At 44.0% G+C, this 139,831-nt stretch overlaps 11 protein-coding genes across 22 annotated transcripts in view; 7 read left to right on the top strand and 4 right to left on the bottom strand.

The window, feature by feature from the left end:
* Window positions 1–8,039: 8,039 nt before the first annotated feature.
* dennd2c (DENN/MADD domain containing 2C) lies at window positions 8,040–25,987 on the bottom strand. Its single transcript, XM_076095456.1, has 19 exons — window positions 25,693–25,987; window positions 21,788–22,861; window positions 19,893–20,008; window positions 19,375–19,448; window positions 19,056–19,214; window positions 17,836–17,914; window positions 17,519–17,563; window positions 16,426–16,610; window positions 15,739–15,848; window positions 15,008–15,077; window positions 14,220–14,297; window positions 13,836–13,976; window positions 12,779–12,927; window positions 11,686–11,863; window positions 11,331–11,372; window positions 10,639–10,747; window positions 10,271–10,513; window positions 9,012–9,098; window positions 8,040–8,930 (listed from the first exon to the last, which is right to left on the bottom strand). The coding sequence occupies exons 2-19, from the start codon at window positions 22,648–22,650 to the stop codon at window positions 8,899–8,901; spliced, it is 2,760 nt and encodes a 919-aa protein (XP_075951571.1). The 5' UTR covers window positions 22,651–22,861; window positions 25,693–25,987; the 3' UTR covers window positions 8,040–8,898.
* A 1,450-nt stretch (window positions 25,988–27,437) lies between these two features.
* On the bottom strand, window positions 27,438–35,986 carry ampd1 (adenosine monophosphate deaminase 1 (isoform M)). Its single transcript, XM_076095451.1, has 14 exons — window positions 35,811–35,986; window positions 35,505–35,661; window positions 33,916–34,081; window positions 33,613–33,832; window positions 33,140–33,269; window positions 32,430–32,624; window positions 31,827–31,958; window positions 31,544–31,707; window positions 31,192–31,318; window positions 30,415–30,578; window positions 30,048–30,168; window positions 28,602–28,775; window positions 28,145–28,255; window positions 27,438–27,853 (listed from the first exon to the last, which is right to left on the bottom strand). Exons 1-14 carry the CDS (start codon window positions 35,960–35,962, stop codon window positions 27,698–27,700), a joined length of 2,169 nt encoding a protein of 722 aa, XP_075951566.1. The 5' UTR covers window positions 35,963–35,986; the 3' UTR covers window positions 27,438–27,697.
* Window positions 35,987–44,575: 8,589 nt separating this feature from the next.
* Window positions 44,576–46,055, top strand: rassf11 (Ras association domain family member 11). The gene is made up of 2 exons (XM_076095554.1): window positions 44,576–44,678; window positions 44,761–46,055. Exons 1-2 carry the CDS (start codon window positions 44,576–44,578, stop codon window positions 46,053–46,055), a joined length of 1,398 nt encoding a protein of 465 aa, XP_075951669.1.
* An 855-nt stretch (window positions 46,056–46,910) lies between these two features.
* csde1 (cold shock domain containing E1, RNA-binding) lies at window positions 46,911–62,422 on the bottom strand. Of its 7 annotated transcripts, none has more exons than XM_076095551.1 (21): window positions 62,339–62,422; window positions 58,970–59,699; window positions 56,429–56,617; window positions 55,610–55,808; window positions 55,397–55,506; window positions 54,704–54,790; window positions 53,620–53,717; window positions 53,454–53,535; window positions 53,120–53,248; window positions 52,879–53,004; window positions 52,536–52,751; window positions 52,265–52,405; window positions 51,988–52,152; window positions 50,639–50,746; window positions 50,282–50,460; window positions 50,056–50,168; window positions 49,763–49,882; window positions 49,496–49,674; window positions 49,214–49,377; window positions 48,731–48,863; window positions 46,911–48,540 (listed from the first exon to the last, which is right to left on the bottom strand). In XM_076095551.1, exons 3-21 carry the CDS (start codon window positions 56,585–56,587, stop codon window positions 48,493–48,495), a joined length of 2,556 nt encoding a protein of 851 aa, XP_075951666.1. In that variant the 5' UTR covers window positions 56,588–56,617; window positions 58,970–59,699; window positions 62,339–62,422; the 3' UTR covers window positions 46,911–48,492. The 7 variants fall into 7 exon arrangements, with proteins under 7 accessions (XP_075951666.1, XP_075951665.1, XP_075951663.1 ...); XM_076095550.1 differs by having other exon boundaries at window positions 52,235–52,405; XM_076095548.1 differs by having other exon boundaries at window positions 55,340–55,506.
* An 816-nt stretch (window positions 62,423–63,238) lies between these two features.
* On the top strand, window positions 63,239–66,167 carry sike1 (suppressor of IKBKE 1). Its single transcript, XM_076095556.1, has 5 exons — window positions 63,239–63,671; window positions 64,214–64,319; window positions 64,401–64,543; window positions 64,684–64,797; window positions 65,070–66,167. Exons 1-5 carry the CDS (start codon window positions 63,513–63,515, stop codon window positions 65,196–65,198), a joined length of 651 nt encoding a protein of 216 aa, XP_075951671.1. The 5' UTR covers window positions 63,239–63,512; the 3' UTR covers window positions 65,199–66,167.
* Window positions 66,168–66,494: 327 nt separating this feature from the next.
* micos10 (mitochondrial contact site and cristae organizing system subunit 10) lies at window positions 66,495–68,429 on the top strand. The gene is made up of 4 exons (XM_076095557.1): window positions 66,495–66,623; window positions 67,647–67,694; window positions 68,039–68,145; window positions 68,224–68,429. The coding sequence occupies exons 1-4, from the start codon at window positions 66,560–66,562 to the stop codon at window positions 68,230–68,232; spliced, it is 228 nt and encodes a 75-aa protein (XP_075951672.1). The 5' UTR covers window positions 66,495–66,559; the 3' UTR covers window positions 68,233–68,429.
* Window positions 68,430–72,046: 3,617 nt separating this feature from the next.
* On the top strand, window positions 72,047–77,398 carry htr6 (5-hydroxytryptamine (serotonin) receptor 6). The gene is made up of 3 exons (XM_076095494.1): window positions 72,047–72,961; window positions 74,698–74,832; window positions 76,543–77,398. The coding sequence occupies exons 1-3, from the start codon at window positions 72,047–72,049 to the stop codon at window positions 76,897–76,899; spliced, it is 1,407 nt and encodes a 468-aa protein (XP_075951609.1). The 3' UTR covers window positions 76,900–77,398.
* Window positions 77,115–84,891, bottom strand: tmco4 (transmembrane and coiled-coil domains 4). 2 transcript variants are annotated; one of them, XM_076095491.1, is made up of 14 exons: window positions 84,819–84,891; window positions 84,107–84,260; window positions 83,000–83,174; window positions 82,814–82,841; window positions 82,581–82,710; window positions 82,264–82,361; window positions 81,894–82,037; window positions 81,630–81,749; window positions 80,450–80,614; window positions 80,177–80,313; window positions 79,220–79,304; window positions 78,896–79,013; window positions 78,606–78,723; window positions 77,115–78,143 (listed from the first exon to the last, which is right to left on the bottom strand). In XM_076095491.1, exons 1-14 carry the CDS (start codon window positions 84,859–84,861, stop codon window positions 77,628–77,630), a joined length of 2,031 nt encoding a protein of 676 aa, XP_075951606.1. In that variant the 5' UTR covers window positions 84,862–84,891; the 3' UTR covers window positions 77,115–77,627. The 2 variants fall into 2 exon arrangements, with proteins under 2 accessions (XP_075951606.1, XP_075951607.1); XM_076095492.1 differs by having other exon boundaries at window positions 84,843–84,876.
* A 10,917-nt stretch (window positions 84,892–95,808) lies between these two features.
* Window positions 95,809–103,096, top strand: vwa1 (von Willebrand factor A domain containing 1). Its single transcript, XM_076095327.1, has 6 exons — window positions 95,809–96,088; window positions 98,619–99,164; window positions 100,980–101,315; window positions 101,537–101,812; window positions 101,994–102,266; window positions 103,068–103,096. Exons 1-6 carry the CDS (start codon window positions 96,004–96,006, stop codon window positions 103,094–103,096), a joined length of 1,545 nt encoding a protein of 514 aa, XP_075951442.1. The 5' UTR covers window positions 95,809–96,003.
* Window positions 103,097–104,775: 1,679 nt separating this feature from the next.
* LOC142954362 (ral GTPase-activating protein subunit beta-like) lies at window positions 104,776–124,252 on the top strand. Of its 5 annotated transcripts, none has more exons than XM_076095322.1 (30): window positions 104,776–104,930; window positions 105,940–106,160; window positions 107,717–107,919; window positions 108,040–108,206; window positions 108,307–108,493; window positions 108,695–108,826; window positions 109,007–109,185; window positions 110,360–110,511; window positions 110,866–111,100; window positions 112,539–112,740; window positions 113,008–113,175; window positions 113,272–113,386; window positions 113,565–113,712; window positions 113,848–113,912; window positions 114,033–114,171; window positions 115,392–115,519; window positions 115,674–115,856; window positions 115,975–116,123; window positions 117,024–117,211; window positions 117,342–117,445; window positions 117,581–117,736; window positions 118,413–118,622; window positions 118,904–119,062; window positions 119,236–119,404; window positions 119,668–119,790; window positions 119,902–120,038; window positions 120,138–120,246; window positions 120,413–120,491; window positions 121,258–121,406; window positions 122,158–124,252. In XM_076095322.1, the coding sequence occupies exons 2-30, from the start codon at window positions 105,984–105,986 to the stop codon at window positions 122,349–122,351; spliced, it is 4,506 nt and encodes a 1,501-aa protein (XP_075951437.1). In that variant the 5' UTR covers window positions 104,776–104,930; window positions 105,940–105,983; the 3' UTR covers window positions 122,352–124,252. The 5 variants fall into 5 exon arrangements, with proteins under 5 accessions (XP_075951437.1, XP_075951439.1, XP_075951440.1 ...); XM_076095324.1 differs by having other exon boundaries at window positions 117,584–117,736; XM_076095325.1 differs by having other exon boundaries at window positions 115,392–115,513.
* Window positions 124,253–125,658: 1,406 nt separating this feature from the next.
* prex1 (phosphatidylinositol-3,4,5-trisphosphate-dependent Rac exchange factor 1) overlaps window positions 125,659–139,831 on the top strand; it is a 76,663-nt gene continuing 62,490 nt past the window's right edge. The window contains exon 1 of the mRNA XM_076095520.1: window positions 125,659–126,103. Coding sequence (XP_075951635.1) covers window positions 125,960–126,103 — 144 coding nt within the window. The 5' untranslated portion in view covers window positions 125,659–125,959. The remainder of the gene's footprint in view (window positions 126,104–139,831) is intronic.

The following is a 139,831-nucleotide window of genomic DNA, read 5'->3' on the forward strand; positions in this document are numbered from 1 at the left end:
GATAAACGTCCCTGTGATGTCCCCTTCATCACATGGAGGCCCAGTGAAGCATGCTCAGTCTCTCCAGAGCGCAGGTGTGGGTGTCTGGCCTCAGCGGCGCACAGTCATTACAGGAGACAAAGCGCGCGACGCTTCAGAAAAACACGTAGGCTATAGGATACCACAAATGTCTGCGCAGCTCTTTGCACGCGCTTTCGGGAAGCTGATGCAAGACAGATAGACTAGTCTAAGGGCCATTGCCTCCCAACACCCCGAGATATTTCGGCACTGAATGTAACTGTCTACTGACGTTTAGAATGATAACGCATGATGTGATATCGACATGGTGTCCCTTCACGTGGAAACCCAGCAGTGGTCCCTCCCTGTGGGAACCCTTTACTGATGCACAGGGAGAACTGCTGTAGCCCTCAGTAGCTCTGTGAGTGATCGATTTGAGCGATCAACAAATCAAAGGCACGTGGCAGGGGCACTGTATAATTAGAAATGATAAATGTGTTTTTCGTCGATTAGACCACGAATATGGGCTGTTCTATTCTACCGTGTATTATAGTAGAAAAGTAGAAGTGCTATGAAAGGAGGAGCCGTTTTCATATCTAACAATCGAGACATATACGCGTTGTTTCAAATGATAGCCGACTGCGTACTGTTGTATAAATGACAGTATTTGCTTGGGCGCAGTGTCGTATGGCAGAACATGCCCATGGATTACAGAAAGCTCCATGTGAAGGATTAATGCAACCAGATGCTGTTGGTGAACAAGCCTTTTTTTCATTTGAGCCCATCAAGTGTTATATCTGGACATGGTGAAGAGAATCAGCGTCTCTGGCACCAAATATTCACTGCTAAAGATGTTGCAGATCACAGAGTCAATTTCAGTGTTTTGGGCAAACCATGTCAGCATTGGACATGTGAATACATGGATGTCCACGCTGCTGATGCTGAGCAGCAGCCGCACCGCGTATACGGAGCGCAGCCCTCGCATCCCCACCAGTGTTACACGTGAAATAAAATCGCTTACCTTAAAATACACGAGCATTATTCCATTCTTCTCACATGTTCTGTCATCCGTGCAGTGTCTTGTAAGGGAAAGGCTACAGCTGGGGTAGAATTAATTGCAACGCGACTGGTAAGCGCCCTTCTTTTATGGAGCGAGCGAGTTGTAACTGCTAGTATGGAAGGTGATCGATGCCGCAAAAAGGGAAAAGCACCTAACATCAGAACAGTTTTAAAAAAAAACTGGATTAACAAATAAACACATCATTATTATTTTACAAAATAAAAAGTTGGAACATTGCAACATTTTAGCACATTTATATTGGCTTTTTGTGTGTTTTAGAATTTATAAAAAAATGTTATTGCTAGTTTATAAGCTAACTATCTCCCTTTATAGACTACTTAGCTGCTGCCTCAGGGTTATCAAACACTGCATCAGTAAATACACCAACAGTTAAAGCAAAGTCATATTGAGAGGCTGCCTTTTCTTTTTACGGACCAAAGATGTGGCCTTCAATGTCTGCCATGCGATTTTTGTAAATTCTGTTCAAGTCCACCTGAAATGAAATTGCATTAACGTAATGTGATGGAATTTTTTTGCCTGGTACAGCATTCTTCCGCTGCAAATTCCGCCCTGTTTTCCCCTGTGAGAAAGAAATCTATAACTAAAAGGGGGAATTTTCATTTTATATTTTGGGTTTTCATGAAGGTGTCTCCTACTTTTGCATTAATTCAACAGAAAACTGTCAGATGGTATGGGTCTAAATAGCTGCAGAACATATTTTGATGGATTAACTTAAGTTGTAGATTTGCCTTGGGTTCACAAAGCTCGAAACAGACTTAGAGCTGATTTAATGCTGAAAACATCAAATGCAAATACATTCTCTTTTTTTAAATCAAAGGAGAAGTGATGTTAATAACGTGTTGTCTTCTTACGCAACTTCTTTTCCTGCTTTTTGTTTAGGGCATTAATCACCCTCTATACTTTAGGAATCACTGATTTCAGAGGCCATCCTCTTGTCCAATGACGTTTCACCTCTGTGGTGCTATCAGCTCTGGACCAATAAGCGGAAGAGTCAAGCTGAACCAGCAGTTGAGAGACAAGTTACCACTATGACTGATGAGTATGTTTGTGGCTCGGCCATGGCCTTAATAAAGTTCCAAATACTGGATCAACATATGTGTCACAGACAATGTAGCCTGTAGTATTTACCGTATTTACTTCATAGGGGAAATTAAATAATTCAATATAATCATTTACTGTGGCATATTTGTTTAGAATTTGGAAATTTGTATTGAATGTAGAATTTCACATTTGTCTTCATTCACGTGTCAGAAGTGTGTGGAGGTGTGCGTGCATAGGTAGGGCCTGTATTTACTGTGATTCTCTGAAACCACACTTAACTGCCCATCCAATCACACAATAAAACCTGCCTAACTTTTGCAGAGGCTCAAAACTTATAAATGAATAAGTGACACAGCCACAAGGTCATATTCACATGTGAGAAAGAGCTGCCTAAACTGCAACATGTCAGTCACAAAAAACAATGAATTATTTACATTTTGAAAAAGAAATAGGACGTATCTGTAAAGTCATAAGTCCACTCACTGGATGAGTGAACATGTGCTGCATGGATGTTGTGCTGGCTTATATGCAAGGGGCGAGAGGTTTTTTGCAATCCTGCTGACAAACTGACAGACAAACCAAACCAAAAACATAATCTTCTTGGTGGAGGTAATTATTTCACAGGTTGATTTGCTTCCAAAACTGTGGGGGTACAGTAAGATTAGGAAAGGGGCTTTGGGGAAATCTCTCAAAGTATCTGTGATGGCCCCCTTGTCAGTTGCATGGGACACACCTGGATCTGATGGGTCCATCTACTCCCCACATTACTGACTTTATGGATTCACAATGTGTTTGCATTGGTTTTGGTTATTTTGTGGCATGTCTCCCGTTTTTGTCCCAGTCCAAGAGCCGGGCTGTGACGCGTCATTGACGAAGATACAAAATATATGTTGAGGTAGACACCAAGAATGTCCGAGACACAACTACACCCAAAACGTATTCCTCTATTTTTCTATAAAATAATTGATACACCAATTGATTAATTGACTTATTGAAATTGTGGATTAAACAAATACTTGCAACAAGGTGAAACTGTGGTTTTGCTGAGAACTGCAGATGAATTTTGATACTATCTAACACCTCTATACATGAGGAGCGAGAAGCGAGCGAGACCCTACAGCAGCATCCTGTGGTTTGAGCATCTGGCTGACATGAAACATGACTCCTGTGACCTATTGCCAAATAGGAAGTCCTATCTTGAGGTGTTACTGACCTTTTAAGATGGTGTTATTCAGTATAATGTGATTTACTAACTTGGTTGGGTCAGATTGTTTTTGATGCCCTGCTTATGTATCATATATGATGTTGAAGTGTGATTATAATGCTTAGACGGTAGCTGTTGTGTTTTTAGTGAAGCAATAGGGGTCAGATTGGCATCTAAATTGAGGGTCAGGGTCCTGAAGCTAACAGAGTGAGGTTCCCAACCACAAGGGGTTCCTCCTCCAGTGGTGGCCCCAGAGGAGGTTCATCCTGGAGTACTTCCAGTCCTCCCACACCATGTGTCCGTCTGACAAAAAACGCTACAGAGGGACAGTACTTATAGAGGAGAAGCTAGCAGACAGACTTTTATGTCAGGTCACAAATTAACTACAATAAAGACCACAGACTACACATTTCACTCAACAAATGTTATAGCAATATAAAAAAGAAGCAATTTATATATGCCATCAGCAGGCAAGCAACACCCACAATCCTTGGATGTATTATCATGTCTTAATACTTCACTGTATGATTTGCAATAGGGACTGATGCTGATAAGCATTTACATGTGTATGCTATAGGTAGGGTAAAAAAAAAACGTGGTCAAGCCACAGTTTCCAGCAGCCTTTAAAGACTAGGACAGGAAGTCACAGAGATCTTTACACCCTGTTAGATCCGATTTGTAGGCCATGCAGTTTGCAGAACACGTTCAGATGTATTTATATTTGTTTGTAAATGCATATACAGTGGGGCAAAAAAGTATTTAGTCAGCCACCAATTGTGCAACTTCTCCCACTTAAAAAGATGAGAGATGCCTGTAATTTTCATCATAGGTACACTTCAACTATGAGAGACAGAATGGGGGGAAAGAATCCAGGAAATCACATTGTAGGATTTTTAATGAATTAATTGGTAAATTCCTCGGTAAAATAAGTATTTGGTCACCTACAAACAAGCAAGATTTCTGGCTCTCACAGACCTGTAACTTCTTCTTTAAGAGGCTCCTCTGTCCTCCACTCGTTACCTGTATTAATGGCAACTGTTTGAACTCGTTATCAGTATAAAAGACACCTGTCCACAACCTCAAACAGTCACACTCCAAACTCCACTATGGCCAAGACCAAAGAGCTGTCAAAGGACACCAGAAACAAAATTGTAGACCTGCACCAGGCTGGGAAGACTGAATCTGCAATAGGTAAGCAGCTTGGTGTGAAGAAATCAACTGTGGGAGCAATTATTAGAAAATGGAAGACATACAAGACCACTGATAGTCTCCCTCGATCTGGGGCTCCACGCAAGATCTCACCCCGTGGGGTCAAAATGATCACAAGAACGGTGAACAAAAATCCCAGAACCACACGGGGGGACCTAGTGAATGACCTGCAGAGAGCTGGGACCAAAGTAACAAAGGCTACCATCAGTAACACACTACGCCGCCAGGGACTCAAATCCTGCAGTGCCAGACGTGTCCCCCTGCTTAAGCCAGTACATGTCCAGGCCCGTCTGAAGTTTGCTAGAGAGCATTTGGATGATCCAGAAGAGGATTGGGAGAATGTCATATGGTCAGATGAAACCAAAATAGAACTTTTTGGTAAAAACTCAACTCGTCGTGTTTGGAGGAGAAAGAATGCCGAGTTGCATCCAAAGAACACCATACCTACTGTGAAGCATGGGGGTGGAAACATCATGCTTTGGGGCTGTTTTTCTGCAAGGGGACCAGGATGACTGATCCGTGTAAAGGAAAGAATGAATGGGGCCATGTATCGTGAGATTTTGAGTGGAAACCTCCTTCCATCAGCAAGGGCATTGAAGATGAAACGTGGCTGGGTCTTTCAGCATGACAATGATCCCAAACACACCGCCCGGGCAACGAAGGAGTGGCTTCGTAAGAAGCATTTCAAGGTCCTGGAGTGGCCTAGCCAGTCTCCAGATCTCAACCCCGTGGAAAATCTGTGGAGGGAGTTGAAAGTCCGTGTTGCCCAGCGACAGCCCCAAAACATCACTGCTCTAGAGGAGATCTGCATGGAGGAATGGGCCAAAATACCAGCAACAGTGTGTGAAAAGCTTGTGAAGACTTACAGAAAACGTTTGACCTCTGTCATTGCCAACAAAGGGTATATAACAAAGTATTGAGATGAACTTTTGTTATTGACCAAATACTTATTTTCCACCATAATTTGCAAATAAATTCTTTAAAAATCAGACAATGTGATTTTCTGGATTTTTTTTTTTCTCATTTTGTCTCTCATAGTTGAGGTGTACCTATGATGAAAATTACAGGCATCTCTCATCTTTTTAAGTGGGAGAACTTGCACAATTGGTGGCTGACTAAATACTTTTTTGCCCCACTGTATGTGGATTATGTGTGCATCTGGCACTATATTCCATGATGGTCTTTTCATGTCTGCCTTGTAAAACACGTTGCTACTTGTTTTGATGAGTGCTATGTGAATGACCTTTATTATTATCAACCACACAAGTTTGTCTACACATTAAACATTCTTCGCACAACATGAGACTACACGCCAACGATCTGGCGTTAAATATTATAATTACAGCAACCAGCTCTCTGATCGGGAGACAGCCAGCTGCTTCCCATCATGCTCGCTGCTGCTTGGATCCCTCCGAGGTTATCGTTGCCCACGTGCGCAGGGCGGGATCAAGTGGGACACAAATGTAACCGGCATTGCATTGTGCGGAGATCGCCGGTGATCGATTGTGCGCAGGCGGGGATCATCATCGACCGAGCTCACTGTAAATTGAAGATGTGCTTAACTTTGTTACACTTGCAACTACAGATGCACTTTCAATCTCTCACCACTAGAGTGTGACATTGTATCTCTGTAATGTGCTTCGATTAACAATCATCCGTCAATTACATCTGTATCTATGCAGGTTTGAGACAGAAGAATGAACTGTATTCTTTTGGCAGCATTGCTTATTGTGAATGAATCAAAATGAATCAACAGAAGGGAAATATCCTGACATATATAATCACATTTCATAAAGTCTTGTTGAGAAAGCGAAAGAAGCTGAAGGATAGTACAGTCTTGTAAACACTCTTATGTAGTAATACATACAAGATTACTATTTTATTATCATCATCATCATTATAATGAAAATTATCATAAAAATCTTGCGATTGTTTCTGAAGCTGCAGCACGTTTTCAGGTTTTGACAGTTGCCCATACAACTTTAAAATAATTATTGTCCTCGTCAGCCACCGTAGTTTTGCATCACTGAGCTAAAGTTGGCCCAAATGAATGCCTTCCAGAACGAAATGAAAATACATTATTGGAGAATGAACCAGATGTGTAATGTAGTCTCTGCCTGCATTCCTCTGATTTCATGTGTTTTTATCTCTTAAATCCTGAATGTTTCTGTGTAAATGTAATATGCCAAGCTGAACACCCATGTGCCATCAACTTTGTTTACATCTCGAACTTCCCCTAGTAAACCCATGTTTACCAACAACACTAGGAATTGTGGGTAATTTTTAAATGTTAGCAAATTGGGATTTCCCTGTTCTTCTGAGGAGCAATTCTTCTATGACAAAGATTCGCACCATGACATCTTATTTTAATATTGATTACGATAATCCAGATTACACCCCTGTGAGAGTGTGCTGGCACTGAAGTGTGAGGTAATGGCACAGACCACGCAGAGAGCGGTGTGCAGCAGCCACCAGCCTGCCCGGCCCGCCAAGCGCTGGTGGCGCCCAAAGATACGACGCCAGCAGCGGTGGGCAATAGTGATGTTCCCCCGGATCGATTTCATCTGTCTGTCAGTGCTTTAAACATCTGGAGGAGGAGAAATCACTGCTCAGCCATCATCTGCCACTCGCTCACCCTCAGAGGAAAGCTGAGGCAAAGCGTAAGAATGCAAAAGTGAGAAGGACCGAGGCAGCCATGCCCTCGTAAAAAATATGTAACATGTATGAAAAGTTGTTTTGTCCGTCAGAACCCAGTCCTATGCCGACCCTCCCTGGGGTTTATGTCAGAGAGGGGATCGCTCTATGACTGGGTCGCCTCCTCCAGGCACACAGGTAAAACCAGCAGAGGATTCCGTTTAGGGAAGCCTTTTCTCCTCACTACTACTGGTCTCGGTGAGGACTTGAGGCCACGCGATACCCTGCTCTGCAGCCGCTCTCCTACAGGCCTCGTGCAGGGTCATTCTAGGCTTTCGGGTTTGAAGATCCGCTGCACGCACCGTCCCCGGCCACCGGCTTTGAAGCCTGAGGGAGGATAAGGGACTCAACATCTTCCTTGCCGTCTTCAGAACCGAGGCTTTTGGACTCGTCCTCAGAGTCCTCCTCAGCAATGTCTCCGTGCTCCGCCATCAGGCGAACTTCATGCTCGTCGGGGGTCTTTTAACGGGGGACTGCATCGAGCAGGCTCCCATGGGGATGCTGTGTCCCTGGGTGCTCTCAGGGGGATGGATACGTGTCCATTATCTGGAACCTTTAAACATTCTCTGTTGTCTTTGGACATGCAGTGTGTTTCTGTATTTGTGTTTTAGTTCTTCTAAATGCCCTGCATACGATGTCAAATTGGCGTGTCGTCTATTTGCATTTTCTTAATCTGCAGTTGTTGAGCTCTTGGGGCCACCATTATGTATTGCCTCCTACACAAGTGTTTTCAGAGTGATGCAGGGCTACTGTACTACACAGTTTTCAAAGCATTTCAATTCTAAGAAGCATAGTCAATCATTAACTGCTGTCCTTGGGAAACCATTTATTCCATTCAGGACACATCATGCTTTTATACAAAAATATTCCAAATACTGTACACTGGTTCTCAACATTGTGCAAAATCTAAAAAACATATTTACAACTCCAGTTTAAAAAAAAAAGGGAGAAAGTCAATGACGGAAGAACAAAGCTAATTTCTGTGTGTAAATGTTAATACTAATTTTGATTGATGAGATTTAACCTGGACACTTTGAAATGTTCTGATCAGAGTTAACAAGCCTAATGGATCTGAAATGCAGACAAATAAAAACATAGCAAAGAAAAGGTTTGTGTACAGTTTGTGCTGAAGGGAACGCAACGTAGGTAATGGAATCACATTTAAATGTATAGAAACATGCATCAGGTACAGATCGCTTTCAAGTGTAAAGTACTTACAAGATTGAAATTTAACATTTACGTGTTGCGTTCACTGTAAAATGCACACATCGTGTAGAAGAGCTGAATCTACGTGACAAACGTTTCCAGTCAAAGAAAATAAAATAGTTACCACCGCGCACGTTCAGGCTGATAACTGAGGTTAGGTCGCCGGAATTTTTTTTTGTAGTTTTCCAAAAGACACAGTGCCTCGTCCTCAAGGTTTCAAAGAACTATTCTCGAAGAGAAATAGTCTTTCCAGTTTCCGTCCGATAAAAAGTGCGCTGCTCTCCGACATGCATACGTGGCTATAAGATAAACCTGGTCCTCTCACACCAACACTCTCCACCGTCCCATTCACCTCCAGAGACAAGACTCCCGTCCACATTCAACTCCTCAGCAAGTCCAGCACCAACAAGTGTTCCGTTTGTAATTACAGAGTCTTTCATTTAAAGGCCACGGTGTTGGTCGGTGTTCATTTCATTTGTAGGAGCTTCATCTTGTTTCCTAAAAGGAAAAAAAGAAAACCAATGAGCTGTTGGAAATGAACCTTTGAGAGGAAACATTTGATGATGGAGCAACGCTTACCCAGTCCTTTAAGAAATTTGTTCACACCGCTTGGCTCCGCCTCAGGGTAAGAATCCAGATACGCGGCCACTCTGGCCTCAAAGAGACCTGGGAGACAGTCGGGAGACAGTCGGGAGAGTTGAGCCACCAAGGCAGCGTGTGTACATTGCCATAGCAACTCAAATAGCTTTTGTTTTTGCCATACTAACTAAAAATACCTACGCTAATTCAATCCATGCTCTGCTTTGTAACCACCGTGGTGTCAAAGCAAGTGACTAATAGGCCAACTTGGAAAAGAATACCTCTGCTAAGTGTTACGCCATGTTTCTGACCGTGAGTAACCCAGATGTGTTTGTGTGTGTGTGTGTGTGTGTGTGTGTGTGTGTGTGTGTGTGTGTGTGTGTGTGTGTGTGTGTGTGTGTTATTCAGGGCCTCAAGCAAAAGCTGCTTCACTTTTCATTTCTCTAACTGGGAATGTTGGATTTGGCAGTGGTAGGAGAAGTACTCAAAAAATTAATAGTGACACTATTAATACACTACAGTTAAAGTCCTGCATTCAAACGTTTACTTCAAGTAAAGAGAGAACGAGAGGCAGTATCAGCACATGTGATTCACCTCTCTTCAAGGCGGAGCCTTCAACTCTAATAGCATGCTGGATAGTTTCATTCATAATTGTGCATCATATTTTAATGGTTATATTTTGTGAGTCAAATCTGAATCTGCAACGTAACCAGTGACACTTTTCTGTCAGGTACATGTAGTACTACAAAGTAGAAGTACACAGTAAGTAGTAGGCAATACAGTTGGGTTGCATATTTTTTGCTTTGGGGGCCTGTTGCTACTTATTTTCTGGGTGCAATGAGTTGGAATAGTAACATATAAATATTGTTTATATCTAAACACCATAGTAAATCTACAGCTGATTGGGGCCCCAGGCCCAGGTTGCCTAACGGTAGTTTGCTCCTGGTGTGTTTCTCTGAACCAGAGTGTATTTCACCGGCGTTTCTGACCGCGAGCAGCCACGACTTGGTGTGTGACAATACCATTTTTTTCTTCCTATTGATTATATAATTAGGAAAAGTAATTACTGAGTGAGAAGAAATTTCATCTCCAAGTTTTGTTTTGTCTTTTAAGAACTGGTATCAGAGAAAATATAATATTGGACAATATAATGAGCTGTTTCATAAAGTCATGTAAGCAAAAAAGTTGTCTTAATCCTTTGTTTTGTTTTAAAGAATCAACCCTTATGACTGTTGGCACCGCTGCATCAACACAATTACCTCTCGCTCCTCCCTTGCGCAGCTCTTTGTCCTGAATGAAGCCGGCAAACATCTGAGTATCCATGAAGAGCTGCAGGAACTGGCGGACTCCACGGGAGGGGTGAGATTTGCGGAAGCCGTCGCGCTGGACCTCCCTCGTTCCGTTGGAGGACTCGACCATGTGGAGGGGATAGTGGCCCACCAACTCCACGAAGAACCGCACAAAACCCTCCGACACCAGAGAGCTCAGGTCAGCCGGCTGACCTGACGGGACACATTTTGGAGGAAGACAAAACGGTAAATAACAGACTCCAAAATAGATGAATTGTACCGTAGTTTTACAATCAGATTTAAGATTAAGACTGTGCAGCACATCTGTTTATACCAACCTCCACATCTGTCTCCATCCTCCTGTCTCAGGATATCCTCCCTGTCCTCCAGGATCTGCTGCAGCGCTGCCTGCAGTTTACTAGGCAGGATGCAGTCTTCATCGCCCAGCTGTCACACATCACAGGAAAGGTCAGCAGCAGTCGCATGATGCCAGTTTCAAACATGCATCCCAACTGTCACAACATACGTACAAAAAAAAATACCCACTGCTGTGAAGCACTTAAGGCAATCTGTAAGTATTTTGGCATTAACCCATTTCAAATCCAATGTGCTACTGAGCTAAAAGACCAGAACGTGTGTCACCATCTAAATATCCCACCAACAGACGTCACTGTGTTTGCCAAGTCATCTTTACGATGACGAAATTCGTGTCACATGCTGAGGAGGGAGGCTACCAGCAATGCTGAAATCACAGTTCTGTATTTGAGATAAATATAAATCCAACTGAACAAAAATCATTAATTGAACAGACGATTACTGTTGTATCAGCTGTAAAACAGCCTTCCTGTTTGGTTTGAGCTTACGTACCACATAGCTTCATCTCTGCAGAGCTTGTGGGCGTAACATAACTTTCTCTCCGTCACCCTCAAAACATTCTGCATACAAACAAGAGACAAGTGTAGGCAAAGCCATCTTTCCCCCACTGGCACCACACCTATCATTCCTATTATACACCGCTGTGTGTACACACCTGAATGACAAACTTGTCTGCACACAGATCCACTATGAGCACCTGGGAAGACAACGAGAGGAAAGAATGACAGTTACTGGCTGCAAGAGTTTTCACTATTTCGCAACATGAGTTACAAAGAAGGAGGGGTGAGAGCCTGAGCAACGGTCTCTTGAGGGCGTTTCTCAGCCACTACTCACGCACAGTGGAAGCTACTTACTGGTTCTGTTTGGGATTCATTCACAATATGCAGGGAAGGTACGGCCAACAGATGGCAATAAAACCTCTATATACACAGACCTGTCTTGATAATCAGCAATTTTACAACGCAGGCGGTGATTTTAAGACATTTCAACAGAATTGTAACCGGACCGACCTCCTCGATGGGCAGCTCCAGCAGCTGTGGCAGGCAAGGGGCCAGCACCCCAATGAGGAAGGGGGTGGGGGAGCAGCTGATGTCCAGCATGCTGGCCGGTAGCACAGGCACGAAGGTGTGCTGCCAGGTGAAGGGGTACAGCAGCGCCAGCACTGCATGGCTGCACCGAGACAACACACTGCGGTGAACGGGGGAGGAGAGAAGAGATTAAAACAACTACTCGGTTCTCACACGGATCACGTGACACAAAGATATTAATCAAAGCACACGATTGTAAATCTTTTCCAGCACGTTTTCAAAGTGACTGGAAGAGCTTTTAGCAAACAATTCTGGTGTGTCAAAGAGTTCTCCCAAAATCCAACTGATCTATGCTCATACTCTCAGTGACACTATCTTCTACTGGTGACACTCCTTGTCCCTTTACAAACTGATGTTATTATACTCTTCTGGAAAAACCCTGCCAGCTTTTTTAGTAACTTTAAACCAGTTTATCAATCAACATTTCCTCTCCAAAAATCTGTGTTATGTTATATCTGATAATCCGTTTTAGACTGCGTTAACATGCTACTGACTCCATCACAACCATCTCATTCTCAATCTAAGCACAGCGTTGAACATGGCTGATATCGGCAGGTTGATATTGGCTTGTTATCAGTATCAGCGTGTGTATGCGAAAAAAGGAATTGCAGTACATATTGTAGTTCTTGTAGCCTTCACTTTGAATGTATATACGGCAGTTTACTTAATCAAATAAAGACAGAATTTGAAGTATCCTATTCAACTGGGAAATGTCCTGCTGAATAATAAGCAGCTCGGGATGGGTCAGGACCTGTTGTTGTTGGCCCTGTGGAGCCCTCTGAGACACTGTAAGTGATATTGGGCTGTACAAATAAAACCTGACTCGACTTGTCGTTGGGAAGCTGAGCATTGAGGCCGAGGTACACGCATATAAATAACACTGGGCCTGTGTGACGTAATCAAGCATTAATGAGAGTTTTATAAATTGCGGATCACATTCTTATATATATATAATTTCCATGTAAACAGCGATGGTTAAGTGGCCCTGCAGTGTTTCGTGTTACCACGGCAGTACCTGAGTTTGTCAGCGATGAAGATGACCCGCCTCTCGAGCAGAAGGGAGGCAAACACCTGCAGGAGGTTCCCGACACTGAGACACTGCAGCAGACTGTCAAAGTCCACGTGCTCCAGCCTGGAGTCCACTGGTCGACACAAAGTCAGTACCTGGCAGAGCAACGAGAGCACAGGGAGCCAGGCTGAGTGTTATTACAGTGGTATAACTTGTAGTTGTTAAGACTAGCACTACGGTCAGCTCGAGCTAAAATGATCATTTATTTTCTATAAAAGTTATCAACCGCAGCTTGAAACTGTAACACAATGTTGTTAAAACAACACTAACAATAGCGTATGTTCATCATAGAGGACAATAATCTGCAGTCCAAAAAAATGCATTTTCATTTAAATTGTTTACATATTGATTTGGCAACATGTTGAGAATTTTGAGTTTTACAACCTGCATGAAAAGACGACCAAAACAGTTAACTTTTTTATGTGTACTGCTCGGATCTTTAAGTTGTCTGAACTGACATTTTAAAGTCATGATTTTGAGTTAACGCCAAGTTTACTGCTTTGACACGAGTTGTTAAACACAGTTCTTTTCAGCTTTAAACGGGTCATTTACTTCACTGGAAAATGTTTAAGCTTTACTGACTTTTTAAATGAAGTCAACCTTCTACAATTTACAGTGACTGTTAAAGCAAAAACAGACTCTTCAGATAGATTCAGGTGGAAGATGCAGTTTTGAACCACAGAAGTGGAAACTTAAGTAAGCATCCTCAGAGCCTCCTGACTGCTGAGAGAGAAGAAAGGAGTGATTCTGCAGCATTTGGTCTGAGTTTTGGGAGGAGTCATTACCTACTTATTTTGAGTCAGCAAACAGTAATGACTAAATTGATTATGACGGTTACAATACATTTAGCTGTCCCGACATGATCGCTTTCAAAGCTGAAATAGCTATCCCTATTGTTTACACAGATAACCTCCCAGTCTGAGTCATTCTGAGTGTACAGGAAGGAGTGGTTCGGAGGAACTAAACTACTAATTAACATTTCCTCTCTTGGTTTCAGGGTTACCTCATTCCCAGAGCCAGGGATGAAGCTCTTGATGGTGACTGTGCGTCCAGGGGCTGGAAAAGGGGCCTCCATCACGCTGCGCATAAAAGGGTAAACCAGCGCCGGGGAGATCTCCCTGCGCCTCTCGACCTCCTCCAAAATCTGGACAGACGGAGAGAGACAAATCACCGCGTGCACTGAAAGAACTAGTGTTGATGAAAGGAAGACGGGTGTGACACGGCTACATGCGTTACAATTTCTTTTTTGAAAAACACACCCAGGGATCGCTCTGGATTATAGTCCGGAGTGGCCTCATTCCATTTTAAATCCAGCTCCTTTCATCTCCCTACAAAAGGCTTTTATCAGCAGAAACAAGGGTGCAGATGCATTGTGTAGTGGCCTCACCTTTGCAAAGAGGTTGAAACAGCCCAGTTTGCTGACAATACAGTACACCTCAGGAAGCCTCTTCCCTTTTCCAATGGGCTTAAAGAAACAGACAGTTTCATATGACATCAAGCAGGGAACCACAGAGATCAATATGCCAAAACACTCATTAAGAATGAACATTTAACCAAACAGAGTACGGCCATGTTCTCATCTAGAGCCTACTTTCTGTTGTATTGTGTCTAATAGTATTTTCAATGACATCTTGGTGGATTGAGAGGAAAACAAAAACAAATCAAGAGTCTAAAGTCCAAACTTTTATGATGGTAGCGTTGAGTTTATCTACCAACAACACTAAACATGAAGCTCTGACTGTAAGGCTTGGCCTAACTGTCTACAGTAAAGATAGAACAAACACAACAACAACATAGTTAAAGAGAGCTCAACAAGACAAGCACAGAATACTCACAAGCGTATATGTTGGCATATATACACCGCATCATTTCTACATAAAACGCGTGTTTATAAAAGTGTCTTAAAGAGATCTCAAAGCAGCTCTCTTTGTGAGGCAAAAGAAAGGAGCAAAGGATGACATTCTTCTTGCTCTCTGTCATCGATTCAGAAGTGGTTTACGGTCTGTTATTCGCATATACTGATTCAAATCTCCTCAGAGATGTTGAGTAAGCATGTGGCGGGTTTCCATGTCGTCACACACACACACACACACACACACACACACACACACACACACACACACACACACACACACACACACGTCAATGATGCAGACGCTAATGTTCTACACTCACCAAGATCTTACAGCAGTAACAGAACATGCGGCTGCCGTCCTCTCCGGTGAGGACAAAGGAGAAGGTCTCACTGTGAACGGAACAACGTTAAGACACAGGAGAGACAGTCAAATGATGTCATTTTGATTTTTAGTACCGTAAAAAACAAAACAAATTGTAAAAAAACAGGATGTAATAGTTTGTCTAAAAGCTGTAAAAAGAGATAAATATCTCAAATTGTAAAGGCAGAGCATTCAGAAACAATCTAAATGGACAGGTGAGTGTAATTTATCTGCACTACAACAGACACGCATTTAAAGACAGGGAGGTTGAGTAAGTTGAGATCATAATCCACATTACAACAATCAACCACACCCACAAGTTACAACAAAAAGACTCAAGAGTATTAATTAGATCTGTTGAAATTGTAAAGATGCCCGTGGGGGAATTTATGGGTTACAGCAGAGGATATAAATAAGAAAAGAGGAAATGGCAGTTTGAAACATAACACAACTGACAATTACAGTGCAAGAACTAAAACTAAACACGGCACAGGAAGGAAAAGTCAGACAACGTTTATCAGAGCACATGAAAGGTGTGTGTGGAATGACAACAAAAGCAAACACAAACAAGAAGGAAGAGATGAAAGATGAAAACGTAGTGTTACCATTGTGCCATTGCCCTTGTGATGCATTTAGGAATGTATCCATGTAGCATGCTATAAACAGTATTACTGTAGTGCATGTGCTGACCTGGGCATGTGTGCGGAGGGCTTCCAGTCCTCCGCGTCGGGGAAGCAGAACTTGGGGATGACCTTCAGCTGGTCCTCTGCCTCTTTGGAGAGCCGGGACGACTTCTCAAACTGAAACGAGGGAATCCAGTTAAAGCAGTGCTCCTCCGAGTGACTTCCTTGAAATCGGTTAAAGAGGGGCCCTCGTGAAGTCAGTACTCATTTAATTGCATTGAAAGATAATTTAACAGAACATATATCAATTAGCTACGGAGTATTAAGAATGTCTTATGCAGGGTGTACTTGTTTAGAGTATTTTTACATAAGCACTTGTTCTAAATCATCATCAAATAACAGTTAGTATGTTCCCATATAGGTGCCTGAGACAAAACCTTCTCTAAAAATGGCCAAATTTAACATGACAATATTTTAAAATATAATAAAAAATGAAAATGGGAAGAACACAAATAAACAACTTGCTTTCATGAGTGCTCTTGACTTATGTCAAACTGAAAAATTCCCCTTGAAATTCCTCATTGCTCTAGATGTGAGTCATGCTCCTTTAATTCTACCAAACAAGATTATATCTTGGACATGACATTGTCCTAATTCTACAAAATACCATTCAATCAAAGCACTATGACTAAACTACAGTTATGTCCTCCGCCTGGGAGAAGGGTAGGGTTATGTTAAAAAACTCGTTTCTAACCAGTTTGGGGAACTGCTGCGTGATTTCAGGGGCGTAGGTGTTTCCCGGGGAGCCTTTTCTCAGCGACACCACCACAAAGATCTGGAAAAGCTGTTGCTGCTGCAGCTGGATCAGGTCTCTCTCCAGGGTGCGGTAACCTGGCCGACGTTTCAGTGTAGACTGGATGTAAACTGATCTCCTGGAGCCTGATGGACACCACACAATGAGACTGTAAGCTAAATGCTTGTCCTGGGACGTATCACATCCAGCACACCAGAGGCTTTTTAAACATCAATAAACATGAAGTATAATTGTGTAACGCTGATTACACAGTGTCCGCAACAATGGTCATGGATAGCTGGTTGTCTGCGTCCTACAGCACTGGTATTATTTGAGTTTCTTAAAGTTAAAACAACATTTCCCATGAGCCTCTCTTGCAAAGAGGATGTTGCTTGGCTGGTCTTGGTTTTATTTGACTTCTCTGAGAGGGCTTAACAGAAGCAACAGTTGCCAGGCGTGGCTTTAAGGATGGCAACGCCCACCACTAAAGTCCACACTGATAAATCTGGACGAGTATCGTTATATGGATTATCATATGGTTGATAGATGGATTCGCATAACATCTGGCAGAGACAGATGTTCCACAGAGGATGAAATGTAAAAACTTTGGTGAATCTATTCAAGAGCCCTCATCAGGTCAAAACTAAAGGTTTACTTCTCTCCAATGCTTTGGTTTATGGCCAAATACCTGAAAAACATGAAATCTAATTACTTATTGCTGATTAGAAAAGGTTATCATGCTAACATGCTAAACTAAGATAGTGAAGATGGTAAATATTTCCTAGTAAACACCAGCGTTTAGCTCAAAGCCCTCTTGAATGATAAATAACAAATTGTTTCTGCACTAGTCTCGATGTCCCGATCATGTACAATCAGGTGCATTATGGTCCCACTACGGTTGAATGTCACTTGATTGGACAGAGATATGTAACATGGCCTGCATTGACCGGAGCTAATCCACTCTTCAGAGATGCTATGAATATTTATTTTTTCGATGCAGCCCTGAGAGTTACTGTAAAGAAACATTACAGACACAATAACTCTACCGTGATACCTTTGGTGTTGTCCTCGGGGTCACTCTCTGTCCCACTGGTCTCCTCTGTTGTGGATATGAATCAGAGAAGGGGGGGGGGGGGTAAAAGAGAAGCAGAGGAATGGAAAAGACTTGAGAAGCCATAATCAGATGCAGACAGTCAGCCTTTGTTTCATAATCAGCAGCTTTGCCAGCTGCAGCTGGCCTTGTGTGTACCATCAAAAGCTGGGTATTTCCACAAAGAGGCTCAACTTAATCTGACTGAAGTGTTGATGTGAGTGACATTTGAGCATATGTGACAGTCTGTGTGTGTGTGTGTGTGTGTGTGTGTGTGTTACCTCGCACTGGGACTCCCTGGTTCTTTACCCTCTTCCTCCCTCGCTTGTCATCAAAGATGGTCTCGATCTTGTTGACATACTGAGTAGTAGAACACACACAGGTACTTGTCAGCCCCGTAATTTCACAGCCATTATAGAATCATGATTACAGAGAATCATGACATAACAAGCCACTAAGTACATAATTATATTATAGATGTTCTTCATACTTTTCTTTTTTTTTAACCGTACATTCTTCTGTTAATGTCCTGAAAGAACACAGTGGACACAAGCCAACTAAGGCACATTAATACGTAGAGTTGGGCTCTACACGCAAACAAACACATACAGGAAGTTACAACTTATCTTTAAGAGGACACACAGCGCACTGCCAGTAGAGGAAGCCAATGTGTGTGTCAGAAAGTCAAATTCCCTGACTAAGATAATGGTACAGTTGTTGAGCAGAAAAATACATAATGAGGTGTTCTTATGCCTATTATCTTAATGTTAACACCGCTGTCAAAGATCTAAAAGAGTTAAAGGACAGCATAACATAACTATAACAAACGTTGAGTTTTATAATCACGATCCAGGCTATTCATTCTAAACTAATTGTTAATTAAAAGTAACATAATGGAAAACAATCAGGTCACCAACGTCACCAAATAACCTCGACTGGCATTTGTCAAACCTGCTGGTACACGAGTGTCACGTGGGTTTTAAAGCCATCATCATGTTCTAGTCCTCACCTTTACATATATGTAGAATATGTTAATAACTCTGTTTTGTTATTGTACCTGGTCGTTTAAGTTCCCCCCTGTCCACGCTCTTCGCACTGCCATGAGTCCTCTGTAGGAATTAACGTGTTCTGTGTGAATTCTCATGAAGTGCATGTTGCTCCACCACTATCTGCTTTCTCTCAGCATCCCTCTCCTTCCTGCTCAACAAGCCTGCTCAACTTGAATTACCAGCGCGCGGATGTACGCCTCCGCAAACAAACCAAGTTGCAATTTACATCCATGTCTTCAGAATTTAATCCTATTAGACATTTGTGTGAAATTGGTATTTAGTCTGTGAATTCTTGAGCTATGGACAGAAATGTGTTTTTGTGAGGTCACAGTGACCCTTGACCACCAAATTCGAATCAGTTGTCGCCGATGTAAAGGCATCAACACAAAACATCTCGGTCAATCATCGTCTCCCAATACGAGCACTGACGCCATAATCCACCGATCGTCTACCTGAGGCGTCCTCTGTGTTGTTTGCGTGCTTGCGCGCCGCGGTGTAGCTGGTTTGGGAATATCTGCAAGTGTTGAGGATTTGGATGGTGTGGATGTTTGAAACCTCTTCCTCTCCACTTTGCTAGCGTAGCCTTGCAGCGTTTGAGGTTTAGGCGGCAGCTAGAAGACAAAAGGTTTCGGAGTCATCGCTTAGTTGTTGGTAATTACGTAGTATCAAACTACAATACTTCCTTCTTTAGGCTGATTTTATACACCAATTAACAACAACAACAAAAATGTTTCTGGAGTGTGAAAAGGAGGCATAAATGGCTCCCAGTACCTTTGGCCTTCCGATAGGGAGACACATGGGAGATGGCTTGACATCCTCATAGGGGGTATCTCTGGTCACTTCACCTGGGGGAAGACAGAGCGATGGGGAAAAGATAAGACAGGCTGACTGATGTTTCATCATCTTTTCATTTTACTGCAGTAACACCATGTGTCGAAATCTATCATTGGAGGATGCTGAACTGCACCGGCTGATGCAGAAGTCTAAAAAGCAATGTTTTTTCACTACCTGTCCTGATTTATAACAAATCACTATATTGTACAGCTGTGCTGTCTTTTGTTTTGGAACTCTCAAAATGTCACAATATTCCAGAAACTGTACGATCTGTTGGAAACCGGGAGTCGATCTTCAGTGATTTTCCCTGATGAGGTCACCGGTCCCTGTACAGGCTCCGTTATGATCATATAAAAGAGTTCTAAACGGGGCATTTCAACCAATGACAGGCACCCTGCAGTCTTTATGACTTCCTGTCTTTGTCTCTTTTTAAACACTCAGGGAGTTCAACTTACAAACGATGTCCTCGTAAATGTTGTCGTCGGAGTAGGCGTGGTAGAGGCCGTCCTCGCCTCTCAGCGTGCCTCGCTTCGCCGTCAGACGCGCCGCATCCTCGTACTCAAAGGACTTCCTGTGGCGGGGAGAGGGAAAGGGAAGGCAGTGAAGGAGAGGGGCCTCGCTGCTGTCCTAAAGATAGCCGCCATACTATTGTTCGCTCAGTGTCCCGCCACAACATTCCATATGTTGATATCAAACGCAGCAAGACAGAGAGAGAGTGTGACGAACTGTCGTGAAAGGAAATGTCTGCTCATCTGGTACAGAATTTGTTTGAAGAGCAAAACAAGGAAGAAGACTATGGCAGGATTTAAAACAGACATGGCAGTTGGCAGTATGACAGCTGTCATAATAACAATTAGGTCACAGTGCAGCTTTCCTCTAATGAAAACTTCAAAGTGGAGATACAGATCTGTTTAGTCAGAGCAGATTTGCTATCATCTAGGTCTGGTTACAAGCTCAGTGGAGGTTTGATGTGCTTGATTTAAGTAATGCACAGGAGTGCTGGAACAGAGACTTTTACACGACTCAAGGTTCAGTGTGACGTAGTGCCGAGCGCCATGGAGGAACGTCATAATGTACATGAATGAATGACAGCTAATGGCTTCCTCTGAAGTCGGTGAACAAGGAGCCCTGTGCGGCAGGAAGACTGGAGGTGAGGGAAAAGTTACTGGCAGGAACTTAACAATAAAAATGTGTAGGTTTCTTTTTCATCACTAGGTGCACTGTTGCCAGACTGGGCTACTTTTTATTTAGTTTGATTGAAAGTTGCTTTGGGCATCTTGTGATAATTTGGCCAACTTTTTCTACCATTTGGGCAGTTTGCCCCAACTAAAAGTGAGGTTGTATTCCAATAAATACACTACTCTCTCCATGAGTATTATGATTGAGACTGACTACAACTAGGCGTCTTATTCAGATTATTATTCAGTCACAGCTCTGTGATGATTTCATCTCTTCATGCAAGTGAAGACAAGATCATTTTGTTATTGTAACTGTTGTTTTGGGGTTCGCCAACAGACTAATGCAATGTTTTGTTATTTATAAGGTGTCTTCTTGCACTTACATTCAGACACACAACACAAGGTCCATTCCAGGTGAATTTGGAAGCAATCCTCATAAATTGACCCAGTTTATTAGGTACACAGTCCTGCTATAAATCTCACCTTGTGAAGATTATGATATCAATTCAACTGTATTGTAATTTTGGAGGATGCAGTCTGTGGTGCTATTTAACTGTATAACATGATAATGACAGATTATTTTTGCCTACCCCCTTTATATCAATGAGGGTCGGCTAAATAACACCTCTCAAAAATAATATGAGGCTTTATATGTTTTTGTTCTTTCAATTTCTTATTCAAAAATGTGAATACCTTGGCATTGTATTATCATAATCTGTTAACAACTCCTGGACAGTGTTTAGATGATAATGACAGACATAACAGTTTACAGAGAGCTCAGTGTGTGCATGGGTTACAAGTTATGTTTTGCTTTGCCTTTAGTGAATAGAGAGAGATAGAGTGTGAGAGGGTGTGTGTGTGTGTGTGTGTGTGTGTGTGTGTGTGTGTGTGTGTGTGTGTAGATGATGACCCTGGACCCGTGGCTGCAGAGGAACTAGGCCACATCCACATAATAGAGAACAATGCTGCTAGATATCATGTGACATCACACCAGGACGCCGGCCAACAGTTTAGACTCGGTTTCCTCCACAGAACCGCCCCAAAAAACACTGCTGATAGACGAACTCTGAAGCAGGATGTTTACTGTGCATTTGTCAATTTCCTTATTCTGTCAGATCAAATAAAGCACTGCGAGAAATCCCATCCATTTAAAGTGCTCTGCATGGACTCACCTGTTCTTTTTATGCCTTGAAAGCCCATTCGTCTTCGCTACAGGACAGGGAGGAGGTGGGAAGGTAGGTGGGTGGGCTACCCTACTGCTCCTCGCGTCGGAGTGGCTGTTATGAGGGGATCTGCTGTCCCGCCCCACGTTGTTGCTGTTGGCTCCCACATACTGGAATGTCCGCAGAGGCTTGGGAGGAGGCTGAGCTTCACCTGGGGACCCCCTGCCTTTCTCCCAGAGCAGTCGGTCCCCCTCCAGCTTACGCCAGAAACCCCGTGAAGTGTAGAAGTTCCCAGCAGGCATGTTGTCTTCTTGGTCATCGGTCGACAGAGGTAGATGTTTAGAAACTACTTCAACATCCAAGATGCGATACGTTTTTTGGTCGCTGTTGGCGGTGAAGAGCCGTTTACCTGCGGGGTTAGCGGCGACGGTCTCCACTTTGGGAGACGCAAATATTTGCGCTGCAAGTGGTTTAATTCCTGGGGATGTGGTGGGAGATTCAGTGGAACATTTCTGCAGAGGTTCTGACTTCCTACCAACCACACCATATCCAGCCTGTGCTGGGGATGCTCGAAAATCTAAGCCCAAGGTCATAGATTTGGAGAGGTAAGGCCCCCCTCTTGATGCCTCATTGGGACATCCGTTGCCCAGCAGTTCTCCAGACAGAGTTCTGGATACGGTCGGAGGATGTGCTCTCGCCCCGGCATCCTGGCTGCGACCTTCCCACTGGGAGATCTTGTCCCTGATGTTGCTGCCCTGCTCGCGAGGGGGCCTCCCTGACTGGCGGCCCTGCCGAGCCACAGCGTCCCCTTTCTGCAGGCGATCGACTTCACCACCCCCTCGCCTGCCCTGCTCCAGCCTCAGAGCCAGCATGTTGAGAGGGGGCAAGAGAATGCATCGGGGATTTCCTCGAAAAGACAGACAGGTCAAAAGCCAAGTGATCTGTTCCCAATTAAATCCAGAAACGATAAGAAAAAGCAGGAGCGCCACAAGGTGTATGGATGTAACTGATCCTTTATGTCTTTATGCTTCTTATTGTCCTAGCAGAGTGTCACTTCCCCCCTTGTCTCCTCTTGTAAATAACCTAAAAAGAAGACAAGACACACAAAATGACCCATCAATCACTGCACTTAAAAACAAGCCCAGGCAGCACATCGCAGGGTCAAAGGGATACCGAGGCACCACAGGAGGACACAGATACTTTTAAAGCAGCACACATCTGAAGCAGTCTACAGCTTGTAGGAAGGGACAGAGAGGAGGCCAGGAAGGACGGGCTCCTGTCGGGGTCGGTTTCCAAAAATAAGTCCCGGAAGAATAAGGAAAGACAGCAGATTTCTGCTGCTGTGAGTCTGTGTCCTGAACCGCCCCAGCACCCTCCTCTAGCCTCAGGGGAATTCTTCCTTGTCTGTCACTCTCGCCCTTAACCACATACCTGGCCAAATACGAAAATGCCAATGATCAAGCAAAGCGTTGAATCAAAATGTAATGTTCTTGCAAAGCTGTCTGGGTGAAGAATGCTCATTTTAGGTGATTTTAAAGAGCTTTAGAGGAAAGACAACACATTACCTCCAAGGCATACATGAGGAGCCTGTGACAATTAGGTTAATGATGTAGAACACTTTCACCACACCTTTCTACGCAGTGGAATAAAAGCTTCTTCAATGGTTTAGCTATTTATCAGACGCTAGATAAAAACATACGGGAACCCTGATTAACTGATGCCTTTGTGCAAGGATAAGACTCTGTATGGTACGGAGCTATAATCTATCGTCTTGCTCCCCTCTTACCAAGTGCTATCAGACACTGAGACCTGGTGTACAGATCTGCAGCGTCAGCCCCCCTGACTGATATTCCCTGAGTCGACATCAATGCGGTCACTGTACACTCTGGTACTGCAGCTCCTGGCAGGCTGGAACCAAACCATTTTGGACACGTTGCACATTAGGACCGAGGCTGGGAGAACGTGGAGAAGGGGAGACACGGTAAAATTCCACTGCACAGCTCACGATCATAATAACTCTATGAGCCGCATTCCTGCAGAGCCGTACAAGAGCGTGGGGGGGGGGGGGATACATTTAACTGGAGACAGTCAGTCAGTCATTTTTGAGAGTAACGCCTTTGTTTGGGTTTGACCTAAATCAAACGTATGCGCGTGCACTGGAATGCTGCTCGATCATTGCCAGACCACGCAGTGACAATGCGTCTCCCAAACTGACCTACTTGCGTTACTCGTCTGTGTATGTTGTACAGGAAAGCATGAGTTTGAGCTTCCTGAGCCGCAGGATGAAGGATCAGCCGACTGTCCATAATTACGGTGCGGAGAGATTTGCACCCAGTCGAAACCACTGATCTGAGCTATGTGTGGGATCATCTCTACTCGAACCCTGGGATGGTAATCGAACATCGTCTCTGGAACACAGTAAATGCAGAAGTAAACCAGCTACTCAGTTACAGTAACATTTTGCAAACATGTCTCAAGTTGTCAGCTTCCCCTTTCTTACGGATGACAGTTGAAAATCAAGCTTTGTTATTGTCGGTGAGGCCCGCCATGAGGCGCCGTGATATCAAGCAACAAAGCCGGAGGGTCAAAGTGAAGTTCACTGGCAGTTATTGGGCCGTGAACTACGCAGAACGGTATCCTTGCATTATCAAGTGAAACTCACTCAGTCATCGACAAGGAAACCAGACAGGAGCACCATGAAGCTTGAGAACCCAGTCATCACCTGACAGCTAAATCAAACCTAATTGCGCCTGCAAAACTGCCACAAAAACGCCCGAAGGACTGCGACGTGACACAACATGTTGTAGGTGAGGTATTGTGCGGCTGTGGTACACCCTCTGCAGTGACAGTTACAGCTATAATAAAAGAAGAAGAAGAAAAGCGTGGGTTTGTTAAATGCCAGCGTAGAAGGACACACCAAAGATTAAGAGTCTGGAAATGACTGATCCATCAGCAGCCGCCAGAACAGTTTGTGTGCAACTAAACATTCATTTCGAGAGCTCTGGTGAAAGACTGACTGACCACTCGACAGCATGACAAGGTCCTTCATTTGTTGTGGACACCACTGTCAGCAAAATGTCAACAAAGTGAAGATCTTTAGCACTAAGTGAATGCAGATCTATTATTCAGCAGTGTTCCTGGAGTTAATTGGAGCCTTTTCTCTGACGGGATTGGAGGAATACACATCTCAGATGCTTATTCATTAACTGAACTGCTTTTCTTAAGTTTTACAACACCTGCAGAATATTTCCATATAGAAGATGTAGTGTCTGCTGTGAGGTTCAATGACCACAGCGAACTGTGTGACCTGAAGTAGTTGCTTAGTTTCTGGTAGAACATGTGGATCAGTGCAGGAGGGGAAGACTTGCCCTTATATGAAGAAAAAACAAACTCCCTTCAAAACTATAGGAATTTAGAATATTCTTCCATATTGCAAAGTCTGATTTCATAGAAATGAAACTCAATCGCTCCGCTGACTCTTTAGGATGTATAGTGTAATTCGGCCATAACAAAAATGTCAAATAACCTAAAGTATCTCAGTGGTTTACACGGATAGTCTCCCACCATCAGGTTAACGTTGTTCAGTTGTCTGTTGGAGGAGGGAGCGACATCATGAACAACATCACTTATTAATACAGATATACGTTCGATACTTCAATTAAGCGTTAATAACTACGACGTCTCACTGTATGGAGAAAAACCACAAGTAACTTAAAAATGTAACGTTAGCTGAGGTAACTACACAGTTATAGGGATAGCATGTAACGCTCATTGGGTTACTGGATGTAGCAGAATACTCGTACGTTAATAACGTAGTCCGAGGAGTTGTGTGAGAAGACATATCGGAACAATACTACCACCGGGACATCACATGGGAAGATGTTTAAACTCACGTTACCTGTGTCGTAACTTACCCCTCATAGTTTAAAATTGTGAGCAGAACTCACGTTCTTCCCTCATGTTCCTTTCGATAAAATGAAAAACAAATTAAATCCGACGCTTTTCGCTAGCAGCGCTCAGACCGGAGAGGTTAGCGGTCTGAATAGAGTCCAGGCGTTGGAGTCCACATCCAGTTATTTGTAACTTCTTAGAAAATAAACTTGTTTGAGCCACAGACCGTGTCCGCTGTACTAATAACTACACACAGCAACAAAGAGAGAGTCCATTGAGTAGAGAGAAGTACAGCAGAGCACTCCTCGTCCTCTTTCTCTGGACAGTTAGCGTCAAGTCAGCCAGAAAACATAGCACTTCCGGTTAAAACTTTCAAAATAACAACCTTGTCGATCGTAAAACATGTTCAAAATGAAATTATACAATTCATTTTTTGTCTTCACGTTTAACAGCTACATTTTGGTGTTCCTTCGATTTTTACATAATGTCAGTGTTAGTTATGGGTTTAAAAGCAAATAAAAAAAGTTTTTTTCTGCTTTAGTGTCTCAATATGTCATTATTAAGACACTAACAATGGCATAGAAAGACACGTGTGAATTCCTATCTGCTGCTTCACGATCAATACAGGATAAGGCCTTTCATAGTACCTGCTACAGACTATGTACCAATTCAAGGTGAATCCACATCAGTTGTTGGACAAGTATTTTTCTTTTTGTCAGATGCATTATCAGGTAACACTTACTTTGCCCACTTGATCCCTACAAGTACATGTCTATTTTCTGTTTGTTTTTGTCACAGATTCACAATTTATCATGAATCTGTGTAAATGTACAACTTAGGTACACTCATTTTCTAGGAAAGGCATTCGACTTCCGGTTTTACGCTGGGTGTTTCTGTCGCGCTTGACGCGACTGTGACCGCGAGAAAGTTTGGTTGAATCCTCCCGATCCAAGAGGGAAGACGTCATCACATCAACCGCTGCAGCTGTCAACGATGAATAAATGCTGTTGTCTTCAGGTGTCCTGGGAAATATGGACGCTCGGCTATGAGCTGCACCTGCACGACTCAAGTTAATAACTGACTGGGATATATGACTGGGACTTTGCTTTATACATATACATATACCGTATAAGTGTCAAAGTCTAGTAAATGTCCATTTTGCAGCAGATGCTATTTATAACCACACTTTCGAAACTCACTTCAAGAATCTATACAGTGGAGCAGACTCAGAGCATATGTTACATGTTTGTTTAGTTGGATCAGACAAACGGTGGACCACAAAAATATGAGCTAAAGGACATTTTAGTCTTGATCTCCCCTGTGTTTTCTGTTTTCTTTTAAAGAAATCTCAGACTTCATCCAACAAGGTATATTGTGAACTCAATCCAGCTAAGATAAATGGCAGACATCAAGGAGGCTCTGTTAATAACTAATGCATTATGCAACATCTCAAACTAACATCTTTATGGCTGACGCGCATTTTTCCCAGATTCATTCTGCAGAGTCAGCTAAAATGTTAATGCAGCTACACTTTGAAAGGAAACAACAGCCATCAGAAAACTACTTTTGGTGCACAGTGTAGAAAGAAACGCAGAATAAGAGTGCAAGTCATGTCTCATCTGCAGCTCACAGGTCAGAGCTCACGAGGAACGTCTGCAGGCGGCAGTAGCTCTGCCAAGTCACAAAATCAACACGAGACAAGATCCGGCTGACAAGTAAATAATGCTGCAATGTAACACTGATTGAATGATGAAATGCACCACCGGGGCAACTTGTTATTTCACATTTTATTCCCTTTCATTCTCACACATGATGTTTCTCCACATGGAAAACACACACTGTGATGTGCTAAGTCAGTAAGTGTGCGCATTTGATACAGTGAAGAGCAAAAAGGCTTCTTCCCCCAAAAGGAGAGAACATCAGCGTGTTTAGAAGGTCAGTTTCATTAAGATTCAATTGTTTAAGAGTTGCTGTGAAAAAAACGAATGTGGAAACTTTTTCCGAGTGGAAATCGTATTTGAGAGTGTTTTAATCAGACTTCACGCCCTCCTTGATGCGGTTGAGCTCGTAGCACAGGGTCTCGTAGCGGTATGCCATGCGGATCTGGGCCACATTGGTCTTACGGATGTCGTTGCCCTCTGGGCCCTCCTTGAGGTAGTCGTCACCCAGGTAGTGGCTCTTCTCCTGGAACACAGAACAAAAACACAAGCATGTTTTGGTGCGAGCATAAAATCGCCTATATGTGGAACATGATGCTTAAATCTCTTCGATTTATAAACAGCTTGTGCGGTGAAAAGATAGAGGATTTGACAGAAACACGTCTTGAAGTACTATTTTGCACCGACAATGTTTGCCAATGTAAAAAGAAAGACGCGTCTTACAAGCCATTTGTTAAATGTCTTAAAAAAAAAAAAAAAAAAACAGTCAACAAAGCATCACCACATTTAATGGATCACCATGCAGTGTGTGTGTTACCTCATGAGACATGGCGCTCTGCAGAACACTGCTCCTGGAGATCTCACACATGTCGCAGGTACTGAGCTTGAAGACCTGGGCTGCGATGGCGTACTCTTCCATCAGGGGTTCCTGTGGACATAAAGGCCAAGATTTACACTTTGACATTTGGATCACATAGACACAGCTATAGTTCATACAACTCCCATGAACTGTGGAAGGCAGCAATCACCAGAGGTAACTGTGTGCATGCAATTCACATTGTTAAACCGCTATCTGCGTATTCTATATGGCACAATGCTTACAATGCATGTCCATTTGATTGTTCTACTTCATTTCCGTTTGTGTGTGCAGCACATTACTTTTTGTGTACAATCAGAATGCCAAAACTAAAATGCATTCATCTGTAGACCTAATACAATGCTCATTATACGCAGCACAGCGTGCGTCATTGTCTGTGCCCTCCATGTGCTCGGACCTTAGTGTAGTGGAACTGCATGGGGTCGTCGGTGGACAGAGAGACCACCAGGCCCTTCTTGTGGAACTCCAGCAGCGGGTTCTTGGCGTATTCCAGGAACAGGCTGTTGTTGCTGAGAGGGGACATGGCGATGGGGATCTGGGTCAGGAAGTACAGGTACTGCAGCACAGGACTCTGGGGGATTGATAGATTGATAGTTCAGTCAACTTATGATATTATTTGTCAAGGACTGGCTTTGTTTTGTTTTTTAAGATAAAGCAAGCAGAATGATCAAATGTACATGAATGCAGATATCCCCTTTCAAACTTGCTCTTCTAAGAAAACTTGAAACCAGACAGTTAAAGGTTGTTGCCGTAACAGCAATTAATACAGATAAGGCATGGAGAGCAGTGCAGCGTATCACAGAAGATCTCAGGATAACGCCCACTTAGATACAGATTTCAAACATTGAGCAGTAAAAGGGTATTTCTTACCTCTGGGACCAGTTTGAGAGTGGGGTCTTTTTGCCCTTTAATCAGACAGGAAAAAACGATATATCTAGAAAGGACATCTTTTGGTACTTACAGATAAAAAAATTATATCAAGATAAAATTATGTTTTTTTTAATTGGAATTAATGCCTCCGGTGTATTATTCTGCATGCAGGAAATGGGCCAGAAATTGGAGAGGGAACTGGGGTGTAGAAGTGACAGAAGATGTGTTAGAAGATTATTGGAACAATACAATAAAGTCACCATAAGTCTGATAATGACCTGTGTAAAAGCCAGAACATGTTGGGAACTGAGCTCAAATTCAATCCAGTGTCCTCCTTCCTATAGCATGCACATCGCCAACGTACATCACAGAAGATATTCTGTGGAAGGAAGAATATATAACATCAATGGATCTCCTGTCAGGTTTTCACAATCTCTACTGGGTATGATGACGCTAAGAATGGAACATAAACACCGACTTGTCTGATGCTTTTTTTTGATAAATGAGAAAACCCTTTCTAGAATATTTTGTTGTGAATGTATCTGCCATTCTACTAGGGTTAATTGTTTGAAGTAAGTTGCCACTGTATCGCCATAACTGAGGTGTGCCTGTATAGAACGGTGATATCGTATATGCAGAGATGTGTTTTAATTCTCTTCTTTTCATTATTCAATTTCATATTTCATTTTCAATTTGTTATCGGCACATTTAAAATGTACTTCACCTGCTTTCATGTATTTTTTGTGTCTTCCTTTTGTTCAATGAAACATTGACAACAAATTATGGAAACACATTTCGGAAAAATAATTGTGCAGTAGCTCTCCTGTAGGCTATAGTATAGCGCAATACCTAGAACCCTTGTGGTTCCTTTGCAGAGCTGAAGTCTAGAACTGGTGCCCGATCATGTGTGAGTGAGTGTATGAGTGCTGCTGAATTTAAGTGCTGATTCACAGCCGTTGAAGAGAGCACTGACCTTCTTGAGGTTGAGGCCGTGAGAGATGTTGTCAGCAGTCATGAAGGCAGCCAGCAGATGGGTGATGGCACCGGCCTCACCGCAGTGAGGCCTGAACGTGAACGTGTTCATGCCCCTCTGTCTGGAAAGCAGACAATAAACAAGTATTAAACTATGAACAGATGTTCTCAGAGGAACTTGTTTTCCTGTTATCGTCAAGCACTGAGGAGAAGATGAGATATAAAACAATGAGGGGAAAGTCGAAGAGATATGAACACAAAATGGCAGGAATCTCTCATTAAAAAAACTGAAAGCATTAAATAATTATTAGTGTACTGGCTCACACTAAAAAAGACAAAACTGTGTCAACGGACACCAAGCTACTGACCTGCGGAGCTGGTTGAGCACAGTGATGTTGGCATACATGTAGTAGATGTAGTAGGTGTAGGAGGGGTTTTTGACGATGTCCCACTCCTCTGGTTTGGGGCTCTTGATGGAGAACATGTGACCACTGTGCTTGGACTCATCGTCCACGCTGTCGAAACCTGTCACCTACACACCAGGTGGCAAAAAGGTTGATTACACAGGTAACAGATAGGATTTGTTATCTTGTTGTGTCTGAGCCGTTATGATCATCCCAGTTATGAATGCAATCATGCAATTGGTTGCGTGTGTGAGTGAGTGCGGAGTGACCTCCGTGTGACCTCCGGAGTGACCTCCGTGTCTGTCCACGGTTTATCTCGGGTTCTGCTGCAGCAAACTGCTTAATATTTTGGGTGTCCAGTTATGGCTGCATGCTCAAGGACCTTTCGTAGTTGAGGTGACTCATACTTTCTCAAAACTCCTTTTATTACCTGTTTTATACTGCCATTGCTCTTAACCGGCCCAAGGCCAGTAGGGGCCACGGGTGATGACACAGCTGAGTGGCTATCCAACCCCCAATCCGCCACTCTGCGCCCACAGTGAGGAGATAACAGTTTGCGGTGTGTTTGGCTAACAGCTAACAGAACGAGTTCACACACTGCTATACCTCTCCGCAACCAAACGGCTGCTAAGCAGGCAGACAGCTTGGCGAGTTTCATTTGTTTTTTGTGAGGATTGTGCGACGTGTCTTATCTGCACTCTACTGAGTGCAGCTTTGCAGTTGTGACTTTTTCTGACTCACATGCTGGAGGAAGATGCTGAGGTCTGGGTTGGACTGTGGGTCGATGGTGGACTGGAACACTGGAAGGAAAATGTTCTCCAGCATCTTGCCAAAGTGGGGCACAAAGTCCTTGGCTCTGAAGATGTCACTAAGATAGAAGAGGAGAAAAAAACAAAAACATTTAAATATGAATTCTGGCCATCTTTCACACCTTTTGAGCCTTTTTTTTCAAGCTCACGGGGGATTAAAAATAGATTTTTCTTTAATATCATATCCTAGGCAAATTAGGATCTATGATCTATCCACAAGGATACATTGTTCTCCATCTGTCTCACAGTTTGCATAAAGAAAGAATCAAGATATGAACACTTACTATATCCTGGGTATTTGAATCATCCATTTGAGGTGTGGGGAGAAGACTCTGTGCTTGACGAACCAGCTGGAGAGCTTGCTCCACTCGGTGGGGTTGCTGCCGTAGATGGACAGACGAGGCTCAGCATACTGGTACTTGGCGTCCTCCAGGTCATTGGCTACTTCCTGGTTTACACAAAGGTCAAACGGACAGAAATATGGATTATTTCATTATTAAAACCTATTTTTTAAAGAACTGTTCTTCTGTGATGTTTCTTATCCATTCTTTGCACAGAGAAACTGACCTTGATGATGGTGGCAAAGTACTCTCCCCCGATGTGGTTCTCCGTCTTCATGTACAGGTCACGCAGCTCACTGGCTCCTACAGGGTTGTACTTGGCGTTGAACTTATCGAAACGCTGGAAGGTTTGTCTTCCCTTCAGAGAAACAACAAAGAGACAAGAAAACAGATTTAGACTAAAGGGATGGGAACAATAGGATTGATCTATTCATAATGCAAATTTTGCATAAGAAAATTTGGATGTTTACTTTAAGAAGTAGTTATCCAAATAGAGTGAATAAGGAAATACAATTTTAAAGAGTTAGTGTGTGTTTAGTTTCGTGTAATGTTTAAATTGTGCCTTTTTGAAGCAATACATGTATTATATTGTCTACCACTATGTATACAATCCTTTCATTTGAACAAATTACAACAAAATAACTGTGATTTTAAAAAATGAAACCATGTTCTCAGCAAATTTTTGATATCTAAAAACGTCTCATTAGGTTTACTCAAGAAGAAAATCAATACTGTTAAATACTTAGATGCTTTCTAACACATGCAGTCAGAGAACTGCAACTTTGCTTTTCATATCTAAAGCCACCAATGTTCCAAGTGTGTAACGTACAGCGTGCACATCCAGGGAGTCCACAGTGAGGTCATAAGGATGCAGGTGAAGGGACTCGAAGAGCTCCTTCATGGTGACCTCCCTCCCTCCGATTTTGTGCACAATGCGTTCAGCGTCCACGCGGTAAGACCTCTTGATGAAGCGCAGCAGGTGCTTCTGGTTCATGCAGGCGGCGGCGTGGATGTGGGTGTCCACCTGGAGAGGCAGGGAGATGATAAGGGTGTGGATCACTGAGGTTTGGGGTTTCATGTGGTGTGTAATAACTCTGCTTGGTAACAAGAGGGAGCTAAAGACACACAAACACACACACACTCTCACTCGGTGAATGGCAAACGTAAGCGGGGACGACAACAAACTAAGTGGGATTTTAATCAAAATGTAAAGAATCTCCTCATTTATGTAAACTTGAATACATTTGAAATAGAGATGACAACCCCAATTTTTTGACACTTGAATTATTGATTTCAATGCGTTCTGTGTGAACATAAAGTGTGTTTTGTGTGCCACATAAACACAAGTCAATTTAAAGATTTTTAGATCAGTCAGTGGAGGAAGAATGCAATGATTCCACTTCATTTTACAGTCTCCCCTCATATAAAACCCAGACTTTGTGGGCACTTCACTTCATTTGTTCCAAGTTATTTGTCCTGCTTTTATGTTTTAAAGCTAAATTAGAAGAAGTGTGCACGCTAAAGGCTTTTCATGGCTACCTTCCTGCAGTTGTAGAAGTCCCTGTGGGGGTTCATCTTCAGCTCCTTCATCTCCTCCATCTCATTCAGCATCTCATGCACATTGAACTTGGACATTAGGAACTTCAGACGACGGTGAGTGTAGGTCTTACTGCGAAACAAAAGAGAAGCAGTTTAACTCATGAACTGCACTGTTAGGGGCTGCTAAACAGCAGATTGACGGATTTCATGTTTAATTCAAGTGTGAAAAATGAAAATGTTGATTTGAAGCTTATTGTTATTGTATGTTATTTTGTTGGGAACCTGTCCTGCACCCTGTGCGGATCCCCACAACCACACACTGAGAACTTGTGATAAATTACATTCGCTAAACCCTGGGGGTCATCTACAACATGACATCACTTTTAAAGACCTGAGGAAACCATGGAGAAAACCAAGATCTTTTAATTCTAAAGTTCAAACCAGAGCAATCAACATAATTTCAAAGGACTCACGTGGGGCCCTGTGCAATGAGAGCAATGAGGAAGTTCATGTCGTCGATGAAGGTGGCGTAGTCGGGGCAGGGCAGGTCTTTGGGCTGATGTTTGTCTGCGGCTGCGGCGTCGTTGTACACGCAGATGACGCCGTCCTTCATGCGAGCAACATATCCCAGATTCTTTGGCAGGTTCTTGGTGTCAAAGGGGTCTTCCCCGTTCTTTGGAGGCGCTGTGAAGTCTGATGGACGGACGTAAATGCAAATCAATCAACTGGTACAGAAAACGTCTCACACGAGCTGCCTCCACTCCTTCTCTCCTCACCTGGCTGCACCTGATCTTCGATTTTGAAGCTCTCCCCCTCGATATCGCGCAGGTACTCGGAGGTCGTCCGTGGGTAGCGCTGGTAGGCCAGCCTCATGTACTTCTCCCTGATGGTCAAGGCGCGGTACAGACCCTTGCAGGACAGCTCAAAGTCGTCCATGGTCACCTGATTGGCAGATGCAAGAGATGTTACAGATTTTACAGTTACTAATAAAATAAATCAAATTGTAGCCTTATGACATGTGGCTATGTCAACATCTGAAGCATTCCTTTAGAAAACAAGATGAACTGTTAGCTATCCACTCAAAAAGACTTAAAACTAAATTGAACTAAAGATTTTATATTTGTTTGATGGGAGGTGAGGGCTTGATTGATAAATTGATTTGAAAATATGCTTTAAGCTGGTAAAGTCAACTGTTTTCTTTGCAAAACATTTGAGTCGGCTTAAGCAGAAATATCAATCAGTTCCTCCAAAGTGTTTCAAGCCCTGTAAATGTCAAACCCGCAGTCGTGCGAGCTAAACACCGGGCCTGCTCTCAGCTGAGCTCCATTCATGGGCCTCTGCTAGTGAGGTCACTGACCCGCAGACACATATACTCAGTGAAATCGAAGTCTGCATCCATGTCAACTTGACCCAAGTCTAGTTTAGGTTGCTTTCGCAGCATGCAGTAAATAAAGGGGTAAAGACTTCAACTACTACTGCTGTTACACTGTAAAAGATCATACGGGACTTCACTGAAATCAACTAATATTGTATCGTTAACTAAGCTGAGCTAACTGGCTGCTGGCTGTCGGAGCCTTTTATTGAACGGATAGACGTGAACGTGTAATCAACCATTTAATACATGTATTTCAAAAAAAGTATTCCTTTAAGTCAAAATTTCTTGTTCGATTTGAAATTATTATTGAATGAATGTTTGCTTGACTGTTCACTAAACTGACCAAATTAAGTTTCTAAAGGTAGTGGTTAGCATATTAGCAAACAAAGTTAGGGGAAAGGTTACATGATGGAAACTTGTTTGTCGGTTTATACATGTAAAGTCGCATTCACTGGTAATAATGAAATGCATCCCGTGCATTTAATAACTTTTTTCCCCTTAAGTCAAGGGAATGTAATAAGGAGAATAATGAAAACAAATACTGAAGTTTACTTTTTCAGGCAAAAATGGAGCTCAAAATGTTTTACAACCAGGCAATAAGAGTGTTGCAGGAATGAGTCCTATAACCTGCAAATAGGTTCGCATTTTTGGACTTCCGAGTCTCGAGGTCAATGGCTTTTTGTTAGATGCCTGAAATAAGGTCTGTAGTTAACACAAGCTATTTTTAAATATTATTTTATAGGAACACAGCAACTGTTTTTTGTCGTTGTCACCCCTTGAACATAACACAACAGTAAGGACTAACCTCCGGGTTGGCCTAACAAAACCCCTCACATCACCTCATCAGCACTCTATGAGTTTGATTACTAGTGACTTTACATCAAGGATTATTCTTTATGAGTAAAAAAGGTGGGTGTTCTAAAAATATGAAGGCAAACAAAAGCACTTCGCCAGTGAATTTGAATGGGATCAAATGAAAATAAACAGTACCCCAGAGGCGTAGTCTCCGATGATGGCCACTCTCTGGAAGTCCGGTACTTCCAGGTAGGTGGGCGTGTCCACCTCCACTGACACTACAGAGGCAGCAGCAGCCACGTGGGTAGCGGCCACAGGCACGGCCATGGTGCGGCAGCGCTGGCGTCTCTTGCTGTGGATAAGGAGAGGTGAGTTAAGTGGTTTGCCATTAAGACAAAATGCAAATGTGAAACCTCCAAATATCGTATTTCCTCACCGTGTATTGACATCATTTTGCTGCACCACAAGCACAAACTGACAACACGTAATCTCCCGCCTCACCGTTTCTCAGCATCGTCCTCATTGTGTAGATGGTGGGCCATCTCTTGGTGCATGATGGGACAGTCCTCAGCCACATCAAACATAGAGATCTCATCGCGGACGTCCTCGGCTTTGGTCTCCGACGCAAAGACCTGCTCCGCGAAGGCCCGCATTTTATCATCGGTCTCTGTCGGGCACAGCAATGGTTCGTTGTGTTAATAACAGAGCTCGGCATTCTGCTCCCGTCACACCATGCAGCCACAAACACAACTTCTTGACCGCTAATCTATGCGGCATGAACATGACTGCAGAATGATGTAGATTCATGATGAATGAACGGTGCACACAACATCATTTTACATCATCTATGTCGTAAAAGGGCGCGTACATTACCCAGCCGGATGTTTGCAGACTCATGCGTTGTGCACATGACCAAAGACTGACTCAGTCAAAGTCTCACCTCCAGTTTGGTCCCATGCACATAGAGGAGCACTGGCACGGACACAAGATGGTTCAGCCTTTTTAAATGTATGTTTTTAACTCCAGATCATCTCTCACTGCATATGTAGGTTGTTGTTATTTGACAAAATAATGACAGGTAAAAAGAGTCATGGTGCAAAATGACTGGAGTTATGAACCAAGCTATATGAACAACAGTTCTCCAACAAGCGTTCAAGTCTCAAAAAGCAACGCAATGACAATACACGGCATGAGTGGCATTACCTGATGCCCATCAGTCTGTAGATCAAACTATACTTCTTACATGCACTTTGTAGCCAAGAGCCAAGGCGTTACATCTCCAGTATGGCACATGTGATGAAAGCTACTTGGGGTTCTACGTCTCACCCTCCATACTTACTCTGTTGACCTGGTTGTGCCCAGCAACAAAGTAGAGCCGCCCGAAGTAAAACCCAAAAAAGATAGTGTTAGAAAAGAGTTGGTTAGAAAGGTGATGTGCAAACCAAAACAATTACTGTGTTTTAAAGTATATCAGTAACAAATCGTTTGCCGTAGTTATGAATACATAACATTTTAGGCAGAGAGACCTAATATATATCAGTTATAACCAAAATATAGAGATTAAGACACATGCAATAGTAAATTCTGAGGATATGAGCAATGGAATGAGACATTGGACACTTTATGGTAAATGGAGAAGTGGGATTAGGGTAAACATACACTTTGAGGATACATAATGGAGAGGACACATGACTGTTAAATTCACAGTTACTTTTGAAGGAACAGCAGCAGGACACAGCAGTGGGAACTGCATCTTCAGGACACATGCAGAGAGGATTCGGCGGTCTCCGCGCTCCCAGGGGAGCGACGCCTTTAGATACTAATGTCCAGGATTCCATTCCTGCACCGCTATCATTTCTGAACATCTCGTCATGCACGCGAAGATGCGTTTCACGTTGTCTCCCTGGCATCGCCTCGGTGGTTCAAACAAGTCTGAAGGTCAATTAAGTCTTGTTTGTGCGCTGCTTTGTGAACCGATAAGCATTCCCGTGGTGGAAGGAGTCGCTGAGCTACCTGGGAAAAATCATTTATTGATATAACTGTTCACATTCACTTCCAGTGAACGGATATTGAATGTGAACAATAGATTAATAAATGGTGTCCATTTCCACCGTACGGCATTGTGTTCCATTTCGTATAGAATAGACATTCGTTTACCAAGATCCCTGGTTGTCTAAGTCGCTGAGTTTTCTGTGATTTTGGGAAACTGGCCCTTTAAGACTCATCTGAACCTGGTCAGTTTCGTCGCTGACCTTTCATTTGTTGTCCGGCAGATCGTAAAAAACGGTGTGAAATCCCAGCCGTCACGTCAGATTATGCTTTCTCATCAAGCACAGTCTGCACCAACACCTGCCAAATCATTACAACCACCAAGCTCTTCAGACAGCCGATGGTTAACTCTTAACTCTTAACTCTTAACGGCATAATGTGTCATCATACTTGCCAGATGCCCAGAGCCCGGTGGAGGTTAGCCTATAATTAGCAGCTATTACAACAGCATTTAAAATAGTAGTAATGAAGTAATGAAAGAGATTTTCATACTGGCGATGAACTAAAAGAAGGGACACTAAAAACTGAAGCACAAATTAAGAATGACCTGATCTCTTGTTACACTTGAAGTCAGAGAATCAGCTGGCAAATCACATCCATAAGACACCCTCTCTTGTAATTTTAACATCTGATAATCACTTACTCCCTATACACTCTGCTCTGATATACAACCGTGGAGTTTCATGATATGAATTTAAATTGTTTGCAATTGAGCTCAAGAAATGTATTTTGTCGTTGGAATCACACAGATCACAAAGGTAACACACATTTAAAAGAATCATCACCTTGTGATCACTGTTTACTATCCAATACAGACTTCATATTGGAACTATATGCATTTTAACCCCAATGAACCCGTCATTAAAGCTGTCAGTGCCATCCACTAAAGTGACAATGTAACACTGCAAACATTTGGGAATTTACTACCTAAACAGCTGTTGATATTACACAGTAAGAGGTGTGAACCCTGTATGCATTCAAGGCATATTTGCGAAGTCTTTGGAGTTCTCGCTTCCATTCTTTCCATACATCTCAACGATCAGACATGAGGGTGGCGTTATGACAGAAAGGTCAAGTTCTTTTTTTCATGTGTTCGCCAAAAAACGTTCCATGGAAAAGCGTGACAAAAATGAAAATGATTACACTTTAAGTGAAGGCTTCCACGGTTCGTTTTTATAGTCATGCTGCAACATGAAATATTGAAAACACTACAGATGAGAGTGCATGTTCAACCCCAGAGTCCTTCTGCCCATACTTACCTGGCGCTAAGACTTTCGGCATGGTGACGCTCTCCTGCTGAAACGCTCCCTGAGGACTGGTAAAGGGTGGTCAGCTACTGGACCACTGTAGGAGGGAAGTGAGAAGCCCTGTGCTCGGTCTGTGGAATATTAAGCTCCTTCTGCCCCTCACGTGGAACCTGCTATGCCCACACGGGACACGCCTGGACGTAAAGGAGGGGGAACTCATATGTGTCCAACTCTATTTTTAAAGTTGTGTATGTGCACACGGGACTCCCTGACGGGCACAGTGTGGAGACAAAGAGACGGGTACGGTGGGGGACTTGTATTATATAACACCCTGTGTGGGGCACAAGTGGCTCTGCACATGTCAGGTGGTTTTTTTAGACGGGTGCTCATGTGTTAACACACCTTTCAATCCACTGAAAATGGAAAAGGTTGACAAAATTGTTACTGTGGGTTGAAAACTATTGTTTTGAAAAGTTTTGAAATTATTGACAGGTCATTTTTAATACTCTGTTGATTTAGCAACAAATGGCATTTGAGCACAAGGGGAATGGGCTCTCACCCCATGGTGACTTTGGTCCATTTGAAAACATGCAAATCCCTTAACACGTGATCCTTGCACCTCACATTAGTGATTGAATAAGGTCCGAGTGGTGTTATATTGTTGTTACTTTCCAATAACCTCTAAATAAGAAGGGGATTAGATCCTTTAGAATAGTATTGAGTTAGTCTTTAGACATATTTCTTGACCAGTGAGGAAAATCAAGGCTTGTTTTAATAATTTTACTTGAAGTGCATTTTTTTATAGCAAAGATAAGATTGGAAAATTTGTAGAATTCATGCATGGTAGGTCCAATTATTTTCAGCCTTACAGACCAGATACTATTCTACTATCTAGTTCCCATATGCCATAGCTGCTCTGTGAGGCTGTACTGTGCTTGGAGCTACATGCTAACGTCAGCATGCTAACATGCTCGGAATGACAATGCTAACATGCTGGTGGTAATCAGGTAATAATGCTAACCTTTTTAACCATCTTAGTGTAGCCTGTTAGCGTATCACGTCAGGTTTGCAGGTATTTGGTCATCCATCCAGAACATGTTTGACTAGTTGACTGCACTAGAGGAAAAGTTAGGGGATCACCAATGTGAGTAGGATTTATCTTTGTGGGATGACAAATTTCCTTTTCCATGGCAATCCATCCAATAGTTAATGAGATGTTTCAGTCCGGACCAAAGTGGTAGACCAACCGACCCATGTCGTTAGCATGAGTGGTAATTGTGGCGTGGTAATATCCACCAGGCCTTGTAGACAGGTGGAGGTGACGCCGTTACAAATAAACTTCCCTGAATTAGTATCAATCTCTTATGGTAATCACTGCTGAAAGCAACTTTTCTATAATTTGAAAAAATATACAAACCAAATAACAAGATTTTACAACTGATAACAAGGCTGAGCCAACGTTAACAAACTCAAATATTCAGTATTGGTTGGGCTATATCATATCGAGCCATGCAGAAGGTTTTAGCTTCATTTGTCGTGGTTTTTATATGGCTTTGTTCTCTTCAGATCATTGTAACTTTACATTTGAAAGATTTAACTGCAACTTTTTTTAGGGAATATTCTTTCAATTTCAATTGCTGTTAATCTTTTTTAAAGTAGCTTTTGCTGCTTCGAGCACCTCAAACAAATTTCCGTTCAACTAGCACCTGGCTGGGGGCATAAATCTCTTACATCTTTAATAATTTTGGGTTGTTGATGTCATCGCACAGACTTTGCCATTCACTTGTGTCACAGCTCTGCTTCTCTGTGCAGCTTGAAGACACTTAACAAGCCATCTGTTTTTAGGGAATGTGATCCTAAATGTCAACGTTCCTCTCAGAGTGCAACTACTGAAAGAGATCAAGTTAGACATTGGCAGTCAGTTGAGCCATTCGAAATAAAAATACCAGCCAGCTTTTAGGACATTTTGTGGATCATGTTTATCAGTAAAATACACTTCATAAGCATACTTTTAAAACACTAACATTCCAGCTAAAACTACAGTTTATGGTTTACTGGTGATTAGAACTAAACTGGTGATACAAGCATCAAGAGTTCTGAAACATTATCTTGAACGCTAGAGATGAATTTAATCCTCTCATGTTTTATCTGATGTGCTGTTTGTACAGCATGGGCTCAATAATAAAAAATAAAAAATGGAATGAATTTCCTTTCAACAAATTGTGTTTTTTGACAAATCCGTATCAAGTATCTGATTGGCTGATAACTACAAGTGTTCCTCTGTGTGTGAATTATTTGATGGTACTCTTCCACAGCCTTCGCCAAGTTGTAACATGAATGTGAACTTGAAGGACAAACCATCGAAGGCAAGTGCCAACAAATGCAGAGGCTGACATGAATGAACTGTTCTCCGGGGAATTTCTTTTCTGTGGTCTAGAGAGATCTGACTGATCCTCGCCATGAACCTGAGAGATTATCAGCAGCTGGACGACTGGTTGACATGGGCAAGAGGGAGTCCAAATTTTCCCGTCTCATATTACTCTCATCATCATCACCCGGGCTGTCAGACTCTACCAAATTACAACAGGTGCTCCGCTGTCCAGCTCATAGGTCCGGTTGGCCATGCAGACGATTTCCTGTAGTTTTCACTTCTCTAATTGATTTAAAACGTCATATGATGAGCTAGGAGAAGCAGGAAAACATGCTGTGAACACCAGAATGTAATACATGCAAAATAACCACCTCTATTTATATATCTCCAATATGTAGTTCAAGTTGGTGTCATATGACAATGTTTTGTTTGGTATGAAATATTACTGGTGTCAGGTTAAGTGGTGACTACAGATCCTCTCTGCATGCAGGAAGACATCTGAAACCTGTGCTCCTCCAACAGCCACACAGAGACTTCTGACATAAGACGAAGATCACTGCAGCATTATAGACACGTTGTCTGCAAGTGTGACCTATAGAGTTTATTCTATTTGATTATATGGTCAGTGAAAAGCCAAAAAAAATCCTGACAAAACTAGAAAGCTGCACTCGCAGGTCTCCGTCAGGTGTGTTTGCAATTCCACTGCTATATTGGGGGATTGTATGAATACGGCCCACAATTGGCTCACCCCACGTCTAGACCCAATGAAGTGGTAAAACACACTACATTTAATTTAAAAAACAAGCTGCGATGTACGCAGGCAATCTGCTCAAAGTTGTTATAGAAGAGATGTCATACAATCTTGCCAAAAACAGAAAACTTCAGCTGTCTGCTTGTGTAGCAGCGGCTGAGTTGCGAAGAGGCAGTGTGTGTACTGGCATTTATGTCAGCAGTTAGCCAATCAGATCGAACGGAACAATAAAAGGTAGCTAACAACCAGTGATGTACTCAACCAATGGGCTGTAAGGCGTTGTAAAACACACAGCAGCGATGTATACAAGCAATCAACTTGAAGTCGTTGTAGAATACACTTCATACAATCTTGCCAAAAACGAAATTAAAGGTGAGGCACAGCAGCGCGCTTAGTGGTAGTTCCATTAGCTGTTAGTGGTTAACCAAACACACCGTACGAAACAATAAAAGTGAGCTGCAGACCAGCGGCCGAGAGGTACGCAGCAGAAGTCCATACTGGTATTTCTATTAGCCAAAAACTTTTGTCCCCTCAATGTGGGCGCACGGTAGCAGATTGGGAGTCGGCGATGCACTCAGATATGTCATCACTAGTGGCCCCTACAGGCCCCTGCCGGTTAAGAGTAGTGAGTGATGAGTCAGCAGACAGTCAATGGAAGTATAAAACAGGTAATAAAGGGTGTTTTGAGAAAGTGTGAGTCACCGCAATCGCGAGAGGTTCTTGAGCATGCAGCCATACTGGCCACCCAAAATATTATGCAGTTTGCTGCAGCAGAATGCGAGATTAGCCGTGGACAGACACAGAGGTGCACACTCACTACTCACACACAAACACATGCGATCGATTGCATGATCCTCCTGGTGGAGATAAAAAGATAAATCTCCAACAGTGTCCACTTTAAGTAAAATAGTCTGATATGAAATAGCCCTGATTCTAATAAATATAGCAGTGCAGGGATGACGTATTTTTGCAGGCCAACCCCAGAAGTTAGCATCGCACTGGAGCCCTCGACCAAAATGCCAATGGGACGTCTCCGTTGGATTATTGCTGAAAATAAATTCTGTGGCAAATAAAGTTTATGATACTTACACGTTTTCTTCAGCAGGATAATCTTCACGAATGAGCATCGCTTGCATGATTGTTTTTAAAGTCTAAATGCCATCACCAGGAGTAAAAAGCTGACGTAGGGCTATAAACGAACTAAACCACATGTGAGCACACCCAAACAAAAGCTAAAGGTGGACTTGTCAGCGCTATTTTGCTGACGTGATGACAATCTAGCTTGGTAACCGCCTTTTTAAAGACATGTAAAAGCTTCAAAAACCACGAGTGGGCTATTTAATGACGTATTTTATACTGTAGAAAAAAAAAAACTATTTTAAGCCCGTGTTAACCAGATCCTATTTCAGGCTTCCAACCAAAAAGCCATTAATAAAACTCATCAACTTTGAGAAGAGGGAACCCGAAGTCCAAAAATGTTAACTTATTCATGGCTTTTAGGACTCATTCCTGCAGTACTTCATCACAGTAAGGAATGTGCATATGCTTGATAGTGATGGTCACTGGAGCACAGTTTACAAGTTCAGCGTGTTTACATGTTGGGTTTGGATTGTAATCACACTTCCTGTTTGAAAGATAGAGGAACTACCAGACCTAAACGTGGCAGAACACTGGAGAATGCACGTATACAGGACCCGTTTACTCCACAAAAGGCACTGCCTTCAACGCGTTTGTTTTCTTCAACTGAACTGCGCATTAAAGCGTTACAGCAGCAATCTCATTATAATAGTTTATGAAAAAGAGTTTGCTCATTGGGCTTAAGTTACCTGTAAATGGTGGAGGTAGTGGTGGTGAATTAGTGCGTGCGCGCGAGCGAGAGAGGTGGAATCACACACACAACACTGTCTGATAAATTATAGCTGGTTTAAAGCAAAACTGTGAAACTTTTAAATTAAAAAAAATTAATTAAATATGAATTCTCATTGGAAATGAAACACGCAGTACACTTTGCAGCTACAGCCTCACATGATCTGGTGTAATCATGGTGGATAATGTTGCTTGTGTTAGCAAATATTAGATGTTGCTGTACAACTGACAGCATTGAGTGAGTTTACTGACTTTATGACTTTTCTCTATTTGTACAGCCATCAAGTCCTGAAGGAACACAAAGCTAATTTTAGAAGTCACTGGAAAGACCACACACTCTCACACGGGGGGGGGGGGGGGGTAAACATGGTTGCAAAACAAAACTCAAGTGGTGAAATTTGCCTGAATAACACGACCATGAAGATTTACTTCATACAGCTTCACACTATGTCATGAGAATAAAAAAAGCTTTTTTTCTGTCACACAATTGTATAGAAACAGTGTAATTCAATTTTGCTGTGTTTTTTCGAGCAAAAATAAAAATGATGCAAGATGGGTGGGATCATAAGCCGTCCTCCAGTGGTGGGTGACTTCAGCAATTCTAATTGCTCTTAATTGCTCGAGAGTTCCTCCCGACCAGACCGTTCCCCCAGAGCAGAGCGGTCCAAGCATCTGTACTACACACAGGACAAACATAAATAAAAGGTAGGTGCTTTTAATATTTCCTTTTAAAAGACATTAAAAGTTTATTTTCTGTTAATTTATTGTCAGTATTATGGAGTCACTGTAGTCAGCCAGAAAAATGCTTTAAACTGCCCTCAAGCTCGACCAGCGCATGATGGCCAGACAGATAACGGTGAATGTTAACGGGGGTTGTATCGCTGTCTCCACCACTTACCCTAACATAGAACAAGTGCCCCGCACGTTGTGCCACACATCGACTAAACTTCAATGTCCTTGTTCAAATAACAGATTGGGCTCAATGGAAGTGAAGGTGTTGGTGGACGGTCTCCCACGCGTGGTGTGTGGCGTTACACAGGAAACCACATGTCAAGACATGGTCATAGCGTTGGCTCAAGCCCTGGGTATGTACATCCGTGGCTCTACCTATTAAAAATGATTTATGTTCTGGCATGCTGACAGCCACAGTGTCGTCCTTCTCTGCAGGTCAACCCGGGCGCTACACGTTACAGGAGAAATTTAAAGACTTTGAGCGGTGCATGGCCCCCAACGAATGCCTTCTGGAGACTCTCGAGAAATACGGCGAGCAGGCCAGGGAGGTCCGGCTCACACTGCTCCACAACGGGCCCTCGGCCTGGGATGATATGAGCAGGGCAAAAGTCGGCCGGTACCAGCCCTGCCCGCCATTGAGAAGAAAAGACGCGGGCACCAGAATTCGGCGGTGTAGCGGCTCACTAGGACTGCATCGTCAAAGCTTGCCACCGCTGTCGTGTTCAAGGCAAGAGGCCGAGCAGCAAAAAAAAGAGGACCCGAAGAGGCCGAAAAGAAAGTCTCTGACGCTCATGGAGGAGGCTTGGGAATGGCTGGAGAGTCTGGGCAAAGGGAAGGTGTATAGTACTGCCCGTGACAAGGAAAGCAGTAAGAGGACAGATAAACAGGATCGTAGCTCTTTGGGCGTTTCTCTCACTGTTGACGAAGGTAACTCAGGTCGAAGTAGTAAAAGCAAAGTCAGGAGTCAGAAAAGTCTAAAGTCAGACTTTGATCGTCGAACATCCTGCTGCATGGGAAGTCAGACGAGGGGGAAAGAACGCAAACGCTTAGAGGCTAAATCAAATGTTTTGTCCAGTTCAAACGATGAGACACCGAAAGACAGTCTAAGAGAAACCATAATACATCAACTCAGCCGTCTGCAGGACTTGCAGGTCCAGATAGCAAACACGGACAGACTGATTTTGGAGCTCGAGGAAAAACAGGGGGTTAAAAAAGCCCAGCAGGAAGCCCAGCAGAGGATGGTTGAGGAGGAGACGGAGCAGATCAAGTTCTGGGAGAACGAGTTAAAGGCAGAGGAAGGCTACGAGAAAGATTTGCAACGCCAGTTCCTCGAGATGAGGGAAAACGCCACGGGATGCAAGGCCAAACTGGAGGATTACAAGCGCAAAATGCAGGGGCTCGATTTCTTCCCCGCTCAAGACACCGTTCAAGAAGACTCGAAAGCCGGTGCAAACGCTGCCACGGAGATTTCCGCTATCCCAACTGAGGACCTGAATCGGCAGCAATCTGATGTAGATGTTAGCAGGAAGTTCCCGCCCAGAGAGGACTTGAACCCTCCTCACGCTCGAGTTCCTCCCAGCCAGATAAAGGAGCGACGGCCCACGGGGCCCACCGAGCTGAGGGAGTGGTGGATGCGCTGGGCTCAGGCCCAAGTCCCTCAATCGCAGACTAAAAAGGCGGCGATTCACCGCTCTGAGCTCACCATCTATCTGGGCCGTACCAAGGTCTAGAATCACATGAACAGAGGTCACAAACATGAAGTCAGTGAATATTAGGGATGCTTCACTGCACACCAATTGTATGTGGTAGCGTAAACGTATGTTAGAAGTGCTCCCCTGTGAGTCTAACAGGAAGTGCTTCCATAAAAGAAAATATATAAATAAAACGTTTTTTAAAAGGTTTGCGTCTTTTTTTGTGTCCAGCACTTTTTATATAAACAGAAAACGAAAGAAGATTCACAAACTACATTAAATTTAAATGACATCTGCAGGTATAGGATTCCTCGTCACTGTTTCCAACCCCTGCACCTACAGTTCTGAATTATGGAATATATTGTAGCCTACATGCTACACTCTTACGGAGAGGGAAATCCAAAGCTTCAAGGAGACCGCTTCATCTTTGCATTTTGGGAATTCTGTCCAAAATGAGGGAAAATTAACTTTTTGTAGTCAACTGCCCTGTGTCCTCAAAAACAGCATCACAATTCCATAAAAAAAAAAAAAAATGATACGATGCATTTTACGGTTCTCTGTAACTCAAATAACTGCACGTCTCAAGAGAGCTGGTGCAAGTTTAGAGGGGCGGGACTGAACTGAAAGCGTCCATTGAGCCATTTGTAAATTGTGTTAATGTCCGAGAGCCCCTGTGTTAATGTCACTGAAGCACACTGCTATACATATGCACCTTTGTCTTTTTGTTTTCACTAACAAATTTCTGCAAATGTATTTATTTATGAGGTTATTTCTTGCACGCAAGTGTACACTGGAGTGTATTGGTCAACATAATAAAATGGTTTTCAGAGCTACTTAATGCTTGAAGTTTGTTTTTATTAATTCAGTGAAATAAGACAATTACAAAACCGCATGTGATTTTCATAAAACTTTAATTCAATTGTTTCATTCAAGACCATTAACAAAAGTACATGAGAACCTCTGTTGGTGGTTCAAAAGAAACCCCGTGATCTCCAAAATTTATTTTTTTGACAGTAACTTAATGTGCAGCGGCACAAGAGCTCACCCACGTCTCCAGCGCTCCATAACTTGTAACCCGATTCTTAATGCTTTTTTTCTCTCCCTTATTTTTTCTACTGAATTTGTAATACTTTACCTTTCTCATTCTTTAAGTTAAATTTGTTTTTTTTTTAATATCTGAATATTTCAATGAACTTTCATTAAGCGCAAGAAAAAAAAAAGAAAAAAAAAAAAAAGAAAAAAAAAAAAAAAAAAGAGCACACATTACATACAGTATAGTTCAACCCACAGGTTTGGGATGCATATCAGTATTATTTCTACTAGAAAAGAAAGCCACCCTTAGATTGTTCTGAGTGTTTTGGCGGTTGGCTGAGAACAGAAGATACATCTAATTTTTTGTTTATTCTTTTTTTTCCATTTTATTTTGCTTGTAGTTTTGAGGCACCTTATTCCTAATTCAATATTAGCAGATTGAGTTTCAATGGAAAAAAACAAAAATATGTGCAAGAAAAAAAAACAGTATAAAATAACTGCAGAGATAAGATGCCACAAGGAATTCTGCACCTGGGAAAAATTGCTTATGTGGAGCATGTGAATACCAAAAAGGTTTCTAAAGGCTCCAGTTTGTAAAAGTAAATTCCATCAGATCAACTACATTGACGTTCACACACACACACACACACCATGCTTTCACTTCAGCTCTTCAATAAAGCGTTTTAAAAACTGCTCAAAAAAACGAGCAGAGAAGAATCTTCAGTTTAAGCTCGCACATGAGAAATATGATCCTCCTTATGGAGGGAACTTTTGCTTTGCTTTATGCGTCTTGTAGTAAAGCATACAATAGTGGAAACTTGACAATAAAACCATTTTAAGTTCCCATGGGTAAAGGAGCAAAAATGTGGGAGAGAGAGAGAAAGACAGAAAAAAAAAAAACCCCGGAGCAGATGCATAAAGACATGAGACGCCACCAGGCAAAGTACTGGACAGATAACAGGTGCAGAATTCCAGAAAAAAAACAAAAGATTCAAAAGACCGAGACATAGACAGCCACACAGTCACTCTGATTTAGAGGGACGAGACCCTCAGAAACAAATACCTCCGGTACACACTATAATTACTTCTAGGATACATTACACACGCGTGCGTGCGTGTGCACACACGCACACACACACACACACACACACACACACAAACACACACACACACACACACACACACTCGAAGACCCCATGTACACTGCAGCATGGAACTCTGTATCAAGTACATCATACATGGGAGACAGGGAACTGTGGAATGAGAAAAAGTTCCCTTGCAGGTACCGATGGGGACAAAGATTACACATGCCGATTACCGTGTGTGTGTGTGTGTGAGTCTGTGTGTGTGCAAGCATGTGTCAAATCAAATTTCCCTTATCCCCTGCCGTCACACGTTGGGACAGCATCCCACCAATGGCAAACAGGGCGGGGCTGTGTATTGCTCAGTCAATGACGCCGGGCTGGCGGGTCTTGCGCTCCAAATTAAAGCCCTGTGAAGAAGAGGAGGGGTGTGCATCAACGCTGCAGTTTGCACAAATTCAGACGCATTTACAGAATTTTCTCAACAACTTTGCGTTTACATTATTTGATACAAAAATGAGTTAAAGTAGTATTTGAAATCGGGGCCACGGCTTGCAGCGCAGACAAAAAAATGCGGCGATAGCGCAGACGTGGTGGTACCTTTGAATTGTCGGGACCACGGGGCTGTCTCACGATCACCAGGCGAGGGGCGCTGGCGTCGTCCAGGGTGATGCTCTTCAACCGGTTCACCAGTCGATCCGGACGAGGAGTCGCCACCAGTTTAGGCCCCTCGCTGTAACGTCAATCAATCACGTATTTAAGTAAGAACATTTCAAAACAAATCAAATACAATTCAAAGTGCTTTATAAAAAGGATGGACTCCACAAAAACAAGATGGAAATGGCGAGAAAGCAAAGAGAATAAAGCGCACAAGAAGAACTAAAATACAACACTGAATGAATTGATCGTGGTAAAACAGTAAAAATTTGAGCAAAATATAAAAATAATGTATATATATATACTAAAACCATAGCCTTATTTGTGTCGCTTGAAAATGTTGCCAAATATACTGAATGTCGCAGACAAGCTCGGCCAAAAGGCCAATTACAATGACGAACCAAATCCAGGCCGTGCCGCTCTCACCTGACTCGGCGCACGTTGCAGGCACTACATTTTCCTGTGCGTTGATTGAGGACGACGGAGAACTCCACCTCATCCCCGGTCTGGAGCTCTAGGCCGTCTTGCACCTCTTTTACATGGAAGAACAGCTTCTTGCTCTCACCGACTTCATATGTGATGAAGCCAAACTGGCGGAGGGGGAGGGGGGAAACAACAAGTCATTTACCAGAGCATAACCTGTGCTGTAGTCAGTGTTACTTCAACACTGGAGGTTTGTGATACGTAATGAGCTCCAATGAAACCTACCTGGTCTTTGACACACTCCACCATGGCTCTGCGCTGAGGGACCACGTTACAGGCCATCTTCTGTCCCGTTTGGGCTACTGTGCAAACATGGAACTTCACAAGTTCTCCTTTCTGCAGGCAATCGGCCTTGTTTGACATACCCATGATTCCAAAGGGATAGTTCTGGCCTTTAGGTGCACCTTAAAACAATCCAGAAGGGAGGAGGGGTGACATCTTATTCCAACCCGAGAAAAAACGTGCTTCAAGTGGTCTACAAGTGACACCAACCTTCCTCTGTGACTTCAATCAGCCCTTGGTATTCCGTCTGGGAGGGGTCCACACTGCGCAAGGGACGGATGACCTTCCCCATCGTCACCGTCGCACCGACATCCTCGCTAATGCCGTTCACTAAAAGTGGAGAACGGTGGATTTCACATACTTACTTTCTATCTATCTATCTATCTATATACACACACACACACACACACACATACATACATACATACATACATACATACATACATACATGTAGACACTCCCACCAACAAATGAGACATATTCCAATCAAACCCCCTTCATACCTGCAGCCACTTTGGTAACCTTCTCAGCACTGACTTTGTTTCCTTTTCCCTTAGAGAGAGTGTACTCCACTGTGTCACCCAGCTCCAAGTTCTCCAAGTCCCCACACATTTCACTGCGGGGAGAAAAAAAAAAAAAAAACTTTTATACACCGAGACTTGAATCGGCAGGTCTCTGGATGCCGTTCAGTAAAATGGCGACCAACTCATCCGAAACTGAAGCCTCTACCTGTAGTGAAAGAAAATCTCCTGGTCGTGATTTGCCGTCTCAATGAAGCCAAAGTTGTCCTTCAGTGTGGCGACAAATCCGAGCAGTCTCTTGGCGTTGGAGGCATTGCGGTTGAGGACCCTAATGGACACTGCGCTCTGCAGGCCGGTGCGCTTCACTTCGTTGATGGAGAACTCCACCTAGAGGACAAACATGTTAATAAGTCACAAATGGGGGAGTTTGAAGAATCTAAAGCCCCACTGGCAAAAACAGCCTCAAAAGTTGGGCAATATTAGGAGTTCTACATTGTATTTTTACTCTTCGCACGGCCTCCGTTGTATCTCAAACAAAGTAACCGAGTGCAGTGTCACTGTATACCTTGTCTCCGACCTGAGGGTATCCTCCTCCCTCTAGGTCCTTGTTATGGTACGGCACCGTGAGCTTCACTCCGCAGTCTTCATATGCAATCACTCCTTCCTCAGCCTCCTACAGAGAGGGGCAACAAATTGCATAATGAGCATCATAAAAACACCGCATCCAGCTGGCCAAAGGCTCACCAACGCTACACCTGCTTCCGTGTCTCAGATGATTCAGTCAGATGATTTAAAAGGTGTGTAGTGTATTAGAAGATGGTGTGCAGACAGCCCACACAAGCTTGTGAGATTCTGGAGCAGCAGAGTTGGTTAGCGCTGGCCGAGTCCACTGCGACAGCTCCGAGTTACGGCCCGCTATGCTACGCAGGGCCGCGTAATCACCCGTCAGTATTGCCGTTTCACTGGGAACACGTCTGCAGTCTTCACATAATATATTCTCCCCTCGGTTATTCGCAGTAATTGCCTGAACCAATCGCGGCATGCAATTTACTGGCATCATCACCGAGAGTACAAATTAAGCTTGCCGGGCTGATTGATCGCGGAAAATTGAGCAGACCATTGTATGCTTCTTAATCTGTTGTTTTGATCATGCTGCAACTAATAAGTATAATTGTTTTGAGTGCAAAAATGTCTTAATTTCAATTGCGTAAACAATTTTTAAAAAAAAAGAAAAGAAAAAAGACCAGAGTAAGAGACGGGAGAAGAAGTTCATTAATAAATGATGCCGCTTATCAACAAGCACGCAACAGACTGTTCCCAAAAACGTGCTAGAGATTGGGACCACCATTTCATCATTAATCGTGCAGCCATACAACTCACTGAATCAGTGTCACAAAGTTTGAGTGCATGTTTCTAAGGGTTAATTGGGCATCAAATACCATGCTGTCAACTAAAGGAGGCAATGGGCGTGCCAGAAGCCTGCAAAGACCAACCTTTTCTACAACTTTAGCCTTGAAAAATAAGAGAAACAGACACCCGTTAAACAACAAGGCAGCATTACACTTGCTGCACTATTTGTCAACTGTTCCAAGTCTAGGAATTAAGTAGTGATTTCTTAGACTAAATGTTAGTGAAATGCACAGACTGTTGGTGTAAGTCGGAAGACATTTGCTTAGAGACTTGAGACTTTAATCATGTGGCTACATGCACAACATCTCAGTCATACCTTGTCTTTTTTCTAAACCAACAAGGAGCATGAAGGACCATCGGACGAGAAAGAAAAGAGGAAAATTAGAACTAAAGCAGAAATTGGAAAGAGGGATGACGTGAAGGACTATGAGGCTATTGTTTTCTTTAAATGCACTGAGTTTGTTTTCACGCATCATGATTGTCTTAAATTGTGCATTCTGGTACCTTTTCCTTGGTCTTGGTGGGACTGGCGTTCTTGGTGTTGGTTCCCACAACCTCCTTCTCCACCACACCCATGAAGCGCTGCTCAGACTGGGTATGGAAGGACACGGAGCCCTTGGGCAGCTTCTTGATGCGCACCGCGTGGTTCCTCTGAGCCGACAGCATGTCCTGGGGACATCGGGACATTTGACTTAGCTTGCAATTAACAACCCAAATAGTGCCCGATTAAGTAATGAGACAGAATACATACTTTTGTGAAAAGCTTATAAACAGGACCTACGGGCACAACAGTGAACTCCACTTCATCTGAGATGTGCAGCTGGCTTTCCTCCAGGACTTCACTGAAGTGGAAGAACATCCTGGCGTCCCGATCGACGCACTTGATGAAGCCAAAGCCGTCGCGAATAGCCGCGATCACGCCCTGGAAGAAGAGAGGTATTCGCTTCAGTTCAAAGAATGTGGACGCCCCCTTCTAATTACATCTCGACAACGATGCACTAAATTATATAATTATATAATAATCGATACATTTGTTTTTCTCTAATCCCCACCATTTCACGGGTCTCCTTGGTAAAGTCGAAGGTGTCAGGGAAGATGTCGATGTTGGTGGCCCTCTCCAGCTTGTCCCTGCGGTCGGTGGAGATGTTGAACTGTATGTGGTCTCCCTCCAGAAGGGTCACCTTAGACTTTGTGTCCTTCTCGCCGAACGGCAGCTCCTTGTCATTGAAGCCGATGCGGGAACTGATGCGGCCCGGTAGGGGGTCGTTCTGCGGAGGAAGCATCAAGGACAGATTTCACATTCCTGGTTGGCGGTTCACGGGTTCCATGCTCGCCTCTACAGCTAAAGACTTCTCCAACGCATCATTCAACTAGCCGGACTTGTGATCTCCTTGCCTGGTTTTTGGTGGGGACCTTGGGGATGACTTTGACGACGGTGCCCTCGAACTGCTCGATGCTGATGTCCTCGAAGATCACCGTCCCCTGGGGGAGCAGCCTCACTTCGGTGGCCACCTCTTTACCCTACGGCCAAGAGAACAGGAAATGTGAACAACTGTACATGTACACACTCAGCCAGGTCATCAGAGTGAGGAGGGATTTCCTGGATGGTGGAGGCCAAAAGCTCGACAACGCCTACGTTTCTGTCCTTGATGGTGAACTCGACGTCGTCTCCAGCCTGCAGAGCCTCAAGATCACCCTTGAACTCGCTGTAGTGGAAGAAGATCTCCTTCACCACGTCGGCCCGCTCAATGAACCCAAAGGCCTCCTGAAAAACAACGCGTGGTTCAGCATAACGGGTACATTGGCCCGAAAAATTTAAATGGGAGAACCTGCCCTCAACAGCACAGAGGGTTATTCATGACACCAAAATTTAGTTTTGTGTTTTTACAAAGTCACTAATCAAAGATGTAGCCGTACTAAGTCTAATCTGCACTACAGGACAGGTCCGTGTGATGGTTAGCGGCCCTTACCTTCGTAGCACACACCACACCCTGGCACCTCATTTGCTTTTTCTTCACAAGTTGAATATTACGAGCGCTGACTGCACCGGTGCTGAAATGCGAGAAAGGTTAAATGTAAAAATGGAGTGTAAGCGGGGAATTATTGAGGAGATACCGACGCAGCGTGAGGACTTACTGCTTGTTGGTATCCATGTAAAAGCTGACTTTGTCGCCTGTGTCCAGGTGGAGGTTTCCCTCCACGTCATCAGGGGAGTAGGTAAGGTAGAACACTTCCTGTGGAACGTCACAGCGGAGTTAAAAAGGGTTCGGGACGTAACTTTTAACCAGAAAACTATTACACGTTCAAGGAGTTCAAAAGAAACATCTTATCCCTGATCGAATATGTTCAAATGTTAAGATGCCGTCGATATCGTCTGCCCGCGGAATTCACTAATGTTTTTGTTGTTGCCGATTACATTCATCCTGATGTCAAAAGGTGCGCTTTTGTTTTTCTTGTGTGGCATAAAGCACCAGGCCTGCAACCGCATTATGTTTTTGGAGCATGTCAATCATGCGTTTCAGCACGTAAACACCACTTCCCTGTTTATGAGCAACCCTAACATGCTAGCTGGAGTACTCCTAAAGAAAGCGAGAGTTACTGTTGCCTGTATACTGTTGCTGTAAACACATAAACAGCGTATTCATGTCCATGTAGACACACTTCATAGCAACATGGAAGCAGGTACAAGAAGGCATTCAGCAAAACCAAGCAAAGCGTGGAGCAAGTCATGCAGGTTCTTCAAATCCTCAAGAGGGAAAGGATGACCTTTGACTTAAATTAACATTCCATTGACCAAGCATGCTGCTGCATAGAGCTGCCAGCAACGCTTCATTTTCTGTACATTGATCCGTCAACTTTTTCACAGATTAGTCATTCAATCGAAACTAATTATTTTCCTCCGGACAAATAAATTTGAACAGCGCATTTAATTTAAGTTCATGTCATTGTGTAATGCAGCACAAAACTAAATAAGTTGACCCTGAGTTCTTCAAGATATTAAAATAAGAGTATCTAAAATATGCTCCCTATATTCTTACAGTACACTTAACCTTGTAGGTAATAAAAATCGATAGCATTTCTCTACAAGGCAGCACAACCGCTCCCACAACCGCTTTTTTTTTTTTCACTATAGTGTCGCTGTAAAAGATCTTCGCCGAAAACGTCATCGATAGCGCCGACTAATCGCGGAAGCCCCACTGCTGTAGCCGGTGCCACTTACCCCGTTTCTTTCATAACACACGCTGCCAGTGGGCACCTGGCCGGGCGCCGACTTTCCGTCCAAGTGCACCGGGATCGACGAGACGACCTGCAGAGGAGGAGGAGGAAATGACACAAGGAGGCCGTTAGCGCACTGCTTTGCCAGCTGTAGGTTGGATATCCATTGAATTTGCAAAGCCCGACTAAAAATAGTTGTGATGGATGAAATGGCTGAATTTCAAAGTAACAGGTAGACATATTATGTGTGTGCATTTCTAATCTTTAAAAAGACCTGTACATGTAAGATCTGTTTGAGAGACTGACCAACTGCGCTATACTAGTTGCTGTGAGCATTAACATCTAAAATGAAAACACCCACTGGGAAGTTACATTGATTACTATACTATAACTGTTCTATAGATATTCAGCACCTCCAGCAAACATGCATATCAGCACAAAAAGCCAATTTGCAATCCAAATGTGTTCTAAATCTTGATGGGATAGGTTGTTCTTTAAGTTTAAATGCAGCATTAGGAGGCGGGGGATCTAATTTAACGACATCCCCTAGCCGGAGAAAACAAAACAAAACACAATGGGCCGTATAAATGTTCAATTGACAGACAACGACAGAACCAAAAATAAAATGGTGTTCCTTAACTGGATGAATATAACCATGCAGCACAGTAAAGGGATAGGCGTGCACGTCTGGCCCCACCTGGCCCGAGATGCGCTCCTCTGGCAGCACCTCCGGCTTTATCTTTAGCAACTTCACTGCTATGGGCTTGCCAGTGCGCCTGTCAGAGGATACCTCAAACTCTACATCATCTGGGGACAGAGAAGCAGGAGACAAAACAGACACTATAGCACATTTTCGTTTCAAGTTAGGCATTTATTATTATTATTATTATTGTGTCACAAGTCCTCTCACCTCCTATTTTAAGCTCCTGCAGGTTGCCATTGTACTGGGAGCAGTGGAAGAAGAGACGGGCCTGACGTTCGGAGCACTGGATGAACCCGTACGACGTCAGGAGCTTCTCCACCACACCAGTCTCTCGGATGCCGGGCCCCGTGCCGTTGGCGTAGGCAGTGTGCCCATTGCTATGGAGCATGCCTGGGTCAAAACTCATCTGGGTGGGGAGAGGAGAAGCAAGTGTTAAGATCAACATGAAGCAGACAAACAATTAAAATAAAAAAGCAGTTTGCAGTTTAATGCAGTGTTTGATGCCAACCTTAAAAAATAAAATAAAATAAAAAATAAACACTTCAGACATGCAGGTAAAGCAAACTTCAAGAGGAAGTGGGGAGGGGGAAAAAGCAATAGGAACTCTACATCTGAGTCTATCTGGCCATCACCAGAGGGGAGCACACATTAACGCCTAGATTGAATTTCAGAATCATTTATACCAGTCACTGGAAAACAAACAGCAAAACTGCGTGGCACTTCCTGGTTCTGTTACAAGTGCCATGCACTTAAAAGTCACTCAATACGTCATGTGATTTTAGGGCCAAACCACCAACGAAGCATTTCATGCAATTCTAGTTAGACAGACAAGACGTTCAAAAACTGCTCACCTGTCCTCTACCAACCAACCAGTGATCATACCAGAGGGTCAATAAAAAGCTGCCAAAACACCCTGGTTAACCTCTCCACGCAACTACAAACCATGCTGTTAGCAAAAGTCACACAACAACGGCAGCTCACGGAGCCGTTAAGTCAGTGCGGGCACCGCCAGACATGCCCTCTTACTGATCTCTGATACAAGGGGGTCCGCTTGTGTTTTTTACTTCCTGGGTGGGGGTGGCAAGAGACGGAGGAGGAGCGGGGGATGGGCACGGGACCAGCGGAAGTAGACGGGGTGGAGTCGGTGTTGCGAGCCACCGGGGGTTCGGAGGAGCCCCTCTCCATTTCTGTCACTGGGGATAGGACTCGGATATGCTGTTGGGAGGAGGCAACAGCTTTCACAAGGAGCATCGTCACACGCTTCTCCAGATGTCACAAGTGGTTCAGTTAGTACGCAACAAACAGTCGTTATCCAGCATCATGTTATGAACTACTTCTGCTTGACCTCGCTGATCTGGCGTCATTTCAGACAACCACCAGTACCCCATGTACCAACTATTGGAGGCCCGACGTGTATACATTTCGCAATATACTACACGGCGATTTCTCAGATGCCATTTTAGTATATTCAAGCTCATCACAACCACCAATACTCTAATCCTGACATCAAAATACCAAGCCATAAGAAAACCGCACAGCCTCTACGCAACAATGGATCCGCAACCGAGACCATCTCACATTTACGGGCATCCATCGATGGCACTAACCAGTAGTTGAAAATGCTAGCATATCCAGACAGGAGGACTCGACAGAGAAGGCAGACTAAACTAAAAAAAAAAGATCTTTGCACAGCCAGTTAAGGTGAAGCGGTTCGAGTGGAGTGCAGTGAATGGAACTAAAGGTTGAATGAAGTAAAACTACTGAAAGATGGAGGACCGGAAAATGCAAATGGGGGGACAAACTGTAGAGGTGCGTCTGTAGAGGTGCGTCTACAGTGGATAGAGTTGGTGATGGGTTATGGGTCATGAGGGGGGGGGGGGGGGGGGGTCCCAGAGCAGCCTCTTCTGTTAGGCCCTGTACTGCCCTACTCTTAACAGAAGACAAAATAATATGGAGGTCTTTCACACTTCAATGGCCTTAAACACAGGACATTAAAAAGACCGGAGTACCTAGGCCGCATGCCTGAGCATTTGGTTTGGATGCCCGTGCAGTGATTTAAAAACCCATAGTTCAATTCTGATGGGTAAGTGCCCATTTCATTTATTTGTCTTTAACTAGACAGACTAACCCTTTACCGTTGTGACGCAAAAAAAAAGGCTCTTCGGGCCTCGTGACAAGGACCAGATTTCTACGGTCTGAACCAGCAGATCACCCCTCACCCTGCAACAATACAGCTGACAAGAGGCTAGTCTCTGGAGCCCGGAAAAGGATGGAGGTTAGGCCATTCACAGCAGAGAGATGCAGGGCAAGGTGGGTGGATGGGTGCTCGATGGGGGTGGGGCACGTAGAAAAGGAGGTGGGAAGGTGGAACTTACGGATCGGCCATATGGCGACAGGCTGAGTCCGACGGGGGAGGTGCTGCTCAGGTCAGCGCTAACGAACGCGGTGGGTGGCGACGCAGGCAAGGTAAACTCAACAAAGCCTTTCCAGGGGCTGCCCATATTTTCCCATAAACTCGGACCGAACTTGCTTGAGCACTTGCTGAACTTGATTTCTTGTTTGAATGTTTGTTTTTGCTTTGCTGTTAACCTCTATCTTTTTTTTTATGTAACCACCCAATGATACACCGCTGGATGTCTGCAAGGGTGAAGAGAGGAACAAACATAACGGGTAAGGCAGATAGGTCAGCCAGTGTGCCAAGTGTCAAACAAAACTAAAAAGAAAATAGCTGTGAGCTTTTATCCCCCAGGGAGGAGTTGAATAAAATATATATATGATAATTCAGAGAAGGATAGAACTTTAAAACGACAATAGGAGGAGAAAGAAAAAAGGTGCGGGCTAGGTGTGGGGAGGCAGTAAAATAATTGTCACACCAAATAAAAAATAAAAAACAGTTCAACTGTTTCGAGGTGGCGGTTCAGTCCAGCCATCTCGAGCAAATAGCAATGTAGAGGTCACTGACTTATCGAACTTTCAACTCTTATTACAAATCACACTAATGATAAATCCGTCTCTGTGGTTGACGGTGTGCCAACCAGTGTATCCATTTGAACATTGAGAACCCCAAACTATAATTGTTGAGGCCACAAATCCAGATACAGTTTAGATAAAAAGCAATTGTAAAAATAGCGGCACGCGTGTTTGTTTGCTACAACGTCCGACTTTGACAAAAGTGGACAAGCGCGCTGTTATTCGGGTTCAGTGACAAAAGAACAGAAAACAAGCTCTGCATTGCTGCCAAAAATGAGCACAGCTGGCCCAACTAAAATCAGAATTGAGAGTGGTTCCCAGTCTGTATATTAAGGTAATGCGCACAGAGTGGGAATTTACCAATTCCACCAAACTTGCACTTTCAGTTTTTTCTCTCAACTCTTAAACCCTTTACAGGGAGATATTTTCAGCGTACAGTGCGCGTGTGTGTGTGTGTGTGTGTGTGTGTGTGTGTGTGTGGGAATCATTCAAAACATGACAAATGAAATCATAAGTTGACTAAACAACTTAAAAAGTATAATTGTTGTTAACATAATAGGACTCATGTTATGAAGGGAACACCAAACTGAGACCCACCTTTATGTGTCGTCTTGAATCTTGTAATTCTCAGGATCTCGTTGACTAGGCAGTTCCGGCAGATCTCCTCACGCACACAGTTGAACGAACACACACACACACGCACGCACACACACACACTTGTTACAGGTTTCTGGCACAAGTTCTAGATGGTTGCATAAGGCGAAAGAAAGGGGGAGAAATCTAGCGCCAAAAAAAAAAAAAAAGGCAAACGCAGGTGCAATAACACTGCTTAAAAAAAAATTACAGTGAAAACAGTGAGAGGAGTAGAGAGAAGGGGAGAGATAGGGGGAAGAAACTATGGGGGAGAAAATAAAACTAGCAGATAGCAGCCCACTCCACACCCCGGTGGTGAGTCGGTGGTGTGGTGAGGATGAGGAGGGCTAGGAGCAGCGTTGGGACGTGTGCTTTGTCAAAGCTGTTGAGTAGGCACAAACTTCTGGTTTCAGATCAGTTAAGTCTTCTCAGAATATGCTTGGGCGCAAGATTGCTTCTCTTCGAGGTTTCAATTGGGCTGATGTGCGTCTTCTTTGGTCGTTTCAGGATTTGGTTGCTTCTTCGTGTGTTTTTTTTTTTTTAAACCCTTGAAGTGATCCGTTGTTTTTCTATGCGTCTTCTGTGTTGCAACTTTTGCTTGTTTTCGGGAAGGTTTGTCTTCGGTTTCCTTGTGGTGATCTGAACTTGAAGCAGTTGCGGATGGTACAAAAATTCAGTTCCGTTTCACTTCATACTGTTGGGGGGGAAAGCACATTTGGTTAGCTGAGCAGAATTTCCACATCGCTTTGTTGATTAACAACAACAACAACTTTACAGATCAAACTCTTAGGGTTAACGCAAAAGACAAAAGTCCAGAGGGCTCCAAGTGTCCAACTAAGAATGAACAAACAATGAGGATCAGTGGCTTGAAGATATTTTGAGAATACTAGATTTTTTGCCCCCAGACTCATAAGAATAATAAAAGAGTTTTCCTTAGTTGCCTCTGGACCACAATGCCGGCTAGCTGACTGGCAAGCGGGAGCTGTGGATCAACGAGTCAGTTTGTGCATACCTTTCAGTTCATACCATGATATTTATGGCACCATTTCTGACAAGGACCCTCCGTTTGTTTTTTGAAAACTCATCTCACAACTGGTTTGCACACTTATTATGTTCAGTGTGCAGGTGAGGCCAACCAACCAAGATGAATTACATTTGTGTGTGTACCGTGTTGTATGAATTTTGTAAAATTTTGTTCGACACGCAGTAAGTTAGAGCAGAGTGTTGTTGACCTAAATACACAGCTTTGAAAACAAGCTGGGTGAGCCAAGCGAGGACACATGATATATATATATTCTGCCGTGACTGTGTTGCAATGGCTCCCATCTCACAAACTTCCCAAAAAGTACAAATATAATGTTGTAAAACTGCATAAATAGGACTCCAACGGGAGAAAAGGGGCCTTTTCTATTGTTAAAAAGGTGCCTCCTTGATATTTATATCCAACTGTCATATCGGGACTAACAAGCAAAGCACCGTTTGTGTTTTGTTACAGTGTTTACACGGCTTGGGTGAAAACTAGACCCAGTGGGACTAAAGCCATACAATGCAGTGATAGCACAAATAAAGAAGTCAGTTATCACATGATGGATTGGTTAAGTGGGTTAAAGGTTATGAGCAGCGAATATGGACGACTGTTCAGTGAAAACAACCTTGGGGGAGATGGTTCTTCTGCTCGCTTTTTTTCCTCCTAGCTTTTGGTGACGCAGTAACAGAAGAGACAAAAACAGTCCACCCACTAAACAACCGGTACCGATTGGCCGTCAGCACTTTCTAATGAGCACGAGGAATACGGATAAGGTTGATTTCGGTAATCATTAAACAACAAAGAGTAGGGACCGTACAGACGACCACTGTCACGACGAAGGAGCTAATAACCCACGATAACGTCTCCTGTCTCGCTCACGTTAACAGCCCCGGTCTGGGCCCGAACAACAACCGCCCTGACAGTACCAGCCATGTGACTTCCGAGCACTCCGCCATACTCAGCTGGAGCTGCCAACATGGCCGTGTCCAACACGTTGCAGCACGAAACGCTATCGAGAAACGTCACATCTAAGCTAGCTTAATGTCCAACACGTCAAACTCTAAACGATGTGCCTGAACAATCGAAGACGGACCGCGTCTCGCCATTTTACCGCTTGCTAGTCAAACTAACGCACACGGTGACAGTAAAGTAAGAAAAATAAAACAAAGATCACATCATCTTAATGACCTTGCGTGGACAAACAACCAGACAGATTAGCATCCCCGCTAACGTCATAAACAGCAGTTATACCCCGGGCGTTTCCGACTTTTACATGCAAATTAATCAACTGCGACATTGTCATTAAGCCACAAGTTAGCTCAAATAGTTAGCACATCTGGCGTTTTTCTCGCATTTTTTGGGGGTATCATCAAGAGTACGTGGCATACCTTGGAGTCTCAGCATAAAGTTAACGGAAAGTAAAATAACACAATTGTGTTATTATTGTGCCCCGAGACAAGCATACCAAGCTCCACCAAAAATAACTACGTGTTCAATAGTTTGTAGTTTATTCTGAAATGTTTACACTTCGTAGAAACATATTTGAGGCTTGCAAAAACAATTCAACACCCGTGTTTTAACAAATAATTAATGTATTTAAAACATACTCATAAAAACATATTCTGTAGATCTGGGTAACGCGGTGCTCTTCCCTCCGACAACGGGTATTTTGATAGAAATGTGATTTAACAGACAATTTATAGTTGAGAACGGTCGATACTGAAGTGACGCCGAAGCACAGACGGGACCTTAACCACTGATGTTAGTCATCACAAGGGCCATGTAAACTTATAACTAGCTCATCACGGTATAAATACATTGTCCGTAGTGTTAATTAACGGTAACAGAGTTTATTCTGTACATACACAGAGATAACGGCAAGCTAACGGCACGAGGATTGAACAACAAAGAAACTATGGCGAAGGATCGCACTCGATTCTGCTCGACTACCGCGTCTGTCACTGATGTTTAACACATCCACTTCACTAAGGCTGTGCCTCTTTTGTAATGTTACACGTTTTTAGATACATATAGTGGTTTATGTGTCTCGTGAACAATGTCGCGAGGCCGTTCACAATGCTAGGTGGCTAACAGCGGTTAGCTAGCTCGGTCCTTATGTGTGGTGATTTATGGGGAGGAGAAACACGGCTGCCCCCACCCAGGCCCGAGCTCTGCGTATGACTAAAAGCTGGACAACCCGTTCAATTTGGAAGACCCACTGGATAAAAAATATAAACGTCTTACTGACAAAACTTAAACGAATGTTTGAAATGTTCCATAAAACAGAATAATTAATAAAAACTCACCCCAACAGCTTTCAGCACTGTCACCAGCGCCGCTAGAAGCAGCACGGCACATTACGTAGTGATTAGGGAGGCAGTTATCGCGATATTTGACAACGTGAGGACGTCCAAAGAGCCTGAGAGGAGAGAAGGGCCACTGCCGCGGAGCTGCTGATGAATAACCCCGATTGCGGTTCCGAAATGTCCAGGACTAGGCATTTTATCAAACTGGGCTAGAAAGAAGATATAAACGAGCCGTGTCACTGGAAATAGAGTTTCTGAGGCCACACGTTGCAGGTTGGGGGGTGTTCAAGAATTAAATCGATTGAGAAATGTTACAGTATACCATCGGGCACTTTTTATGTCACTCAAATCTGTTATTTGAGGCCGCGATACATCTCATTTCAATTGTTCACTCCTTTAATGATGACTTTAAACTCTTAAATAGCTGAAATCAAATAGATTTGAATAATATTCAAATCTCTAACAACATAAGAAAAATTGGAAAGTTTTATAAAACACCAAGTAAAACAAAACACTCTGTTTCATGGAAGTTCTCTGTGGCAAGAACGTATAGATGATCCAATAATGACAGACCATGATTAGTTCTTTGTTAGATATGCCTGTGCGATTTCAATAGGAATATTTGAAACACAGAATCTATTTTTATGATTTGAAAGGCTCAGTTTCCTTTCATTTCCTTTCCTTTAAGTCCTCTCCAGATAGGACTCTCACCATTTCACATTGTGCCCCTCCTGTACAGCTGTGTTGTTTTGTTTTGAGAATCATAAGCATATTTTGGATATGCATAACTATTAAATCAGTCTCACTGCTGTCAAACGCCCCTCTAATCTCTCCAGTAGATGGCGGTATATACCTTTAAGTTAATGTGCGATTCGCGTTAACGACAAAGGCTAAGACGATACGGAAGTGACGTTAGCGTCAAGTCTCACACGGAAACGGAACACTTGGCAACAAAACAGAGGGACAAATTGAGTATTAGTATATTCCGTGTACCTACAAATATTTCCGAAGACCCGCAATATCAGACACGTGGCTATAAAGGCATTGCAGCTGCCTCGGCTAACTGAGGCTGTATAGCCAACGTTGGCTAACGCTGCTCGGTCTTTCACTCTAGCTGGTAGTGTGAAGTGGCTTGTTTACGGTAGCGCGCGGACGGGAGTTGACAGGTTCCAGTATGACCTGCACTTTGGAAAAAGTGTTGGGCGATGCCCGGACCCTTCTCGAGAGGCTGAAAGAGCACGACACGGCCGCCGAGGGACTGATCGAGCAGTCCGGGGCCCTCAGCCAGAGAGTGCAGAGCATGAAGGAGGTGGGGAATGCCCTTCCAGACAAGGTAAGGACAAGTAACGCCCATGTCACCTCAACGCAGGCTTACAGAGAGACCTCGCTCAAGTGCTGCACTGCTAGCCCATCACTTTAGAAGTGAAGTAGAATTTAGCAGATGTTTCTTCTGATGTTCCCACAATACTCTCCCGTCAAAACACAGGGAGAAATCATGATGAGATGCTGCGTGTTGGATCACTTCTGTGCCCAGTTTACCCGAAGCATCCTTCAACATCTTCAAAATGATTCGCTCACATGTTTTGTACATGTGCATGTTTGAGATAACCACGACAATGTTAAATTCCTTGGAGTTTGGCGTCACATTCACTGACAGAGGTTTCACTTGATATATTTACATGACACCTTAGTTTCTGTTGTAATGCTTTGCTTGTTTATTTGCCACTTTTGTAGTATGGTGTCTTATATAAGTTCATATATTTCCCTTCATTCTTCTTCTTTATATTCTCCTGATTTAATATTAAAACAGAGCCACACATCTTTCTGTTCCTTATAATTTCCCTCCCCTCGCCCCATAATGCTCTCTCCTCTCAGCACACAGAAGACAATTCAGAAATTCAGGAGCTGACAAAATACAAGCCCCATGTCCTTCTGACGCAGGAAAACACTCAAATCAAGGATCTACAGCAGGAGAATAAGGGTACAAAATAAACTATATTCTGCTAATTGTATGGCTGCTGTTTTACATCTTTGCTAACCCTCTTCATGACTGTCTCGGCAGAACTGTGGTTATCTCTTGAAGAGCACCAGTACGCGCTAGAGTTGATCATGGGACGGTACCGCAAGCAGATGCTCCAGCTGATGATGGCGAAGAAGGAGCTGGACACCAAACCCGTGCTCCACCTTCACGAGAACCACGCCAAAGTAAGCTCGCCATGTTGACATTTTAAAATTCTCGGCCGTTTCGTAGGTTAGGATTTACTTTGAGGATTCATTTTTTGAACGAAAAAAAAAAATGCATTGAGTTTGAGAAACGTCCTTGTTTTTTTCTGACCGTTCTCCAGGAGGTGCAGAGCCAGGTGGAGCGGATATGTGAGATGGGCCAGGTGATGAGAAGAGCAGTGCATGTGGATGACCAGCACTACTGCTCTGTTGCAGAGAGACTCGCTCAGCTGGAGGTAAGCACAGCGCCTCAGCAGAATCAGGAATATATATATAATTATTATTGTTTTTTTTTAATTATGAATCCATATTTCTGGGAAGCTATTTCTCTTACTTTCCTAAGTAAGGTGAAGGGATCTTTTTCCATAAATATACCATGATTGAATAATACGTGTATATACAATACAATGTACATGTTTGTATGATTTTAGATTAACTTTTTTATACTCTCAAAACTTCATCTGGACACTTTCTGAAAAAAAAAAAATGGTTATTCTGTTCTGTTCAGATTGAGAACAAAGAGCTGCGAGACCTCCTGGTCATCAGCAAGAGCTCTGTGAAGACAGCAAGAGAGGAAAGCAGCAGCCAGCCGGCACCAGCACGAGAACCGTCCCCTCAGCCGGGACCCTACGAGTGATAAGAACAGCTTCAGTGTGAACTGTGGTCGTTCAGGACCAGGAGACGGGATTTAATGATCTCTTGATGATCTACTGCATTTACCACATTGTTAAAACATTTTTTTTACAGAAGATGAAATCCAGTCAAATCAATTTTTATTTCTTATTGTAGCAAAGGCCACTTAAACACCCCATTCTGGCTATCCGATGCATTTACCTGCAGGTATATCTGGATGATAGCTATTGCTTTCATATGTACAGTAGGTGTATTATCACTGCAGTTGTGTTTATTCCACATAAACCGTGACTTTTAAGGAGGTGAGGTGTCTCCGTTATCACTGACAAGATTTCAGTGGGAGCTAAGACACAAACGTACTGGAGTAGAGGAAGTAAAAAGCAAAGGGGAGTTATTTTTGTTTGTGGCCAAAGACACATTAAACTCTTCAAGGACACAGTTTCTACCTCTTTGGTGCCCCTTTGCTGTTAACACACACTCACAACATGTAAAATACTCATAACCACCCCGACTATGGGTTCACTTGAAGTCCATTGAGAAGCCAACTTGTAGTCTGCACCATTTGAAGAGGCCGTGCTCGATAATAACTCTGTCAACGAGATGACTTTTGGCTGTTTCACACAGTTTGCCTGCTGAGGAGTGACAGTGGATCATTTCTACGTGATTGTCTATCATTTAATGAATTTGATACGTTTGTCAGTCTGTTTTGTAAAATTCATATAAAAGGTGTCCCAGCTGATGGCGCAACTTTATTTAATGGTAACACTTTCAAAACATGCCAAGTTTTTGTGTAAAGATGATCAAATGTTTGCGCGTTGTATGTGTCAGAAATTGTATATTGTCATCTCAGGAAATCAGTGTTAATACGGTGAACATGCTGTAATGACCTCATGACTCTGTACTGATTTGTGTCAAACGAAATTTCATTCAGAAACTTTAAAATACATTTGCAATAAAAATGGGTGGATGTGGATTTTTTGTATCTGCCATAACCTGTGCATATAGAAAGTAAATACTGGAGCTGAATTACTGTATTTTGTTTTACCGGAAGATGGCGACGTTAAGCCGCTTCGATTTTAGCGCATCGCGAGGCTTGCAAGAGAGGCGTAATGCTACGTTCATGTAAACCGGTATAAAGGAGCTTTTACCTTTTTAGGAGTGCTTTTTCCAACATATATTTGATCAACAGCATTGAGCCGATAAAAACAGACTTTCTTTACCGCTGGTGGCATAAACCCACTGCACTTTTTCACGTTCCTCTGCGTTCAAATCGTAAGAATACTACATTTCCGACAGCACGTGAACGCAGCACCCACCGGAGCTGCGTTTGACGCTTCCAGCTCGAGAGAGAAGCTAACGTTCAGCATGTCTGAGAAGGAGCTGGGGAGAAAGTGGGACCGATGCTTGGCGGACGGTGCCATTAAAATCGGTAAATATCTCAGAGTATGGCGCGTGTAACGACATTGTAATGTCGTGGAATAAGAACAAAATAAACAGCAGCTTTTTCACTGTAGTCCACAGCTGTCATGTTAGGTTACTGGACGAGAGGCTAACTAGCTAACTGTTAGCCGTAAGGGGCTCCTAAAGGACAACCGAATGACCAGTCAGATAATTATGACTTATTTATTTTGATTGACAAAACTACGATTAATTCTGTAGTTTCATTAAAGTTCCCACGAACGCCACCCGTAAATATTTGCATTTCTCTTAGATATCGCTTTTCAAAAATAAAATAACCCGAAGTATGAATGCCCTTCAAAAAATGATAATCTGATGCTGTCTTATCGATGAAGTACACATTATGCTAAGACGTTATTAAATAAGACATTTAACGAGACAATAGTGCGCACTCTTGAATTCGGCTTACACACACATCGTTTATTTTAATACCATGTCAACTTTCCATTGCCTCAGCTTGTATCTCCACCGTTTTCCACAACGAGCATAGCTAACGTTATATAGAAGCTGCGACAGGAAGCAGCTGCATATAGTTTAGCTCATTTATTAAAGCTTTATGAATCACTCATAATATAGACCAGTGGGTCATGTAATATTGCTAAATACGTCTTCAGTTATGCACCCACTGCTGATAAGCGAAGCAGTGACACAGTACTGGAGTGAGGTACCGCTTCGTTTTTAAAGGAGGCTGCTTATGAAGACTACAGAGAGAAATGACACCACGTTATTGACCGGTTTCAGAGGGAAATATGGGAATACTCCTCCCTACTGTATGAGAGTACACGTTCAAATATCTAGAGTTTCATGTTTATATCCATGTGTACCAGAAAGTAGTGCTGAACAAAGCAACAGAGCTATGCCTTCAAGAACAATACACATAATGTTAATGTGTGAGACAGAATATTCACATAATGGGTCAATTTCAGCAGTGTACATGTTACAGTTAATTAAAGTTGTCATCCATGTCATGATGTAGCTGTGTTTTTTTTCACAGGCACTGGGCTGGGGCTAGGAGTCGTGTTGTCTGTTCTGTTCTTCAAACGTAAGTAGCTTCACTGGATAGTTGGCGTGCTGCATCCTGCAGCTTTGCATGAGGAGCAGAGCTGGAGGAGCGATGCTCTGACACGTCTCGTCTAACTGAACACATTATTCAATGTGGATTCATCATTTAGAGTGTGTGTAGTGCTTTTATTGATCGACGAGCATCAACAACATCCATCCTCAAAAGCATAAAAATAAAAGAGCATGTGAATATTAAAGTTAATTAGGGGGGGGGGGAAGTGTCACAACAGGAGTGTGAAAATAATTTCACACACCATCTCTGCTGTGTTTTAATAAAGCTGTGACGTGCTTGAGGAGATATAAAGTACCTGCTTTGTTTCGTAGGGCACACTTGGCCGATTTCATTGAGCTCGGCAGCGGGACTTGGCATGGCGTACGCTAACTGTCAGAATGACCTGAGGTCCTCGTATCTGCTGCACAGGAGCGAAAAGGTTTGTTCGCGCAACAAAACACATTTGAACTTTTGAATTTGAAATTATGCAACTGATTTCTGTTTTTTTCATCCACAGGAGCAGTAGCTGCAAGTCATCGAGAGGACTGTCGTTTTTTTGTTCTTTTGACTTTTTGTTTTGCCTGTGGGAGAGTTGCCATTTGCACTGTTCTACAGCTAGATCCCTGTTGAACGATCCATCCTAGTATGACTCTGTATGATTGTATGTGCCTGATCAGGACAGCCTGTGTGTATATATAATAAAATAATCACAACCACAAAAAAGTGATACCGCGGCGTTTCATTTTTGCTTCATATTGAACTAAATAGTGCAAAAATGAAAAAAACGTCACGTAATGCATTATAACAGCTAGATTTTAAACTTGTGTTAATGCAGCTTTGAAAAAGTGGGTTTTCTGTAAAGCAAAACACTGTCCCAGAAGGTGATGGGCTCGGTGTGTGTGAGCCGGGGGTCAGAGGGTTGGCAGCAGCTGATCTGAAGACACGGGCAGAGTGATGGAGGAGATCAGTCAGTCCTGAGGGGGCATGAAAATCGCGAGCTTTGCACATCATGTTTCATATTTGACAAGGCTATTGAAACGCTGGAGTGATTTTTACCCCATGAATGCCTTTGTTTTATGTTATTATAGTATTCAAGCGCTCCGGTTGGGAAGTGAATGATTATCTGGATTTAAAATAATAATGTAAGAACAAGGTGAAGTGACTCTATTGTTTTCTGGGTTGTTAGAGCAGGGAATGTGAATTTGTTCACCAATGTACGAGTCACAGAAAAAAATACTTCATGACCTTTAATCTAAATCTACTATTGATGGACTTGTGCTCCACGTGTATCTGTGGGTTTTAATTGACATTTTGCACGTTTCACTGAACAATGAGTCACAGCGAAAGCAATTCGACTTTTTGACACTGACAAAAAAAGAACAGAAAAAATGAAGGCAAAGCTTTATAAATTTGTCTAAATTAAGTGCAATTATGAAATGCGAAAGAATTGATTGCGTATGCAGACATCATTAAGTCAAAAAAGGATTAAACAAATCAAGAACGATACAAGAACATTTCCATGACATGTAGAGTATGTAGAGTATAAATGCTTAAAGGTGCAATGTGCAGGATTTGGCCAGATTTTTTGTTTAAAGCGTACAAAGAACAGAACATGATGAGGTCACAGTGTTATCAATAACTAACCAACCATCAAATTGTTAATGATAAATAATTGATGATATATTGTAAATTCAGGAGGACTGGACATTTATACCAATACTTGTTCTTCAATGTGACAATTTGTGACAATTAGTAACATTTGAGATTGCAGCTGCCAAAGTGAGCAAAGAGTTTCTCTTTAAAAATACATTTTAATTTCTAATGCAAATGTTGTTTGCCGCGACAGAGAGGGCTGGGGATTTGTTGAAGTAAAAAAGCACTTTAATTGTGTATTTGGGGTCTTTTTTATGGTCTTTGTACTACCTTGTCATTTGCAAGTGACTTCATTATTTCAAGTGCTGATTGTAAAATGAAATGTTATTTTAGTGCAAATTAGTTTAGCTAATGTTAGCCAGCTAAATCTGTTTAGACATCCTAAATTCAATTGGAGATAAAAACCTTTAGCGTTAGTCAGAAATGATCCTTGTGAAGGTGTAAAAGAAACAGACAGGAAGCTGCATTGAGGGTGAGTGATAGCGAATGTTACAGTCTCTTTAGCTTAACGGCTGTCATGAATTATGTGTGTGCTAGCCAATAATACAGGCTAAATGACAAGTATGAATGTAAATCACTGAGGCAAACTGCAGGCATTGTACGGTCAAGTCGTATATTTACGTAACTAACGTCATTGAGTCCAACCAGTTATAATCAGAGCCATAAATAAATGGATGTTGTTGAGATTGCAGTCTGGTCAGCCATAATACTTTGGTTATGTTTCATGATGTAGCAATCTGAGCTATATGCAGCTGCAGACAGAGCCATGACCTGTTTATATATATACATATATATATCAGTCAACATCTCATCATGCCTTTGTTTTTTTTATTCTGTGGAAGCACTTTTCAGTTAAAGGTGAAACAACACCGATGTGACGGGTTATAGTGGGACTTGCCTTCAATAAAGTGGCACCAATGCAGAATTAGAACGCTGTCGCAATGACCCTTCCTTCTTTTATAGGTGTCCTGGTTGCAGCGTATGGGAACGACATCAGAAAGAACAGGAAGTAAACATGGACCCAAGCTGTTGCCTAGTAACGCAACCCTGTTGAATGGCGCTAAAACGGAGCGTTTCAGACACACAGGTGTGTGTTAGACAGCATGAGAAAAATAAATAATATTAATAAGCATGTAAACTTGTGCTAGTAGAAACACAAAATACTAATATGAACCTGGAAATTAGCAAAAGATGTCTCCTTTAAATTCAAAGTGGCAGAAAAATGACTTGTATTTTCATTTCCATCGTCCCTGACACCAGAAGACGACTTCGCTGGGAGGAGAGCATGCTGCAGCTTCAGTTAGCAGTTAGCTGTAGCGTTAGCAACTCGCATCTGTTGCGCTGGCATTTACGCTGGTTGAATGCCAGTTGGCACCGCTAAACGCTAACTGAAGGTGCAACTCTTCTTTTCTTTTTTTTTATAAACGATGACGTTTGTATTGACACAGTAGAAGAGGTGACATGCGTCCCGATATTCGATCAGAGCATGTGGCCAGATCGTACACATTGCACCTTTAATCGCATCCAGTGTGTCTTGTAAGTCACTAAAACATGAAAAAGTCAGAGAGGGGGACTTCTTTTTATAGATAAAGTACCTTCCTACTACTACTCTAAAAAAGAAAAAAAAACATGATCGATCACTCCTTTAATTAATAGATCTGACACTCACTGTGTCTATAAATTGTACACATAAAGAACACATTGGAGGAAATGCATTCACATCTAATCTTTCTAATGCCTAGAAAACAATGGCATAATAGTACCTCAGTGAAAGCACCATGACCAAACATGGAAAAAGACCACCCACACCAATTCCCATGCTGAAGAATTAGCATATCTTGGCCGTGATTTGTGGCATGGTTATGCATTAGCAGCTCAATGCTTTGACACGCTCCTTCTCAGAAGCTGTGCACTCTGGCTGGGAGGCGCGCTGGAGTGGCCGACACAGGGATTAACAGGAGCGGGGGGGATGTAAAGGCAGCGTTGCAAGGATCATGATACCTGTAGAGCACTTGTGAGCGGTGCCCCGCTTACAAACGACTGCTTCGCACTTTTGTGTCGGTTTCTGCTCCCCTTTTGCTGTTTCCCCGGAATGAAAAGGACTTGTGAAAGAAAGGCAGCAAAGGACCCCGGCTCCGCAAAGGAAGCTGTGCAATCCAACTTCTGAGAGGTGAGGTACGATTCTGAAAACTAGTCCTAGCTCTCTTCGTCTTCAGTAGTTCCGAATGCCTGGTCGGGCTTATCTCTCTGTGTATCCCTCCTCCAGCGACTGTCATCACTGTGACATGCTGCTTTCGAAAGCCTCTGTCAGCCGTCGAATGGCTCATTCTGGCTCTTAGCTGTGGATGAGGTGGGGACATGCTGGCCAGCATGGAGAGATGAGTGAAACTGTGTTGGTGATTTTGATCACTGTGCCGGCGGCAGTGGAAGTAAGCCCAGGGCACCTGGATGCATTCCTGCTAGAAGGGAGATGGAGATATTTACCCATGGAGAAGAGTCTGGTTAACCTTGACAGGAACATGGTTGGATGGCTTCTCAACACCTCAGTGGCTTTTTTTTAATTCAACAAAGTCCCGAAAGTGAGAGCTTTGTCTGCAAAGGAGAACTGGCTAAGATGTGTAACATCTAGTGGCGCCTGAAGAGGAACCCTCGGGAGCTGGTTTCGTTGATCGTCGCCAACCAGCACCATGGCCGACTCTCACTTGTCTGGCTCCATGGGAAGCTACAACATCAGCTCTCCCGCCGCCAGTGCTTGGAACATCACTGGCAGCGGCCCGTGGTTGCTTGCCTTCATGCTGACCGCCATCATCCTCATGACGGTCTGTGGCAACATGTTGCTCATCGCTGTGGTGTTCGCCCATCGCTCTTTGCGTTGCACCTCAAACTGCTTCCTGGTGTCCCTGTTCCTATCTGACCTGATGGTGGCAGTGGTGGTCATGCCGCCGGCCATGCTCAACGTCCTGTGCGGGGCCTGGGTGCTGTGGCCAGCCTTTTGCCCCATTTGGCTCTGCTTCGACGTCATGTGCTGCAGCGCGTCCATCCTCAACCTGTGCGTGATCAGCCTGGACCGCTACCTCTTCATTATCTCGCCGCTGCGCTACAAGCAGAGGATGACCCCGCCCCGGGCATTGCTCCTGGTGGGAGCTGCTTGGGGCTTGGCGGCGTTGGCCTCCTTCCTGCCCATCGAGATGAAGTGGCACAGCTTGGGACACGGGAGTGGACACGCGTCGGCCCCGGGGGTCAGCAGTGGCAACATCAGCTCTTACTCTGACACGCTGTACCCAGCATCCTACTTTCAGCTGTCACCATCAGGGGGGCTTTCCTTCCAGTGCCGCCTGCAGGTCACCCTGCCCTTTGCCCTGGTGGCGTCCGTGGTCACGTTCTTTCTGCCCTCCAGTGCCATTTGCTTCACTTACTGTCGGATCCTCCTGGCGGCGCGGAGGCAGGCTAAGAGGGTCGCGGCAATGAGCAACCCGCCACACCCGCACCCCTCTTTAGGCGAGCCTTCCAGGCCTCCTTCACCTGGGGTCGCAGCGGGGCAAGTTCACCAGGACGGAGATGACTGCAGTCACCAGGAACCTCCCGTGTCACAGAATGTACCGGTAAGCAAAAGAGACCAAGCAGTAAAGCAAACCAGGCAGGGTAGATATATACTTAAAGGTTGAGTTCTGACCAAGACTGGTGAGGTAACAGCAATTTCTAAGCGAAAGCCAAAGATAAAAAAGTCAGCAGTGGTGCTAAAATAGTAGACTGGCCTTTAAGTGGAGTGGACCATAATGAGAGTAGGAGTTGAAAAGGTTGATTCTGTGAGTGGAGCAGGTGGCACAAAGATAATAACCAAATTGCAGTTGTCCATCTATTACGAGAGTTCTCAAGAGTGTCTTTTCCTTGACATTTTGAAGATTTTTACCTAATGCTGTTCATACCTACGTCTCACGCCGGCCCTTAAAATGACAATTATGCTGTTGAAATCCACTCCTTACATTTTAATATCATCTAAGTGCAGCTATTATAAACCTTGAGATGGTTATTTACATTATTGAGTGTCCTGATGCGCTCAATTATAAACGTACCTTGGAGTTGACCTATTTTGGAAGTATATCTGAAGCAAACTACTTAGTGTTCAACATAGTGAAGGTTTACAGCCTATCCAACGAGGCTATTTAGTTATGACTTCGTTTTTTGTCATGGCAAATAATTTTAATCATCATTATCAGGCTGTAAAAAGAATCAGAAGAGATACAATCCATAACAACACTGCAGTGCATGACGGAGAGCTGAAAAAATGTTTGGCTCTTCATTTATGAACGAAAAGGAGAGATCCGGTGAAAGTGAGGAGTGAAACCTGCCCCAAAATCTTGGAGATGAAAGTACAGTCAGTGTGTCAGATGTGCTGCCCCCATTTGTTAGGATCACAGCCTCAAAGTCTGTCACATTTGTCTGCAGTAAAACCACGCTTACACACACACACACACACACACACACACACACACACACACACAAACGCACACACCAGACCAGCCAGTTCAAAATTAATTTTCAAAGGTTCTGGTGAATTTGAAACGCCTTTAATATTTAGTTTTCAGATTTTTTTCTCTATTATGTAGCTTTAAAATCATCTCATTATTTTGTTCATCAAAACTTTTCTGTATAAGCTTGTTCCACTCTCCATCTTTTTCTCCATCTTTGGGAATTTTACAATCTCCACTTTATGTTTTTATTAAAGGATGTGGGTTTCAACAATGTTTTGCTGCAAGTTGGTTTGGACTGGCCCACTGAAGTTTAAAATGAGCTATGGGGCTACAGCCAGCAGGTGATTGGCTAAGCTTAGCATAAAGACTGCAGGGAGGTTGAAATAGCTAGCTTGGCATTAAAGAAATTGTTCTAGTGTTTTTTTACACTTTAGTTGTTTTGAAGATTATACAAATGAGATGTGACGTCAGTTTCAGCTTTAGAGGTAGCTGGTTTTCTAGTGGCCAGCTGTTCTTCCAGTCTTTTTGCTAAGCTAAGCTAACTGGCCGCTTGCTAGCTTTATATTTAGAGTACCAACATGAGGGTGTTATCAATCTTTACATCTAACTCGCAGCAAGAAAGCAAAATAAGCGTATTTGCCACAATTACTGACAATTCCCCTAATTTAATTTATTAATTTGAGAAAAATGAGACAGCTTCAAGCAAACTTAAACAGTTAAATTTATGTAATTAGCTTGTCAAAGAGACCATAAAGGGGTACAGGGAAGCTTTTTCAAAATACTAATGTAGGGAAGGGAGATTTACAGTGTATATTTCTATGTAATTCTAGGATTAACCCTTTTCTTTTGTTCTCTACTATCCACAGCCGTCAGTGAACAGCGAGCGTCGTCTGGCTCACAGGCAGGGTCGGAGGGCACTGAAGGCCAGTCTGACTTTGGGAGTCCTCTTGGGACTCTTCTTCAGCGCTTGGCTGCCCTTTTTCATCACCAACATGGCCCAGGTCAGTATAGAGAGGGACCAGACACTGACTCTACCGCAGATATGGCACAGAAACCGGTGACGCAACATATTAGCATCCATTTGATGCGTCAAACAAATCTTGAATGCTTCAATCTTTCCAGGTTGCCTTCACCTATGGGCAAGTGTTTCTCCACCATAAAGATTCCCAACAACTTCCCTCAACATTTTTAGTCTGAGGTTGCTTGTTTTTTCTTCTTCTTCTGCAATAGCTCTCAGTCCTCTTCCATACATCTGAGTCACCCTGTGGTTTTTTTTTGGTCAGTTTTCTCACAAATGTATATTTGCGGTGGGCCCCAAAACAGTGTGAAGTAAATGCAAAAGAAAAAAGAAAAGGAAAGAGAATAAACACACTTGGATACCGGTCTATTTTTGCATCGGCCAGCCTTGGCGTCACAGCCCTGCCAAGTTATCCAACGAGTAAATAGATTGGCATTTCAGCTTCATGCGGCTGACTCACTCCAAAAACCCAGAACACAACGCACCACAGCACCATTTATAATCGGCATTCTTTTCTTTTTTTCCCCCCAAGTTGTTGATTTTTTGATTTGATTGGACTGAGTACCCATTAGTCAGCGGGCAAACATTGAGAAACCTCGGCGAGCCTAAATGAATGTGGAAAAACAGCTTAATCTAAATTGGTAATGACACTTGTCCTGTTTTTCAAGCTTTCAATGATCCAGTCATTTTGATTTCCCATCTGTGCCCTCTCGCTTCTCCCCTGCATTACATAGAGCACAGAGACTCGACTGTGTCTGCGCTCTCCTTCCTTTTCACACTCAATGTGGTGTGTGAAACGCAACCCCCCCCCATTTCTGTCTTATTCCCACCGCCTCCCCGTCTCATCTTGATAGTATTGGAAGCTCTCCTCTAACAGCTGTCTCCTCCTTCACTGTCCTTCTCTAAACCTATAGTGGTTGTGCTCAAGATCGGGGTTTTAAAACAGCCAAACGCAAATGTACTTTCAAGTTCTACTCAGGGAAAATGAGATGCTCGATATATCGGAAAAAGAGCGATGGACAGCTCATGTGAGTAGTCAGAGAGAAGATCTGGCTTCTTCTTTTTGTGTGATGATTTCAGACTCAGCTATTGCAAATTCATAGGGGCCCAATATGCACTAGGAAAGTAAATAAATAAATACATGAAGTAATGGGATTTAAATAAAGATTACATTAGATGTTAAATATATATATATTGTATTTGAGTCTTTATCTCTTTATTTTGAAATTGATTTATGTATTTTTTTTTACGATTTCGCAGGGGCACAGAAAGTAAATCACAATTAGCTAAATAAAACTTGTTTTTTTATTATAAATAAATGTGCACTAGACATTTTGAATACATTTTGAATAATTCAATTGTGAAAATAATTAGAAATACAGTAGTCTAAATTAATATGCACAATTAGCTAAAAATAAATGTTTTGATGAAAGTAAATAAATAAATAAATGTGCACTGTAAATGTTAAATAAATAAATATGCATTTAAACGGCTAAATAATGGACAATAAATGAATACATGTACTGTATTTATTTCTCTATTTAACTCTCGCTATCATTCTATTATAATTAAAAGGTGTGTGTCATTGAGGTCTTTCATTAATTTCACTTAATTTGAATACATTTCACATTTCTAACCATAAATTCTTCTGACGCTTCTAACGCCTGCATTGCTCTCCGCCGTCTTCATCCAGGCGGTGTGTGAGTGCGTCCCCCTGGCGCTCTTCGACGCCATCACCTGGCTGGGCTACTGCAACAGCACCATGAACCCCATCATCTACCCGCTGTTCATGCGGGACTTCAAGCGGGCGCTGGGGAGGCTCCTGCCCTGCTGCTCCTCGCAGTCGCCCAGGAGACCCTCGCCGGCGCTCTCGCTCTCCCTCCGCAACTCTGGGGAGCCGAACGCCGCCAGCAGCCCCGCCTCCCCGCTGGCCTCCGACCCCACGCACCCTCCCGCCACCGCCACCGACGCGGTCAACCTGCTGGACGCCGAGCACGCCCGCGTCGAGCTGCCTCTGCTTCTGCCCAATCAGGTCGACACTCTGGATTGAGTAGCAATTATGGAAACGCCCCATGTGTTGTTGTTCCGGGTTTTGTGGTGTGGAAGTGATTGAAGACAATGTATTGTCACAGAAAAAAAAAATGTCTATGGACAGAAATTCAGGAAGCTGCACCCTTGTTCTACCTTGAATTGTGTGTTTCTATCCAATCATGAATTATTATGAGTTATTGATACCAAAACAAAAGCCAGGGACTCTTCAAGATCATCAGTGCCAGTATTCAATGTAATGGCAACCTTGAAACTATGTGGTAAGCAGCGCTTTACATTGGCATGGGTGGAACAGAGAAAGACACATTCAGTGATTCAGTGAATCCCAACCAGGCCAACGGATGAAGATGAGAAGGACGAGAGGAACAGAGATATCACCTGCAAAACACAAGTAACATGTACATCTCAAAGTGACTTTAAAAAAATTACACTATTCACAGTTTATAGAAAAAAAAAAAAGTACTTCATTTAAAAAATTTCTATTAAATTAATACATTCGTCTAAAAACATTTTGTGGTTCGTCAAAGCAGTTCATTCAGGGGATTTTCACTCTCGGCTGCCGTGTGTGTGCACCGGCCCTTCAGCCGTCTCTGCCGTGTCAGTGTGTCGAGAACGGAACGGAAATGTTCTCCAACAAAAGCTTTGATGCTGGAAAAAAAAGAAAACTTGAGAAGACAAGCTTTTTTTTTTTTTTTTACAGGGAAGCAGCCGGTCCCAGTGACATGCTCTTTACAAGTCTGGCTGCCTTTGTTTGTGTGTGTGCTCTGTAGTCCAGTGTGTATCGTCCCAGCTCCACGATGCGTGTTCACTATCAGGCTCGGCGTCCTCCGCGCTGCCGAGCGGGGCGTCGGGAGCAGACGCTGTGTCGTCATCGCTTGCCTTCTCCTCAGAAGTCCGTGGCGAAGTGTTCCTGTCCGACTCCGCATCATTTAACGAGTCCAGCAGGTGCGAAATATCAGGGATGTCCCAGCCGTCACCCGCCTCCTCTGTCTCCACCGACTTTCTCACGTCTCCACTTTCCCCCGCCTCAGCCTCCTCCGCTCGCCGTCGTGTCTCAGTCGCTTCTTGCTCGCTGGGCGTCTTGTCAGCAACGTCCAGCGTCCCTGGAAGCACAAAGGAGGCCCCTGGGAGCACAAAGGAGGCCCCTGGAAGCACAAAGGAGGCCCCTGGGACTTCCTTGGTGGGAACTCCTACTGCCACCAAGATGGTGTCCATATGGCGCATGTAGTCCAAGTGACCTTTCACCTGGGAGACAGAAGCATGGGTTTTACTGTTGCCGACTAAAAAAAGGACACACGTTGCTTTGTAAGTGACGGCGTATGATTTCAGTTTTCTTATTCCCTCACATCACATGGCCTGTCATATAGCGTACGGTGCTTCTGACATGTCTCGTATCTTTTTACCTCTCTTTTTAAAAATGTTCTCCTTAAACCTCTCAAATACTTCACCTAGTTTTTTTCTTCTTATATTCAAATTTTATTTAAGCAATACCACTGCCTCTTTTAAATAAAATGATGCATTTCATAATTATGCATCGATTAGTCAAGGAGCACCTTGTATCATACTTGTGTATCTGAGGCCACTGCTGCAGGTGCTTTTTCTCCTCGAGAGGCGAAAACCTTGAGGTGTTGAATGAGCTTCAGCTCACGCGCACTTGGAAAGCTATTCATTAGCGGGGGCCTGATGTAAATGTGAGCTCTGACTCACCACGGAGGAGAGATCCACATTGATTAGACGCCGATCCTGGATGTTGATAGGCTGTAGCCCGGCGACAGACAGTTGTGCAGCTGAGCTTCGGTACAAGAACCCCAGGAGCCAGTCCCCTCTGATCAGTGGACAGTTCGAGAGAGTAAATCACTCGTGAGATGCTTAAATCACAATTCCTGCTGTCCAGGCGGTAGTTTCAACGGCTAAACCATGAGTACACCGAAACTATGAAAGTCACTGCAAGCTTTTACTGTAAAAGAATAAATAAAAACGTGGCCGTTTCAGATTACCTGCAGTAGCCGTTGACTATTTTTCCAGCCACTACCCTGGTCATTCTCTCCCAGGCCTTCTCAGAGCCGTCCACAGGGGCCCCCAAGAGGACTACATCCTCTACTACTCCTTCACTTCCTGGGGAATCACAACAACACAGGACTCAATTGGTTTGTCTGTGTAAAATTATTCTATTACACAAGGCATAAACGCTTTTAAATGGATATTATTTAGGGCCGTCGTCAAAACAATTCTACTTATCAGATGAGTGTGGCTTTTAAAAGCCGTGACTCCTCACAAAGACCATGGACAGTCGGTCATAAAACTCTAAAAGGTCTTCGTACCTTGATCGTTGGCGAGCTCCTGTAGACAGTAGTAGATCACTCTGGCCCCGAGACTGAACCCTATGAGGCTGACGGGACGCTTCCCCTTCAAACACACGGAGAAAGAGAAGAGATGCACCATTCTGGAGCCCAACGTAGGCTCACCATTCTGTCTGAGCGAGAGCTCATATTTCAGCATTTCATTCAAAGTTTCGTTCTAAATCGACAAATCGAACAGAAACATCACGGTTCCAGTCGAGCTGATGCAGTTAATAATGTGTTTTTACAGAATGTGTAGAACAAACCCTGACACGGCACTGTGGTACACTACAGTAAGGGAGGGTGAATAGGGTCAACTATATTTTACTAACAGATGTCAAAATGGAACTTCCCCTGTTGATTTCTGACATTAACACATTTATGTTTTGTATAATACGTTTACTGAAATTGTATGTTTAAATATGATAAATATGGCGTTATCTGTGCTAATGTAAAAAATATATATATATATATATTTTAATAATTTAATATTTAACTCAAGGGTTTTTACTGAGGGAATTTGGGATTTCTCTTTTTATCAGTCAGAAAATGAGCCATAAAAATTAAGATAGGAATGTAACCGGAACGTTTTGTGCTACTGAAATGTGAAATCGTGAGTATCAGAACAAAAACTAATTTAAGACATGTATTGTAAAATGATGACATACATTTTGAAGACACTACATGTGAATAGTTTCAAGTTTTCTGAAATTTCATATTTAAATATGCAAATGAGGCGTTATCTAACGGTAACTTTTGGTGAATTTAGTAGAAATCTACAGACTCAAACAGAAAAAGTAGTAAAATAAACATCTAAAAGTGTATTTTGGACGTTTCCTCTCCACTGTCCTGAAGGAAGACATGTTATGGAAGATAAATAGCCCGGCATGATTGTTTTTCCTTCAGTGCTTTAACAGAGGTTAAGAGGTCACACGATACCTGCTGTCTGCTTCTCAAAACCTGCGCCAGCTGCTTCCCCACTTCCGCCGAGCGGTTCAGACAAACGCTCCAGGGGTTGTCGATGACGCTGGCCACCGCCAGCAACGACGCAGGCCACGTCAGGGCCGCCACGATGCCTGTGACAGTGTGGTGGTGCAAAAAGACATCAACGTGAGCCAGGTGAGGGTCAATACTACAAATAAGAACAGGCTGGATAACACAGTCAGGGATTGTTCAACCGAAATCAACCAAGTGTGTAGTTCAGAACAGAACCTGAGAGCACGGTGTACTTGAGCGCCTCCTGGGCCACCATGCTGACCAGCCCGTCCAACAGGGAGGCCATGGCTGAGCCCAGATCCCTGAGGAAACGCGACTCCCACACCAGGCAGTACTGCTCGCCCCACTCTCCCAGGCTGCACCACGGGGCCTGGAACGAACCTGGAAGACAGCGGTTGTTGTTTTTTTACGTAAGGAAACGACTAAGCGCCACTTGCGGGTGAAGTTTTTAAAGCCATTGTATGTGAAGGGGGTGCCGAGGTTTTAAGTGAGGTTTTTGTAGAGGGGGAAGAGAGCTGCATGGTTTTATGCAAAAGCAAAAACGTAAGTGGTTTGTTTGCATAATCTCCCGTGCACACTCTGGTATAGGTTTAGAACATTAAGTGCACAACTGTTGCCCAGCAATCCCGTCTATGTTCTACTCTCTGTCTCGGTAATATTCATCCCTCGTTTCTTTTTGCTGCCACCTCACCACTTTAATGCCGTTCAACTGAGAGAGAAGTGTTTGTATCTTCCACACATTAAAAAAAAGAAAATTCTATTCTAATTTAGGAGGTAAATATTTCAAACCTCAACCTATTTTCCTGTTTTTTTTGTGTCTAACATACTGATATGGAAAACTATTTCTGAATTTGGTCCTGACCCGGCGGCCGCGAAGCTCTGACAGACTGGTGGTGTTCCTCTGGTTGCTGTGACAACGAGCACCACAGAGGAAGAACACTGTAAAGAGTGTTGATACCCGATATTCAGATTTCACAACGGGACTTGGGCCCAATAACTAAAGAGACCGGATCAAGCGAAACGTTTCATTTCTCTGTAGGGTGCTTTCCATAATGCTGTCAGACACTTATAATTACAATCTGAGCAACAACAAGCTCATTTAGTGAAGCCAATGTTACTTAGACGTTGCTTAATTGCCCTTGCAGGTAATTTCACGGCTTCCGGTTACAGCGCTATCCCTCGAAACTGGACGCATTAAAAATAATTGTAGTCCCCATCATTCACTTAGACACAGAAACATGTGAAAATGTGGTTTGAAAAATACAGAAGTAACCCTTTCAAAGGCTTAACTTTCACAGTAAAGACCGCTATGGGGGGATAGGATGATTTGCACACATTCAATATGTCCAGTGTACTTGTAGCTGTGCAATAGTGAGACAGTGGAAGCCACACTTACTGTATTTACCGCTGCAGAGCCAGCCCGTCACCGCGATGGTCAGGTGAAGATGCTTCCCGGAGCTCAGGGGCAAGAACTCAAACTCCTCTATCGCCCCGACACACTTGTTCATCTTGTAGCCTGGAGAAACGGCGGGCGGAGACGAAACACAGGTGGAGAAGATGAGGAAACACGGGAACACCACTGTCGTGGGAACACCACAACAGTGTTTTCTTCATAAAGTTCCGTGAACATTCTAACGATGACTTCTTGTCGTCCTCTCACCGGTCAGTCCAGCTCCCGCTGCTCCAAACAGGGAGGCCATGATTGCGATGCCGGTGGCTGAGCCCAGAGCAGCGGCCCCTGTGGCCCCCAGCACAGCACTGGCCCCCGCTGCCACCAAGGGGGCGGCCAGCCCGCCTGTCACGCCTGGCAACGGCACAAAGATGCACAGTCAGCACAGAGGACAATATGCAAAATCGAGAGGGAAAAAACACTGAACTGCACGGTGTCTTCGTGCACTATTCTGAAAGTCTTAACACTCTACGGTGGTTTAATTATCCGTGGATTAGCTTATCAAGTCTCCACATAAGATACTATTTATTTCTAAAGTCCATTAAATGTTTTCAAAAACATTTGAATCAGGGAGAATCACCAATCACGGTTCCCCCGCCAATGGTGGCCAGTCCAATGAGGAGGTAGCGCCGCAGCTTTCGCCCTCTTTCTCTCCTCAGCCGCCGAGACGACTCCTCTCTAATGGAAGCAGACAGATCGTTAGTGTGAGTTGAAATATTCTGCTTGTTTACGCCACACAGCTTATCTTCCCGCTATCGCTTTGGAATGCGAGTGTGACTGCGAGTGCGTTGTTTAAAACAGTCGGACACACGCCTGTTTAAAACACATCATCATCAAGTATTTCAAATGAACGGCACCATGTCCATCGTCCATGCTTCCGGTCCAAACACAACTTACTCGCTCTCCTCCCCTCCCTCCCTCAGCCTCTCTCCCAGCGTTTCCTCGAACTCCTCCAGCTGCTGTGGAAAGACTCGTAGCAGACAGCTGACGTGACGGATGAGAACCCTCGACCTGGCGTCATATTGGCCTGAGTACATGACGGACCACCAAAGTTATAAAAGGTAACAGGCTGATGTGAATTTGCACCAACATAAAGTAGATCAGTAATTAATATATCGAAGGATTCTTACCGTCCTTGACAGAAAACGACACCAGATCCTGTAATACAAAGTGACAGCTGGTTATCATTTTGACGCAAAAGGAGTAAAATAACATTCAATTAATGTTATTACAAATAAAGTGAAAAGCCTAATTTTTCTGTCAGCGTGATCAGTTGTTCCGTCTAACCATAGATGAGTGATTAGAGTGACCAACACCTGTATGATGGGGGTGGCCCCCGCAGACAGCAGTGGCTCGGCCTGTAAGATGGAGAGGAAGGTGTCGGAGCCTTCGAAGCCCAGGCCGGACAGGAAAGCCGCCATCACCGGCATCACCGACTCATCCAGGTTCAGCCAGCAGACCAAGCCCTGCAGATACTTCTCCCTGAACACGCTGAGGAACACGGTTCACGGTTAAAGCGTTATTGTTCAGTTTAGATTTTTTTTAAAGTTACGAATGCACGTGGATATCCACAAGCGACAGAAATGTTTCATTTGCGCAGAAAAATAAATACATAAAAGATCAGTCCTCATGATTTATTTTAGGTTGTAACTGGATTATATATATATATATATATATATATATATATTTATATATATATATATATATATATATATATATATATATATATATATATATATATATATATATATATATATATATATATGTATAACTAATAAATAAAATATATTTTATATATATATAAAATATATTTTATAAATATTTATATTTAAATATATTTATAAATATATTTATAAATAATATATAAATATATGTATATATGTGTGTATATATATATTTATATACACACATATATATACATTTATATACATTATAATGGGTATTTCAGTCATTCTTCAATACATCTTTTGATTTTATTATTATATATATAATAATTAAAATATATTATATATATTATAAATACAATATATATTATATATATATTATACATTATACATTATATATATATATATATATATATATATATATATATATATAGTGAATGAAATATATATTATATGTATAATAAATAAAATATATAATCGAATCTAAAGATGTATTGAAGAAAGACTGGAATCATCATTATAATGTGTGTGTGTGTGTGTGTGTGTGTTTGAATACTGATAGATGTGACACTTACAGTGTCTCATAAATATCAGTCGCTTTTCCTTTATGTCAGGTACAAATAGAGGAAGGTGGGTGCTAAGTGTTTAGCTTACCAGAAACAAAACAACAACCCTGAAGCAAGCTCTCTGCAAACACAATGACGTAACAGTGACACACACAGAATGTCATGAAGACATTCTCCTTCACGGCTCCGTTACCTGCTTTCAGGGCCGGTAAACAAGTGTCCCAGAGACACTCCACACAGGGCAGCGAAAGCAAAGCGGCCCTGCTCACTCAGCTGTCTGCTGATCAAGGCCTCTGGGCTGGGGTCACGTGGGGCATCTTGAGTCGTCGTTCCTGCCCCCCCTGGGTCTAAGGTGAAACACGGACAAAGCTTAATTATTAACTCTAAGGTAACACTTTGATTGTTTGGTGGATCACCTGCATGCCTAATTCATCAGAAGACCCCAATGATTGATATGAAGTCCTATGACATACAGTGTATGTTAATGTCACATGTGAAAAATGTAGCTTCCTCGACTTTTGAGCGTAGTTTAGATTTACGTTTCGTTTTTGTCTGGCGAACAGCTACACGGAACTACATGGAGTCTGACTTTGTGCTTCTCATCATGTCTCTGATGAACTGACCGGAAGCTAAATGCAGAGGCTGCTAGAGTGAGACTTACACGTGTTTTCAACATTCCGTATAGCCATGACCTAATATAAAGCCGGCGTAACTTAAACTAGTGAATTTCAACAACACTTGCGTTGGCTTGTAGAAAACAGCTGGCTGACAGTGCGCGTGCTGCCTCAGTCAGTATACCAGCTAACGGTTCCCTGGTAACTTTTAATAACTTTTAATAACGTCGTCAATTTAATAACTTACTCTAATGCCGCACCGGGAAATAATAAGCGAATTATGTGTGGTACCTGGAGCAAAATTGGCGTCCGTACTTCTCTTATCTTCCTCCATGGCCCCAGATATCTCAACTCTGTGCACTAAACTTTTGTTGCCTTCACGTGATCCTCTGACATCTGGACATTACACGTTTATACGACATTGACTCGCTCAAACCATTTCGGTGGTAAATAGTCACTAATCCACCAAATGCAACAATAGCATTTCTTGTGCATATTTTACTCTTCGATATCATCCCTCACGGAACTAATTTGTGCTGTTAAATAGATGAAGTGAAGGGGAGAAATGCATATTGGAAACACATTTTATTATATCATTATTACTTTATTACTTTGGTTTTGCATATCGTTACCACCGAGTTACAGCACGGCAAAATACACATTTCTGTTTCACAAAAACAACTTTACTGGGTCATTCACGTGGTTGTTCTTATATGAATGTTAATATTTTCGAGTGTACTTGAAGCCATCATTTGTTTGCAACCTTTGACTGACGTAACGTCCACGTACTCGTAGAACGGGGCAGGGGTCTGTTCACGACTGACACGTTGTGGAATGTTTTTGTCAGAGAAATTTGATATTAAATCACTGAATTGCACATCTTTAGTTCAGGAATATGAAGTTTGTGTGCCACGAGCGGCTGGTTTAAACCGTTTACACTGCTTTACACAGAGAGAGAGAGGTGGGAAACCAGTGAAACCCTAGGTGACACAACATCCAAACTCTGAGCTACAACAGATGGCCAGTAGGTGTGAGTGTAGCATTTATTTTCCCTTTTCTGCAGTTCAGTCTCCACCACACACTCTTATTATACCAATAATTATTGATGATGACACTTCGGTTAGCTGAATGCTTGCTCCTTTCATAATGTAAATGGTCCTGAAATGTGGCATAATTCCCAATGTATATTCCACGAACACCAAAGCAATGGGCCAAATAGCCTTTGCCTTTTTTTTCCATTTGTTCGCCCTTTATTCATGCATTTTTCAATTTATTCAGAGTTTTTCCAAGGCCATGAATGACTGTCTGTCTGTCTGTCTTTCTGACTGCCATCCATAAAAATGCTTTTTCTTAGGGATGCTCCTGGCAGTAGGCCTACATCAGAATTGGGACGGTTGCCCGCCAACCAGCTTCACACAAGAACATGCCATGGTCACGGAAGCACACTGGAATAATTTGATAAGATGTTGCCAATGGCTGACAGTGCAACAGAAAACTCCATTGTTCAATGGTGTGTGTTGTTGATGTGCGGATTTCAATAGTGGCAAGGTCACAAGCGAGAAGAGAGGAGCATATTGCAATAGGCCGAGGCCAATGCATTTGGAATGAACGTTTATGTAGAAGGGATATGCCCCACGAGTCATACAGTACCATGCTGCAGTATATGTAGTATAGTATAGTTGACCTATAGTATAACATAGTGCAGTATATATGATATAGGCTAAGTATAGCATTGCATGATATATGATGCAATGTTATATATATAAGTATAGTAAAGTATGGTACAGTATGTGTGTAGTATGATATAGTTGGCCTCTCGCATCATGTAGTATTGTATCAGTGATGTGTGTGTTGGATAATATAATATATAATACATACAGCACAGTACAATATGTGAAGTTCAGTATAGTAAAGTGTAGTACAATATGTATGGTATAGTAAAATAGTACAGGAAAATGAAATATGTTAAAACTAAAAGAGGACGATGTTATTATGCAAGAGTGAGGGTTAAGTATTTTTTTGAACATAGTGGGATTCACCTTTTCGTATCCGCTCTCTCATCACAGATCTGTCGACTTCAGCTGTCTTGCTCTCAGGTATTTTGTGCGGCTGCTCCCCTCCCACTCCCTTCCCATTTGCTTCATCAGCTCCAATTTACTGTATGCACTTGGCAACGCTCTCGTGACCCCTTCATTTTCTTTCCCAGTCTGAATTCAATGTGCAATGACAAGAGATCAAGGCGAAACACCGGAAAAGCGCGCGAGGGCGGATGAAACTTCCACCAGGTCTTCGTGTGGAGGAGTGGTTAGTACAGCGTGGGGTACTTTGTCAAAATAATATCCTGGCCTTGTCACAGAGGAATCTCAGACCTACGTGTGCTGTGTTTTTCTGTCTCCGAGAGGTATCCTGTTTATACAGCCCACCGAACGGTCTCTAGTGTCTCATAAACAAGACTTTATATGTAGCAAAGCCACGGCTTGATTGCAAGTGATACACAATAGCTCGTCTTTATTTAGAATGTCATGTCTTGCGTCATATAAAAATGATTTCTAGATTAAACACAGTAAGTGCAACATACACAACCAACCGCTATATGACATACAGGTAAGACACATTGTGAGGGAAGAATTGTTGAATAGGACCCATATGAGTTCTCATTTCATAGACGTGCCTAGACTTGTAATCAGGGAAAAATAAAAGCCTTGAGTGTGATTTTGAAAAGCAGCTAGAAAGATAACATGAAGTGAACTCTGCTGGGGAACTCTTGCCCGGGCCTCACGTACAGTTCAGGCTATTTGTAGAGCTGTGCTCAACATCCCTGGTAAACTGTTCTTACACTTCTGCCGTTGGCGATGCATTGGCTTTACTGCATGTGGTGACATTAAACTTAACAGTTTTTACAATCCAAAATGTCTTGAAACGCATGATTAAACTCCAACAGCATCGCTCAACAATTGTTATTCACTTTTTAAATCGATCAATTAATCATTTCAGTCATTTCTCAAGCAAAAATGTTTAACATCCACTGGACTCAAGTTCTCAAATGTGTGGATTTAATGCTTTTCTTTGTCTTATAGGATAGTAAACTGAATATTTTTTGGGGATTTGGACTGTTGGTTGGTCAAAACAAGCATTTTGAAGACTTTGCAGTGTGGGGTTAGGGTTTGGGTTTTCACAGGTTTTATTTCACATTTTATTGACGCAATGATGAACCAATAATGAAAACTATCATTAGTTGCAGCCCTACTTGTGTTTGATGTAAACGTTTTGATATTGACAAACACATAAATTTCTTGCCATGCTGATAATGTCTTAAATTTAAAGCCACCACGTGTGGAGTCAAAGTAATTCTGCATTTGGCGCCCCCGGTGGAAATATAAAAACATTACAGATGTGTTTCGACAAAAACTTATTGCAAACAGAATCATTTAAAAGCTGATCTAATCACATAATACTCCACACATAGTGGCTTTTACTCATCAATTCACACCTTGAGCACTCACCAACTACTTTCGTCCTCCCAGATATTGAATTGCTTCTCATCATCTGGACGATGGGTCTGAAAACTGGAACACTCTCCTGATTGTTTTCTTCTGTTACTGTGACATTTGTATCAGTCATGGCTTTCAAATGTACCACCGTGACAATATCTCACTCCATTAGTTTACCGAGAAAGTACACATTGCTGATACCATCTTTCAATTGTCTGTTTTTCAGCAGTTAAGAACAGATTTAATAAGCAGGATCTACGCTCATGCTAACGGCTCTGTGAGGCCGTATTTTGACATAGTGCCTTGAGCTAAACGCTAACGTCAGCGTGCTAACATGCTCACAATTCACAATGCTAACAAGCGGACACCTGGGTTAATGTTCACCATCTTAGTCTGGTGTGTTAGCGCGCTAACATTTGCAAATTGATAACAACGATAACACTTGGCAAAGTTATTGGACAACCTAAATAGTGGACGAAAAGTCAGGGGGCAGGAATGTGGCAATCCATCCGATAGCTGTTAAGATGTTTCAGTCTGGACAGACGGACACCGTCATGGAGCTACGCTGCTAGCGTGGCTAACAGCAAGACACTGGGGTAAGAGATTGTTAAACAAGAGATGACTTTAGGAACAGGCTCGGCATGCCTCTGACACTGTTTTCCAGCCACTGAAGCACATTTTCCACACGAAGAAGACAAAGTAACCAACAGCCTCCACGTCTCTCACATCACCCATCGATCTCCCTTGGGCTAAAACTCCTCTTACCGCTTGTACTTAAGCTGTGTGTGTGTGTGTGTGTGTGTGTGTGTGTGTGTGTGTGTGTGTGTGTGTGTGTGCTCACTCTTACAATGGATTACTCATTGAATATCAGACAAGGCAGACAGGCAGGGCTCAAGCCAGACAAGTTCAAACACGGCAACCCCCCACAGCCCCCCCCCTAGCAAAACCCTATCACTACCAGACAATGTCATGTTTCTTCTCCTATCCGGCACCTTGACACCCGACAGGAGGAGAGCTGAGTGAAACCAAGACGGAATGGACCGTGGGGCACTTTGGAGGGGACGTGCTGCCTGCGTGCGTATCAAGAAAGAGCAGGAAGGGGGAAACATAGGCCGAAACTTTGAGCTCGTGTGCCTGGAAGTGAAAGGCACAAACGTAAGTGGGGATGAGGCAGCGGATGTGGATGACAGGTGATTGCGATAACAAGCAGGATGGGCCCGGACAGCGGGGGTTGTCATCCTTCTGTCATTAGAGGGCGGTGGGGTGTTCGCATCACCTGGAGGAAGGAGCTCCAAGTGCTCTGATACGTCTGCAGCGCAAGTGGCCAGACTCTAATAGCCACTTTTGAACCATATATGTTTTATTGTTTAAAAAATCTAAAACTTGTGCTCTCCTTTTAGAACGAGGAGATACAAGCGAGGCGGCGGTTCGCCGCACCGATAACTTTGATAGGTTGCCAGGTCCTCCCCCAACTCAACCTGCCCTAACAGATTCCGCTGTGGATGCACTTGTAATTACAACACATCCTCGACTCTTTAAACTTTCATACATACCATGAAAGTGACTTCAGCTGCCTTTTGTGTGTGTGTGTGTGCGCGCGCACATTTATGCAGCACACCGCCGTTGATGTACATGTGAGGGCTTGTGAGTGTGTGTGTGTGTGTGTGTGTGTGCGTGTTTGTTTAGTGTATAGGAGTGTTACTAAGGGTGGAAGGCAGCTGGGACTGCTGAGGAGGGAGTATGCGGGCCGAGGAGCAATGCGAGGGCCGAGGAATCACAAAGGGAGGAGAGAATGGAGAATCCAGCTGCCGTCCGGTGAGGCCAAAACGCTCCGGAGGAAGAGAGGAAGATGGCGAAAAAGACAAAGGACACTGATGTGTTAAAAACAGTTCCGGATGGGGAACGATGAGAGGAGGAATGGAAAGAAAACAGAGTAGACATATGATCAGAGAGCACGAGGCATTAAAAGAGAGGAAAGAATTTATTAGAGTCCTTGTGATGTGAATACAGACACAAACACACACAGTAATGGATTGTGGTTGTCTGTGTGTGTTTGTGTGTTTGTGTGAGAAATGTCAGTTACAGCCAGAGATCGCAGAACTCTGACATCGATGAGTCACCGCCACTGACCTTTCTCATGTGGTTTTCTGAATAAGTGGGACTTCAGTATTTCTCGGATTGTGGCGAGCGTTAGAGGTTCTTTGAGCCGTTTGCGTTTTGGATGGGAGACCTTCATTTCACACAGTACAAGAGAGCAGTCGGGGGCACATTTGAGGCTGTGAACAGAATGTCCTCGTTATATTGCTGAACTACAGTCAACAAAAGACAAATTCTTAGTCTATTGGGAGGTTTTGGAAATGGAGGACTTCAGGCTCATCAGGGGTAAAGCTTCTCACATGTCACTGGAGTCAGACTGTTAAAATCCCCCATTAAATGTCCTTCCTCATAAATCACAAGACTCTTTTCACCCAAGGTGGTAACGATGTCATTGCATCCTTGAACCTTCCGTGCATCTTTTCAACTTCTCTTCATCCAACTTTCCCCCGAGTTTGTATTCATACCTCGCCAAAAAAGACGAGTCCATTGATCCTCTCCCTGTAAACGTAGCCCTCCTCAACACAGTAAGGCCATTGTCTGAGCAGAGAGAACCTCCATCGACCCAAATTGGCACAACCAGAGGCAGCCTGTGACATTTTTCTGTGGAAACTTGCGGTGGGTGTTGGCCTTCACCAGTGCGGTGGCTCGCTGACTGGCGACTGTTGCAAAACAGATATTCTAATGAGATGGGTCTAGCTGTGCGCGGAGTTTTAACCCCCGAGACAGTGAGCAGAGGCAGGTGCTTCTGTCCAAACTTAAATAATACCCTCTGATTTATTCCGTGAAAACCTGGTTCTGCCTCGAACCCAACCGTTGCTCCTGTTTAACGTTACTTGTCATATTTGTTTAGGGAAAAGCAAAGATTGAGCGTTTCCGTGGAAAGGTCTTGAGTTCTTGAAACACGGGGGGGATATCAACAACTTCGTCCAGACGCAGCATCTCGTAGCGAACTTCTGGAATGTCTGGAGCGAAAAAAAATGTTCCAGAAGCTAAATGCTGAGGGAACTGTCTTTATAGACAAAAAAAAGACAAAAGGCCTGCTGTGGACAAACAGGATGCTGATCAGCGGGGGCAGGAAAGTACCACAGATGCAGGAGCGTAGGTGTCGATGTTGTTCAGGAAGGCAGTGGGCACTGTGATTTCCATGGTCATCACATCCCAGTGATGGGAAGTCCCTCCGACTTGTGTCTGTGTTTGTTTTTTTAGTTTAATGGCTTTTATTCATGTGTCACGTTAGAATCCACTACGGCAGGAGGCAGAGATCGTTCTGCGTTGGATGTATCTTCCTTTCCTATCACTCTCATACCCGCATCGCCCCTTGTTCCTCTCTCTAATCTCTCTCCTTCTCCTTGATCGGTGTTCCATCCAGCCTCTCTTTCCTTGTCTTTGTGATGCAGTTTTTCTTTGCAGAGAGACAAAGCTGCTTTTCTTCCTCAAATCCCCACAAAAAAAACAGGGTTTGCTATAAACCAAACCTCGAATACCAGAGGCTGGCAGAAAGTAGGAAAAAAGCTGGCAAATATAGTGGAATTCACTTAACTACCAACAGTGGCATTCCGAAAACCTCGGCAGCCAACGTTTGAATGGGTAATTACAACGTTAGGCTGGTATTATGGGCCAAAGTTACAAGAGGCAGTAACTCTGGCCTCAACCCTCTCGCCAAAGGATGGGCTGCTCTTCTTTATTTCCATGTTATCGCACCCTGGATGTCGTAAACTCTTCCAGTGATGACATCTCGCTGTTTTCGCCTCTCCTCCCCTTTACTCCTCGTCCTTCTGCCGCAGCCCACAGCTCAAAGGTCAAGTTTGCTGCTGCTGTTTTCACCTTTTACCCTCTTGCAGGACTTTTAGTCGTCATCATACCGGGACTGTGACGGTTTGTGACGAGGTGGCGAAGCTGACACGAGACCGCGTTGAAAGAGCTGCCGATGTCGGTGGATCGACGGCGTGGCGTCGAACACCGACTCGAGCTGCAGTTTCGCGTGCTTGACACCTGTTGCATGTAATCCTTCACTGCACAACTCAGCCATAGCTTCACATGGTGAAATACATGGAGAAATGTGCGCACATGCTCACGCAGAGAACAGAGCATGCTCTGTGCGAGATATGCATGTTCAGCTATTTGCTGCTTCTCACACGCATCGGTGCCAAGTAGTTCCAGGTGGGGGTGTACTGTGTGTATCTGACTGATTTACAGCTTGCTGTAAAAAAAAATATTGGAAGCATTGGAAGAGGACTCCCATCTGTAGTGATATCCAAACAACACAGTGTCGTTGACCACGGGCTTCGGAGGGGCCGCAGATGTGCGTGTGACAACTTGTTCAGGCCTGGAGGGGAGGTACTGGAAAAAACTGCAGAGAAATGAATGTTGCATGTCCGTTGTGCAGTAGCAGCAGGGTGTAAACGGATCGTGATGCAGCAGGGAACTTGACTTCCCAGACATTTGGAGTTCAATTTTAGCAACGGAGCATAAAACAAGAATTTTCAGACACCGGACACGGACTTAAATTTTAATGGCTGCCAAAGTCGTCACAGTCAATGCAAAGAAAATTAATTTCTCCTCAGTCACGAACATAACTGTATATTATATAATTTCACAAAGCATAACAAAGTGCTTGTATTGTATTTATTTTTACAAATGTGTTCCATATAGACTAGTTCAGTGAAATAGGTCAGGCAAAGCTATCATAATGTGTCCCAATCACTGAGTGCACTGTAGCCGTAGTGTTTAGTTACTAGGTGTGTGTATTGGGAAGGGTGTGTTCAATGCCAATGTCTCACTGGGACAATAGAAGTGTTTGGACACGATACGTCACAGAGGAATCCAGACCTTTGAATTCTTGCATCCTCTGCCGTCCATTTATTCCCTCCTACCCCCATTGTTCCTTTCTTTTTCTGTCTCACAAACACAAACACACACAGACAGAAACACACAGTATTAATAATCTCCGTGCTGAATCACACTCTCAGAAATAAGTTCCTCAAGGGCAAAGGTTCCCACAAAACAATTTGCAGAAAGAAAGGGTTTTCTCAAGGGTGCTTCGTAAGACTAAGGGTTCCATTGAGAACCATTTTCATCCAAAGAACTCTTTTTGGGACAAAGAGTTTGTCATGGATTATTAAACGCATGGATGTTAAAGGATCCTCAGCTCACACTCCCAACAACTGATTGTCAACCATGTCTGTTGTGGGTTGTGCTGCAGGAGCGAATTTAGGGTTCGCAATAGAACACTCTTGGTGGGTTCTAGATGCAACCCTTGGAATATGAAAGGGTTCTCGATGAACCCCCGTGGTAGTTTTCTAGATGAAACCCTTCAAATATGAGATAGTTATCAATAGAACCCCCTGGTTCTAGATGCGATCCTTTGAATACAGCAGGGTTCCGGATGAAACCCTTGGAATATAAAATGACTTTCGGAAGAACGCCCCGGGTGGGTTCTTGTTAGCACCCTTGGAAGGTGGAAAGGTTCTGGATAGGACCTCCAGACGGGGTACTCGGTGGAACCAGAAGGGTTTTCCTTAGTACCTCTCCAAAGGGCTTCTAGGTGGAACCTTTCACACATGTCTCTAGGAGTTTATGTTGGGTTCTAGATAGAAACCTCTGAAAGGGCTCCATGTGGATCCCTTATAAAAGGTTCTATCAGGAACCAAAAATGGTTCCATGAGGAAACGCCGCACAACCCCTTGTGGTTCTAGTTAGCACCTTTATTTCTACGAGCGAACAGCGGGTCCTGTGAGTCCGTGCTGCCCACTCACTAACTGTCTACATGGAAATGTAACTTTATTTTAAAAGGCAGAGTGGTTGACCTCAGTGAGCAGCCTGCATGCAAAGCTGCTGACCCTTGTTCCACTCCAGGACGCTGTGCTGTATAATTTCAAAGATGCACTCCCATTGGTTTGAATACTGCAAGTATTTGTGGCCGCTCTCAGTGAACCAGAGGTTCCTTACAATCGCTCGGATAGCTGACATTCTTGGTTGTCTTCACCAGACAAATATTGAGAAAATAAGTTAATTCTAAAGGTAAACAGTACCGGCACTGTCTGCAGACTAACTCAGTGTGTGCAAAAGATAGCAAGAGGGCATGTGGGCATTTCAGCAAAGATATACATTTTACAGATGTATTAATGCATGCTCTTATTGCTCTGTAAATCCCAACAGCTAATACCTTCTGTGGTGTACACACTCTAAAATGTATCAGCAAAACATGTAAAGTGAGCTTTTAGTGGCTTCCCCATTTATATCCCTGCTAATAAGGTAAGGGGAAGACTTAAATGTGATAGTGGCTCAGATCCAAGGTGTTGACGCCTGTATGGTGAACACAGCCCTATTTACTATTCTGAGTAACTGGGGAGACTGGAGACAGAAGGGAGGAGTGAGGTGGACAACACGAGAAAGCGAGATGTGTCAAGCCAGACAGTGGCAGCCAGAAGGAAGTCAAAGCAGCTTGAACCTCAAAATAAAGGCATCTTTTTGTCAGTAGCGGTTTGTCTGTGTGGTACAGCTGTGTCAACCGTTTCTATACACTTATTTGTGTTAAAGTCACTGAATATAAACATGTAAAACTAGAACTCAAGTCTGTTTGAATCTACTGAACACAGTGGGGGTTTACTTACTAAATACAATCTGGTACCTATACTTAACTGGGGTATTTCTATTTTATGATACTTTATTACATTTCTCATTTAAATATTGTATTTATTTACTTCTCTATATGTATCTGATAGCTAGAGTTACTTTGCAGATTTTTTTTTTTGGGGTGAGGATGCACATGCACACTTAAATAGCTAAATCGACACAATGCTGCCAGTGGTTTCAAACTATCCCACTGATCTACAGGTGGAGGAACAGTTAAGAAACGTAGCACCATGCCAGGAAAGGCCAGGAAGAAAAAGGTTGTCAGCAAATAAACATGGATGTAAATAATGCAGGTTTGAAAAGGATTTATTTTTTTTATTTTATCAGCTTTGCAAATGTTATAAAGAAGGAAATGCATTCAACGCTTTTGTTATGCACACACAACACACACAATGCCTTCTGGTGACCAACAACTCTGCTCACAAGAAAATGCCACTAAGGGCCTTAAACATTTTTAATTCAATTTTTTTTAACATATAACCTACTTAATATAAATAATTGTCATTGCTATTAAACCAGACAACACTATATAAATCAGTTAAAGTCAATAATAATGATCAAATGGCATAGCATATTTGATTGGCTAATATAATACTCCATTCGGCATTAGGAATACTTTACTTTGTGAGAATACGTTTGCACTTTTATTTTAGTAAAATTTGAAAAGTGGAATAAGCCTACTTGTGATTTTGTATGCCTTAAATGCTTTATTTCACAACAGGCAAAATCTTTGGGTTGACCAAAATTTCAGGTTTATAATTAATAAATCCCTAAAACACTAAATCCATAACTGTATTTTGGCAAATAGGCCAATTGGCATTGCGTTTCTTTTTAAGAAAATAAGATAGCCTAAAAGCGAACGAAAGTTTTATTTTGAAAGTTTTGCCCGGAAAACTTGCATTTACTTCTCGCGTGCTTGATATTCGTTGTCCCGAGCGCGAGCGAGGCGCATTCGCCTTGACAGGGAGCGTCCAGACGCAGCGCGCACGGGACTGGAAGTTCACAGTTTAGTTAAAGTTTGACTTCCAGCGTCTCCAGTCACCGAGCGACCATGCTCACCGAGGGAGAGAGAGAAGAAGAGAAATAAAAACAAATAAAGCCGGACTGGACGTGACTCAATTATGCTCCTGACTAAGTAAAGTAATTCACTGACTGGGAATGCGCTCCTCCGGGCTGTGGTGGATATACGGTTGACTCAGGAACCCATTTGTGTCGTAATTTGCTTCGCGGGGAACTAACTCATAACTGTTGTGATGGAGAGCCGCATGCTGGCGACATGGGCGCTGCTGTGTGTGGTCCTGCGGCCGTCGGCTACGCAGAACACTGCACCTGAAGGAGGTAAGCCCCCCTCAAGCATGCACCCCATTGATCCAGTATATTTATATGTATGTATTTTTTTTTCTTTTATTTAGTCATATATTTATTATATATATTTATTTATTTATATTTTTTAATTTAATTTATATATATGTATATATATTTATATAATAAGAAGTGATTGGTGGCGCATAACCAGAGATGACATTATATTTCCATGAGAAACTGATGCTGCTGCAGGAGGTGGAGTGACTGGAGCTCCGGGTGGATCAGGGTGGGGTTGATATTACACCAGTGTTCTCAGCGAAGTGGCACGACTCCAGGTCTGGAATTGTCAGTTGACGAAATCCCACAGCCTGAGGCAGTGCTTCCTCAAAACAGGGGGGGGGCAGATGCCAATCAGGGCGGCCTGGGGAAGGCTTCAGGTGCTCCCTATATATAACGCACACACACACACACACACACACACACACACACAAGAAAAGGGGTTGAATTCCCAGATTATTGTCAGCTGATGACATCTCTTGGCATTACAGCAGTGGCTTCCAAGGTAACGGCAAAGCAGTCTCCAGATCAAGTGAGAGATAGTAACATCTTAATCATTATGGCATCCATTAAAGTAATAATCTACGGAGAAAAGAAAACTGAGCACGAGAATTACTGATCTGCAGTTTTAGATTCCCGCATCTTTGACGTAGGCCACTAAGATGCAATAAAATCTCTCTTTTCTTTCTCTCACACTGGTGTGGAGCTGAGACAGTCCTCGGTGAGTTTACAGGCTGGTTTTGATGCCAACACGTGCCTCTAGTTGTCACCAGTTTCCCGATCAGTGACGACACACACTGGCAGAAGATTCAAAACAAAACGTCACCAGCCGTTAACACCCATGCGGTAAGAACTCATGTCTCAACGACATGTCTTGAGAGGCTAAACTTGGCGGCGGCGACACCGGCGAGTCTGCCATCTCTGTGACCGCGTTAACATAGTAGTCCGGTGAGTGAGTGGTCGCTTTGGCTATTTCCATTAATAGGGACCTGATGACACTCAACCTACATAGCTCACGGTAATTGGGCTTTTTATAAGCGCCAGCTTAGCTTTTATAAGACCTACCATCCCCACGACCCGCAGGCCACAGAAAAAGAAGGATGTTGCCCAATGTACCAATGTGATTATGAGACATTTAAAGGGAATTAAGGATCAGGACTGTCTGTCCTTTGTTGTCCTCATATCATGCTATACATCCCCGCACATCCAGCCCTCAAAATCTATATTGTTCAGGCACGTGTCAGTGTCAGACCCATATACTGCGATGTCCATGTGTAGCGGGTCCTGTTGTGTTTCAAGTCTTCTCTCTCGATAAACAGTGAAGCGGCTGTCTCCAGACGCCAACATGTGGTTTTATAGATAAAGACATACCTGCACACATAGGTAGAGGTGGGGGGCGGGTACGGGGCGGTGGGCTCCAAAGTCCAAAATATCTAAGGAATTATTCCGGCTGATGGAGAGAAAGGCAGCGAGCGCGCACATCTGTGTGTGTGTGTGTGTGTGTGTACAGGCCTCGCTGTATTCTCAGCTTTTCGACACTTCAGAGTCGTCTCAACGCCTCACCTCATGTGTTACATTCAAATATTGGAGAAAAAGAAAAGAAAGAAGAGGCATCCAAAGTTTCCAAAACGTGTCAAGGTGTCTGAGTCGATGCTGTAATTGCAGTCTTATTAAATCACAGTAACCCCGGGGCAACGGAAGGTCTTGGGTCTCTCACGCATTTTGTTGTGCTTCTTTCTCCCTTAAACCACTTTTAACAGAGGGCGCTTCTTCTCGATTGACTGCACAATCTGCAACTTAATATTGCTCTTTAGATTCGGCCTGGATCTGTCTGCTTCTCTCTCTCTCTCGGCTCTGTATATGGCCATCCAACAACATTCCTCCTCGTCTCTCACATGGAACTGCCGGCGCGCACCCCCCCATCTCAGCCTCACTCCTTTTAACGCCTTTTATTTCCCCGTGTCTCTCCTCTCTTCTCTCCACTCCCTCTACAGTTAAAGCCCAACAGCTACTGTCCCCCCCCCCTTCTGGCTTCCACTCTTGGCATCCACTTTTCACTTTGCTTCTGTTACGAAATATGGAAAATTGGGGGAGAGAGAGAAAAAATAAAAAAAAAGAGTCCACTCCCTGGCTCTGTGCTCGGATGCCTTTTATCAATCTCCCACTCCTTCTGAAGTCATCACGCTGCCGGTTCCTGTTTGTTTGGCTTTCTTCTTATCCTCGCTGTCATTACTCGCTTGCTGACTCTTTGCTGCTTTCATCTCGACAATATCCCCTATAAAAGTTGTTGTTCCAGGAAGCTGGACGCAGAAAGGGAGATTCCAAATGTGTGTGTGTGTGTGTGTGTGTGTTTGTGTCAGTGGACCAAGAGGGGACCTGTGGAACAAGTTGTGGGAGTAAAAAGGAATCACAGAGGGAGTTCCTCCTCCAGCATCAGAAGGCGGTCGGCCCTTGTATTCATTGTGATTGCCTGATTTGCATTGATTTAAACTTTTGTTCTCCACAGTGCTGAATTGCTGCGAGGGAGACGTCCTCTTCTTGCTGGACTCCTCGGGGAGCGTGTCGTCCTACGAGCACTCCCGAATGCTCGCCTTCCTGTCGGAGCTCCTCCTCCCCTTCTCGCTGGGGGAGGACCAGGTGAGGGTGGGACTTCTGCAGGTGGGCACCCGGCCCCGCCTCGAGTTCGGCTTTGACGCCCACGGCGCCCAGAGCGGCCTCCAGGGGGCTCTGAGGAACATCAAGCCTCTAAGGGGGGACACCAACACGGTAGAGGCGCTGAGGATGGCCAAGGAGAGGGCGCTGAGGCCCGGGGCCCGGGAGGGGCTCCCGAGAGTGCTGGTGTGGCTGACGGACGGGGTGAAGCCGGGCGATGTGATCGGGCCGATGGCCGAGCTGCGTGAGGAGGGCGTGGCGGTGCTGGTGGTCTCCACCGGGCACGGCAACTACCAGGTGTTGAGGCAGGTGGTGAGTCCGCCGGTGGAGTACCACCTGTACTTTGTGGACATCGATGACATGAGCATCATCACAGAGGACCTGCGGGACGCCATCATCGGTGAGTCGGAATGGGATAGCGGGGGATGTTTGAGGCTGAAGGTACGGAGTCTGAAGTGTGCCACTAAAAATGATTATTGTTTTTCAGTGTTTAATAATAATCATTTTAATGAATTCATATTTCACAATTTCTGAAATGGAGTCACAAAACAGATTCTTTAGACCGCGTTGGACTCTGGTTTCGCTTGTAGGTGTGACTTTGTTAAATTTCTGAAAATAAAAAAGACCTGTCTTTAAATTAGATCAATAGAAACTGGTTAAACAGGAGACAAATGAATTGTGGGATGGAATATGATCGAACTCTTCATTTTGGAAATGTGATGATTTCATCTGCTGTGAAAATGTCCTCAATTCATTCAATTTACTGATTCATAAAAGCTGCACTGGGCAATATTTTTTCCATAATAATAATAATGGATCAACTGACCGAAATCGCTCTCCCTATTTATCCTATTTATTCTATAAATTCCGGATACGAGGTTTATGCCGTAACGTTATACAGTGCCCCTCAAAAATTCCCACAATGCAAGAAAGAAAGTTGCGTCCAGGGTCCGCAGTGCAATAGAGTGCTGAAGGAACGAGTCCTAAAACCTGTAAATGAGTTCGCTTTTTGCACTTCCGGTTCCCCCGTCACGAGGTCAATGGGTTAAAAGCCCCGCGTCGGCGAGTACATTATGTATAGGGTCGCCCGTACGTATGGACCATTCTCGTGAGCGCGATATCTCGGGAGCACCTGGAGAAAAAGTCTTAAAATTTGGCACAAATGACCACTTGGACTCAAGGATGAACTGATTTGTGACCTCACTAATACGTTTTTACAGCCATAACTCAAGAATTCATATGCTAGTTATGACAATTTCACACAAATGTCTGACAGGATGAGGTGATTACATTTTGGACAGACACAGATGTAAACTGTGACGTGATTAGTTGGTGGAGGCGTACAACCAGGAAGCTATAAATTTAATCGTTTTTTGGTTTACGTGTCTGAAATTAATTTTGTGGTTAACAGAACCTTTTATGTGTCTTAAAAAAAAAAGAGAAAGAATCCGATTGTCTTTTTGTCGAGTGAACCAGTGCGACGCTAACTTTTCCGATGTTGGCCTACAAAAACACGTCACCCTCTACGCCGCCCTGTGCTCTATGCATTTCGTAATCCACCACTCATTCACGGGTCGTAAATATCTCTGTGCTCCTCCCTGATTCCACACATGCTCCTGAAGACAGTGAGTCTAAATAGGAAGCCGGGACATTGAGAGCGTCCGTGTGCCTATGTTACTGTAATGAGATAGGACGATCTATTATTGGATTAATGATTCAATTTCCCTCGCTGCATCCACCAACACTATGCCAGACATGACACATACATATATATATATATATATATACATATATATATGTATGTATATATGTATGTATATATAGAGAGAAAGAGAAGAAAGCTCACAAGGGACACCTCAGCAATGACAGTATATACTGCAGATGTAAGACATGATGCATCGTGTGAAAAAGGACTTGTGCTCAACAAGCAGAAATGCACCAGTCCTTGCTTGGTGCCTTAGGGTCTGATCACAGATATCAATGCCTCTGTGGCATTAGTTATTTTGTTGCAGGGCCTCACTGGGTTGGCTATTTCAAGTTGTCTTGATTCAAGCGCTACGAATGCATCCAGAAACCTAAGTCTGGCTCTCCGCGTGGGTGGCCGTCTGAAACCCATTTTTAGCACCGCCTTGTTCTCTTCGTCATGCCGTCCTTTTTTTTTCTCTGTGCAGAATTACGAGCAAACTTCATTCATCTTTTTCTCCTTCCCCTGCAGAGATCATCCGAGCTGAGCGCATCACCGTCCGCGACGTCGCCACCGACTCGGCCACGCTCCAGTGGCGGCCCGTCCTGTCCGGTTTGACGGGCTACTACGAGATCCGCTTCAACTCGCTGCCGCCGGGAGAAACGGGAGGCGGTGGAGAAGGAGGAGGAGGCGGGACCAGTCCGAGCACCAGTGGTAGTCAGTACCAGAGGCTGACCCAGTCTGCAGAGTCCAGCACTGCCAGGCTAACGGGCCTGAAGCCCGACACCACGTACACTGCCACGCTGACCCCGGAGTCCAACGACCAGGCGTTCAACACACTCTCCATCACCTTCAAAACAAAGCCAGGTTGAAAAGCTACATTTTTGCAAGACTTGAAATGCTACTTATTAACTGGAATTAATTCATTTGAAGTGTGCCATCTCTATCTTCTTGTTTTTATTCTATTCTTCTATTCTAGTTAGTATGAAATCATCCATCCAATTATCAATCAAGCTGAATTAAATTATCATGGGGAGGTTATTCTCCTCATACGATCTCACACTGACTCACTGTTTTTTTCCCCCCAGAGGTGCTGAGCCCCGCCGTAGTGACGGTCTCTGAGTCGGGGCAAACCAGCGTCCGGGTGAGCTGGGGTCCCTCTCAGCCGGAGACGGTCACGAGTTACTACGTGGAGTACTCCGCCCTGCCCAGGGGCAAGCTCCACGCTGTCACTGTGGGCCAGACGCAGAACTCCACGCTCCTCAGGGACCTCCAACCAGACACCACGTACCTGGTCACGGTCAGTGCCCGGCACGCCTCGGGCACGGAGAGGGCCATGTCCGTCAAAGTGTGCACCCAGGAAGGTGAGTCGCGCGAAGACAATGCGGTCGAACTCGATGATCAAGGGTCCATATATACTGCCAATTATCCTAATCCCACGCAGCCTAGCCCTTTCTGTGTCTTCCATTTCAGATTATTACTAGCAGGTTCCATTCAGGTTTGAAATGTACTCTGGCTAACGACCGGTGTGGTCTTCATTTGCAGTGACTCCGGCCCTGGCAGACCTGCAGCTGACCACGGTGGGCAGCGACGCAGTGCAGGTCGACTGGAGGAGCAGCCCGGGCTCTCTGAGGGGCTACTGGCTCACCTGGGAGGGACGGCAGAGCTCGGTCCCCGGCCAGCGCTCCTTCTATTTGCCCCCCGACTCCTTGTCGACGCGCCTCACACGCCTCCCCCCGGCTACCAGAGTGTGTGTGTCGCCCATTTACCGGACGGCGCGAGGGGAGGGGCTGTGTTGCACCGCACAGTTCAATTCAAGTGAGTGGTGACAGGGAGCGCGGACGTTTTCAAGCCATGAAGTGAAGTCTTAGAGTTGGTCGGGTCCATATTTTGTAGGGATAGTGTGGGAAATTGACATATTTGCTTTCTTTGAGAGAGTTTAGCGTTGACTACGCAGCTCGAGCCAGGATGCAGTTAGCCTAAGTCTTAAGCAAAAAAAGTCTGACATTTTGGAACATATGAATCAGTTACTGATGAGAAGATTGATACCCCTCTCACACTAGTTGCCAAGCAACCCAGCAGAGGCTCCAGGAAGTTACCAGGAATCGTTCAACACATTTTTCTGGACACGTACCCCTCCATCAAACTAGTGATTTGTCGCTTTTACACAAAGACTTTTTGTTAATCAGCGAGCCTGTTGAGGTGCTTGTAGGGGGATTTAGTCACATATGGACAGAGCCAGGCGTGGATAAATCAGTCAACAGTTTAGTTATTGTAACTTCTTTCTACCGGAGTAATAATCCCTAAAATAATTTTTTTTTTTAAATGTAATTCTTCATTACTGTGAGCACCACAAATGACATTACATTCAGCTCTCATTTCATCGGTGTGGACGTAGAACTCATTGACACATTAGACACATGTCATGAATATGTTTTTCTGTAATTGGAGTGAACAGCCTCTCTAAACAGAAACATGTTGATGTCGGACTGAATAAATGGCTCCAGATTAGTTCCATTTGGCTGAGTGAAGAAGATTCACAACACTCTTACTTTTGCCCAAATGTTTCAATGTACGAATGTCAACGTCTCAACTTGTCCCCCCCTCTCTGTTCTTTAGATGCATTACCATACGGCTACCAATCATAGCACCCCCTTCAGCTGCTAGTGCTCCCTACCAAACATGGAGGCACGATGAAGGCAAGAAGAATGCTGACTTTTCCTCCATAATTCTTTTCCGTTGCCTCTCCCCTCTGTGGATGTCATCCAGGAGAGCCGTGTGGTTTGGCTCACTGAGCACTCATGTGGAAGCCATAGACACTTGAGAGTGGTCCGGGACAATGTGGCCACATGTTGACTGCTACAATGTGCAACACAGAGGACTATTTGCTTTTCCTTTTTTTCGTCTCATCTGGTTTACACCTGTAGTAAATGTTACAGATTAGAGTTGCAAGCATAAGATGATTTTTTTTTTTCTTGCAGAAACAGAGCAGGGCGTGCTGGGAATGTTGGATATTTTTACGTGGCTTGTTCCGGAGAAGGGCTTTGCACCATGTGTGGGCCTCATGCCCAAATCCTGCTAACACACAGAGAACATCTGATTTACATTTATAATGAATGCTTACGAGTTATACTTAAATTACTTATCTTTCAGCACATGCTTGACACTAGTGTGCAAGGGAACGTCAACGGCAGGTCCCTAATAACAGGGTCTTCAGTATTGCTTTGAACAGACCGTCCACACAGATGCTGGGTTTGACACAAATGCGCATGACGGAGAGTAGCGTCTGTCCGTGGACATGGATCCATTATTCATATTTATTAATCAAGAATCATGCAAGTATGATAATTAATAGCAACAGTATTTACAGACATGCTGTTTACATATTAAGACTGTTACCTTCTTTTTAAGCGAGTCTCTGCTGCCCCCTACTGAAAGCATCCTAACAGGCTTACAGCTGATCTTTTACTGGTATTCTCTCAGAGCAAATGTATTGTTTGATGTTGGTTGACCACTATTGAAATTTAACATTTGTCATAGAAAAAATGCAATAAAGTCCTTTAATAATGTTGTTTGTACTATGTGTACTTAAAAATGTATTATTATAGTACAATGTAGCATTGTGGACAGAGATAAGGACTAACTCCACTGATTTTACTGAGTTTATGAGTCGCGAGGTGTACTGAGCCAGTGAAAACAGTTGTATGTCTTTGTTGCTCTACAGGAGCTTTGAATGATTTAGCAGGCAGAGTGGGTCTAATGAAAGACTTTGGGAAGTGTAGGATACAGCATTTTGGGACTTTGACTCATTCTAGGGACTACAAATCTGGATATTTTGGCCTCTGCTGCTTCGATTGAGACCATTAGTTTTTCATCTGTCTCCTGCAAGTCCCCTAACTATTTGCAAATGCAATATTTAATCAATAAAGCCCCCCTTTAAAGCACTTAATAATGAAACTGTACCTCATAGGGACTACATTTATCAAGAAAATTAACATTCATAATAACACTATGGAACCAGTGTTGGTCTTAATAATTTCTTCCACATTTTGGGAAATACAACAATTCCAAACTAGAACAGAGTACTCAGAATAGTGTAATCTATATTATAATTTATCAGAGTATATATCTTTTTTGAAAAGTTTTTGTAAAACTAAACAGTGGCAAATATGAAGACAAATATTGATTTGTCATTATTCTTCCGAAAGTACCCGAATGGGCGCAAAGGATGATTTCGGGCGGATGGTAGGTTTCGGGAGACCAGGAGCACCTGAAGGCAGCATCGGGTCTGATGCAGTTGCTGTATCAGTCCAGTAGGGGGCGACAATCTACACATCCTGTTTCCCGTTAGCTCATCAAGCTGCAATAGCCAATCCTTGACATTGCGAAGATGGACGCTGTTATGGTGTAGACCAGGATACATTGAAAGCAAAAACGGCGAGTTTCAGAGGTCTGTTATGACAACATTTCCAGTTCGTACAGGTAAATTAAAAAACACCTGGTTACTTAGCTAGCGAGCAAACGTTTGCGTGTTTGCAAAGTTAGGTAGTTAGCAAAATGACAGCCAGCTCAGCTACTTAATGTCAACGAACGGGCTAGCGAATATGAGCTAAACTAGCTAGCAACGTCGGTCCAACTAAATACAGCGTACTGTGAGATATCTAACCGATACGTTAGTGCAGCCTCTAGTCTAACCCAGAGAGACAGACGTGTTACACAGAAGCCAGCCAGCACTTAACAGCAGCTAATGTCATCGGCAAGGCGAGGAAGATGTTTTGATGTCAATGCTAGCTAACGTTAGCAAGCTAATCATTTTGAGAACCGTTTCCTGGTTGTGATTCCTCGGCTTGTGACCAACCCGAGGTTTAGGACACAAGTGGACCTTGACTTCGTTTCAGCTTACAGTACGCTAAATGCAGCAGGTATTTAAATGCTATGTAATGTCAGCATTAACACCTTATTGATATATCTAAAAGGAGAGAACGTAACGTTAACGGAAGCAATAGCATTAAAAACAAGCTGGACTGTTGGATGGGTCCTGTTTCCTGTCATAGCCAACGTTAATGTTACACGAAGTGCACGTCTTCCGACTCTTTACACGGTTTTATCTTACGCTATTCATTTCGCTGTGCTTGTATTGCGTCAAATAATAATTTACTATTTTTGTCGTATTAAGCTACGCGTTGATGCAAACGCAGTACGTTTTAATCCTGCACCAAAATACACTAGCTAGCTAAGTAAGATGAGAGTGTATCCGTTAGCGTTAACCAAGTTAAAGTTATAATGATTGACGGACCTTTGATAGTCGTCAAAACAATATAGCACTCTCAGGCAGGGTTACACATTGACAGCTTTGGAGAAGTGTTCTCACAAACAGAGGCTACAGCTGTGTTGGTGCTAGATATTAGCTAAGTAACGTTAGCCTGTACCTAGTTTCCGGTTTTCTCAACTTCACTCCATACGTTGACTGCAATGACTTGTGTGTATGCAGGTGGAGGCAGGAGGTGTGAGTAGAGTGCAGCAGACATCGGCAGCATGTATTCTGAGTGGCGCTCGCTGCAGCTGGTGGTGCAGAGTGACCAGAGCCACCTCAGCGTTCTGCACTCCTACCCCACGAGCGTGGGCACGGAGGTGGCCAATGCTGTGGTCAAGCCTCTGGGCACGGCGGTGAGCCCCGTCGCCACGGAGAACATCCTCAAGACGGACAAGGAGGTGAGAAAACACTGTTGTACTGCAGCTCCGTGGACACCACACAACGTTTATATGTCGTGTTGATGCTCCGGAGAGCCTCTCAGCTTCAACAACTTATTCCCATAAGATGTATTTTAGACAACAGCAGTTCGATGGTGCTACCACTGTACTGATTTAAGTAAAAATATAAATTTCAAGATATTTTTGCATGTCGTTCAGACTGGGTGAAATGGAGAAAATCTAATAACACCATATTTTTTTGACCAAATACCTCGATGTAGTCATTCCTCTTTGGTATGTCATTATGAGGTTTGCACACCTAGCTTCAGGCAGTTGCCCCCTTTTGTATCTGCCCTTAACTTGTTTCAGTACACCACGCATCTCACCAGGCTGCCCGACAACTTTGGGGCAAAGACCAATGCTGTGTTGGATTTATGCTTCGTGTCATTGTCATGATGTCGCACGCACAGCAGGATTTATTCAAGGACCTCTCTGTATTTGGGTTCGTTCATCGGTCCCTTAATCCTCAGCGGTTTCCCAGTTACCGCCGTTAACATCGTGGAATGATGCTACCACCGCCGTGTTTCACTATGGGGGGATGATAGTACGTGTGTAGACCCCGATTTGGCCCAGATGGTTGACAATCAAACAAAATAGTTAATTTTTCTATCTCATAAGATCAGAGTTCCCCCCCCCCCCCTTCATGCTGTTAAAGTCTATTTAAATGCCATTAAGCAAACCCCAGTCGGGCTGTCATATGTCTTTGGTGGAGCTACTCCAGCATGTAAAGGAGTGACTGTTGGAGCGCTGCAGAGATGGCTTCTGTTTTCTCTGCGGGAGATGTAGGCCTGAAACACAACAGACACTTCCCCTTCACATTCCATGTTAATGGAAGTGAGCACAGCTTGGTTTGTGATATGTGTGTTTATTTTCTTTACATGTTGTGCGTGGATTATGCAAAATAATACCTTGAAAATGGCTAGTGTCATGTCTTAGAGCCTCTGAGGCACTCGGTGATAAAACTATGTTAGTGTGTTTTAATGAGGATTTCCTGAGCCCCTCCGTAGACTGGTTTTGATTTTTTTTAAAAGAAGAAGCTATAAAGCAGCTGTCTCCCTCATGCTCTGATAAAACACTGGATCGTCTGCTAATACACAACGCTGTGAGCAGGTGAACCGCACAGCTCTTTGCTGTCGTCTTTGATGCATTTACACCAGTGTTTAAATGTACCATTGACTGGAGGATGATGATCTGGTTTGTCGTGCAGCGCTTGTCTTTTGAATAGCCGCTCTGTTTTTGATTTAGCAAGAAACTGCATACCATGATTTGGAGAGTGTTGTTATTGCCGTCATCATCTTGCTCTAAAGCTTTGGCCTTCCTTGTTATGAGACAGTAAATCAAGATGTGCTTTAGTCGCTTGACATAGAGCAGATGGAGATATAGCAAAAGAATGGCAGAATATGACACTGTTGAAATACGTTTGGGGAGCTGTCGTTGTCTCCCTTGTGTGTCATAAATCAATAACTTAGAACTTATTGAAATTCACACAAATTCATGAGAACGGTTTGGGTTCCTAGGTGAAATGGACCATGGAGGTGCTGTGCTATGGCCTCACCCTGCCCCTGGAGGGGGACACCGTCAAGCTGTGTGTGGACGTGTACACAGACTGGATGATGGCCCTGGTGTCGCCCAGGGACTCCATGCCTCAGCCTGTGGTCAAGGAGCCCAATATGTACGTCCAGACCATCCTCAAGCATCTCTACAATGTCTTTGTGCCGAGGTACGTCAGAGAGAGAGACACCAATGTCACTTGTGTTGCCTGCTGTTTTCTTTACTCTTTCTCTCTCCCTGGTTTCCTCTGTAACCCTCTCATTTCCAACTCTCTGTCTCCCCCCCCCAGGCCGGAACAACACAGTCTAAACCACATCAGGCTTTGCCAGCAGGTTCTGACGGCGGTCCAGAAACTGGCCCGAGAGTCCGTTTCCATGGTGAGGGAAACCTGGGAGGTGCTGTTGCTCTTCCTGCTTCGCATCAATGACACATTACTGGCCCCGCCCACGGTCGGAGGTAAGACCCGCCCCTGTACTTACACAGCCCCCTTTTGCGGTACTTACTTAGCTATTGACGCTGATTACTAAAAAATCAATAATCCCGTAATATCTTTCAGTCGGGGTGGCTGAGAAACTGGCGGAGAAATTGATGGCCGTGCTGTTCGAGGTGTGGCTGCTGGCATGCGCCCGCTGCTTTCCCACGCCGCCTTACTGGAAGACGTCAAGGGAGATGCTGGCCAACTGGAGACACCACCCTCCTGTCGTGGAGCAGTGGAGCAGAGTGGCCTGTGCCCTGACCTCCAGGTGAGAAAGGCAGCCACTCAGCTTCACCTCGGATCTAGTGCCGGGAAAGCGTGTTGAGAGGTTTGATTGGAGATAAGATAGTTTGTTTGTCCAACCTGTTTCACTCTTGTGGAGAAGCAAAACTTAGTGGTATATTTGTGGTTGTAGGAAAAATGTCTGTATGCTCTACTGAGTGTGATCTGTCTCGCTCCTTCAATCCAGGCTCCTGCGCTTTACCCACGGACCGTCCTTCCCACCTTTTAAAGTCCCCGATGAAGACGCCAGCCTGATCCCTTTAGAGATGGATTACGACTGTGTGGCACAGACGTGGTACCGCTTTCTCCACATGCTCAGGTGCACAGACCCTCATTTCTATGGGTTCTAACCTGAAATGAATGGACACGGATGATTTTTTTTCTTTTTACACGTTTGGTCAGAGAAGCTGTAGCACAGACGTCCCTCATATCTCCCGCTCACCGTAAGCTTCTTTTTTACTTAATCTGTGAATTTGCTTATTTCTCCGTTTGTCGCTAGCAACCCGGTGGACCTGAGCAACCCTACGATAGTGAGCACCACTCCCAAATTCCAGGAACAGTTTCTGAACTCCAGCGGCTTGCCTCATGAAGTGGTGCTGCATCCCTGTTTGAAACAGCTGCCCCAGATTTTCTTCAGGGCCATGAGGGGCATCAGCTGCTTAGTGGACGCCTTCTTAGGTAAGAATGAAAAAGAATCGCTCAGTCACGGGTCATTTAACCGCGAGTGTTAAATGACCCGTGAAAACGCACATTTTAGCCAAAGTACTAGAAAACGTGAGCGCTCCATGATGTTGTGTTGTAGAGTTTGTTGTTCCTTCCCGCTAGGCAGCTACCTGCTTCAGTTAGGTAACCCATCACATTCAACATGCTTCTGCTGTCGTTATGATTGTAGGATGGACTGACTTTCCAAGCCTGCCCTGCAGAACATGCAACAGAGATGTTACTCTGACAAAAATAAAGTGTTAATTATGATCTCAATACATAAAAATGCATTTTCTTACTGTAGTGAAATCAATGAGTCTTGGAGGGGAGGAAAAAATATATAAAAAAATCTAAAATGCCCACATTGTTTCGAAAAGGTAACACAGAAGTGTAAAATATAGTAATTAGTTAATCTAGTAATCTAGCAGTGAAAATGGTAATACGCACTGAAAGTCATTTAAAGGATTGACAGCATTTCCAAGCATCCGTTTCTTATTACCAGCTGTTATTCTGGGCAGTACTCCTCGTCTAACATCAGGATGGCAGATGTCAAGTCAATAACATTTGTTGAAACATTTGAATAGAAACATGACGGTGTGATTTGTCTCTCTTTACACTGTAGGTGTCTCTGTTGAAAAGAGAGATGTACGGGAGAGGGTGTTCACTTTTTGTCCAGTGCTGCTCTCTCATGGTACTCGCATCAGCCGATGCATCGTATAATGCAATGGGCCTATTATTGGTGGTGATGATATTATCAACTGGGCTCAGTCTTTCTGTCGCAAAATGATACACTTCCAGACATTCAGATTAACCTACGAGATCATCGAGGAGGGGTCTCTTGCGGGCGCCTAAAGTCAATCAAGATGGATGGATGTCAATTACTGCTGATTCGTGTCTAACCATTGTCTTGCATGTCTACCAATGACTACCGTTGATGATCACAGACTCTGAAGCTGCTTCATCTTCTTTTCTTTAACAATAAATACGGGGAAAATTGCTTCAAATGAACAATGAACTTGTTAACCATAACAAGTTCTGTCCTCTGGAGATGTTGGGCGATGGAGATTTGTTTTTTTCTTCTTTGCTAATCAGAAATCTCTTGACGCTAACTAACTTTAGCCCCCAGCTCATCCTACCTTCCTGTCGACAGGTATATCCCGTCCCAGAGCGGACAGCGCTCCGCCCACCCCAGTCAACAGGATGAGCATGTCTCCGCCCCCCTCCATCACCAACACCACGCCCCCTCACAGCCGCAAGCAGCGGCACGCGGTGGTCAACAAAACCACCAGCAAGAGCTCCATCGTAAGTTCAAGCGTTGCATCAAGCTGTAACAAATAGTAAGTGCAGAGTTAGAAAAAGTCTAGATCTATACTGTTATTACCTTATGGCAGCAGGCGTTATGTTTTTAGGTTGTAAGTCTATGTGGTCCATTCTGTGAAAGAGATTTCTCAAGAACGTCCGGTACAGAAGCTCAAATATCCACCTGCACTCTAGAATGAACTGACTTTACTCTGGTGGTCCCATTCTCGTGATATCTGAGGAATGGCTTCAGCAGATATTTTGTTGATTAAAATAAATCTTCTTTTAATCTGTTAGTGCCATTCGTCATGTTGTCAGCAGCCTAATCAGATATCCCCCCCCCCCCCCACCCTGCAGGGCGGTGGTAGTCAGCCAACCAAAGCATCCCAGCAGCAGCAGCAGCAGCAGACTTCATCCTCCCCGACCCTGCTGTCGAGTCCCAATCAGAGCAGTTGGGAGACTCGGCCCTTGCCGGCCCCGGCGCGGCCGAAGGTCAACAGCATCCTCAATCTGTTCGGCCAGTGGCTGTTCGACGCCGCGCTGGTCCACTGTAAGCTCCACAGCGGCCTCAGCCGAGACCCCAGCATGACCGGTAAGACGTGAGGCGGTGGTTTACAGCGTTTCTTCATTTTGTGCATGGGCAGGTGGGTGTTTCGTTGCCATTGATCAGTATGTCGTTTTCGTGGAGTTCCCTGTGTTTTTGGTGTCTGTTATTTTATTACTGTGCGTCTTTGGGATTTCCTTTCCTTTTTTCCACCATTTTCTCTAAAACTTCTTTGTGCCTTTTTGTGTGGGTGGAGGGCTTGGTTAGAAGTGGCCTGGTATGAGATTTCCATCTGATTCTAATTCATTTACATCTACCAACTAGAGCTAGAACTACATATAGACTGTAGTCATACGCTCAGGACTTCATACAGCCATTCTATTCACAGCACACACACACTACTTAGTGTTTGGAAAGACATTTGGCTCCTCATTGGCTCTTAATTAATTCTTCTCTTTGGTGTAGTGTCCTGCATGTCTGCCATGTCTTATTAATGTTAAAGAACTGTAATGGGTCAAAGGTCAAAATGTATTGAGGAGAACGAGAAACGATAAGAACACAATTCATGCTTAATATGAATTGATCCCAAAATATTGGCTCTGCTTTGATTTTGTGTCTCTCCACTATTTCTGTTATCTTGCAGCCTCTTTTATCCAAATTCTCCTTTCTTATAAATCTTGTAAGTAGGAACGGCAGCTTGTTTTGCCTCACTTGATTTGCGTTTCTTGACAAATCTTACCCGCTTTTTTAGTTAAGTTTCCTCATGATCATCTTCATTATCGCCATTGTTTTCTGTTCCCACTGCCTGTCATACATCAAAGTCCACCAGCGTTCTCTCAGCGTTCCTCCAAAGGTGATGGACTGGCTTTCACCAAACTGACCACTTGTCTCGACCATAACGTTGCCAGTTTGTGACAAACGCCACCTCGTTTTTCAGTTCTCATTTTCTTGTTGCTTTGGGTCACACTAATCCTTATTATTTCCTTTCAGACCCCTCAATGTCAGCATTAATGTTTGGTTTCTTATGATTTCCTTTTTGTATTGTCGGTTCACTTGAGTTTTGGTTTTATTGGTTTGGTGCCTCAATGCATGACCTGGATGTTCAGTACCTTGGGTGACTGTCATATAAGTGCAACAGAGAGGGAGCTGACACAGGGATTTTGCTTAGTGAAAAGATTTTATTACCAGCGCAGTAAACTCGGTCTGATGTTGTGCCAGCAACAGGAAACTCTTTGTGTCAGAGTTCCCTTCTGAATGATGTGAGTGTGTTTACTGTCATTTAAGTCTTTTTTTTCTCTTGTTGTGAGAGCGATTAAGTGTCTGCTTTATGCTGCTTTCTTCCCGTCTAATTTAAATTATGTTTCCTTTTTTTTTTTATTGTGGTGTGCTTCTAGTAGCTACATGTTTCTCATACTTGCATGTTTACTGGTGACCATATTACAATTCAGGGTACCTTTCATTCTCTGCCTCTTCGCCCTCTCTACAGCGATAGCCACTCAAGTGGGTCTGGAGCTGAGACGGAAGGGTTCCCAAATGTCCACCGACTCCATGGTGTCCAACCCCATGTTCGACGCCAACGAGTTCCCGGAGAGCTACGAGGCGGGACGAGCCGAGGCCTGCGGGACTCTCTGCCGCATCTTTTGTAGCAAGAAAACCGGAGAGGATATTCTGCCTGTTTACCTGTCCAGGTAAGTCCCAGTCCCAGGTCAGAGGATTTAGTGTCGTTAAACTGCAACACTTTGAGTATTTCTCTCTCTCTCTCTCTCTCTCTCTCTCTCTCTCTCTCTCTCTCTCTCTCTCTCTCTCTCTCTCTCTCTCTCTCTCTCTCTCTCTCTCTCTCTCTCTCTCTCTCTCTCTCTCTCTCTCTCTCTCTCTCTCTCTCTCTCTCTCTCTCTCTCTCTCTCTCTCTCTCTCTCTCTCTCTCTCTCTCTCTCTCTCTTTTTCTTTTTCTGCAGGTTCTACATGGTCCTGATTCAGGGTCTCCAGATCTCTGACTTTATCTGTAGACCAGTTCTGGCTTCGATCATTCTCAACTCTTCCTCTCTCTTCTGCACCGACCTGAAGGGCATCAATGTGGTGGTGCCCTACTTCATAGCTGCGCTGGAGACTATTGTACCAGACAGGTTAGACTTGCTTTTGGATTGGTTGATGTGATTGATATGATTTTTAGTGAGATTATTCTTCAGAGGTTTTGAGAGGATGTGATTGGGTCTCAACAGGGAGCTGTCCAAATTCAAGATGTATGTAAATCCCACCGACCTGAGGCGAGCCTCCATCAACATCCTGCTCTCCATGCTGCCATTGCCGCACCATTTTGGCAACATCAAATCAGAGGTTTCATTTTTATTTATTTAACATCTTCCACGTAAGTGCAGCATTTAGTACGTTTCTGGGTTTGCAGTGTAATTTCGATCCCTTTTTTGTCACTGCAGCTTTTTTCCTTAGCTTATGTGTGAAATATTTAAAGCCACTTTAACGTTTGGTTGTTTACCATGTTGATGTGGCGCTTTAGGTTCTGTTGGAAGGGAAGTTCAATGAGGAGGATGGATGGCCTCGTGACCAGCCCGTGTCTTTCCTGTCCCTGAGGCTACGTCTCGTCAACGTCCTCATCGGAGCACTTCAGACGGAGACCGACCCCACCAACACGCAGCTCATTCTGGGTATCTACTGACGTCTTTACTTTGCCTCTCCATATTGTTTACGCAGTATTTTGCCGACTTAAACCATTTTTGGACAGTTTTGAATCTCTATTGTTCTATGTATTGTATAATTATTGGCCGCCCCTCCCCTCTCAGGTGCAATGCTAAATATTGTTCAAGACTCGGCGCTGTTGGAGTCCACAGGTGCACAGACCGAAACGGTAAGGCTCCGATCACTGCTGCTGTCTACTTACGAACGGTTAACACGTTACAAGGCTAGAAGCAGTGTGACGGACCGGACATCAAGACCACTGTGTGTGTTTTTTTGTGTGTGGTGGTAGGGGAGCATAGACGGGAGCACCGTGAGGAGTCAGAGTCACAGCCGCACCAACAGCGGCATTAGTTTCACCAGCGGGGGCAGCACGGAGGCCATCAGCCCGGATTCCGAGCGCCCCGTCCAGGCCCTGCTCCGAGACTACGGTAAGACGCATGGCTGCTCCACATGAACCGCTGTCCTCCTGCTGGCTGAATTAACACCAACCTGCATACTTTGCTCGCTAGAACGTTCCTTCATGTGATCAGTGCCTACTCGCTGGTCGATGCACAAAACATGTAACTTGCTGAATTAACACATGTGTTCTTCATAGCTTACGTGGTTAAAGTGGTACGCAGAGTTAAGAAGCGTTGGGTAAAATGCCTTTGTGGGTGATGCCGACGTTATTTGCTGTGATGCTGTAATGTTTGGAGTGCCTGCTAATTGCCTTTTTTATTGCCTAATTAAAAGCATTTTAAAAGAGTGTCTTTTCCTCTGTAGGGCTGAGCGATGTTTTTTTTAAAATAACTGATAATGGCCACACCTTTCTAGCTACTTTCACTTAACACTGTGCTCCTTATGGGTGAGTTTGTCCAGCAGGAAATGGCAGTGTTCCTGATTACATTGTGTTGTGAGACTCAGTACTGGAAAGCAAAAACCAGACATGAGAGTGAGGCAATTTGTAGGTAATCTGAGGAAGTGCATGGTGCTGCGTCCACTATTGAATGAGAACGCTGCAGCTGGCAGCAGCTAACATCGGGGCCTGCAATGTAATCATATCGAGCAACTCCTCATCGTCAATGTACGTCCACTAAAAGTGGAAGAATTCAAGTTGTATTTCTATGTACGGTCCTTTCCATAATGTTATCAGACAAATATAATAACAATCTGAGCCTGTCCGTGTTAATAACAAGCACTTGAAACAGACGTACAATGGCGGTGAGGAGTTGCCCGATACGATTACATTGCTGCCCGTTTAGCGGCTGCCGGCTGCAGCGTTCTCCCTCAATACAAAGCGTGTTGTCACTTCCAACACAAAAAACATACCAAAGTTACCCTTAAAGTGTTTTTTTAAACTTTTATCAGATTGGCCTAGTTATTAATATATTCAGTCAGTTTGCTGACTATATCATACATAAAGTTTTATTTTCTTTCAAAGTCAGAACGTGATCGCTCGGCCCTTTTCCTCAGCAGTGTGTCCACTGTCTATATTTCAGTCTACATTGTGTGCTGTACTGACTTCAAACTCCTACTTCAATGCATGTTTTCACTATCTGATAACGGGGGCATTTCCCTCCACTTTTGAGCTGCCTTGCCTGAATCCTGCTTTGCTCTACTCTCTGCGGTGTTTGGTATTTCGGGGTGTTATATGGTTTAGCTCTTCCAGATACGGCGGCAGGCCTGCTGGTGCGCAGCATCCACCTGGTCACCCAGAGACTCAACTCCCAGTGGAGGCAAGACATGAGCATTTCACTGGCTGCCCTGGAGCTGCTGGCTGGGCTTGCCAAGGTAAAGGTACAACGTCCAAACGAACACCACAGAGGGTTACTCAGTGTGACGGTCTGCAATCATCGCTAGTCTTGGTCAATCGCTGCACTTTACAAGTGCATGAAATGAAGAAGTTTGAAGCCGATACCTTTTTGTGTGTGTGTGTGTATGTCTGAACCAGGTAAAGGTGGTAGTGGACTCTGCGGACCGTAAACGTGCCGTCAGCTCTATATGCGGGTACATTGTGTTCCAGTGTAGCCGTCCAGCTCCCCTTCAGTCCCGAGACCTCCACTCCATGATTGTAGCTGCCTTCCAGTTTCTGTGCGTGTGGCTCACCGAGCACCCTGACATGCTGGATGAGAAGGTACGTTCAAAAGACAAATTCAAATTTCCCTTCCCAAACTTCTACCAGAAGCACACATAAAACTGGATACCATTACCACTTGCTCTGAGATTCGGTCCCTTTTTCCTTTCTGGATCAGGATTGTTTGGTAGAGGTGTTGGAGATCGTGGAGCTGGGAATCTCTGGCAGCAAGTCCCGGCAGGAGCTGGAGGTGCGACACAAAGGGGAGAAGGAGCACAACCCGGCTTCAATGAGGGTGAAGGACGCTGCCGAGGCGACTTTGTCCTGGTGAGATTCCTCAAAGTTTCTACAGCACGGATCTTAAACTACAGTTTGTTAATATGGTTAAGGAACACTTTAGTTCTCTCTGCTCCGTCTTTTGAGGGTAAAAAAGGAAAACATTTACATTTCATATTTGTTTCTGAATATACAAGGAATTTTTCAATAAATTTGTCATGCGCAAGGATATCTATTCTATCAGTTCAAGCTTTTTGATACTTCCAGCACCTTATTTATGATAAGTGCCGAGTGGAGCGGTGGTTATCCTGCATTTGCATTTTCATAAAACGGTAACCATCACCGGTATCATGGTTACATCCAGACTACGGCACAAACGAGCTATCCGAACATTGACACTTATGTCGATCTGCACAATGGCTGTTGACAAGCTAGCAAACAAATGTCTTTGTGGAAGAAGTGCAACAGTACTGCTCATGTTGCTTTGCATGCTAAATACTCTGCAAACTGACACTAGGTCAGTTGGCTAGTCAGCTGTAGGAGTCAGAATTCAGAACCGCTCGCCATGACCCAGATAGCCAGGCACACAATACACACTGTATCTAAAAGAATCCTGTAACTTTTGTGTAACTCGCACTCCAGACAATAACTAAAGGAAAACGTAGTACAATCAAATCATCGCAATCATAAAAACATAGCTGCAAGTTTCAACAATAAAATGTTATGATCAATACATTTGAACATCACTTTTACATCATTTTTGACTCCAAAAACAATGTTGCAACTTTGTATTTTGTATGTTTCAGTCGTCGTTCTAAATTATGTATTTGTTCTATATTTTCCTGCTGACACAGTGACCTAGTTTCCCCGGCTTTTCCTGCTGGACCTCCACACAGCACACACGTATATCGTGCTGTGCCTATTGACCCAGTTTGCTTTGGTGTTCCCCAGTATCATGCAGGTGTTGGGGGCCTTTCCTTCCCCGAGCGGACCGGCCTCCACCTGCAGCCTGCTGAACGAAGACACCCTGATTCGCTACGCCCGACTCAGCGCCACAGGAGCCAGCAACTTCCGCTACTTCGTCCTGGACAACTCGGTCATCCTCGCCATGCTGGAGCAACCTCTCGGCAACGAGCAGAGTCAGTAGCTTATCATCCTGTAATACCAGTTCATTGAATGTAGGAGTAGGCACTGTATCGCCTGTCATGTTCCAAGCACTGGTTCAGTAAAAATCAATTTCCAACATGCCTTCCATGTTTCTCCATAAAGACCCCAGTCCATCAGTGACGATCCTGATCCGAGGGACGGCGGGCAGACACGCCTGGACCATGCAGCTCTTCCACCAACCCAGAGGAGCTCGGGCCAATCAGAGGGTGAGATCACACCGTGGTTCGCTGCGTCACGAAAGACGACGATGCTAAACCCCGACACCACTTCAGAGAGTTTTTGCTTTGGTCAAAACCTGATGCCTCTCTGCTCCCCGTCTGTGCTCTTCTCTCCTTCTACAGCAGGTGTTTGTTCCAGAGGGCCGCCCCACACCCAACAATGGCGTGGGCATCAAGTACAACGTCAAGCAGAGGCCCTTCCCCGACGAGGTGGACAAGATACCTCTTGTCAAAGCTGATGTCAGCATTCCTGACTTGGATGACATCGTCAGTAAAGAGGTCAGAGTCGCATCCTGTCATTGATCTTGTATCCACGTTATGACTAATAATTGATATATTCTACTTCGAGCACAAGCCGACACTGGATTGTTGTCGTGGCTAAACTAGAGCCTGCAGTACATTAATCACTCCTACTGTTCGCTATCGTACAAACTCAGGTGGGTTGTATGGGCTGGCAGGATGATTCCAGAGCTACAAGTACACTGATGAGTTATTTCCCACACGTGAGTTGTTGGAGAGGTGAAATTCCACTTGGGTGTCTCCTGGAATAGAGGGTCAAATCATCTGGTTTGGTGGAAAGCATATGAGGATCACAGATGGTGTGCAGTTTCTCAATCCATTACAATACCTTTGCAATCATTTTGAGCTTTTTACTCCAAAAACCATGGTCTGAAAAATGACCAGAGTTGAATCAGCACCTCTCTGACACGGTGTTAAGAAAGTGAACATTAGAAACCTCAAACAGGCTGAACTTTTGGAGCTGGGTTACTGGATTGGATTGAACCGGTTTCGCTAATATAATGGTCACCAGCAATCATCTTTGGGAGGTGACACCTCAGCATTTGGACTGTGGGACTTTGTGGGTTCATGCTCCATTTACACAATCAAGTGCCGTCCATCAGCCACAGCCACCTAAAAATGCCCCCCCCCCCCCTCCCCCCCTTCTTCTTTTCAGCTGGAAGTTCAGCATGACAGGCTTCGTATTCTGATGACAAAGCAGATAGAGTATGAGGGCACCTTGGAGCGGCACAGCGAGGAAATCTGGAAGTCCAAGCCTTACCCCGACCCACAGACGGACTGCAAACCCCCTCCCCCCTCGCAGGAGTTCCAGACAGCGCGCCTCTTCCTCTCCCACTTCGGCTTTCTGTCTCTGGAGGCGCTCAAGGTTGGTCAACATCATTTGTGCGATCGTGGCTGCTGAGAAACTCTCTTGGATTGAAGCTGCAAAAACACATTTTCTGCCAACATCAAATCCTCCAGCTACTCCCACTGAACTTTAATTGGCACTTTTACATTGTGATTCTATTAAAGTCTGTGGAATTATATTATATTATAGTGGTAATGATGCTGTAATGTATGGCGTTTTTGGTCATATATACATTCATAGTATTGTTGTTTTTAATATGCTTAATTTAGAATGCATGTATATTCATTTATTATTGATAGGAGCCCAACAACAGTCGTCTACCTCCTCATCTGATTGGCCTGGAGTCATCGTTGCCGGGGTTTTTTGATGACATCAGCTACCTGGATCTGCTTCCCTGCCGACCGTTCGACACCGTCTTCATTTTCTATGTGCGGGCTGGACAGAAAAGCAGCCCCGAGGTGAGTTCACAACAGATTCCGTAGAAAATCGATACACTGTATTACCAAATTCCCCTTTTATTTCATTACAATTGGAATGAAATGGCTTGAATTTAGCTTGAAAACGTACAGATGTTGGACCTCCGTATGTGTATAAATAAGAACGAATGTGTCGTTGTGCTCGCGGCGGTCAGATCCTGAGGAACGTGGAGTCATCGTCCAGCGTCCAGCCCCACTTTTTGGAGTTCCTGCTGTCCTTGGGCTGGCCTGTGGACGTGGGACGCCACCCAGGGTGGACGGGACACCTGGACACCAGCTGGTCCCTCAACTCCTGCTCCGACAGCAACGAAATACAGCAAACGGGTAAGTTCTAAGCTAACTACTGCATCGGCTGTGAGGAAGACTTCAGAAGAATGCACATCATGGCATCTGTTATTTATCTGCATGTTGGATATATCTTGATTATTTATTTGATTGTTTGATTTCTCCTAATTATATTTTATTGCATTCTTATTTAGTGTTTTCTTTGTCTTGAGTATGTTTATAGACTGATTTTGTTTGTGTTTCTTGAAAATTTTATGAATACATTTTAAAAAGTCGATGTTGAACTTTTTCTTCCGCTGTAGAGGACGCAGCTACTCCCGAGGACACGGGAGGCTCAGTGTTCAACGGGGAGAAGAAGGTTTTGTACTACGCCGACGCTCTGACGGAGATCGCCTTCGTGGTTCCGTCTTTAACAGAAAACTCTGGTCAGTGTTCTCTACGTTGAGCATGAGTCGATAGATGCTGTAATATGATGAAAACCCAGCGAGGGATTCAGGGTTGACAGAGTGGTTGTTTGTCCCTCTTTGCTTCCCCAGAGGAGTCCTCAGTGCACAGTGACTCCACAGTGGAGGCAGACACCAACGCTGACCTCGTGCCTGGTTCACTCAAACAACCCAATCTCACCCTGGAGCTGTTCCCCAACCACTCTGAAAACCTGGAGTCTGCCAAGAAGGTAACGTTTGGCTCACGTCAGTGTATGCTGACAGCACGGATTAGGATTTCTAACGGTTTGATTTGCTTAAACTCACCGTGTGTTGTGCTGTTTCTGCAGCTGAGTCCTTTGGTGAAGACAAAGAGGTCGTCGACTGGCAAATCTTTCCCACCACTGGGTCCTGAGACGAAGGTGTTTGTGGTCTGGGTGGAGCGCTTTGATGATATCGGTATGCACATACTTCATTCTATCTCTTTTTCTCTTGTGCTGTCAGTAAGTTACTCCACACAAAACAGTTTATTAAAAACTACTCTGTAGCCTTTGAAAGGTAGCTGTAAAAATGTGTGTGACCAGTGAAATTGAGGTACATGAATGTGACTGTTTTTTGTTTTTAGAGAACTTCCCCTTATCTGATCTCTTGGCGGAAACCAGCACGGGCTTGGAAGCCAGCATGAGCAACAGCACTTCCTGCAGGTATTCAGACGTTTATACTCAAAGCACTCTTGTTTGCTGCCAGTAAGGAGAACATACGGTTGGTGAATTGGTTTTGGTCAGGTGCAAAAATGAAGAGAAAACTGCAAAACATCATGTGCGCTCACATGCAGGATAACAAACACACACACAATGCAAAACAGGAAGTACAACATGCAGCGTGTGCAAAAGGCAGGCAGAGAAAAGGAGCTGTGGCAGAGCTGTGACCGCGGTTACAGACTGCTTCGTCGTGAGGACGGTGGATGGATGGAGGCTTGTGGTCAGTGGCCTCAAATGTCAAACTGATTTAAATGGCCTGTATTTAATCAGATTTACAATGCCTTGTTGTCTGGAGGCGTGTGATCTGATCTGATAACATCAACTGTTCATTTAATTAGTGAGTCGTTTTCTGAGCGGCCGTGGAATCCTCGAAAGATAATGCACGCTTGGCATTTGTGAAGATTGATGAATTACGTTTTTCCTGTTTCCAAAGCAAACTAAGAAGCTATTTTGTGCAAATAAAGAGGCGAGAACGGCATCGGAGGACAAGTTTACACTTGAGATCAGTCACGTTTCACACGATTACAGTCTGATCGATCAAGATACACGTTACAGAATGAGGTCTTTTTGTATAAATGTGGTGTTTCGTATTGTATCGTGCCACCGTTTGTCAAAAAGGCTTCTATTACACGTTCATTTATTGTTGTAGTTTGTTGCAACTCACCTACATCTTCGTCCTCTGCGTTTTTGTGAACTGTTCCTGCTGCAGGTCAGGGTTACTAGAGAAGGACGTTCCTCTCATCTTCATCCACCCCCTGAAGACGGGGCTCTTCAGGATCCGGCTGCATGGGGCCATGGGTAAATTTGGCATGGTGATTCCCCTGGTGGACGGCATGGTGGTCAGCCGCAGAGCACTAGGTAACGACTCGTATGGCTCTCTCTTTCTTCATCCCTCCCGAGCATACGTTTCATTTTTGTTCCTCGTCAGAAAGAAACAGGCAACACGTCTCAATGCATAACAGGGTTTTCCTATGGGACTCTATTAGGATCATTGATGAGCTTACTTAAATGAGAATAATATGCACACACAGATATTTTATGGTTTAAATACATTGAAAACAAGCTGCATTTCATTTGTTTTTCAATGCAGAAGTTATGGTTTGTAGCACAAAGAAGGCTGTAACACAAGGTGTTGTATTCACAAGTTGAACTTGTGTCACACGAGCTACAGTCAGTTAAAATACAGAGACAGTCTGTGGAAATGTCCTTGTTTAGCTGTACCATTAAAAAAAAAAAAATGCATGCAAGTATTTATCTCTCCTTTGCTGACAGAACTTTACCTTGAAAAACATATCGAACCTCATTCTGCTCTCAATGCACGTAATGCCACTCTTGGCCAGCAGGTGGCATAGTTGCAAGCCATGTTTGATTTTGACTTTTTCAATCATAAATGCACAAGAGTAAATAAAATAAAAATGAATATAAATGTTTGTCCCTTTAGTCAAAGCAGTTAGTAAAATGTTTCCCTCCCTTATTTGGTGCTGTGACTCGTCAGTTGTAAAAGGATTCATTCACATCACTTTTGTACAGTTTCACAAAAACCTTCCCGTTGACTGCTTTGGCCTGACGAGCTCCTGTGTTTGCCCCCCTCCCCCTCCTCCCCCTCCAGGGTTTCTCGTGCGCCAAACGGTCATCAACGTGTGCCGACGGAAGCGTCTGGAAAGTGACTTGTACAACCCGCCTCACGTGCGGCGGAAGCAGAAAATAACGGAGATTGTCCAGCGTTACCGCAACAAGCAGCTGGAGCCCGAGTTCTACACCTCGCTCTTCCACGAGGTGGGGGAGGGGAAGCCTCACCTTTAACCCCCCCGCCCGCCCTGTCCTAACACTGGCGCACACAACAACATACACACACACACACACACTCTTGTCCTATACTCACACACCATTTACAACTGTGCGTGCATACACACACACACACACACACACACAGAATCTTTATATTTATACTGTACTGTTTTGTTATTTATATGAATACATATATCAACACTGTCTGCCTTTGACTCCGAGAGCAAAGTGTCAAAAACCATGCCACGGTGGGACGCGCCTCATTTCTGTGTCGCAGCCACTCGCGGAAGACTCGGACAGCTGAAGCTCAGCAGCGACTGTCTTCTCTTCATTTAGTGTTCACGCTTCGTGGCAAAAGAGTTCCTGCTTGTCATTAACTGCAATACAATAGTTACACTGTTGGCCTTTCTGAACTTGTAAAAAGCTTGTCCTTTTTAAACCCTGTGTGTTCATGACGGTTTGCTAATACAGAGGTCGTGTCCTTAATCCAGATCTGCATATCTGTTTTTGTTTTAGTCAGATTTCGGGGTTGGATTTTTGCCAAGGAGATAAACACGCAAGCGTTATTAAAAAAAAAATAAATAAAGAAAAGAAAAACTGTTTTGTAGTATACACAGCTGCTGCTGCCGTGAGGCAAGTGGCTTGAAGAGAACAAAGAAGTGATGGAGAGCATTAACCCCTGATCTGATTTTACAGAAAACAAATTGTCGTCCACTGCTAAAGTCTTCCTCCTCGTGCGAAAACAAGCGCATTCGGCCATCGCAGCAGCTGACTGAGCACGCCGATTTTTTGCCGTTTCTATATTTTTTATTTTCCAGATGATTTATAGGACTCCTGCGTTGTATTACTGTACGCGGGTGTCATTTTTGACACCTGCGCCAGTCTGAAAGTAGTCCCATCTTACAACAGCCACTGCACTGCGTGTGCGTGGGGCCATATGTGTGCTTGTTCAGCCAGTCAAATCATTTACACTACAAGGAGTCATAGTGACAACTAAAAAAGACGAGCCCATACACAGCATTTAGAGATCTGGGAATAACCCTAAAACTGGTTTACTCTTAGCTTGGTAACATTTTAATTGACTTATGATGAGAGCAGTCACAGAGCTCCTGGATTTTGCACTTGACGTTTGCAGGGCTGATATGAAATGACCGCAAAAGACATTTTAGGTATGAAAGACAATATTTAACTTGTCAGAAATATTCAGTTTTGGATAACAGAAATGTGCAGTTTTGATTTCACACATTTTTATTATTTGTTTTGCTTCACAATTGGTCTCACTTCTGTTTTCTCACTGTACTTCTGGTTTTGATTCGAGCCTGTAACAATGTGAACTTATTTATCACAGCGACGAAAGCAGGGCGAACACCTCTAGTTCATTTGTTCTATTGGAGAAGTCTTAATGCACTGAGCACGTTTTGTGTTTATTTTCTATTCCCTTTGGTTACCGTACATGTCTTTCTGTACTTTGGTGCATTTTTGGAAGCAACCCCCTGCTGAAGGAAGAGTTTTATCTTGCGATCTATGAATGAAGAAGAGGCGCCGTGCAGTTTTGTTTTTTTAACCCATCATGTCTAATAGTGCGACTCACTTTTTATGACAGTGCACGTGCCTTTTTTTTTTTTTTTGGAAGGAAAAAGTACATTGAATATGCTTCAAAAACTACATACAATCAGTCATACATTGTATCCTATGTTACTCCTCTGATGTTTGATCATATTTAAAGATTTGCCATGTACAGAAGCGGAGGATGGTATGTAAATATATGCTAGTGTAAGGCATTTACAAGTTGTCTGTTGCATTCCTCATCCGTGAGACGGCGAGAGAAGTTGTGTATGTATGCAATTACGTGTGGGAGCATCACAATGGGTATTGAATGTAACATGCATCAATTAAAACTATTATTGACATTTTAATTTGTTTCTCCCACTCCTGTTTGACTTTTTCTTCACAGGATGGATCGCGGTTACTTTTAGTAGTTCGAGACAAAATTACACCTGAATAAAACGTTAACGTTTTCAGTTATTCTGTTATGAATATTTGCAGCACGTGCGTAATGTGGTCTGTGGCGTTAAACGGTGGTCGGGTGTGTGCGCGAGCGCAGTGAAACAAAGCCGGATATTAACTTGATAACACCGCCGGCAGGTCTGGGTCCAGACCCGTGACAGTAAATGTGCCTCCATGCCCTGAAGCTGTGATGACATATATTAACGTACTCTGTTTACCGTAACTACACGTATTTAATATAGCCGAAGAATAACAGTCATAGCTGTTCGCATTGTTGGTATACTGTATACACCAACGACAGTTGTTCACAAAACTGGTTTGAATTAAAAAAGTACCGTTTGAATTCATTAATACTGCACCAAAAAAAACATCATCCATGATCCAAACGACACATAATATTCGGATTTCCGACGGACATAAAATCGGCTCGACATCCAGCTGTAGCGCGAGACCAGAAGCCCTGAAACGTATGTAGGCACGAGACTCAAATGAGCCCGCGTTCAAAATGGACATAGAGTCGAAATGGGCAAGTCGGTGCTGCTATAACAAATTACAAATGAAGGCGGTTTGTTTTTCTTAGGCCTGACCTCGTGCCGGAGCGTGTTACCCATTAGAAAGAGAGTTGTTGATCACATTAGCTGCGCTTGTTGCGCCGCTATCCACCAGAGGGCGCTGTCCTCTTAAATTACTAGCTAACGTTCGCTACAGGTGCCGCTGTGACAGGTAGGGACCCAAAATATGTAGCTAACTTACTCAATAAACATGATTTTAAAATGGTTAATAGCGTTATAGGTCGTGACCCTCAATTCAAAGACGAGCTTTTAAAAAAAAAAACTAGTTAAAGCTTTTAATTAAGACCTTTATTTCTGTCTTTACTTGCTAGCATATTAACGTTAGCTATTTACACTTAGCCTCACAGCAGTGGTCACCTCACACGTTACATTTCGTTGTGGAATTCAAAAAGAGTAAAAAGTAGAACAATACAGTGACTCTGTGACTCGGTCTGTATGATGTGAATTACAGTATTAGTTTTTTACGTCATGTTTTTAAATATGTATAACCTGCTAGGGCATATTAGACGTTCTCTAGTAAACAGGCTGAATTAATTCAGTGCAGCTGCCGTTTTATTCTCTAGTTAGTTAATGCCTTTACTTCATTATTTATTATGATTTTTAATATTCTGTAAAAAGGCTAAACCACTGTAGGGAAATTAATGTAGCGTTAAGCCTCAATGACCACCGTTACAGATGTTTCTGTGTTTGTTTTTGTGTGCTCACTGCAGAAGTGAGCTGTGGCCCCCGGTGTATGTGCGCGCGTGTCTCCTCCTCCTCTCTGCCGTCTCTCCAATCTGAACGGATCTACTGTCGCTCAGCTGGTGCTGCGACCACACAGCCAGAGGCTCTCCACTCGTCGCTTCGGTACTTCTGCTGTGGAACTTTATCTCCTGTGTGTGTGTGCGGTGCGTTGCGTTTGCGCGTGGCACCTCGCGAGGGTTTTTTGGGAAACTTGCTGCCGAGAGATGGACTGAAGCAAACAAAACCCGGCAAAGTGTGGATACTCAGAACGAGGAGAGTATTTGTGTTGAGAGCAGCCTCTCTGCGGGTTGAATTAGCACCATGGACGAGGACGACGGGCATCACGAGAACGGCGTCCACGCCACCAAGGACTCGGACCGACAGCAGCGGCTCAGGCTTTGTGTTTTAAACGAAATACTGAACACCGAGAGGGATTATGTGCGGACGCTGCTTTTCCTTCAGTCGGTAAGTTTTGACATTACCTCTTCACGCTGCTCGTGCTCACGTTCCGCTTTCTCAGACGCGGACAGAACGATGCGCCAAACCCCAACCGCGAATCCTTCAATTCACGTTTGTCTTTCATTTTGAACAAACATGCACGTTGTGTCAAGACCACAGGTGACATTGTATGAAACGACAGGCTGCACTCTTCCATTCGGTATATATACAGTGCGTGGTGTGGCACACGTTGTGAGATAAAAATAAACTTGAATATTTCCCCTCGCTGTAGTTTACAGGCTGGGTATGACGATAAACCAGCAGAAAGAAGTCCTGGGTTTGGCGTGACATTCTGTACACGCGCATAGCTCCTGTTTGCATCCTAACTTTTTAACCCCACGTTATTGTTATATATATTAGCACGCGACAGAGTTAGACACGCCTCGCATCTGTGGTTTACAGATTTTTATTAATTTTTTTCTCCACACCGACTTTTATTGACAGCTTTATTCTGAGGCTGCAGCCTGCTGGAGATGTTATAGGCGTAGACGTGTCGAACTTGGTGCGATCTTAGCTTCACGCTATCAATGAAAATATGAACGCTATGTGAGGAACACATTCCTGGTTAGATTTGTGTGTGTGTGTGTGTCGGGGGGGGATCATTCACACATCTCCATTGTGTGTTAAACCTCAGGTTCAAGAGAATCAAAGACGCCCTCAATCCACACTGGCTTTGCAAGTAAATAGATATTCATGAGCATTCAACACCACCACTGCTCCCTTGTCCTGACAGAGATGGGAAACCATCTCACACACTCATTGCACATTAGCTGCCTTTGATGAATGAAAGTCCTGGTCATTTTACCACCAGTGTAGACGTCTTCCACCTGCAGGAAGCTATTCGCCACGTTTGTCACTTCTTGTCATTTGTTGTTGTCTCTCTCCTCCTCGCCTTGTCATCTGTGGTGCTTGCACAGCGCAGGTGACTTCTGCGTCCAGCTGTTGCAAAGTCAGTGTGGTTTTGCTGACTTTATTATTATGCTTTATTGCTGCCTGTAAGGAAATCCCCTATTTTGTCGCAACAATGTCAAAGGTCAGGGTCGGCTCCAAAACACAACCCTCCAGCCGGTCGGGATTCTGGCTCCTCTCGCTCGCTTTGCCAACCCCCGGCTGACTCGGAGGATTGCCGTCATGTTTACTTGCTGTTTCTTCATGCCACTGATTCTGTTCATTCTCCAATTTCAACATCTGGCAAGCGTTTTGTCAAACATAGCCGTGGTTCCCTCTTTGTCTTGTGCTGTCACGCGTTAAGGAACTTCCTCAAATTTCTTGAAATAGTTCTGTTCGTCTGCACAGGCGGTTCACAGTAGCCCGGGGGAGACATTAGATTATCATACAGAGTTCAAGTCAGTGATGCATTGCTTTCTCCAGATTATACCCCCACATAATGAGATGATTTCTACAACATTTTGAGGGCCGGTCTCTGTGACACTGCTTCCTTTCTCAGTTCCGCAAGAAGCAGCCGAGGCTGATCTTCTGTTACAAGACAGACCAGGCAGCAGAGGGACATGCTTTAACCCCCCCCCCCCCCCCCCCCCTCCCCCAAAAGCCAGTACCGACATAATGATAAAGACAAAGCCCCAATGATTTATCAGAGAAGTCTGGAAGCCCCCCCCCCCCTCCCCTCTGAACATCTGAAAGCTGTCAGTGCCCTCCACCCGCTCCTCCCCATCGTCACATCAATTAGCATGTCTTGATTTAAGCCATACGGTGTGCAGCCAGAGGGGAGTCGGGCTTGAGAGAAAGTCTGTTATCACCTGGGTCTTTGCATAGAATGCTCTTTTAGAGAGACACACACACACTGCAGTCACATGTAAGTGTCAGAACTTAGGCTAGTCCTCATTTTCCCTTGTTATAAGGCCATAGGTTTTATTTTGATTCATGCACATTTGCAGTTTGATAATAAACACTTCTTGCATTCAATAAATCCTTTGATTTGGTAGAAAAAATTGGTAGATTTTTTTTATTTCTATGGTTAACAAGTGTCTTTGAAGGCTGCACAAGATTGCCCCCTTTACAAGTCATCTTCACATATGGGCACATACTGTGCAACCGAGCCTCGACACCAAAGCTCGCTGCTCCATATCAGTGGACCCTATATGTGATAGTATACAGTATGTTGTGCGTGCACTGAGACTATTCCAAAACCCACTGAATCTCCATATGGAGGACTCTCCATTGGGGCTCGGCAGCTTAGATTGCTTCAGGAGTACACGGATCCGCTGCAAATCCCTCCCATGCTCTCCCCGTCCAGGGTCCAGCTGAGCCTGCTCCCATCCCTCCACGGGAGGCCAGGCTCTGTCACCATGCAGCCTACTGTTGGTGTTGATAAGGGAAGTCTGTCTGTGGGAGCTCAGAACATATGGTTTCAATAGAGATGTGTGAGTGGTTCAGACGGGGGGTGCATAGTCCCTCAGTGTGAAGAAGCTAGAGCAGTGAATGAAAAGTGAGAGTGGTCATTTGTGTTTTCCAACACTTATTTTGTGATCACGGGTTCCAGTTTTTCAAAAAAAAATTCTGACTGCCTCGAATTCAGTTAGATAGCTTCCTACATTTCCCACAATGCCGTTTTACCGCTCACGGAGAATGATTGATATTCTGACAGTTCTTCTGTGAGTTACACATGTACAACATCTGTTGTTGAGCGTCAGTGCAGTGACATCACGGCGCAGATCACTGAAACATTTTCTGCTGTCACACCGGAGATACCTGGACGTGTTTATATTTGCCTCTTTAAGTCCTAAAAACATCACTATAGCCGTGTTTTTCTGTATATAGATGCCCCCCCCCCCCTTCAGCTTCTTTTCTTATCTGTTTCCTTCTGTTTAGGTTTCCCCCGTCTCTTTGGGGTTTCCCCCACATGTCCTCTTTAGAAATTGATCAGTGGCAGACTGAATGGCAGCTTGCACTCGCCCACATCACTCTCTGTTGCGTTCTTTTTTTCCTACCTTTGTACTTAGGCCCCCCCCCCCCTGTACAGAATCACTTCCCAACCGCAATGATTGCAAATGACACGCAAAAGAGAAGGTTATCCGGCTCTGGCGTCCCAGCCGTTTCTGCATGTCACTCATCCGCCGGCAATTACCAGCACCAACGAGCTCATCCAACGTGCTGGGAGGCAAGGATGTAGGGGCGGTGGGAAGGGAGGAGGTGAGAAGGGGGTTGGGGAGGTGTGAAAAGAGGGATTAGAGGATTCGTTTTGCTCAGCGCTATCAAACCGAATCTCCAAATCTATCGCTTCTTTGAGGCAGCGAGCCGATTCCTAGATTCCATTTTATTGTGATAACTGCTCGTTTCATGTTTTTGTCTGTCTGAATCGATCATTTCTTAGTGGTTAAAGATTAGTGGGGATTTTCTTCAGGGCTGCGCTTTGTTGATTTAATCTAGGCAACTGGATTTTCCCCGGTCACGATCCACCAAAATGTAGGCGATACCTAGAACAGGAATACGGTCAGTGGCGTCATACCCGGTAGACGATAGGGATTTTCCTTCAAAACCATAAAATTGGGGGTTTGCCTTTTTGAAAGCAGCTGTCTGACGTTTTTTTTTTTTTCTCACCACACTGACCCATGTCTTAGTGAATCCCGTCCAGTTAAGACAACAGCGGAAGCGCGTGGCCAATAAGTCAGTCAGCGTTTGGCCTTCCCTCTTGGTTCTGAGAAGTGTGAGACTGAGAGTAGGAAGGTCTCGTCGGATAATAGGAAACATCTGGAAATCCTGCCCCGTTTGACCCTTGCTTCAGGGGCCACACACAAGCCAGTTTACGCATCGCCTAACACTGCCGCCTGTTAGGTGTTCTGCTGTGTGGCTGCACGCACACTGTTAAAGCTGCACACCTCTTTCGCTGCCGTTGACTTTTCAGTACGTCCACCTCGCCGTTGACGAGGATTGCTGAGCAAACAGGACGGACGCAAACACATCATCCGACCGGTGCCCAAACAGACAGACATGCAGGAAGCCGGCCGTGAGCTTCCTCTCCAAACTTGAGCCTGCGTCTACCTCTTTTCCTTTTTTTGTTGTTTTTGTTTTTCCTCCGCTCCATCTCTCCAGCCCTCCCCATTCGGTGGGAAAGACCAGCCTGAAGTTTCTCTGGGTATAAATAGCTTCAGATTGTAACTCTCATCTTTGCCACAACGCCAGCGGTTTCAGTTCGCTGCAACCTCAGCCCAACTGAAGTCATACAAACACAGGCACACATCACATATATAGCAGGAGTGAAGCCTGTGCAGTCCTAACAGCAGGTAGTTACTGTGGCAGACTGCTGGGGGTCTGTGAGGGTTTGTTCTGTTAATACTGGGCTTTAATCTCTAGTCTCATCGTGTATTTTAAACTCACAGATTAATCAAATCTTTTTTTAATGCACAAAGAGGTATTAGAGTGGGACAGATATGCAAAAGATATGCTAGATGTTATCTACTGGCTTTGGATTTTTGGTTCGGTAGAGTTCAAAACAATGTACTCGCTCTCCAGGCCGTCTGTTTCCAAGACGTTCGCACACTAGCACTACCTTAAGCTGAGGTCGATGCGTACGCCACCGCTCTAACTTGCCACTGTGCATCCCTCCGTCTCACTCCGCATAATCGGTACCTTGCAGTGCCGCCTTTGCCAGACTAACTCATTACAATGCAACGTGTTACATAAACGGGGGGGTAAATGCCAGTTTCCAACTTAATCTGTGCCTTTTTTTTAAGTCATGTGCGCTAAGCCATTTCTTTGAGGCATAAGACTGCAGCAGGAATTTTAAGAATTCAACTTAACAAGTCTAAACCACTAACACCCGGAGGCGTGATGTCAAAAAAAAAAAAAGCGCCCCCCCCCCCCCTCATTCTCTCCACAAGAGATGTTTTCAGAGTCTTATAGATACGGATTAGCATTAGAGAAAAGCCACTCCACATGTTGTGAATGTTGACATGGCCATCCTTTTGGGATGTGTATGTATCTAATGGATTTAGTGTTTCCCTTTGAGTAGTTCTCTGTCAATGGTTGCGCAACTAAGGGTGAATCTATTCAGCAGTGGAATCTGAGCTGTGTGGAGGTGAGAAAATGTCAAAAAACCAGAAGTCACCAGCGTGACATCAGGTTAGCATTCTTTTTTTTAATGAAAACGCCAACTACGAGCTGCCCCCACTGTGTATGTGAACAGCTCTGTGAAGTGCTTGTCAACAGGCTGATATGCGATACAGCGGGTGACCCGGCCTGACTTGTAAAAGCGCGGCAACGTGAGATCTCTGGTGTCTCCTCGGAGATCATGACTCGGACAAAGTTGGGACACGCACTTTCTCAGGGTGGGTACTGGGTCCAGTAGCTGTGCAGCATGTTTTTTGTAGAACACTAGGGAGAATGAATAGGATGGAGGGATACCTACAGAGGGATACCCCCCCCCCCCCCGGGAGCTTCCTATGTGGTTTAGGAGCCGTGGCAGCGGGCTTACAATGTTTGTTTTCTTTCTCAAATGCAACCAGATGCGTGGTTCCTTTCAGGGTTAGAGGTCATTTGCCTCTCAGAGAAAAGTGGCGAACAACAAAACAGCCACAGAGCGACTAGACGCGGAGCTTCTTAAATGTCGAGAAGGAGACGTTTGATAAAGTCTGGGTTAGATCACAGGGCTGCTGAAGTGTTGCCCGATCAGGGCGGGTCGGGGTAAATGCCTGTATGCTGTCCAGCCAGGAAGCTGCTCACGGCACAATGGGACAAAGGAGCGTCACACACACACACACACACACACACACACACACACACACACACACCACATACATCACACACACACACACACACACACACACACACACACACCACATACATCACACACATCACACACTACCAACACAATCTGAAGTAGGTCTTCTTTTGTCTCTCGTCACATGGTACAGAAGCAGTTTCTGATATGGACTGTGGACTGATCCAGTCTATCTCATTAGAAGTGTTTTCCTACAAATAAAACCATCGGCTGTTTAACATACGGACGTAGTCTCCGTGACGTCACCCCGTCGGTTTCTGAAGCGCCGTAGCGATGCTCAAAGTGGGCGGCTCTGGCCGTCGCCATCTTGGCAGTGACGAGACAGCCCGACTCTAAAAAAAAATAAAAAATAAAAAAAGGCAAAGAGGTGGCTCGTAGGTGGAGATGACTCAGCAGAGCAGACGGGAAGCAACTAGCGACGTGGTACGGTACCCACCTGTCACTCAAAGTGGCCACGCCCTCAATTATGCCCAACTTTAAGCCTTAATATAACTCAAACGGGTGAGTTGCATAAAAAAAAGAAGAAGAATATTAGCCATAGAGACCAAAACCAGGCTGCAAACATGTTTTATTTTAAGTGCCTTAAAGTTGCATTCTCTCTACTGGCCAGCAGGGGGCGACTCCTCTGGTTGCAAAAAGAAGTCTGGTTGTATAGAAGTCTATGAGAAAATGACTCTACTTCTCTCTTGATTTATTACCTCAGTAAACATTGTAAACATGAGTTTATGGTCTCAATCTCTAGTTTCAAGTCTTCTTCAATACAGCATGATGTTCTTTTAGTAAATTATGGTCCATTTAGAGTCAAATAGACCATGAAACAGGGTATGCTTTAGGGCGGGGCTACCATGGCGCTGTCCGGTGTGGGAGTTGTTTGCATTCTCGTCTTACAACTTTAACCCTTTCACTGTGTTTTCAGTTCATGAAAGTTAATTGTAAACGGCTTGATCGTCTAAAAATGTCTCAGTCAGCGTTTGCTTGTACTCAGCTCCACCCTCTGGTATCACTTCTGGTTGCAAAGAACAATAAGATGGCGACAGATTAAATGCTGAACTTCTTACATACAGTCTTGTGTTTCGGAGCCAGCCTCAAGTTGCCATTCGTTTTGGCACTTCAGCATTGGCTTCATTCCTAATCACTCGAGGGTCCTTTCCGGTTCATTCTCGTCTCTTTGGACCGTTACTTTGTTCTCAGGTCTGCTCTTAATGTAGCATTCTCACTTCCTCTTGACACGCTTGCTGGTGTACGCGTTGTGACAAAAATGTGAATGAAAGGTGTGTCTAATGGCGCCGTGTTCAGCTAGTAGAGCGTGCCGCGTGCGACAGCCTGAGTGAGTGGTGGAACGATGTGACGGTGGTGGGAAGATGCGTGGAAGACGTGACGCTGCTGGATTCACCTTTCTAGCTCGTTCGAGGAAGTCTTATGCTTCGATTTTCTTGTCACTTTGTTGAACATCACTTTGAAGATAAACCATTTCACTTGACTAATTAGTGGGGCTCTTCGCCTATTTACGTTATTTAACCCCACGGGTTAAAGAGGCTGCCGACTCTGTTGTTCTAACTGTTCGCGACAGCTGCTGACAAATTCTTGGGGCCTGGTTCGCTAGAGGGCTTTTTTTTTTTTTTTTTGGGGGCATCTGTTGGATGCGATGACACTTTTTTTTTGCCGACTTACGTGGCATGACTAAAGGCCTGAGTCATACGTGCCGGGGCTGTTACTGCGATAATTTTGTTCTCACGCGCCGACAGGAAAGCTTTTAGGAAGCGGCATGACGTTTCTGACATGATGAATTACTAGTCTTTTTTTTTTTTTTTTTAGCTCAGATTAGTTTTCTGCCCTGATTTACATGACCCGTTACATTTTACAGGATGGATACGTCATCCTGTTAGTGAATGGAGCCCTTGTTTTGATGGGGATTTCACCAGGACTGCACTCTCTTGTCATGTGATCACACGTGATTCAGTCTCACAATTTATATTCCACACGGTTATCTCTCGGCTGTGCTGTTTTCTTGCACCGAGTCGGAATGTTCTGAATGGAAACGACCCCAAAGGCATCACCTTTTGAAGTGGAAACTAACGCGGTAGTGGCTGAGAAGTTGAGATATAATGTTGGTCAGTAGCATCAGTGTTTTCAGAGGTAAAATTAGACCTTTTTTCAGACAGAAAGGGCTTTAACTATCTGCCGCCTGTCTGCCCATTAAATACTGTTCTCTATCTGGTTGGTAAATACATAGTCACATCTAGTGGGTGCCCTCTATGATCTTCCCCCTTGCTTGGCCAAATGACCATTATTGTGTGGCATGGGACACTAATTTGGTTCTTTCCCACCTTTCTCTCTCCGTCTGTGACCATGACAGTGTTTATGTCTGGCCCGCTGAACGCCACATGTGGCATTCTTGGTTTTGGTTTTGCAAACTAAGAGTAAGTATGAAAGAAAACGGCTCTGAAACACACGTGTCCAGGTACTATGGAAAAATGTTGGGGAAAGAGCTTATGTAGCTTAAATGATCAGCCGTGCCCCATCTTTTTTTTTTCCCGTTGGGTCTGTCGGAAGCTTCCCATGTCTCTGATGGCTCACTCAACGCCATGCTATGATCCAGTCCTTCGGCACCGGAAAACTCCCGTCCAGATGGCTTCTGCAATCTGGTCCGCTGTGTTATCTCCCTATCGCCACATGTCACCCCTCGACAGGAAAGCCACTTAGAAAAAGGACGCATAGACAAACCTGTGTCAAGCACTGGTAGAGATGAAATTCAGCCTGTTATTGAAAGTCTGGATTTTGCATATTCATCATGTGCATCACACATCCATTAATGCAACAGAGCTGACGAGGGCCTCGTCTTGAACAGGAAGTCTCTGGTCCTCTGTGGTGGAGACGCCGTCTCATCCCCCTGTAGTGTTAGGTTTCCGCCCATGTGAGCGACTCAAAGAGCCTTGAAGTTTAAAGTCCTTCAAAGCGGAAGTGAGTGAGAGTGAGAGAAGAAGAGAAAAAAACTGGACAAGACTCAAAGGAGACTTTGTGTTTTGGTGATTGGCTCTGCCAAAAAGGGTTTCTCTTGGGCGACAGCGAGCGACTGGTTGGGCGGGTGAGGGGGAGCTGAGGGAGTTCTTTGGATGGTTGGGGAAAGATGTGAATTACGGCTTCAGTGAGAAAGTAGTCCGCTAAGGTTTGCCCGGGTCCCCTCATTGTGGCAGCGCCGCAGGCCCGCTCTCTGGCTCCGCTGTGCACGGCCCACAAAGAGGGGACTTCTTTATTTATTTATTCAATTTCATGCCACGTCGACCCCTGAACGGCCCCCGTCCCCTCTCCAAAACTGCCCTGTCCCCCTTTGTGGCCGGTCAGTCCAATCCTCTTCTCCCCCCCCAAAAGGAGAGCCCCTTAATGGACGCATTGTTTGTTAGCTTGTTGTTGTTTTTCTCTCGGATAAGGAGGGGTAGAGACTACTGAGAACACGCATAGAAAAAGTCCTGAATCTGTGGATCTGGGATCTTGTTTGAGGGTTGTTTCAGTAGGTGTGGGAACTGCAGAGCATTGAAAGGGGGCTCTCAGGGTCTTCTGGAGAGAGAAAAAAACCCTGACAAGTGTTAGAGCTTGTGCTTGATATACGGGGGGCTCTTGTGAGATATCTGAATTGAGCGAGATGGCCCAGCATTGTTGCTGAATGCTGATGTAGCCACGGGCAATCGGGGAAACGTCCCAGTTCTGTCCCCATTAACGCCATCTTTAGTCCCAGTATGGAGAAGCTGCTAGAGCGAGAGCAGCAGGCCCAGTATACTGATTCAGTTATGAGCTGCTCATGACTTGTAGAAAATATGTCAATTTGTTTCTAAATCTAGTCGACATATGTGTTTGTTCATATGCTAGGCTGTGGATATGAATGTGTTATTTATTTATTTCATGTGCAATATAACTTTTCTATTTCAGTTTCTATTAGGCTCGGGTGTTAGTGTTACTTCTTAAACACTTCATATTTTTGCTCTTATGGTAATTTACTTTTTAGTTGATTTTAGTTTTACCACGTTTAACTTACTTACTTTTTATACACTTAATACTTATTACTCTATCGTTCATGTCTAGATTTATATTCAGTTTTTTTCTCATACTTCAATCCCTGGTGCAAGAATTAATAAAGGTCTATCGTATCTCTTCTCATCTCTTAAGTTGTTCTTGTGATTCAGGACCCTACTACAGCCACAGATATGTTTTGTCACGTCCCTCCCTGTTTTTCTGTACAAAGTACTCTAAACACCTCTCAGTATAATGCAATCCAGTGCGACGCCACCACGGCTTCCACAATGTCCACTGCGTGACCGCGTTCTCACAGGCATCCATTAATCCCCATGTCATGTGGAGGACCTTCTCTGAATGCGAACATCCAAGTTCTACGGGTCCTGACTGTGAGTGACCTGAGGCCACACATCCCCTTTCAGCAGCCTAAATGTTCCCTGACTGTTCACCGGACTTACTCTCATGTCGCAACTGGTTTGACCATTACTTCTCTCTCTCGTTATTTCCCTTCTGTTATTGTGACCGCGTGAAGTTTCTCGCCTTAAGAAATAATTTTCGATTGCTAAGATCTGACACTTGTTAAGCAAGTGTAGTTTCGTGTTTAGTGGTGTGTATTTTTGTGAGCCAGCCCAATTTGCCTTGACTCAAAGATGTGAAGCGTGTTGCCTAGTTGGCTTGGCTGCAGGTAGAAAGCTCTGCTCAGAGGCAGACGAGGCAGACGCTAAGGCAGCAGGCCTCCTGCTCCCTGTCCAGTGGAGCGAACGCTGAACCCGCACCAGCATATGGTCCATCTGTATCCTCACACCTTACTGTCTGGCCCCTCTTTGCCCCCCCCTACCCCCCACCCTCCCAACGCAGATCTGACCCTTTGGCAGTTGGTCATATGAAGCAAAACCGTCCTAAACTGTGATCACACCGTCTGGGGTGGCGGGCGATGCCGGATGTTGGGTTAGACATGTTTTTTGGGGGGGTTTTCAGCCTGCCAAGTGCTACGATGGGCGGCGACGAGATCATGTGTAAATAATCAAAACAGAGGCTTTGTGTTTCCGTCCGTTCCTTTCAATCCATAGCATAATAAATAGCACGGTCTCCCTCTAGTCATTTAGTCTTAAACACATAGACAGCGTTCTCATTACAGTGCGGCTGTTGCGCCATAAAGTTCAGGGTGAAGTCCATAATTTAAATCCCTTTTCAAGCGCACAGTGTGATTTATTTGTTTGTCACAGTTTGGTTGCATGCTAGCGCGAATCTGTGAGACCTAACTTTAGGAAAACGCAGTCGAGTTAGCGGCCAGTCAAACATGTCACATACTTCCTTCACACAAAAGCCACACTTCCTTTTTTCCGAGGCAACATCTGCCGCTTTTGTGTCGAGAGGCGCTGCTTTGTTTGTATTCCCCCCCCGCTGAGTCCAATCGCCGTCTATCTGCCTGAAAAGGAAAAACAAACTTGTCAATGATTTGGTCTTCAAAAAAAAAGTGTCGGCTTTTGTTCAGTGTGATTGCTCTGTTTTCACTTCCTGTTTGCTTGCCACACACCTACACACACCTACACACACCTACACACACACACACACACCGACAAAGGCATGCATGGGCACTTCTTCTGTTGCAGTTTGGGCTTTTTAAAATTGTCTTCACTCTTTCTCGCGCACAAGTTGCTGCAATAAAACGGACAGTGACTCAGCTTTGCGGCACGTGGCCATTCAGCAAGTAGCCCGTTTGACAGCTTTCAGTGGAACTGATGCAAGGGACACCAAAATGTGACCTGCTCTTCACACTCAATAGCAGAAGTGAAAAAGTAATGCACTCTTTGCAGAGTCAGTCATGTGCTGTCATAATGCAGCATGTGTGCACCAAGCAGCATCTTCATGATGAGGCAGGACCCTTGTGTGACCAGGGCCAAAGCAGCTGTGGCTGATGAGGTAGAGGAGGAGATCGGCAGTTCAATTCCCGGCTTCTCCTTTGTGTGGTCAGAAGACCAGAAAGTCCATTTGCAGTGCAGTGCAGACTTCTACCAGACATTCGTTGTGTTGTGGACCTGAGTCTGAGAGGGCTTTTTCCAAACTGCCTCTGAACTTCGACGGAAGGTTTCACTCTTGAGTTAACTTACCGGACTCTTGGGCCAAACGACATCAAGTACAGAAAGTTAACAAGTGTGAAAAACACCTGTGTGCAACGGTCTTTCTATGCGGGCAGAGGAAGAGGTGTGGGCCTGTGAAGGTGCTAACAAAGAGCTAATACGCTATGCAAAGCACACAGGCTTGTTTCTGGGAACTTGGAGTGATGTAGGTTTGCACTTTGCTGTTTAAATGAGATCAGGCAGCCGTTTGAATGTCTCACCTTTTTCTTTCTTTTTTTTCTGCAATAAATGTCCAACTGCATACTTAAGGACAGGCTTCTGGACCATTTACATTATCACACTGTTCCACCAGCCTGGACCAAGCCAATACCTTTTAAGAAGTGACATTTGGTGTCAGGATTTGAGAGTGTGCTGCTTCAGGTACTTCTGTTGTGAATGGATCTGAAGTGCTTGTACACACTTTGGAGGGTGATTGAGGAGGAAATAATGTAGAACAATTATTGAGCAACAGAGAGAACTTGAAGAGAGTCCTGGCAATGATGTCAGTGCTGTAATGCTTGCACAACTGCAGCGCAGAATATTAAAGGCCTGATGACTAAGAAGAAGAAGTGTTCGATGAGGAGAATAAGCAGGTCTGATTATGAAGAATGTTATTGGTTCCTCTTCAACAACTAGAGTAAGATTAATCTGTACATTTTTTCCATGAAAAAGTGCGAAAACTACATTCTGTCTCCTGAAACTACCAAATATTATTATGACTGATAAGTGAAATGTTTTGCAAAATGTTCAAGATTACAATGCTTTCCATAATGAGATAACTTTAACGTTTTATATTTCAGAAAAAAAGCCACCACATGAATAATGTATAAATGGCTCCAAAAAGCTGTTTTAACCATTACAGCATTCTGTTGTTCTGGAACTCGTGACCGTGACCTCCCTGGCTGCTTTCCCACTCTGAAATAGTAGTGGTGTAATTCTGCATTAGTGTCGTGCTTGGCAGCCACTTTGTGGTCTATGAAGAAGCTCCATCACGGTTGCGTTGCCAGCCTCCCGTGGGATTGTATCACGAGCAGCCCCCCCCCTCTCAACAGCCCATCACCCCTGTGGCAAGAGACCGCAGCGTGCAGCAGCTGAGCCCCCCCCCCCCTCCTCTGTGCAGACACTCTGACTCATTATTACGAGCACGGGGGTATCAAAAAGCGAATTTGGTGTCCCATCTCACCGACTATTATTAACACATTGATTGATGCCATCGCTATTTTTAGGAGTCGGAAAAGGCAACTGGGCATCTCATGCACAAGATATAACAAGCCAAGTGTGTGTCACCTGTGGCTCAGTCAGATCTCAGTAACAGACGAGAGAGAGTTGTTGTTATTGAGTGATTGTTGCCCCGTATACATGTACATATTATTTTTCAATGTCTGATCCTCCACTCAACGTGATTACACGCCCTTCGGCTCACTGGTCACGATGTGGCGAAAAGAGGCAGCCGGGTCACCTGAGACGGGAGATTAGAAAGCAAACATCCAGCTGCCTCTCAGCATGTTCATTAAGAAGCAATGAGCCTAACGAGCGCGCCCAGTGGGTAGCGTATTACAGTGCTCGTCATGACTACTATGTTTGTTTTTCATGATTGATTTTTTTTTTCTTCTCCTTTTCCAATAACAACTGGCTTAGCTGCGTACTGTGGAAAGGATGGCTCTTTTCAATATTCATTGTGTGTGTGTGTGTGTGTGTGTGTGTGTGTGTGTGTGTGTGTGTGTGTGTGGCAAGGCTCCAAGGTATTGTCCTCTCCATGCAAATTACGCATGACTTGCAGTACGCTGAGGGTTACCTGAGGGCGCGCTCACATCTGTGTGTTTCTGTGCG

This window comes from Anarhichas minor, unplaced genomic scaffold (assembly GCF_050575085.1).
Source record: "Anarhichas minor isolate MPS153535 unplaced genomic scaffold, ASM5057508v1 ptg000020l, whole genome shotgun sequence".
NCBI lineage: Eukaryota > Metazoa > Chordata > Actinopteri > Perciformes > Anarhichadidae > Anarhichas > Anarhichas minor.

Excerpts from the sequence above, each read along its gene's own strand:
- htr6 (XM_076095494.1), top strand. The coding sequence starts at position 72,047 with ATGGCCGACTCTCACTTGTCTGGCTCCATGGGAAGCTACAACATCAGC. Across the intron at positions 72,962-74,697 it reads CCGTGTCACAGAATGTACCG|CCGTCAGTGAACAGCGAGCG; the intron begins GTAAGCAAAAGA and ends TACTATCCACAG. Across the intron at positions 74,833-76,542 it reads TCATCACCAACATGGCCCAG|GCGGTGTGTGAGTGCGTCCC; the intron begins GTCAGTATAGAG and ends GTCTTCATCCAG.
- micos10 (XM_076095557.1), top strand. The coding sequence starts at position 66,560 with ATGTCTGAGAAGGAGCTGGGGAGAAAGTGGGACCGATGCTTGGCGGAC. Across the intron at positions 66,624-67,646 it reads GGACGGTGCCATTAAAATCG|GCACTGGGCTGGGGCTAGGA; the intron begins GTAAATATCTCA and ends TTTTTTTCACAG. Across the intron at positions 67,695-68,038 it reads GTCTGTTCTGTTCTTCAAAC|GGCACACTTGGCCGATTTCA; the intron begins GTAAGTAGCTTC and ends TTTGTTTCGTAG.
- csde1 (XM_076095547.1), bottom strand. The coding sequence starts at position 56,587 with ATGGAGAGGGGCTCCTCCGAACCCCCGGTGGCTCGCAACACCGACTCC. Across the intron at positions 53,005-53,119 it reads TCACCATCAAGGACAGAAAC|GGTAAAGAGGTGGCCACCGA; the intron begins GTAGGCGTTGTC and ends TCTTGGCCGTAG. Across the intron at positions 49,378-49,495 it reads TGGAGTGTGTCAAAGACCAG|TTTGGCTTCATCACATATGA; the intron begins GTAGGTTTCATT and ends CCCCTCCGCCAG.
- sike1 (XM_076095556.1), top strand. The coding sequence starts at position 63,513 with ATGACCTGCACTTTGGAAAAAGTGTTGGGCGATGCCCGGACCCTTCTC. Across the intron at positions 64,544-64,683 it reads TTCACGAGAACCACGCCAAA|GAGGTGCAGAGCCAGGTGGA; the intron begins GTAAGCTCGCCA and ends ACCGTTCTCCAG. Across the intron at positions 64,798-65,069 it reads AGAGACTCGCTCAGCTGGAG|ATTGAGAACAAAGAGCTGCG; the intron begins GTAAGCACAGCG and ends TGTTCTGTTCAG.
- vwa1 (XM_076095327.1), top strand. The coding sequence starts at position 96,004 with ATGGAGAGCCGCATGCTGGCGACATGGGCGCTGCTGTGTGTGGTCCTG. Across the intron at positions 96,089-98,618 it reads GAACACTGCACCTGAAGGAG|TGCTGAATTGCTGCGAGGGA; the intron begins GTAAGCCCCCCT and ends TGTTCTCCACAG. Across the intron at positions 101,316-101,536 it reads CACCTTCAAAACAAAGCCAG|AGGTGCTGAGCCCCGCCGTA; the intron begins GTTGAAAAGCTA and ends TTTTCCCCCCAG.
- ampd1 (XM_076095451.1), bottom strand. The coding sequence starts at position 35,962 with ATGCGGGCCTTCGCGGAGCAGGTCTTTGCGTCGGAGACCAAAGCCGAG. Across the intron at positions 31,708-31,826 it reads ACTTTGCCACCATCATCAAG|GAAGTAGCCAATGACCTGGA; the intron begins GTCAGTTTCTCT and ends TGTGTAAACCAG. Across the intron at positions 28,256-28,601 it reads TGCAGTTCCACTACACTAAG|GAACCCCTGATGGAAGAGTA; the intron begins GTCCGAGCACAT and ends TTATGTCCACAG.
- LOC142954362 (XM_076095322.1), top strand. The coding sequence starts at position 105,984 with ATGTATTCTGAGTGGCGCTCGCTGCAGCTGGTGGTGCAGAGTGACCAG. Across the intron at positions 108,827-109,006 it reads CGCTTTCTCCACATGCTCAG|CAACCCGGTGGACCTGAGCA; the intron begins GTGCACAGACCC and ends GTTTGTCGCTAG. Across the intron at positions 113,387-113,564 it reads TTGGCAACATCAAATCAGAG|GTTCTGTTGGAAGGGAAGTT; the intron begins GTTTCATTTTTA and ends GTGGCGCTTTAG.
- dennd2c (XM_076095456.1), bottom strand. The coding sequence starts at position 22,650 with ATGCTGGCTCTGAGGCTGGAGCAGGGCAGGCGAGGGGGTGGTGAAGTC. Across the intron at positions 19,215-19,374 it reads TCCCTATCGGAAGGCCAAAG|CTGCCGCCTAAACCTCAAAC; the intron begins GTACTGGGAGCC and ends TTTGTCTTCTAG. Across the intron at positions 11,373-11,685 it reads TGGAGCTGCCCATCGAGGAG|GTGCTCATAGTGGATCTGTG; the intron begins GTCGGTCCGGTT and ends TTGTCTTCCCAG.
- tmco4 (XM_076095491.1), bottom strand. The coding sequence starts at position 84,861 with ATGGAGGAAGATAAGAGAAGTACGGACGCCAATTTTGCTCCAG. Across the intron at positions 83,175-84,106 it reads TTTACCGGCCCTGAAAGCAG|CGTGTTCAGGGAGAAGTATC; the intron begins GTAACGGAGCCG and ends CGTGTTCCTCAG. Across the intron at positions 82,362-82,580 it reads GAGGGAGGGGAGGAGAGCGA|AGAGGAGTCGTCTCGGCGGC; the intron begins GTAAGTTGTGTT and ends TGCTTCCATTAG.
- rassf11 (XM_076095554.1), top strand. The coding sequence starts at position 44,576 with ATGGAAGTGAAGGTGTTGGTGGACGGTCTCCCACGCGTGGTGTGTGGC. Across the intron at positions 44,679-44,760 it reads AGCGTTGGCTCAAGCCCTGG|GTCAACCCGGGCGCTACACG; the intron begins GTATGTACATCC and ends CCTTCTCTGCAG.